Raw genomic sequence first — 144179 nt, forward strand, 5'->3', positions numbered from 1 at the left:
ACTCCATCACTTACATAACATTTCAATGTATGTTTAAGACAAAGGCTCTGGCACCCAACTGTATTCTTTCAAATCTGATTAAATCACTCGCTGTGTGACTTTGTGTCTCTTTGTGTCTCTTTATGTACTAAACCTCTCTCTTCCTCATAAAACAGTACATCCGTTTTAAGATTGTAATAATAACTTAATCATAAACATATAAAGCAATGTTGCCTGGCAAAAAGTAAGAACCCAGTAAATGTTTGCTGTTCTTTTAGGTCCACAATCATCAATTTTCTATTACAAAACCCAAAAAGCTGTTGAAAAAACAAAAGTTTTGGAATTCATTTGGCAAGAAAACCAGACGTACACTGACCAATGCTTATTTGGAAGCAAGATCTGACTTGAACTAAAGTGATATTATTATGTTATTTACTAATTAAAGTGAATATTTGTATTTCTCTGTGTGGGGACAGAGCCCCAGAAAGTAGTTTACAGGCTCTCGGCCTCACGTGGAGGAGTGCTGGCTCGGGTAGTAGATGGCCGTCAGCTGTGGCTGATTGGCCGTCAGCTGTAGCCAGTTAGCCAATTAGCCGCTGATATAACTGCTGCGGCTACGGAGAAGGAGAGGAAGAGAGAAAGAATGGGGGCTAGCAAGAAGATGGCGACTGGGCTGGCAAGTGTGGATGGTGGTTTGCGGACAGTGTGGATCCAGCCTCCAGTGAGAGTATAGTGCCGCCAGAGAGAATATAGTGGTATGACTCCCCTACCTATGGCTCCGTGGCTGTTCCTTTTTGGCCTCACCATATCCTGCGTTCTTGTATGGGGAGTGGGAGCAGAGACCCCGCAGGCCGCCCCGCATGACAAATGGCGCAGCGAGCAGGGTCTCCCGCACGACAAATGGCGCAGCGAGCAGGGTCTCCCGCACGACACTCTGCTAAAATAGAAATGTTTTATATACTGGAGTGTTACTCCAAATCCCATTATGGATGTTACATAATATACTATATATGCACTATATTACCTTATTTAAATGTGGAAATTTTCTGAAGACACAAATATAACTGGCCCCAGGATTTCAGAAAAGGATCATGATGGCATTGCACTTTAGACCTTAGCTTCAATATCACTTTCTTGTCAAAGTCTTCTCTGTATTCCAAAATTGTTTGTTTGTTTGTTTTTGACATTCAATATTATTTTATATTAATTTCAGGCACGTAGCACAGTGATTTGACATTTATATAATTTAAGAAGTGATTCCCCTGACTAGTCTAGTAGTTACCTGGCACTATACATACTTATTACTATATTATTGACAATATTCCTGTCATGCAGGGTGGCATGTGGGGTCTCAGCTCCTGCTCCTCGCATAAGAATGCAGGATATGGTGAGGCCAAAAAGGAACACCCACGGACCCACAGATAGGGAAGTCATACCATTATATTCTCACCAGAGGCTGGGTTGGAGACACAGGAAGCAGGATCCACACGATCTGCAATCTGCTGTCTGCTTCTCTGCCAACCAACCACCAACCTCACTGGCTAACTGCAATCCGCGCTTGCTAGCTCAGCCACCATCTTCTTGCTAGCCTCCATTTGCTGCTAGCGTAGCCATGACAGTTGTATTAGTGGCCAATGGCTCACTGGTTACAGCTGACGGCCAACTAGCCACAGCTGATGGCCATCCAATCACAGTTGATGACCATTTACTACCTGAGTGAGCACCTTCCCACATGAGGCCGAGAGCCTGAAAACTGCACTCCTGGGTCTGTCCCCACAATTACCGTTGCTTTACTTTACCTCACCTTGACTATTTTGTTACTATCAACTTTTACTTCTTAATCCCTTCACCTTTTTCACCCTGCTCCCCAACCCTCCTCCCATCTATCAACCTGATAAATCTAGTACCCATCTGACATAAACATAGATATAACAACATTATTAACTATATTCCTTATGCCATACCCTGCTTTCCCATTCTTACTTTCCATATTTCTCCCAAAATAAGACCAGTTCTTATATTTTTGCTCCAAAAGATGCAGTAGGGCTTATTTTCAGGGGGTGTCTTTTTTTTTTTTTTTTTTTTTTTTTTTTTTCATGTACAACAATCTACATTTATTCAAATACAGTCATGTCATCTTCTTCTGGAACATCATCATAACTCTCCAAACCCCAAATTCCAGCTTGAATTTCTTGCAACTCTATTTCCTGTAGAACCATTGGCCCCAATCTCTCATGTCCAGCAATAGAGCTCTCCTTAAATGAGCACTTCTTGTCCATGTAGCCTTCTCGTAGTGCATTGGCAACAGCTGTCAGTGATTTTGTCCCATGAATTCTTCACCCAAGTCATGACCTCTTGCAGGCTAGGCTTCACAAAGTTTCCATGCTGATTTCTCTCCATTCTATTTTCAATGTAGTCATTGATTTTCATGTGCAAATAAATTGTCCTTGAATAGCTTGTTTATTGCAATATCAAGAGTCTGGAGATAGGCAGTTTTGTGTGGGAGACCCTGCTCGCTGCACTATTTGTCGTGCGGGGGGGCCTGCGGGGTCTCTTGTCCTGCTCCCCACATAAGAGCACAGGTGTGGGGACAGAGCCCCAGAAAGCAGTTTCCAGGCTGTTGGCGTCACATAGAAAGGTGCTGGCTCAGGTAGTAAATGGCCATCAACTGTGATTGGATGGCCATCAGCTGTAGCTAGTTGGCTGTCAGCTGTAACCAGTGAGCCATTGGCCACTAATGTAACTGCTGTGGCTACAATAGCAGAAAATGGGGACTAGCAAGAAGATGGTGGCTGAGCCTGCAGTGGTGCAATGAGGGTTGAGAATTGAGTGGCTCCTGTTTCCTGTTTCTCCAACCCAGCCGCCAGCGAGGATATAGTGGTATGACTCCCCTACCTATGGCTCCATAGGTGTTCCTTTTTGGCCCCACCATATCCTGCGTTCTTGTGCAGGGAGCGGGACCAGAGACCCCGCAGGCCGCCCTGCATGACAACAGGATATGGCTAGGCCAAAAAGCAACACCCACGGCACCATAGGTAGGGGAGTCATACCACTATAGTCTCACTGGAGGCTGGAGTCATATGACCTACAACCTACTGTCCTCTTCTCTGCCTGCCAACCAACCTATGGACCCTCGATTCCCCAACCAGCACAGCTGTGGCAGTTATATCAGGGGCTAATTGGCTAACTGGTTACAGCTGACGGCCAATTAGCCACAGCTGACGGCCATCTACTACCCAAGTCAGCACCTTTCTACATGAGGCCGCGCCATTTGTTGTGAGGGAGACCCTGCTCGCTGCACCATTTGTCGTGCGGGAGACCCATTGTAAGCTTGGGCATTACTCAATATTTACATGTGGTTATATCTATAAAATTCTGAAAGGAAGAAGATGGTATACTTATTTCATGGAAACAAAGGAAGGGTCATTTATTTGGACATTACAGTCAACAAATTAGTTATTGAAAATGTGGGGTAACAACCATAAAACCAAAGTTTCAGTAGCACTTTTTATTTTTAAGTGTTTTGGAGTCAGTAGAATAAAATTTCCACAATGGCAGTTACTTAGGATGTGTTTTATTACACAAGGAATCTCCAGTTCCCACACAACCTAAAAACCAGCATACACTAAAAAATAAAATGTTTAATGAATGAAGAATGAACATAAAATTGCACATTTAATAAAGTGGAAGGAGGAGAGTATTTACATGTTTTAAATAATTTACCTTATTTAATCCTCACAATAAGTCAGCAAGGTAGGTATAATTATCTTCATTTTATAAAAGAGAAAATTAAAGCAGAGCTAGAAATTACCTCACCTAAAGTATGTACGCATGTATTTATACATAATATATGCATATTATATATAAATACATGTCTAAATATGCATGCATCTATCTAGCTATCATCAATCACCTACTTCTTACCTACTTGTTCATACGCCTACAATCATCTCTAAAAGATGGTAGGTGCTCAATAGATGCGAATCTCTTTCACTGTTATCAACGGTCTTATGTTTAATATGCAGATTAAATAAAATCTTGAAATGAAGTAATCTGTAGTCTTGTATAATACTATAAGTTCATAAAGTGATTTGAACAGCAAAACTGTCTCTATTTCTACCCCTTTCTCTCCTCTCTCATAAATATAATGATAATTAATTTGTCTAGCTCTTTTTCCAGATGACTCAGAAAAATATTTTTACATCTCAAAAATTGTAGTCACTTCACTTGTTCAGAACTTTTGTTCATTTCCATAAAAAAAAATAAACCTAGCATTTCTTATATTTCACACAAATTACAATGTAATATATTTTCCCCATTATTTGAATTTGTGTCTAGGGATGTCTAAAGGCCAAGAGCTTAAAAGATAGATATCGTGAATCAGGGAGCTAAAGAGATATAAAATTTAAAGTAATATATTCATTTTGATTGTGCTAACCTTTCCCCACAGACTTTGAATAAAATTACTTCTGAAATGGAATGAGTGTTCAGAGCCTTTAAGTTGTTGAGAAAATGAGGTCAGTATATAAATGGTGGTTAAATGCATCCATAGAAACGATAACTTAAAATTCAGGTATACTAGTCATCAAATGATATAGAAGATTTTCTTCTAAACTTAGGCATCTTAACATTCTCCATTTGGGGATTATTTAGGAAGGCATATTGAAATATCTCATGTCATTTTCAGAACTTATTCTTTATAAATAATTCAACTACTTCACTGTGATTTGTGCTCATTTGGGAGAGGTTTTTGAGTTTTTCTTGCTAAATACTGGGCCAAAAAGTAGAATCCAATTCATCTTTATTTTTCCAATAATGAAAATATTACTGATTTTCAGAAGAGAGGCAAATCCATTAGATAACTTGTCTTGCTCAGACTGATTATAAACTCTTTACTATTACAGCTCTAGACAGGAAAAATATAAATTTAAGGTTTTTATGTAATACAATACATTGAAATATTTTTAAAGAATTAATTGAAGTCATGGTGAATTGTATTTAGCCACTCCGATACACAGATATTTTGAGAGCAAGTTAATATATATGAGAAATTATTTTACATATCTTTGTGGTGCTCATTAACACTAGCAATTTTTGTTTTCTTTTTAAGTGTTTTGGAGTCAGTAGAATAAAAGTTCCCCAAGGGCAGTTATTTAGTATGTGTTCAATTACACAAGGAATCCCCAGTTCCCGCACAACCTAAAAACCTACATACACTGAATACACTAATTCTCCTTCCAGGTTTGATACGGCTATGTGACTTGCTTTGGTTAATGGAATGTATTTTTCCTCAGTGGAAGTTTTAAAATCCAATACATGGTTAATCATATTTTGCTCCTCCTGCTACAATAACCTTGAGAACATGTCAAGGTGGAGTTCTTGTCAGCCTGGGTCTCTGAGTGACCAGAGTGACCAGAACTTCTCTGCCCACTTGGGAAGTGTGTCACTGCCCAACTCTGTCATCTGTTTCTTCAATATAATTCAGCCTCTTAGGAGTGATACATTATTATTTGGAAAAAAAACAAGTGTTTATGTATGTAAGTGACATTTATGTGTATTTGAAAGTATAGAGATGGTTACACATTAATATTAATAGTAGCTTTACTTAAAAAGTAACTGGAGACACATATGGTGCATTGTACTAGAGTACCTAGGAATAAGCAGTTAATCATTGTGAATTATGACTATATTAGCTAAAATCTAGTCTTTAGAGTTATTGAGAGAATTTAGCCAGACATAATTATATGTCTAGTATAGTACAGAGGCATAGTAGGCACTCTTGAAAATTTTCTTCTTTCTTTAGATTTTTACTGGTAAGACTCTTAAGTAATTTATTTTAAGCAAGAATTTAAAACTTCACTTAAAAAATATTACCCATGTAAATAAAAAAATATTACCCATGCAAAATTTGAATTGTTGATTTCCCAGATTATTGCATTAATAAAAACTCAACCCCTGTTTTCAAAAGGTTATAGTTTTTAATTTAAAAAAAAGCCCTAAATTATCAGTGGTCTACTTTATCTAGTATAAAATACCATGTTTCCCCAAAAATAAGACCTAACCAGACCATCAGCTCTAAAGTGTCATTTGGAGCAAAAATTAATATAATATATATAACTATATTATATATATATATATACACATACATCTATATATTATACAGTATAACATATATTATATTACATAAGACCTGCTATTATGTTATGTTATGTTATGTTATGTTATGTTATGTTATGTTATGTTATGTTATGTTATGTTATGTTATATGCCCAGTCTTATAGTAAAGTAAGACTGGGTCTTATATTAATTTTTGCTCCAAAAGACGCATTAGAGCTGATAGTCTGGCTAGGTCTTATTTTCGGGGAAACATGGTAACTATAATAGATGGATTTTTGTATGATTACTTAACATAAATCCTAAATCATATGTGTATACTCGTATATGTACTATAATGATTGGTATGTCAGTGTTGATACATGATACATGCCATGTGTTCTCATATCTACGTGCTTATACATATGATGCTTAACATATATTCAGTGAGTAAAGTGCCACATACTATGATCAGATATAGTTGCTGCTCTTCCAAAAATGCTCATTTTTTTCTATGACATTTTGATTTCCTGGATTTGTGAAGAGTTTTCATGAACAATTTTATGTATTTGAATGTTCAGACTAGTGTCTGAGACATAGAAATGACAGAAAGTAGCAATGGAATCTAATAGATTTTTAATTTATTTCCATATTACAAATTTTCCCAAAATGAAAGTGACCATTTATTTCCAGAAAATAACCCAAGTCTGACCAATTTCTGCCACATTTCCTCCGCAATCACTTTAATTTAGATCTCTATCATTTCACAGAAATTACTACAGTAACTTTCAAGCTGGCTTATTGCAGCCAGTCTCACTTTTTCCTAAATATCCTACATTAAATCACTAAAGTAAGCCCTCCTGTCTCTACTCTGTACAAATAAAAGGCAACAAACATAACAATATCAAGAATCAGTACTCTTAAGACTAGCCTCAACTCTTCTCCGTATTCCTCTATACAAGTATTGTAGTATGAACCAAATACCCCTCTTTCACCTGAGTGGTCAGTGCTGACCAGTATCTCAGAAAGTGCTTGTCTTGTCTCTCCACATGCACAGTAAGCAATTTGTTCCCTCATTCAACCCCTAAATAACTTTTATCCCATAAACCTCAATTGGTGTTTATTATTCATTGCACAGTATTATGAATTCCTTTGTGTTGCATCCATGCTATTTCTGTATCTAACTTTTAAACTCATGGGGACTAAGTATGTTTTGTATCCTCCTAAAATATCTACAATACTTATGAATATTTATTAACTTGATTCTAAAAATTGATACACTTATTTTACTTTCTGAAAAAAGAACATGGAAAATTATCACATTAGCAAGAATGTATATGATAATTACCCTCATAAACAATAAACAAAATTACTAAATAAAAATGTTTTGAGATTTAAACAAAGATTTTATAGTCTCTAATGTGCAGATGGTTTTAATTGCTTTCAAGACCCCCTTTTGGGAAAATTAGTTAAATAAGAGACTCGGTCTCTCTTCTTTAATGCATAGCACTTAGCTTTTGGCTAAATCATCCGAGCAAGGTGACTTCCATTTTAGTATGATAATGTTATCTTGAGATGGAGGAGAATAAAAGTAATATAAAAATATCTTTTAGATGAGAAATATGGTTAAAAATAATCTCTGCTCTGACAGAGCAAAGATAGTGTTGGAAGATTGCATTCTTAGTGAGCAAATGATGCCTCCATGTTAATAAAATAATGACATGTGGTTGTAAATTTAGACACAAAAATAAATATTAGAAAAGATGAAAATTCATAAAATTCAAAAATATAAACAATTTTAAGCCAAATTTTTGTCATTGTGTAGGGAATTAAATTCACACATTGGGGAGGATAAGTCCTTCCCCTCTCTTGTGTACAAAGCTGGGAACAGAAAGGCAGAGTTGGGAATTATAAAGTCCCATATGTTTTATGAGCAGCAAGCCACTCAATCCACTTTTCTAAGAATCTGGAGGCCAGTGTAAAGAAGAAAGAAAATTGTCTCTGTTTACAAAGACTAACCACCGAACTACTTAAACACTAGAGTTTACAAGGTGAGTCCTACAAATGGTCATGTAGCTCCTTTCTTTTTTCTAGATTACCTTTAAGAAATAACAATTTCAGGTTCATTTGTAAAATATTTAGCACTAGGAAGATATAAAGAGATAACAAAAGCAAATGTAGTTAAAAAAAACAAAACAAAACTTAGAACTAAATCTAAGACAATAGTAAATGCTTTCAGAGAGGGATTATAAGGCGATTCTACCATCCCTCTTTTTCTTGGCATTAATGAAGCACAGGATTTAACTTTTACTTCTGTTATGCTATGGGTCTGCCATATTGATGATATCTAGAAAAGGAAGGCTATTTCCCCTGGATTCCAGTAACGCATTGCCATTTTTTACTTAAACTATATTAATTATACATGATGCTTCCTTGAAATGTGCAAGAGATTTTTCCATTTAGGAAAAAAGTTAATTCTGTTCACTCTACCTTTTTCTATTTCTTTCTTTTATGTGCATTTTTGAGATTTTTTTTCTGTTTTCATTATTCTAGGCATGTCTAGTTCCACCTCCACCCCCCACTCAAACTTCCCTCTGTGCCATACTTGCTGTCTGTCATTGTTTGTCTCTTTCTTTTTCTTTTTTTAACTTCCATCTTACTTGATGTATAACATCTGACATAATTACCTATAGATTATACAAATATTTACCTATAGATTATACTCTTGTTTTCCACAACTTCATCTGCAAAGTGTATTAACAAACTTCCAAACAATTTTTCCAATCTAAACTGTGAAACATGAAATCCACTGTGATTTTAATTCACATTTGCTTATTTTTTCTTACTACCTTTCCATTTGAGATTATTTCTGTATAATTATTGGCTACTTATTTAGTGAATTTTCCCTATTCCTTGACATCTTTTTTAAAAATATATAACTTTTTGTACATTCTGCGACAAATGCATTTCGTGTATCTCAAGTATTTTCTCATAGTCTGTCACTTGTCCTTTTGTTTTGTTTAAAGTTTAACAATTTTAGAAGTATTCACATCTTATATTATAAAGATTTATTATTACAGAATATGAAATAGTCTAAATATATTCCAGTTGTCTTGTATGGTGTTAGTGTCTGCATTATCTTTATATGGACCCTACACATTTTCTTTTTCCTGGATTTTCCACAAGTTTGTTGCTTTTTTAAAAATTTAAATTTCTGTAGGTTGTATGGGAAAGTTATCAGTGTTTATACACCATTATTTTGTCTAGCCAATTTAACATTTATGTATTAAGTACCTTCATATGGTAGTGCAATTTCTAGTCTCTGAGGACAAAATAATCTTTGCTGTTAAGAAGTTTACTCATCAGCTTGTATGATGCATTTAGTAACAGTGACAATTCCTCCTTTTCAGTAGATATAATGTGTGTGTTTCTTATCAAAATATTTCCAGATTTCCCCATAATTTTGCTGTGAATTTTAAACTGCTCTAAAAAAATGAAAGTTAATAAAAAAATACTTCTAGTATAGTACTGAATAATAGCATAATTCTTGTCTAGTCCTTGACCATATTTGAAAATGTATCTAATTTTTCACCATTAAGTTTGAAGTTTTTGATATAGATTTTTTACTAACAAACCAATTCATTTTTAAATCTAAATTTATTTTTATTTCTTTGTAATTACAAATGCATATTAGATTTTCTCAAATGCTTTTTAAAATCTATTAAGATTATCATGGGATTTTTCACCTTTAATCAATAAAGATAATTAAATTGAACCATTTTTCTTTCATACAATTAACCATATTATCATAATGTATTATTACTTTAATCAGTTATACATTTTATGTTATAAACATCAACTATTTAAAATACAAACTGTGATTGATAGTTTACTTTCACTATGTATAGGAATAATTTAGATTTTAAATATTGCTTTAATTATTTTATTTTACAGCTAATGTTTATTGTGTTCTCATTTATTTAAACCAGTTTGTAAATATATATATATATATATATATATATATATATATACACATATATATACATACATATATATGTATATATATGTATATACACACACACACACACACACACACACACACATACGCTTTACGTTCTCATGTAATTCTTTCAAAATCTCCAAATGACAAACTGATGAACTAACACTGTCTGAAGACTTCTGTTTTTAATTGAAAATATCTGTTTCATCTTTCAAATTTAAAGTATTACCAGGAATACAGTTCTTCGTTGAAAATAAATTTATCTGAATTGGAAAAACATTATTCTATTTCTAGTATCCTCATTGAAAAAGAGAAATTTGATGCATATTTTTATTCTTATTTCTTTAAAGTTACTATTTTCTTTCCCTCTTGAAGCTTTTCAATTTTCTTTTATTTTAAGATTTTTATAATTTTACCAGTTTGTTAATAGGTCAGCGTTAAAGGAAATAATGAAATAATTATTTTATTCAAAATTAAAGAATTTGGTAGAGTCTTTCAATCTGAGAATGAGTTCCAGATAAATTATCCCCTTTAAAAAAAAACAAAGTCAGGGATAATACCAAACAAAAGCAACAATAAAAGCAACACACATTTCTCCCATTTTCTCAGTTCTCTTCTTAAGGAAAACATATTAGACGAGCCTCTAAATGTCTCCTTTATGACTAATCCTCTAGGTTCTAGAAGATTTCTCTGATTTTTCTTTTTAGAAAATAAATTTTATTTTTAGCCCAGTCGAGACTTACTTAGCTTATGTTTTAAAATTATAAGTGTATCACATTGCTTAGTAATTTTTCCTTTTTCACATTTTTCTCTGAATTAATTTTTCCAAAAAACTGCTCTGAGAATTTCTAGAACTTAGAACTTTCTTTGACTTATTCTGTTTATTCTGAGTTCAGTTATTGTGATCACTATTTTTTTTTTGTCTATTAATTATCCTCAGAATTCTAGAAAACTCATTATATTAATGAATGAAAATGCAGGTTTATTTACATAAGTACCTAATGTAGGTTTCCATTGAAGTAGTGTAAGTTGATTTCCCAATCAAGCCTCATTCTAGGATGGGGAAATGGGTGGAGCTGCCCTCATTTTCTGTGTCACTAAAGTGTTACCTGGTAGGCTTCACTTTAGAATACCAGGGTGAAACACAAGAAGCCTGCTTATGTGCCTTCCTAATTGCCAAAATAAACAGGACTTTTTTTCTTGGGATATTGACTATGTTGGGAGTCCCAAAATTCTGGAAGCTCTCTTCTACATATTCTTTTAGCCATCACTCCCCCCCCTCCCCCCACATACACACTAATAAACCTATTTAGACAGCTGTGCTATTGTAATCAATTTAACTCCAGGGGAAGATGTATTCTTAATTAAATAGTAACTGAAAATTGACTGAACAGTCCCTCTTGATCACTTGTTTCTTGACACCATTTTTGGAATATCATGAAATGATGATAACCTTTGCAGCAGCTTGCTCTTATATGTGTTTTACATTGTAGTAATAGGTTTTCTTCAATCTCATTTTTTCATTGTTATGATTTTAAAGATTGTTCATGTTCTCAAAGATCTTCCAAATACCTGTCTTCTTTAGGGTGCACTTTTGTTTTCCATGGCTATTAAGGATTTTCCTTTCACAAAAATAACATTTATGCCCATTCATGGTGTATAGGCTTGGAGGAGATATATAGGTTTTCACGATCCTCTGTCTTGATTTAATTTTTGAAATAACCAACCTCAACTTGTAAAATAATGTACAGTCATCACAAAAAAGCAGTTTTGGTGTTCTTGGATGTAGTAGCTGGGCCCCCTTGAAACCCTATTCCAACCTCCTTATATGTGTTAAAACTATCTTCCCTAGATTTCATAGGAGCTAGGATCTTGGCTCTGATTTCAGCTTTGCCAACCAGATGAATTAGTATGAGAATTGAATTTGGAAATGAGTTAAGTGGGATGAGAAGTGTTCAAGGGATTGATATTTTGCTGATGGAGAATTAGTGACATGGGTTTGAATCCAACATTCTGGAGAGGGATTCCTAATTCCTGGTTACAACTTCAAGCCAGTGTGCTCCTGGAGCTAATAATTGCAGTGATAGCTTTCTGATCCTTTAATTTCCTAATTGTGACAGACGTTTAGGGAGTCATTCCCAAGGGGCTTAGCCTTAAGTGTGTTCCTAAATTCCTTTCTGTTTAATATACAGAGGGTGCCAGAAAAATATATACACATTTTAAGAAAGGAAAACTGTATTAAAATTGTAATACTTCTTATATACTGATGACACAAGATGAATACAAGTCACATTTGACTTCTGCAATTACAAGAGGTGCTCAACGTGGTTACCATCAGCATCCAGACACTTCTGATTATGGCGAACTACTGCTTGAGCAACGTTCACCAAAGTGTCCACTTGTATACATTTTTTGGCACCCCCAGTATTAGAACAATGCATGGCACAAATTAACAATTCAAAAAACAGGATGTTTTTATTAATGGAATTGTCGTGTTTTGCTTACTATACAGCCTCTATAAAAGGAAAAAACTATTTGGCTTAATCTTCTACACAAACATTCTCCTGATGAATATATCAGCACAAAATTAATACATGAAACTTAGTCTAATTGTTTTTATTCACAAGTATAAACTATAAAACCTATTATAATCCTATACCCTTTTCCAGCAGACTTAGAATTAATTCCTATAAAGGATCCCAGATGTCTGTGAAAAACAATTCTTTTGGTATGCATGGGGCTTGAGGAGACCTGAGGACTATAGTTTTTTGGTATTTACACGTAGTTGCTGTATTCTTTGCTGGACAAAGAGTTACAGTGAGACACACGAGGAAGGAAAAATGCAAGAAGAAGGAGGCTCTCCCTCTCTCTCTCTGGACCTTAGTGACCATAGAAAATTATATTATTCTTTAGCTGCCATTCAAACCACATAAATAGACACATTGTGAGCTATAAACCAGATGAGTAGGGAGTTAGGTGTGGATATCACTCATTCAAGCATGCACTGGGGGCTACTATTTCAATGACACTGCTGCTATCAAGGCATTTTAAAATAAAATATATTAGGCTATATGAGGCAAATGAGTAATTGATATAATAAAGCTTCATCGAGACCTTTAGGGTTTTCATTAAATGTTAGGCTTTGATAAATCTTCAAGTGCTGGCTCTCTTTTCTGTAAGTGTCTCATACACTAAATAGGACTATATTCCTCTGAAATATGGCTGCTTACGGGTCATTCTTCAAAAACTCTTTCCTATCTTAGACATTTTTATGGGAAGGCCCTTTAAAATAAAATATGAAAGGTCTTCAGGACAATAATGCCTGGTATGTAGTCACTGAAATATCAGTGTTGGTTCACCTGAGGGGAGGGGGTAAAATTGTCCTTGGCAGAGATATGAATGATCCTTGGAAGCAGAGATCATGACTCATCTGTCATCCAAAAACCAATATCACATAGCAGTTCAAAACATGTGCACTGAAACCCGATTCCCCAAATTCAAATCCCAGCTTTTCCACTTAACTTGCTATACGACCTGGAACATTACTAAATCTCTGCTCTTTAGTTTCCTCATCTGTAAAATAAAGGATTATAATAGCAACTGCCTCACAGGATTGTTGTAGACTTTCAATAAGTTAAGATACCCAACTCAATTATGATGCCCAATGTTTAGAAAACTGTGAGGACTATATAATGTTAGCCCTTGGTATTTTGTATTTCTTTGTCATGCTTCTTTAATTATTGTCATTTTGTACTGATCATCAAAAAGTAACAATAAAATCAATAACTAATATTTCTGTATCATTTAATAGTTTACAACAGCTATAGTAAGATTATTTTATTTGATCTCCATATCCATTTTGGTAGGAATAATTGTCATCTCCATTTTGTAATTGAGAAATCTGAGGTTCAGATGGCCAAAGATCGCAAAAATAATTAATGTAGACAGGATTTAAATCTATGTTGCCTGACTATATTCCTTACTTTTTCAAGTTTGACTTGCTTATAACTTGTTTAAATGCTTTCAAGCATTTACCCACCTGATTCCAAATTCTTGCCATTTGTTGAGGGCTATTATGTGCTAGGCATTTTTATATTATCTAAGAATATTACATCAACTCAGACGACTTCACGTTAATATCCTATTTTTTATAGAAAACAAATGTAAGCATACAGACATGAAGGATAATGCTCAAAGTTATAGATAGAGATAATAAATGTAGGAACATTGTAGTTTATTCCTTTATTCATTTATTTATTCCACAAATGGCTACAACAGTATACCAGACATTGAGGACAGTGTGGACGAAGAAAAAAAAAAAAAGACAAAATCCCTTATTATCAAGGGGTGGCAGTCTAGGTAAGAGACAATAATTAAACAAATGTTTTTGAAAAAAAAAATTTTAAGAAACAAAATATATATAATCTGAGTTATAGAAAGCTCCATAGAATGCAAATTCAACCAGGGCACAAAACTTTGCTTTGTTTATTATGGTATCTTTAGTTTATGGAAGAGTGCTTGACACCCCAGTGCTCAGTGACTATTTTTTGAATTAAATAAATCAATTAAATACAAAATACAGCAAGTGTCAGAAAGGAAAAATACTGAGTGCCATCAAGTGACATAATGGAGGACTTCATTTAAATTGGGGCTTCTTCGAAGAAATGCCAGTTCAGCTGAGAATAATAGGGGACAAGGAAATAGCCAGACTAAATGTGAAAGGTGAGATGGAGCAACCCAAGTATAGGGAAACCATCTGCAAAGCTCCAAAGTATCAATGAGTCATGGCAATGACAATACTGATAAAAGGCCATTCTGGCTGAAAACACAGCAAGGGAAAGGAAGAACAAAAAAGACAGAACAGAGATGACAGGTGGGGTTAGAAACTGGAGCATTTTAAAGGCCATGATAATAATATTACATTTTTGTCCTTAGTACAATAGGAAATCATTGAATGGTTTGAGCAGAACATAATCAGATTTCCACTTTTTAAAGACCATTGTGATATTTCTATAAAGAATAAATTAGAGATAAGCAAGATTAGAAATGGAAGGTATTGTAGTAATCCAAGTAAGATATGATAGATGCTTGGCTTAATTGGCAGTAGCGATAGAAAGTTGGGTAATGATAACAGCAACATTAATAATTGTTAAGGTTAACTGAGCACTTACTATATGCCAAGCACTGTTCTAAGAGCTTTATATAAATTGACAAATTTAGTTTTCACAGCAATCATATGGGAAATAAGACATTGCAAAGTAAGCTTTTTATCCTTACCGCTAGATACATTGGAGATAAGATTTGGAAATATTAAAAACAGTTCATAATAGAATATATATATATAGTGAAGTACTGGTTTGACTGGCTGGTATTAGTTGGATATTTGTGTCTAAAGCCCAACAGAAATTCCTGGACTTGCAATATGATTTAAGGGGATATATTTTGGTTTTTAAAATAGCATATATTATAGTTTGGGAAATAGATGTGGTTGTCCACTGTGAGAGTGTGATGCAAAAAGAAAAGAAGTTGAACTGATATTTGAGGAACTCCAGAATGTTGTAGTCAGGTAGAACAAGCCTAAAAAGAAGCCTAAAACGAGTTTGCTAAAGGTGCATGAGAAAAAACAAACAAACAAACAAACAGACAAACAAAAAACAGGAAAGCATAGTATCATGAAATTTGGGAGTATTTTGGGAATGGTCAACAGAATCAAATGCAGATGAAAGATAATACAGGGTGAATATAGAAAACTTCTACTGAATTCAGCAACATTAAGGCATTAGTGTCAAGGAAACACAAGTCAGACTATAGAGTTTGGTGAATGAATGGGTGGTAAAGAAGTAGGAAAAAAATGGCTATTAATGGGAGGAAGTGACAGGCATGGAAAATAGAGGGGTAATGAGGTTAATATAGTATACAGAGGGTGCCAAAATATATACATATTTTAAGAAAGGAAAAAGCTGTATTAAAATTGTAACACTCAATATATGTTAATAACAAAAGATAACTACAAGCCATGTGTATACATTTTTTGGCAACCCCAGTATGTGTGTATTTTAATGTTACATATGAGCATATTTGTATGTTGATGAGAAAATCAGATAGAAAGGAACATACAGAAAATACAAGAGTGGAAGTAACCAGTGGTAAAAGGATAGATTCAGAACTTGTAATACAGAAACAAACAGACAAACCCAAACAAAAACAAAAACAAAAAACAAACAAACAAAAAACAAAACAGGGTGGACTTAGTGTTAGACTCTCTAGACCTATTGTTGCCTTCTACCAAGGACGAGCTTCTGGACTGCCCCTCTTGGCTGCACTCTAGAGACCAAGTACAGGATTAAGGACATTGAAAAGATTGACAAAAATGGGTATGTGCCTTCAGTCTTTTAAAAATCTCCTTGGGCTGGCCCTCTCTTCTGTTTAACTTAAATAATAGTTTGATTGTATAAATTAAGGGGCCTGGGTTTGTTCGTTTTGATCATGGCAACTTGTAAATCGGAAAAATAATTAATTCCCATGGTCTGATGGAAAGAAACAAGTCAAGCAATAAGACCTGGATTTTGTCTATTTAGAGATGAGCACTTGAGACCTATGCTATTGAAAGAGATCACTTAATGACTCCAGAAAGATATTAATGTGTTTATTCATTAAAATTATACATTGACTATATAGTGGTTGTATGGATGTTTACTGAGTGACAATAACTTGCTAGACACTGCTTTGGAGAAAAGAGGTGATGAACACAAATGAAATCTCTGCCTTTATGGTGTATGTTCTAGGGGGAGAAAGGTACTGATCAAATACACAGAATATTAAATATATACATATTATATTATTATATATTATTATTATACTATTATTATATAATATAATACCAGGCCTGATAAGCACTATCCATCTTTGATACATAAAATTTAAAAACACAGAACTGTCAATTTGGAATACAGATAGTTTCCAAAAATGGTGATATGTTCTATGATATAAAGTGGCTGTTTTAAGTGGGCATAGGACCCACTTATAGGTGGGCAAATTATACACCTATAATTTGGAACCATTAAGAATAATGCTTGGTGACACACAGTGAACACCCAACAAATATTAACTATTATTATAGGACAGATCTGTACCACAGACTAGCAAATGACTTCTAAACTTAATCAGGAGGAATGGAGAGAGGCTAGGCAGATGAAGATGAGGAAAGGGCCTCCGAAGCCAAGGGAGTAGCATATGACAAGACAAAAAGGATGATATTGAGTGATGAGTTTAGGAACACATACATGTGTTTTGACTGAAGTATAGGGTTTGTGGTCATGAAAAGAAAAGTGCAGGGGGAGACTAGAACATGACTCAAAATGTCTTCTTGCTCTGAAGAAGCCAACATTATCAGGGCGGTGTTGAGGGTGGGGTGAGAATACCACTCTCCCTTAATCCTCTCCATCCTTCTTGTTAGACTGTGTGTGCTAGAAATTACTACCCTGTGACAGACACTGTACTAAGAGTTAGAGAGAATAAGTTAGATTTGAAATCTACTGTCAACAAGTTAACAGCAATAACAACTAACATGTTTTGAGTAATTGGGCTTCTACATGTACTGTTTTAAGTGATCGCCATGTATTAATCCAGTCAACCCTTCAAACAACTCTTGAAGTTAAGTAGAATTCTCATCATCTTTTTATAGGTGAAGAAATTGATCACAAAGAGCTCAACCTTATGCACCACTGTATTCCTAATCCTAGGCTTACTGTCTGACATCACAGTCTCTAGGGCCATCGTTGCACATTCATAATCAGGTCACTGTCTCACTCAGCATTTTGTGAGATGATCATAGGATAATGAGTCTAAAACCTTCAGAGGCATCACAATCTCTCGAGGTTCTTGATGAACATTTTAATTTGTTAGATCTGAAGAGAAGTCCATGACTGTGCATTTTTAAGAGTACCCCAAACATTTTGTTCTAAGGTGATACCTGGACAAGTTTTTTTCTTTTTTCTTTTTTTTTTTTTTTCAAGATATTGTTGTGCTCTATCAGTTGATAATCATTACAGCTAGACATAACACTTGTGGATAATGACTGTGGCTCAGCTTTCAAAAGTAGAAGGATAGAAATGGTAACTTCAATTACAATAAAAGAAAATCATCAGCTGTAATAATGGAATCTGGCTACCCATCCATCTTGCAAGGCTTCTCAAACTCGACACAATTGACAGTTTGAACCCTATAATTCTTTCTTGTGGGATGGCTTTGTTTTGCATTTTAGAATGTGTAGCAGCACTTCTAGACTCCACCAACTATTTGCCAGTAGCTTTGCCCATCCCCCAAGTTGCAATAACTGAAAATATCTCCAGACATTGATAAATGTCCCATGTTGTCAAATTGCCTGTAGTTGGAATGCAGTGCGGTAATGAACGAGAGCTAGCTTTCTTCCATCACTTCCTTACCAGCAACTTCTGGCCTTCTAATCTAGAATCATGTAAGATACCTGATCTGATTCCCTATGAGTGTTTCTCTGTGAGATACTATAGTTTGTTTGATGAGTAGAGTACCTTCTTGGCTTTTTTCAGAACTCAAGTATGTGCCATCCCTCCCCCCAGCGCCCCCTACCCCACACACAGCTGGTTTATTGAATCGAGACAGACTGTCAGGGTCAAGACATGGCTGATATCTAAAATCATCATTCCTTCTTCAGGTTCCTGAGGGCTCAGATCTCTTTTACAGAGTTTTCAGGGAATTATAAGGATAAGATCAGTTTCCCAGAACACATACGAGAATATTATAAAAAGGAAAAGAAAAATCAATGGAAGAGACATAGAAATAGTCAGATAAAAGTGCTTGAAAAAAAAAAATAAATAAATTTGAAAATATTTCATCACAAAATTGGCAAAACACTAGATGTTGAAAAACACAGGGAATTTCCCAGTCTGGATATTACTCCCATCCTTTATCTTTTACAAGGATAAACAGGCAACATGTAACTACCCAAGGGAGTATATCCTTCACCTTTCTTCTCTATTAATTTCTTTTAACTGTTCTTAGTATCTTTCAATTGCATACGAGAACAATAAGAGTAAAATCTTATTTTTGATGGGAGAACCATTGACTACTATCATGCAACATTAGGCAGTATCATATTCCCATTAATATATGCAAAAACCTTACTTTACCAAAATGCAAAGAGTAACTGGATAAGCATTTATTATTCACTACATACTTCTAATGAATTGATTTCTAGTTCACTGGCTAATCAGATCAGTGAATTAGTGTGTGCATCCAATGAAACAATTAAATAGCTATCCAAAGCACTTTCTTGTTTGAAGCAGAAGAAACAAACAAAAAAACTATCCAGATTAATATTGACATCAACTTTTAATTAAATTTATTTGCCTCAAAATCAATTATAAGGAAACGTTATTGTTATATAAATTATTTGGTATGAGCTACCTTGACTAAAAAGTACTTTGTGGAAGAGATTACTGCTGCCTAATTAACATTTAGAAGAAGAAAAACAAGGAGATCAATACTATTTTCATTGGAGACTTAAAAGATGTTGAATCACTCAAAGAGAGGGGAGAAAAGCCCAGCAGGGCACCCTCTGTCATTCCAGGTAAGAAAATACCTGTAACCTGACTAGTCCCATCCAGTTTTTCTAAGTGATTTCAGAAGGTAGGGTAGCAACAGTTACCTTACCATCAAGCACAAACACTGTTACTTCTACCTTGAACTGTTTGCTGGGAGACATGCTCTCAGGTTACTAGATGGTAAATTGCAGTTCACTTCTGAATCTGACCAATTCTAGGTGGTAGGGAGTGATTAAAGAGACCACCAAAGACTCCAACCCCAGGCAGCTTCTGTGGGAAACAGAGATTTAGGAAGGCATAAAGGCAGAAGATGGCTGGGCAGAGTGAGCTTGCTACCACCACCACCCCCCCACCCCCACCCCCACCCCCACCACTGTCTTTGCATGTACAGTTGTTCAAGCTGCCAGAGGCTTTCTGGTTGCCATGGCAACTGTTGAGTTCTGCTGCAAACTCAAATCAGAGCCTCTGAAGTTAGGTACCAAACACTGGAGCTCAACATACACAAAGGCAACTGGGGAGGGAGAAGAGAAGAATTACCTATGTGATACCCTGTTTCCCAAAAAATAAGACCTAGCCAGACAATCAGCTCTAATGTGTCTTTTGGAGCAAAAATTAATGTAAGACCCAGCTTTATATTATATTAAAGACCCGGTCTTATATTATAGTAAAATAAGACTGGGTCTTATATTAATTTTTGCTCCAAAAGACACATTAGAGCTGATTGTCCGGCTGGGTCTTATTTTTGGGGAAACACCGTACTTCTATAACTGCTATGGCTCAGAGGACCTTTCTTAAAATTGGATTTTTGTTTATGTTTTTGTAAAATGAGATAGTTCTTGCCAGGCATTGTTCATTAGTATTATCTTCTGCTGACAGGAGCAAGAAGAAGACTGCACATCTCACTCATAAAGACAGAGGAAAGGGGTTAGGAAACGGAATTACCAGGAATGCACTAAGCCAGCCCCAAATCTCTAAAACTCATTTGTGCCGGGCATTGTGCCAGGTGCTGGGGCTGCAAAGCGAAATGAGACACCACCCCACACTCAAAATTAACGGTAATTAACAAAAATTAGCGGAACCTTCGCGAGCCCGGGGAAAACCAATTAGGCACTGCAACCTTCCCACGGGTCTCAGAAGACAGATTCCGATTGTAAACGCGGGAGAGGAAAGAGGCAGTGGCCCCTAAAATAGTCAGGCGGGAAAGAAGGCCGTGAGGAACAGGGGGACCGCATTTTCCTAGGGAGAGACTCTGTCAAGGCCACTCAAAGGTTCCTCGGGGGCTGCGAGAGAGGAGAGGTTTGTTTTTTAGCAAGACGGAGCCCTTTTCCCTACTGGGCTCAATTTCTAGTAGGGGGAGCTCCGCCCCTTGGGGCCGTTGATTGGACCAACTCTTTTTCAGATAATTTATGCCCGCATCCTCTCGGTTTGATTGGCTCTTAGGCTCAATTCCGCCGAGAGTCGCATCCTACCTGGTCGGGAGGTGTATTTCTTTCCCACACTCTCCCTTGTTGTACTCACCCAGCTGCTGCTGAGGTGGGCGAAAAAGTCCCGGTTCTGAGAATTTAGCGGAAGAAACGATCCCGATGGGTTCTTGGAAAGCTTTTCTCTTCTCCCCGTTTCTTCTGTGGAGTCAAAGTAGAGGGGTGAGGCTCACGTTCCTGCTACTGGCCCTGCATTTGGGAAACTGGTGAGTAAATGCAAGGACTTAAGACTATTCTTTAGTATCTAGCCACACTCCCCCCCTCATTTCTCTTTCTTTCAAAAACTCATTGTAAGTTAAGTAATTTGCAGTTCCCCGTGCACATGTGTGATATTTTACTATCTTTTTTTTTCTAATTAGATTTAGCCATTTTCAGATTGAATGAAATTAGCCTATGTGTGAAGCACGGAGGTTAGTTAGTTCAGGTGTTTCTGACTTGAAGCGCAGTCAAGATTAGTAAAGATTCAGTTACTGGGAGTGGCGGTGGGGAGCAGAAATTATTTTGCTACTAAATTTAGTGAATGAATGCCATTGATAACATTTCTGATGATTTTAAAGACAGTTATTTAGAAACTACCAAGTTTAGTGGCATAGTATTATGATGCTTTCTATATACTAATATTGCCGTTTACATTATCCCCTTTTATTTTTGCTATTCTGGAGAAAACAAAGTTTTATATCAAAGGATTATAAATATGGCTAAAAACCTATCAGGGTTGTGGGTTATATTTAAGTTAGAAATAACTATGTGTATTTTATTGAGCCAGATTCAAATGATTTTTATTTTAATTGATTGTCTACAGATAAAAAGTATGTGATATAAATATCCTGGGTGTGTGTGTGTGTGTGTGTGTGTGTGTGTGTGTGTGGTGGGAGAGGGAGAGGGAGAGGGAGAGGGAGAGGGAGAGGGAGAGAGGGAGGGATGGAGGGAGAGAGAGAGAGATAGAGAGAGAGATTGCCTCCAATTTAACAGGAACAAGACTTGGGCTGCTTGGGCTGCAATACCTTTCAATAAAACTTTGAAATCATCATGGAAAAATCATAAAATACTCAGGTACTGCATCTGGCTATAGTAGTAGTTGGAGACTGGAGTTAAAACAAATGGATTAAGGCATAGACTTTATAAAGGTCTTGGACATACGACTCATATCATATAACTGTGTTTTATATAAATGTGCAGTTAAAATTATATTATTGTATTATATGATCCTGCTTAGAACTCAAGAATAAAGCACAATCACTATCCAGATGGAAGCATGTCTTGAAGACTAATTGTGTCATTACTAAATGAATTATTATTATGATTAATTTCAGTATGTAGCTAAAGTGAATATTTTTGTGAATACCACCAGATACAACTACTGTGTTTTCTCTCTGAAAATAGAGAATAGATTAAAGTATGCTAAGTAATATTAGACTTGCCAGAAAATATTTGACACTCAATGGTTTTTAAAAGTATTAATAGTTTTAGTTTATTTACCCTTTTCTCTTAGAACTTCAATGTCCTGCATGGGCACAAACATACTACTTGATTAATTATTCCTTATGTTATGTATAAGTTGGGTAATAATGGCTTATTTCTATAAATGTATCATAAAATTGTGGTACAGCATGCATCAGTGTTCTCATGCATCTTCATATTATAGTATTACAAATGAATCTGTGTTCTCACAAATAAATAAAAAACAATTACCCAGTGGTTTTCTGAAATAACAACCTGTATGCTCCTTTATCATTATAAGTGCAAGTTGCCCTTGCAATCTAATATAAAGCTGCCTACTAAAGGGCATGTTTACTACAGGGCATAAAGAGATGTTTGGGTTTAAATAATATCTTTTGTTTTTGACAATATTTACACTATGATTATCATAATTGGCCCCGGAATTCTCTTCAAGCTGCTCAGAATTAAAAAGTTTTGTGTTGTAGTGGACAGAAATGGGCTCTGGCAGTCTGAAGACATGATTTTATGTGTCAAGAGTCCTTAACCTCTGAACAGTTTCTTCATCTAGGAAATGAAGAATAGTAGCAGATCACTTATGATTTCTTCAACTTTTCACATGCAATATGGCTAAGATTTGAACGAAACATAAAATAACTCAATAGTTGCTTCTCTGGCTTTTCTTAGTGGTTTTCAAGAGGGAAGTCCTAATTGGGAATGCCATGTACTTTTTGCAGCATACATATGAGTGAGAGAGAGGTGACATGCAGTTAAAATAGATAATAATTCATTTTATCACAGTACTATAGATTATCTGGGTTATTCTGGCCAGTGGATAAATATTTAAAAAATAAAGCTATATGTTGCCATAATAATGAGCTTTTAGGGCCTCAATTACAAGAGTTCATGTCTTTTGAAAGTAGTGACAGTATGGGAAATTTTTTATCTTTTTAATATTTAGTTGGAGATAACTGATGTCAACATGTATAAACCATTTATATTCATATTTCCTTTTCTCTTCTTCTTTTGAGGAACCTTTCTAAAACTCACCTTAGATGGTTGTGTTTATAAGAATTTTGATATCTTATGCTGGTTTCTAAAACAAGTCATCAAAGTCATCTATTTTAAGATTTACTAAATTGGAAACTATTATTTCCTATACATAAGCAGGGAAAATAGCTTGTTTTCTTACTAGTTTCCCTCAAGAGCACAAAGGAGAGACACTATATTGATTTTTGTATTGCTAAACTATAATATTAAAACCTATCCCATTGTTTAACTAAAAGCTATAGTCATGATTCCTGTATTTCATTCTCCATGAGGCTCTATAGCATCTTAACAAGTTGTTTAAAATCTCTTGAGCTTCATCTGATTTATTTGTAATGTTGCAAAAAAAAAAATCTAATTATAATCAGGTTTTTAAAAAGAGTTGAAAGGGCTTTGAGATTGTAGCTGTTCTAAAAAGTAATTTATGATAAGCTTTGATATGAAGTTATATTTTGAGAGAGCTCAAGGAAAATAACTTGTTTTTATTTTAAAACAATTTTATGAATCAGTAATATAATATACAATTTAGCATTCTGTTGTCCAAATGAAAATATTCAAATATACGTGCTTTATAAAATATATTGTTTTCAAGTAATTTCAGTGATATATTTTGTCGAGGTACTTGTGAGTGAAATATATATATATATATATATATATATATATATATATATATATATATATGTATATTTAAGTCATCTAGATTTTTGGCTTAAATTTCTAATAAGATATTAATGATGACCATGCAAACTTGAGGGCAAAATAACTAAGTATGATGGTCCATGATAATTAAATATTCAACGAAGGACTGAAAGAAAACAATTTTTGGAGCTAAAATGCAAATGCTATAATTGATAAATCCCCTGAGTACAGAGATTTTAGGTATACCCTTCTTTCATTTTATTTCATTATATACTATGAGACACACTTTTGACTAAGCAACAAAAGGAAATATTTGACCTTTTATTCAAACATTAAAATAGACTAATCTAATATTGTACATTTATATGAAGGTGATTAAAATTTGTCTAAGAAAATAATAATGATGGTGGAGTCCCAAAGGAGAGGAGACATGACAAGGTAGAAAACAAAAAAAAATGACGTGAGATATTATCAAAACATGATAAATCACTGCCATGGGGAAAGGGGGAGGAGTGAGCATAAATTGAATGTACAGACCTCAGGAAAACAATTGACATGCATATATGCATGGTACCAACTGAGAATCGTAGACTTTACAATTAGATTTAAATTCCAGTTTCAGCTCCATCATTTCCCACAAGGGTGATGTCAAGCAAATATTTGAGGCAGGGCATCCTCATTTGTGAAAAATAGAAATTACATCTACCTTTCTAGATTGTTTTAAGACCAAGATAAAACATTTGTGGAAAGAATATAGCATTTAAAAATTTAACTGCAAAGAACTTATAACAGATACTCTACGGAATCACAGTGATTCTAGTATCATTTATTCTAGTGAAAGAGTTTTTAAGTGCAGTAGAGTGAATTCCTTGGATTCTTGTGCATTATTAAATGTCATTTGGATTTGTAAAAAGATCATTCGTTCTTGAATGGACTAGATATGATTACTTCTATATGGAGCTTATACTCACTGCTAAGACCTAGATTTATGGTAATCAAAGGAACACATCTTGTACTCAAAATAAGGAAATATACCTTCAGAACTTTAAAGATAAACAGAGGTGTCAAAAGTTTTAAGATAGAGGGTGCCGATGGAACATACCACAATCAAGGAAAGAGAATTAGAGAGCCATGAGATTTGTCTCAACAATGCCAGAAGACTATGGGGGAAATGTCTCCAAAATTCTAGACTAGAAGGTTACACTTAGCCAAATTACAATCAAATATTAAAGATGAATAAAGCCTATATGCTGTTATTCTCCCCATTTTACAGATGGGAAAACTGGGGCACAGCGATTTTTAGGAACTTGATTAAAAATCATCTTGCTGGTAAGTGCTAAATCCAAGACTCAAATCCATGTGTTCTATGCCCAGAGTGTCCATTCTAAATACCTCACTTCTCAGATTACAAATGCTGTATAAGTCAAAACAGTTAACATGACTGTGGATGAAGGAAACAAAAAGGAAGGGAGAGAAGGAAGAAGGGGAGAGTGGGAGGGGATGGGAGGGGAGAATGGTACAATGAGAGAAGCACAGTAAGTATACAAATCTACTGTGTACCTAACACATAATCTGAAATCTTATGTGCAGTGCTAGATTAATTATTTGGGGGAAAACTTTAACAAACTGGAGTACTTGATCTATAAAAAAAAAATCATAAAATTCAAGCATTAAAAGCAAGAATTTTCCCCAGCGTTGCCATTAATGCCACCCTCCTCAGCGTCCCCACTATAGCTCAGCTAGAATTCTGAGTACCAAATAAAGCATTTTATTGTTTTGTTTATATTAATAAACTGTCTCAACATAAACTTATAGAATTTAAGTTCTCTGGGAGCTAGATTAATTATTTGGGGGGCAAACTTTAACAAACAGGAGTATTCGATCTATTAAAAAGCATTGTAATATAAATTGTTGAAATAATTTTGGAATTTAGGTAAGTTTTGTTGAGAAATCAGATGGCTACTTATTTTCAGGATGCTATATAAAATCATAGTTGACTTTGTTATGTGTAGGTGTAACAACCAAGCCATAACCACGTAGTGAAAACTACTTAAAGGGATTTACTTTCAATACAAAAGCTCTGTAACAAAATAATTGGTGCTTTATCACTAGGCTTATTCAAGCAGAAGCTTGTTAGAGTTTTGTACTCTGTGGGAGGTAAATGAAATATACGTTTTGTTTTTTTCTATTTTTAAATATCTCAAACTCTAATTTATCAGTGCTCAAATAGTTTAACCCATGGAAGCCCCATATTTTAGGAAATGCTCTTAGCTATTCATTCAGTAAACATTTATTGAGCATTAGCATTCATTTACTGCCTACTATGTGTTAAGAGTTCTGAGACCTGGAGATACAGTGGTAAGCAAACCATAATCCTTGCCCTAATAATGTTTATGCAATGTGAATAGGGTATTTGTAGGATTATATATATAGCTATATATGCTAGTTGCATAAAACAAAGAGGGCAGAGTCCCTGCTCCCAGTGAACTTAAATTCTAGGAATTTATGTTGAGACAGTTTATTAATATAAAAAAAACAATAAAATGCAATCATTGGTACTCAAAATTCTAGGTGAGCTATTGTGGGGACACTGAGGAGGGTGGCATCAATTGCAACTCTGGGAAAAAACTGAATATTCTCAGCTGTCATGGGTATACATTCGGGTCAATGAGAGTGAAGATTGGAGAGAGAAAGAGAGATAATGTTACTGTTATGTGGCCAAAGTTATAGTTTCAAAATTTGATAAGCCTCTTGAAAACAATATTCCTGTATCTTCTAGGAGATGCTTTACTCTGGTCATCTAACATGTGGAATTAAATTAGTAAAATCCTATTAGAGGGTACAGAATTCAGTTTAATGCTGAACTTCTGAACTGTAGGGATCTTTTCCTCCCAGACACACTGTATCCGAAGACTTACCATTTCTCCTTATTTTTAGACAAACACATTAAGTAACAAATATATTGAGCAACACAGTAGCAGGGACTATGCTAAACTGTAGGGATATTGAAGTAACATTAACAGGGACCTTGCTTTCCAATCTGTAGCTGGATCAGCAGATCAGAAAGTCTATGATATAGCGAGTGTTAAAAAAAATAAAAAAAATTCAACAGGGACATTTTGAAGATCTAATTGGCTTTATTAAGCAATTTTTTATTAATCACACAGCATCCTATCTAGCAACTAGGAAGGTACTCTGAGGGCTTGTAAAAAATGGAAGTTTTTTTGTAAGAAGAAGGGTGGGACAAAGGAATTATTAAAAAGATAATAAAGGATTAATTTTAGACTAAAACATTTTTTTTTTTTTTTTTTTTTTTTTTTTTTTGGTGGGGTAAGGGAACACAAAAGTTTTTATCATACCGTTTACCTCTTCTTTCTGTGCGGGATGCAGAGGGCTCACTTGACAGATTACCTCCTTGGTGTTGACCAGGAAATACCAGACTAAGTGATTAAGATTATTTTCCTGGAAAGGTTGAAACAGCAATAGGTTAGGGATTAAATCTAGGTTTGGTACTATGGGCTTTAGCACAAGTGATACCATTTTGGACTTGTGGTTTTCCTCTTTAACATGGGTTTAATATGAATGTTTCACTATTGGTGTGATCTGGGTGTGATTTGCTTCTCCAGATAGCTTTAAGTCTGCTACAATCAGGGTCCTGGCCAAAAGGTTAATCTTTGGGTACATTTCTAGGACCATCACTTATGGTTGCACAATTTGTGAATTACATAATACAGGGATATACTTCACCTCTCATCTTAAATGTATATAATTATCAGAATAATTTCCCAGCACATGTAGCAGAGCATTTTGCGTAAGGATTACCTTTTCCACAAGATACCCATATTGACTAGCACAAAGTAGTAATTTTGCTGGATTAAATTTAATGTGTTACTCAGACATGGTTTCTACAAATTAATTTGTTACTCTGTGCAGGTGGCCTTTCAGGGTATATTTGTTTCTGCCATTTCCTTAGTAACTGTTCTTTGTGAAAAACCTTCAAATTGACATAGGTAGAATTGACTATTAGAATTTACTACTATTTGGTTGTTTCTGTTATACGCATTTGGATTCTCTCCCTTTAGAAGTGAATGATCTGAGAGGATCCTTATGTCAATGAAAACATTCTGTTTCTCATTTTATAATCCCAAGATTTCGGAAAAAAAGGTATATCTTTCTCCATTCAGAAGATGTAATTCCCATTTCTTTCTGTCATTTAATTTTAAGATCTTTTAATACGCTTTATAATGTAATAAGCCTCAATATTATGCACTCCATGAAAATTTTAGCAGCCTTGTAGAATTTATCTGATGTAGAAGAACATCAAAGAATGAGAGAATGTGAATGTCGTGAAGAGTTGTTTCTACGTCTAATTTATGTTCTGTCCATTTCTGTGGATATAAATTAGAACAATGTGGAAGTTAGTGTTCATTTTAAAATACTTTCAACACAGTTGTCATTTTTTTTCCCATAGGCTGTGATGAAAATTATGGTTCCTTTCCCTTTCCCCCAAAAATACAAGAAAATGGTTTCAAAAGAACATTAATAATCTTTGGATATTCACCATACCCCTGAGGATTATTCATGGAGTAATGAATAATCCTAATTTCTAAATTTTTTTAAGGAACAGAGTTCCTTATTCTAAATTATTTTAAGGAACAGAGTTGGCCTGTGTAACTAAGCAAATAAAGGAAACGAAAACAATACTCCAAAAATTGGCAAAATACATTTTTTATTACTAGTATTGCTGTGATATTAAGAATCAATCACTAATCTACAGAAATTCCTTATCTATGACCAAAGATGTTAAGAAAAAAATCTCAGCTTTATTTTGTAGTTGTCTGTTTTTTCACTTTCCAAACATATGCCACTATAACAATTGATCTTCTAAAAACTATTTTGATATCAATCTGTCCCTTTCTCATTAACTATAAAATTACATATTCTCATATCTAATCTAACTAGATCAGATTACGAGTATGTTCTAACAGATTTAGGAATTGTGCAGACCCCTTTTTGAAGCTAATAGTAAAGCAGTCAATGCCAAAAGCATTTTTTATTGCTGCTTTTTCCTAACTTTAATGTAATTTGAAAGGTTCTATGTATTCTACCTTACCAAGGAAACTACGTAAAATTCACAATGGATGAAGATGTCACAGTTTATTTTTTCTCCTAGATCAATGCTCTGCATCACAAATTGTGGAATCATTAATGTACAATCCAAACTCTGTTCTGTTCTATGGACTTAAAATATTTTAAATTCTAAGTTTTTTACCACAAATTGGTTACACTTTATTTTTATTTATTTGTTTTCTTAACAACTAATTTAAATATTTTCCAAGTTATATATATATATATATATATATATATATATATATATATATATATATATATATTAATTTCCAAGTTTTGTATATAGATATATGTATTTGTTGAAATATATGGAAAAAATAAAACTTTTTCCCAATGCCATAACGGTTTTGATCCTATAATGTAAATAATAAAGTCACTTATTTCATTCCAGTCCTCAAATTTATTTAGAAATTTGGAGCCTATATTTCCAGATTTTTGCTTAAGATTTGACAGGTATGTGTATATACATTTGTGTGTATTATTATATAAATGAAATCTAACACTTGTTTTTGTCAGATACCTCATATCAGAGATATCTTTCAAGATTAGTACATACTTAGTGTACCTCCTTTTTAACGATGATGTAGTATTCTATACTATAGAAGAATCATAATTTATTTTATTATTTCATAATACATTCTCTTTTTTATTTTATTACACATTATCTATCTATCTATCTATCTATTTATGGCTGGCACAGTATAAATGTGAAAAGAAAATAACATTTTTTTAAAAAAAATTCTTATTTTACTTTTTTTTTTTTTTTTTTTTTTTTGACTTCCAAATCTAAAATCAGTGCTTATATCTACTCTCTAAAATCTAGTTCTCGTAGGCTTTGACTTTAGGGCATCTTCTACGCAGAAACATTATAATAGGTTTTTTTGGTCATACAACTTGTCATTTGACTACTAGGCTTATAGAAGCTGATGTTTATAAATAAACACAATTTAATTTGGCATGAGCAACAGATCACAGATGAGGCCTGTCTTTGGAATTTCATCTGCTCTTTCTTAACAGATTAATAGAAATGTCTTCACCAGGTGTCAGAACTAGGATATTCACAGCCACTTTAATATGAACTATATACAGGGTGACTACATAATTTATCATCCAAATTAGGTCACTTTACCAGTGAAAGAATGTGCAATTAATTGTTATTCCAGGAAAACAGGTGTAAACCAGGCCATTCTGGGTAAATCTCGAGTGTTCACCCTATGTATGAAAAATAGTTTATATTAATTGATTGACTCACTACGGGATTGGTGCAAACACAGTGCTGTTCCAGAGGACTGGCAACTGGGCTGTCAGTCAACTATGTTCCCGCAGGAGAACTGAGTGGCAAATTTTCTGTGCTCCCACTATTTATTTCTTGGCAGAGTATAAAGCTCTACTTCTCTATGAAAGGCTCTAGTTAATTGTTTATTTTTTTATGATTAGAAAATAACACTATCTGGTGTATAGGAAAAGATAGGTATTAATGTCAAACTAACTCATTTTGGTGTATTTTATCATAAAGTTACACACAAAGATTATAGTATACTATGACTATATACAAAAATAAATTTGTAACACTCTATTTTGCATACTAAGTATATTCATTATGCTGCTTTCCCATTAAACCTGTAGCCATTTATACATTAGTTTTAATACAAGCAAATTAGTATGTATTTTTCATATAACGTTCAATTATTAAAATAATTTTAGATTTTGACAGACTCTTCACAATCATCAAATGGATGGATGCGTCCATTGCATCATATGGCTAAATCATAATTTACTTAAACATACTCTAATAAGTTTAAAATTTGGCTGCCATAGATAATACTATGATAAGCATCTTTGCATATGAGTATGATGGTTTTCTGTATCATTTTTTTGACTAGATTTCTCATTTATTAGAAAGTATGATCATCTAGATCAAGAATATAATGTTATTTGTATTTGTATTTTCGGTACTTAGCACATTCGTACATAGCAGTTCCTCTATAAATAAATTAAAGCATAGGGTTGGATATTGAACACACATATTAGAAAGTATAGTATTTCTCATCAGTGTGTGTGATTCCTTGAGATTATTATTCTAACTTCCTAGAACTCAAAGGCAGAGATGAAGCATCCTCCTCTGCACAATCCAAATGCACTTCAAATTACTTACCATAAGTATTGCTGTGTTCTTATCTTATGAATTAGAAAACTCAAAATCCAACCATACTGGGTTATTTAATAAAAGGTAAAATGCAGTGATACCATAGAAACTTCAAAGGAAAGAGGATATGAGTCTTCAAACTAAATCAATATTTTCTTAAATCCTGGCTCTATTATATAATAGTGTATGTTCTAGGAATTCTATAAACCTATTTTTTTCATCTGTAAAATGGGAATATTAATATTTGTTTCATGGAGTTACTCTGGATTAATTGACTAACATGTGGAAATAACTTAGCACATGTTCCTGAAACATGGTAGGCACTTACTGGTACATTATAGGCACCCAATAGCAGATAATGACAATAAATAGCAATCATTAAAACAAGCAGTAAATTTATGTATTCAAGGGTCCAAATGTATTTACACTAATGATAAAATTTTAGATATTCAAATTATCTAAAAGAAGTGCTTGAGCATGAGTCTAGAACTTCTCAGAGTATTACTTAAAGTCATAATTGGTTTCCCCAAATGAACAGCCACTCAACATATGTAAATGTTACAAAAATCTCCCAGTCTATAAAAGACATCTAGACATCAGATATGTTATATGAACGATTTTTAAAATGGTGACAAGTATTTTTGAATCACCAAAATAGTACCAGTGTGATATTCAAGGTAATTAATGAATAGTCTGAATATAATTTAAAGAGCTTGGAAGGAAGATATGGAAAAAATTAACCTTAAGAAATTTTTCTATTATTTCCCCAAATGAGGAAAGATAGCCTTGTGATATCATAGAGGTCAGCATTTATATTTCCTCTGAGCTAGCTGAGAAAAAGGGGAATATAAGTCACTGTGAACATATGTTGTTTGGATTACCAGGATGTTACTACTGTAAAAAACAAAAAACTTTTATTTTTTTCTAGAAACTTCCATTTGACCACAATCCTATTTCAAAGAAAGATCAACTGCTTATATATCCAGTGGCCTGCCTCTATCCACCAGATGTTTCATTCTATGAAACTGGGATTTCAAGCTAAACGGCTGCCTTAAAATTTAGGTTGTTGCCAGTATCTCAATAATTCTAATTAGAAAAGAAAACTTTCCTAGAGGGTGCACCATAACGCTTCAGTAATTTCAATGCTTTAGTTTATGCATACATTTATGTATATATGTACATATTTGGTTGAGAGAAAATAATAGGAAATTATTTGAAGGAAATCATACCGCTAGTTGTATACACTTTTTGAAGTTATATACAGCACAGTAATTAATATAAATGAGCACTTCATTAAAAATCTGTTAGCCAGTAGTTTACATAGAAATAAAAGTTGTGCACTATGGTAGTAAACTACTCCCAAATCTCAATGGCTTACCCTAGATGTTTATTTCTCACTCAGGCTATGTCCATGTTGCCTTCCCTCTGGGAGTGAAGTGACAGAGTAGCCTCTGTCTGAGTGTGGCTGGTCTTCTGACAGAGGATAAGAAAGATATGGTTAACCATGCACTGACATTAAATCTTCTGCTTGGTGTTGACACGTGTCACATACTTTCCATCACTTAAAGCAAATCACAGGGCCACACCTGAATTCAATTGGACTGGGGTATATAATGCTCTTGCAGGAAGGAGAATTTCAGGTCACATGTCTCAGAAGTCAGTGAAGGGAAAAGTATAATTCTATGACAGGAAAGAGAGGAGAAATAATGAGAATAAGAATGTACTCCATTATCTTTTGATAAATAACGATCAGTAGAATTATTGTGAAGATGAGATAGCAAATATGTTAAAGGTTAAGTTTTAATTTACAATGTTAATTTATACTCATTAAGGATAAAGAGGGTGGATATCAACTAAACTTATTCTGGTAATCATTTTTTCTACACACACACACACACACACACACACACACACTTATCTATCAACTCATTATATTGTGTACCTTAAATATTATACAATGTTATGTGTTACTTACATCTCAGTAAAACTGGATTTTATTTTTTAATAGAAAGGGTGTGGGTGCTGCATTAGCTAAGATGTTTAGATCCAAAGCAAAATAGATCTGAATGGATAGTGTAGAAAGAGTAATTAAAGAGAAGATAAACTTGCATATTTACTATTAGTAGGAAGCTGTAAAATCTTTGAAATATATATAAATAACTATTATATTCTGGATTTACCTGATTTTATTCATGTAAACGTTTAGTCTTTTGACCCTTTTTCACTGGAGGACTAATGTTTACTAAAGTAGGGTGTGTTAAATCTAGAATGATCTTAGACAAATGAAGATGGAGGTACTGATGGGTAATAAAGTAAGAGAAGCTGGTTACTTTTGATGAATCGTGGATGACTATCTGTATTACGTGTTTTCTACCACAATCCAGAAGTAATCTGAATCCTTATGGTTGTTAAGCACACAGCTGTAGCAGGGAGCATTAACTGGAGCTCCCTGCTAGAACTCCTGGGGTTAGAACTTGACTCTCAGTTTGGCTAATAAAAAGGGTTGTACTTTAATCAGTTCTCTAGTGTCTTCACTTTTCTCATTTACAATATAATGGCAGTGGGTTATTTGATCCCTAAATTCTAACTTCTAGTCGTAAAATTTGATAGTCATGCCTCCCCCAAAATATGTGGAGGGTGAGTCACCCACTGTTGCTTTGATGATAAAAGAATCTTTGACACTGTTTTTAGAATAAGAAGTCTGGGTTCTTCTGATTAAAAAGAAAGAAACAGAGATGTGTTCAATACTTACTTTTTTTCCCCTCAAACTTTTCTTCACCCCTTTTTCCTTAATTCTTCTTTTGTACAATGATGTTTTTGTACTTTTACCAGACTAATTATTACAACTTTTCCTGTATTTAATTACCTTTTAATTTTAAGTTTTGGGTGTGGTGTTTTAGAGTCTCCATGTGTGGTAGTGCAGATTATGTAGTGCATATATATAGGGCCACTATTCACATTGTCAATGCATAATTCCGATGGCCTTTAATGACAGTTGTGGTGGTGGCTAAGATTTATTTTGTTGATGTTATGTGTTATATTTCTTCTAAATTCTTAGTTTTTGAGTATTCTATCAGGACAGTTCATATGATGAAAGTGCTAGTCTTGCTAAATGTACAAATTTGTAATACCTTTTTCCCCTCTTACCACTCCCTACAAAATTATAATAATTATAATAATCTTAAACTATTTTTTAAATACACAATTTGGTTGAAAACTTTCTGTCATCCTTTTCTGGGGGGAATTATTTAGCGTTGATAAAGCAGATGATGAAGATGATGAGGATTTAACAGTGAACAAAACTTGGGTGTTGGCACCAAAGATTCATGAAGGAGATATAACGCAAATTCTCAACTCATTGCTTCAAGGCTATGACAATAAGCTTCGCCCGGATATAGGAGGTAAGTTTTGAGTTCTCTTTTTGAGATTTGGGGGACTATGAAAACCATATTTACTAATATGATTTTAACCATAGATTTCATATTCCTTGAGTGTCTGATATACATCAGAGACTGCTGGGTTTGATAATTATTAACTGGAAAGACACTAATTAGAGAGCTTCACAGTTCGATATGGGAAGAAAGGCATATAAACCTTATTGATGTAACTTTTTTACAACTTCTACAACAAAAGGTGCAACAGCAAAGTTCTGATGAAACTATCTGAAAAGCTGAGAGGTATTTCATAAAAGAGCGTATTTGAAAGATAAGTAGTAGGAGTTCTAATTTTGTGCCATGCTACACTGTTTTAATTAATGTAGAATTATAAGCCTTGGTAGTATATTTAGGAATAGGTTATCCTACTTTGCTCTTCTTTATCAGGATGGTTATACTTGGCCTTTGCATTTATGTATACATTTTATAACATAATCAACTTTCAAGTTCCGCCCCCCTGCTATGAATCTTTAAAACAAACAAAAACTATAAATCAGCAAACATTTTTATTGCGATTGCATTAAATCTACAGTCAATATAGGGAATTTGAAATCTTTACCATATTGAATTTTTACCATTCCAAATTCATAAGTATCATATACTCCTTAATTTATATATTCATTTTAATTAATATTTCCTGTGAAGAAGTGTTGAATATATTTTACTAAATTTAATTCTATATATATGGAGTTTTTGATGCAAGTGTAAAGAGATTTTTTAAATATTTTCTAATTTTGCATTAGCGGTGTATAGAAATAGAATAGATAATTGCGTATTTACTCTGTCTTCAGGAGTCTTGATAAGTTTATCAAATTTAATTGTTATATATCTATATATATATAGATATATAACAATGTATATTTCACTATTATATATAATATTTGGTATGGGCTTCTTTTTTTATGACACTCGTTTTAGTTTCTTTGTCTCATTTTGCTAGGGTTCTTTTTTCCTCCATAATGTTTCAAATAATCTGTGCATTTACTGAAATAATCATATCAATCATATTTTGCCTTTTATTCTACTTACCATTTGTTCTCTAAGTAACTTTGACTTTTGAAACTTAAACCAAATTGCATTTCTGTAATAAATGCCACTTGGTTTTGATTTGGTAACCTTTAGAAAATATCACTGCACTCAGTTTGATAATATTTTGTTAGGGAATTTTACATCTTTGTTCATGAAGGACATTAGATAGTTATTTCACATTCTGTAATGTCTTTTTCAGTTTTAGAATCAAGATTATGCTAGCATCTGCAAATAAGATACCTTTTCCTTCTCTTTTTATCCCTGAAAGAGTTTATCTGAAATGGATGCTGTTTCTTCCTTAAATATTTGGAAGACTCATTTGATGAGGTCATGTTGGCCTAGAGTTTGCTTTTTAACAGTTCAATTAGTTTAATAGTCAGTTTTGGTAAGTTGGACTTTCCAAGAAATTTAAATTTTCAAATTTACGTGTGTTAAATTGTGACATTTTAATATTTTAGGATCTGAAGGTTTTCACTTTCATCTTTCCTGATACTGGTAATCTAGTCTTTCATTTATGCGTCAATCTTAAAAGACTATTTCAATTTTATTAGGATTATTATAAAATAAAATTTTGGCTTAGTCAATTTTCTCTGTTGAAAAATTATCTTAAATTTAGTTAATTTACAATCCTTGGTATTTTATGTTAACCTACTGTCCTTGGGTTAAATTTGCTGTTTTCCTAGATTGCTTTACTTATTTATTTTCACAATAAAACTTAGACTTAGTAAAATAATGTTGATACTTGGAAATCCCACAAACTCTTTAACCTTAAAGTTAACATTTTTCATAATCATAGAACACTTATCTAAATCAAGAAATTAATATTGATACAATACTATTAATTAATCTCCAAACCTATTCAAATTATGGCAGGTGCATCACTGGGGTCGTTTTTTCTGGTTCAGTACGCCAACAAAAATCACACATTGCATTTCATTCTTCTGTCTCCTAATTCTCCTTCAATCTGGTATAATTTCTTAGTTTTTCTGTTTGTTTCATGAACTTGATAATTTTAAGGTGCACTGGCCAGTAGAATGCCCCTTATCCTGTCTGATATTTCATTAGTCTGAGCTGATACGTTTTTTCCAAGAAACCACAGAAGTGATGTTGTACCCTTTCAGTGTATTGTATCAGGAGGTATGTGTTGTTAATATACCAAATTTCTGGTGATGTTAAATTTGATCACTTGGTACGGTTTCTTCTAGGTTTCCCCAAGTATAAATTTATTTTCCCCTTTTTGATTAACAAATATGTTGTAAGAAGATACTGCCATGGGAGAAACTATGCAAATGTTTCTCAGTACACATTGTGAAGCTAGTAGCTATCATTAATTCTTACCTGCAACAGTATTACCGTGCTGTTTGCCAAATAGTGACTCAATATCATCATCATTCCTTCTACAAATATTAATCATCATTTTACCATATGGAAGAACTGTGGCTCTCCCCCATTTATTTGTCTACTCATTTATTTACTCAGTGTAGACTTACAGATATGTTTTATTTTATATAGTTAATAACCCATTACTTTCATTATTTATTTTGTTGCTCAAAATAATAAATTGGTCACTGGAACTTCCTATAATTTGGCTGCTGTGTCCTTTTACATGTCCCCATCATTTTCTAAGCACATCCTTACTTTCTAACACATATAATATTCCAGCAGAGGAATTCACCATATCTCCAAGGAACCGTGATCTGAGCACTAGGTGCATTCATTAAAGTAGGAAATATATGTTCTACACACACATTCACAGGCATCTATGTATCTATCTATGTATCTATCTATGTATCTATCTATGTATCTATCTATGTATCTATCTATCTATCTATCTATCTATCATCTATCAATCATCTATTTATCTATCTATCTGTCTATATCTTTGTCCATGTATTATAAACCATGAGTTCAATCTGAGAGCTCTGATTCTAATCTAAACCCCACAGAGTTCATTCAGTCTAGCTTTTCCCCTTTCCTTATTTGTTTGCAACTTCTTTTTGCAAAAGATAGATACCTGGCTCTCATTTATCTGTAGTATATTTTTTTATTTGTTCAATTCCAGTAAATACACAAAGTAGTTTTAGAATTTTAACACGTCTGTGAAAACAAATTAGCTAGATTAAAATATCTACGTACAATTATTTTTGTCTTTAGCTTTACAGTATGTAATCAAAATACTGTTTCTTAAAGTTACTTTATTATTTTCAGTTAGCTTATTTTCTGCTTTGCAAAAACATATAGCAGTTTTAAATTAGTTTCACATCCTGGTCTCAATCTTGGTTTTAGTATTTAATCTGCCTCAATATATGTTAAAATTCTCACCCTTACTCTTTTTTCTGAAGTTTTCCCACTCGTCTCTTACATGGGTAGGTTTTTCAAACAGTTTTTGTATGTCAAAAACTTTTTTCCATTGACTTGCTGCTTGAAGGACAGATTGGTTGGATGTCAAATCCTCGGTTCAGGCTTTCTTTCACTGAGTTTTCTTATTAAGATATTTCAAAGTTGACTCTCTTTGTGTGCCATTTTTGAGGAATTTGATGCCAGTCAAATTCTTTTCCTCTGGTAGTTTATTTCATCTTTTTTTTTTTTTTTTCTGAACTTCTTTTGTCTTTTTCTTTATGTTTTAATTGAATACTTTTAATAAGATATATCTTAGAGTTGTTAATTTTGGGTAACATTTCTTCCTGGTAACTGATATGTCTTTTTAAAATTTCAGGTTTTCTTTCATCTCTAGAAAGATTGATTGATTGATTGATTGATTGATTGATTTACAGTATAGTGTTGGATATTATTAATTCTCTCCCATTGTTTTGCCTTTCGTTTTCATTGGGTTCCAATTACATGCACGCTAATCATAATTTGCCAAATTTTCTCTCTGAATTCTCTCTTTATTTCATGTATATTCTCTTGATGTTTCCCCTCGGCCTATTACTTTTTATTTTGTTTTAGGTTATGTATTTTTGGTCATCTTAGAATTGACTTTTGTCTGTTTTTTTCCCCCATTTCTTTCCTAAATTCAATCAGTTCTCTGTTGATTTCTCCCTGTTTGTTATGTTCATGTGTGTGTTAGGGGAAGGGCACTTTTTACTTAGATTCTAAATTTCTGATTCAAAGGGATTTTTCTTATCCCCAAATAATTGTTTGAATACGTTTAATGGATTGTAGTGTTGCCTTATAGTTTCGTTTTGTTTTTTGTTGCTTAATTTTTTTTGAGAGGATTTTCCGCAGTTGATTTATGCTGAATTTTGACTGTAACAACTTTGTATGGATCTCTTCTTTTCTTTTTTCCTATGTCTTTTGTGTTTCATGGGTGTTTTTGCAAAATTCCTAGTTCATTGATATCCCCTTATGTCATTATAGCAAAGCCCGGATACTTTAAATTTGTTTGTTGTTATTGGTGTCGTGTATTTGTTTTATGCTTGGGAGGAATTATGTGATTTTTCCATTTATTGGTTCTCTTTATTTGCAGGTGCATGAAATCCTCTCCTTTTTCTGTTTCCCCCCTTTACCACCTGATTTCCTAAGCCCATCTCTGTTTTCCTTTTTTGAAATTTATGTTTGCCCCAAAACTCCTTATTTTAAAGACTGCTGTTTCACATCATGTATACTTGTACATCCCTTTCCTATTATTTTTTTTTGATCTGGTCATAAGATACATTTTAAAATAATTTCACATTTATAGTACACTTAACTATTTTACTTGTACTTTTAGATCTGCTTTAGGTAACTAACTGCCATCTTCTTTCTTCTTCAGTTAATCTCAGTCAGTTTTGCTCAGCATGAAATCTTGCATTAGAACAGAAGTGAGGAAGTATTTGAGAGATTTCTTGTCATGACTTAGTGGTTTTTTTTTTTGGTTTTTTTTTACAGTCATTTTGAAATTTGGACTTTGTCTTCAAATTATGCTGCGGCCATAGTTTTTGGGCACTTCTATTTTTTCCCCTCTTTGTTCTATACTTTTTTGGAAGACATACAAGGAGATTAAGACAAAGGACATTTATATAAATGTCCTCTAAGCATTGCTTTAGCCTTTCATAATTTATTCCTTTGTCATAATTCCATGAACACAGGGACTAGGCAAATGAATAATGCTTGATTTTAAAAAATAGCTTTGTTCTAGATATTTTTGTTGTTGATAACTAGCTTAATTCTATTTTGCTCAGAGAACGTGCTGAAGTCAAGTTTCTTATTGCTCAAGTAATGTGTGTGTGTGTGTATATATATATATATATACACATATATACATATTTAATGTATATAAATATATATATATACACACACACATATATACTGAAAAATGTGTGTTAAAAATATCTAACTACAAACATTGATTTATCTCTTTATTTAAAGTCCAGTCAGTTTTTGCTTTATATATATTGAAACTTTCATACAAACATAAATTCAGGATTGCTATAAACTTACTGTTGGATAGCAGTTTTATATTTGCATTTTATTTCCCTTAGTGTTAAGTTTTACAGTCTTTTTATTTTAAATGGAGTGGCTAATGCAGATATATGAGTATTTAGGATAATTATTGTATATATTGTTGTAATCTACTGCTCTTATATTTGTTTCCTGTTTTTCTAATCTGTTCTATATACCATTGTATTTTATTTTTTTCTATTCCCTCTTTTGGATTCATCAAGAAGTTATAGTTTATCTTTATATACTCTTATTAAATAAACAGTCATCATTTTTAGTGATTAAAATATCCATTTTACTTGATTAAATTTAATTATATACTAGTAACATTATTATAATTCAAGGACATCATGAACCATTTACTACATAAACTCTAGTCCTGCTTTTGCTATTATATCCATGTATTTGCATTCTATATTTTGAAATACCAAAAGACAATATTATTATTATTATTTTTTTTTTTTTTTAAGTGTTTAAAAACAATTAACTTTTACCAAGACATTACCCTGTCTGGTATTCTTTCCTTTCTTAATACTGTGAGTCATATGACAGATGTGATTCTTTTTTTGTCCCATCACAGGTGAAATTGACTTTTGTTAATAATGGAATACTACAGTGTGGCTCATGGCCTAAAGCCCTAAAGAGTTAATATTTTTCTAACAGACACATATTTATCTTATAATTTGCTAAGGAAATGTTGATATCAGGAAGCCAGGATAGATCACTCATAACTAGAACTTTCTATACTGTAAAAAGTGTGTCCTATCTATAAAAAGAAGTCTTCAGGAATTACTTACTTCTTCGCGTAGACAGTGTTCAGTCCTTAGCATTATGAAATAAGGAGCAGATACTCAGTGTCTGTTGATTTATCAATGAACTGAAAAAAACACACAAAAAACTAATTAAGTAAGACTGGTACATTGTACTTAATTGCCTATAAGTGGTGATAAATACACTTACAAATAAAACTAATAACCTATTGTCTTGTTATTAAATGACTTTCATAAAAATCATTCTGTAAATCTAGGTATGATTAGCTTAATTATATTTCTTGGCTACAATTCATAGCTAGTCAAAAGTAAACAGCATAGATAATATAGTCAATAGTATTGTAACAGCTATACATGATGTCAGAAGGGCAGTAGATTGGGGGGTTTATCACTTTGTGAAGGGTGTAAATGTCTAACTATTATGTTGCTTTGTACACCTGAAATTGATAAAAATATAAATAAACAAATGGCAAACATTAAAAAGAAAGTTAAATCAATCACCTCAGAAGTCATCAGCTGAAGTTAAATTATAAAACTTTCTATAAATCATATAACGTGTTTATTTAAGAAATTTAATTATTGGCTAGCAGATCGAATTACAGTGTTATGTATTATGTAGGTCTAAAAACCTACAGTTTGGCATACTAAAACCATTTCTAACACATCTTATTTACTTTTCTGTCCAAGAAAATGTGCATACCGTGCAATGAAATCTTTGCTTAAAGAAACTATGTGCGAGTAAATGTTTTTCTAAGTGTAGTGTTTTGTTTTGTTACTTTATTGTAAAGGGTTAAATTAAATACTGCTGTGAAATTATACAGGTACTGTTTTTCAAAATGACTCAAGTTTTCCATTGTAGCTTGTTAGTCTGGGGGCTGCTGCCAGACTGGAAGGTACCAAGACAGGGAGACTTGGGGCTGAATAGAGACGCAGACTCAGACAAGCAGACTCAGCTGTGTATTAAATGAGGAGGTTTATCATGACAGGTGGAACATAGCGTCTGAATTGTAAGAGTAATGAATACTAGGCCAGAAAGGGAAATCTGATAGTTTAGAAAGGAGAATTGAGTAAATATCATTAAAAACATGCTACTTTAGAAACTTTTACCCTACAAGTTGAATTATAATAAACCTACAAGTTAGTTTTCTGCTTTATTTTACTAGCATTATCTCTTTCTGAATCTCTCTGAGATATATGATAGTTTTTTCTTGGAATGGTTTTTTCTTTCATGTCCACTTTGTGAACCTTTTATACACATTCCTCAAAAAGTATTTGCTAAACCAATAAATTAAAACTTTATATCTTATTTAGTGGGGTCAGGAGAATAAGAGAAACTATGTGAAACTTTTATAGCAAACAAAAAGTCTTATGAGTATAAATTATCATTATTGTTATGGTAAATCTCATTATAGGAACTAAAAATATCTGACAAAGGTTGAAAGCCTAAGTTACAATCCAATATGGCATGATTGTGGATATTGGTTAATCATATCATTTTATACATATTTAAAAGGCTGACCTGTGCTATACATTTTTATAGAACATAAAATACTGTATATGTCATTTAAAGACTAACTGGGAAAACACAAATGGTTATGTGCAAAACACAATAGATGAAGTTTATAGTGGCATCCATATCATATACTATGTGAAAATTAGATAAAAATCCAGCTTACATTGGAGCCAACTATAAACAACCTATAGGAATATTGTTAACAAGGGAGGAATGAGGTAGGAACAAATAACAGGCTCTAAAATTTCATTCAAATTCGAAAAGTCTATGATGATTGTTGAGCAAGTTATCTAGCATTTTTTACTGATTAACTTCCTTAGTTTTATTGGATGATTTAGGTATTTCTAACACTTTTTAGGTTGTACATCAGAATGTTTTCACTCAAAAATGTTAATTTTTAGTTGTATAAAAATTTTGTAAACTGAAAAGTTGTTTGCATTTTTGTAATGGGCTATGTTTCTTTATTTCCAATGAGGAATGTTTTATTATTTAAATGGTAAATATTATAACTCATTTAGATTTATTTTAAAACTAAGATATATTTAACACAACCTCTGGTCATATCTTTGATCATTTTTGTGTGTGTGTTTGTATTTTGCAGTGAGGCCAACAGTAATTGAAACTGATGTTTATGTAAACAGCATTGGACCAGTTGATCCCATAAATATGGTGAGTAATGAATATTAAAAATAGTTATCTGGCATAAAGTTCTTGACTATACATCTCAATAATAGAATGAATATGTAGTAATTTCTGATAGCTAATTCTAAATGAGTTGAGGGCAACATGTGCAATTACTATGTGCCAGGTATTAGGAACCGGAGCTGAAATATCCCCATATCTAAGAATGTGTAGCCTGTTACTCCAATGTGCTGTGTTTTTTGTGATTTTCTGCTAGGGCATAAAATCTTATCACCTGACCCATCAAGAATAATAGATCTTTGAAGAAATCTTGAAGAAGGTAACAAGAAGGACTATGGGGAAAATAGTAAAAGAAGGAAAGGGACTTATTGGTAGAGGAAGGAGCATGCACTGTCATAGAGAAATGTAACAGCTTGATAAGGTCAGGAGAACTTCCAGCAATTTGGCAACACTGGAACATAAAGTGGAAGATAAGGAATCGAGGCTGAAATAAGGTTTAAGGCCTTATTGCCTTATTAAGGATGGTCTTGTAAACCATAATAGGAAACCTAGGTATTGTATGAATCATATCCCCTTGGATAAGAGAAGTGACTGGAAACTTTTCATCAGGAGAATATTATTGGCAGATTTATATTTTTAATACATCACATTCTTCCAACAATATAGAAGGTGGCTGTAAGGGGCCAAGTCCAGGGTTAGAGAGACCAGTTAAGAGGTTGTCACATTAGTCGGAGTAATAGATCTTGAAGGCCTTGCCTAGTACAGTAGCAATTGAGCTGGAGAAGAAAATAAATAACACATTTTTTTTTAGATGCATGATTTTTTCAGAATTTAGTGATTCATTTTGTGCATAGACTAACTCCAATGTATACATATGAGACATTGCAGATGGTAGAGTTATTTGAAATTCAGAATAGAGCCATGTGCTCCAAAGGCTAAAAGCACATTCAAGGAGCTGTCCAGCAATTATTTGGATTTTAAGCCTGCTAATTAGGGAAGAAGTTATAACTGGGGAACGGAAGAGAGACAGGCAGCATATAAGATAGCCTAAAGCCTCAAGAATACATGAAATGATCCAAGAGAAGATGCAGATTAAGAAGAACACAAACCTAAGGACCAGATGCTAAAGTGAGACCCATGTATATAAAACATGGGTGAAAGAAAGAGAGGTGCAGAAAAGGAAATATTCAAAAGTTAGAGGATTAGGAGAAGAACCAAGAGAAGATGACATTATATAATTTGATAAATTAAAGAGGAAGACGAAGGAGGAACTAATAATCCATTGTAAATATACATGAGAATCCAATGAGAAATGGATTAAATTGGACCCACTGGTGTTGGCAATTAGGTGGTACTGGTTAGGTCTGCAAGATGAAAATGGAATGGAAAAGGTAGGACAGAAATAACAGCTGAATTGTATGTCCCTCCTCCATCCTCAATATTGGACTCATATCCAACTAACTTGCTGTCAGAGCCCTAAAGACATATGTGGGTTCTGTAGGGGTAGACACGCAGTCATGTGCCTATTTCAAGGTGATGGGGAGTAAGTAGGAATTCAAGTTAACTTTATGAAATACTATATTGAGAAATCTGGCTTTGAAGAGAATGAGGTAAGAGTATTATGGTAGAGAGAGGAGAGAGTGAGAATATATGAGAAACACTGGAAGGAGAGAGAATAAAAATGGTCAAGGGAAGGTAATTTTGGATGGAAAATGATAAACTGTGGTATCTATGTTTTATTTTTTATCCATAGAATAGAAAATATTTTATTACTACTTGAAGGATATAATTAACACCTCAGATATAACCAAAAGACATTATTAAAAACGTTCTGTCCCGAACCCTAACAATCCCATTTCCTTAAATCAAACTAATACTAGGTCCCCTTTAATGGGCTCACTAACGTGTTATATTCATCTCCTTTGAGTTTGTCATCTGTATTAGTCTCTCAGGCTGCCATCACAAAGTGCCACAGACTGGGTGGCTTAAACAACACAAATGTGTTTTTCCAGTTCTGAAGGACAGTAGTGCATTCCAAGGTGTCAGCAAGTTTGGTTTCTTTCTAGGCCTTTCTCCTTGGTTTCAAGATAGCTGCTTTGTTGCTATTTCTTCATGTGAATCTTCCTCTGTGCAAACATATCCTTGGTGTTCTTTGTGTGTCTAAATTTTCTCTTCTCATAAGGACACCAGTCAGATTTAATTAGGGTTCATTCTAATAGCCTATTTTAACCTAATCTTCTCTTTAAGGGCCCTGGCTCCAAATATTTCACATTCTGAGGTACTGGGGTTTGGGGCTTTGATTTTGGAATTTGCGGGGGTGGGGAGGAATATAGTTCAGTCCATAACACCATCTGAAGATAATTCTTCAAGAGTTTTAAAAATTTTTCTCCCTTTTTTAAATCATCATAACAACAGTCAAATTGTCTCCTTATTACAGGCCTTACTCACTTTATACCTGAATAACCATAATACCTAACAATTGCCTGTGCCTGCTTATTCCAATAGTATTACAGTCAGGCTCAGTGTTTGTCTTACTCAGTATGATGCCCACGTGATTGTCATTAACTTGCACAGCTGCCTGCATTGACTGTTGTACTGACAGCATTTGGGCCACACCATTTCTGACATCTTTGTCTCCGTATTTCAAATGAGTATGAATTGGCTCTGGATAAGTTGGATTCGAGACTCTGAAATTAGGGGCTACTTCTCAGGAGAAAGCTCTGGAGCATATCTCCGTCAGTAATTAGCTAAACTGAGAGATGGAGAAAACTGTCTTAAAGAGAAGAAAAAAAAAAAGAAATGAACATCAGACCTTAAGGAACATGTACATTTAAGGACCTGTGAGATGAAGCTGAGGTAGTAAATGAAACAGCAAGGTTGGCATGAAAATGAAGATTAATGCAGTGGCAAAAGAAACAAGGAAAAAGAAGGTTTCAATGAATTTTTCAGTATTAGCTGTACCCAATCTAAAATCTTATACAACCAGTTGATTTTTGGAAAGGTAAAACATTCTATACAAATATGCAAATATTAGATTCCGTGTAGTACTATGTTACTAAAATGTTACTTTTATTTTTAAGAGAATCTTCAAATGTTGAGTTTTTAATTAACCAATGCTTGGAGAAGATAAATCTGAGCATGTGGAAGTCTATATTTTCCTGAACTGTATATCTTTTAGTTTGGGGCTTTTGTTTTCAATTTGAATGAATTAATTAAAGAAGAAAATGTTGAAATTAAAATAAAGAGAAATAGGATTCAAGGCTGCATTGATATTCCAGAGATATTTTGACAATAATGGCTGCCAAGAGGCTTTTATGATGAGCTTACTTTATAAAAATTTCATGGTATTAAAGATTTCATTTTCCCACTGAAGCAAAGTACACACTTATAACCTTGGACAGTGATAGTTTTTTAAAAGCTAATTAAATGAAATTTCTATTAAAACTGGTGATACTAAAACACATACAGGATAAAATGGGATATTTGATAGTGTTTATTAAAAGAGAAACATTGTCATACTAGAGATTAATAAGGAGCAGTTTACATAGGAGTCTGTTTTAACTAAACAATACAAGAAAATTAGAATTCAGTTTTCATAAAATGAACAAAATTACTTTGAATGTGAGTGTAATCAGGCAAGCCGACTAGAGTGTAATTAAGCAAGAGGATAGCTTTTTCAAGTGGAATGGCCAAGTGTGTGTGAAGGGGAGGGGGTATAGTTAAATAATCTGTTTGGTGAGAATTGACTTTTAACTGTTTTTTACTTTATCTTGTTTTGTTTTGTTTTTAATTTATATTTGATAATAAATTCTCCAGACATATAACTTGTGTGAAAGCATTCTAAATATATCGAAAAAGCTGGTGCTCATAGAGAAATTTTTCTCCATGAATTTCTTCCATTGCAAGGAACACATTCCTTCAGCGTGGTTTGTGCAATTGGTGCTAATGTGCAATAGGTTTATCCCTCTCTCTTTTTCTCTACTTGCACCTCTTCCTTCTTCCCTCTCTTTTTTGTTACTGCTGTTTATAGATTTAAGGAAATAAAGCATGAAACATAGCTCCTAGGTATCAGAGAAACCCTTTTTAGTCCTGTTACTATATTAAGGTACATGAAATTGAAAAATAAGAAAACAGTAAAAGCATGGAAACACGATTTTCTTTTTCCTATCTGGATATTTGACCTGCATATGCTAATGGGGGGGAAGAGAAGGAGTTTAGTCTTCCTGAATGTAATGAATTAAAGTATTTGAAGAAATGCACTTACATTTAACAGTTTTAACTTTATTTGCTTGGTTTGTACAATACTTTAAAGCTCATGACCATAGTTTGAATGTCATTACTTTTCTATATTATGTTAACATTTTTTTATTTTTGGGTACTAGATACTCTAAAATCCATTTCTTTTTACAGGCTTTATTTAATTAATTTATTTTTTATCAAATTTACTGGGGTGACATTGGTTAATAAAACTATATAGGTTTCAAGTGTGCATTTCTATAACATATCCTCTTATATTGCATCATGTGTTCACCATCCAAAGTCAAATCTCCTTCCGCCACCATATATTTGATGTCCTTTACCCATTTCTAACCCCCCTACTTCTGTCTGGTAACCACTGTACTCTTTTCTGTGTCTATGAGTTTTTGTTTGTCTTGTTTGTTTGTTGCTTTCAGTTTTACGATTTCACTCATATGTGGGATATAAAACTCACAGTTTTATTTTAAAGCAATATAAAATGTAGGTACATTTTGATTCAACACTAACAGAAAAAAAATATATAAATGAATGAGTATTGTTTTCATCTCTATGCTTCTTTGACTCAGTATGCTCATTTGCTTCATAAACATGACATTGAAGATCTTAGAATTTTAAAATTAAATTAACCCCTGAATTTCCAAAAATCACCAAAATAATTTTATTTCTTTATGTACACAAATATATTTTAATTTTATTTCATGATTTTGTTTGTCTTGTATGTATTCACTACGTATATTGTAGCAGTTGGTGTAATGTCTACTAAAAGATATGACCTCCTTCCTTCAAAGAACCATAAAACCTATTGTGGAGGATGGCTAAAAAATGAAAATTAGATCAACACAGAAGGGGAAGGGCCAGGAAAAAGGCTGTGTGTGAACCCATACATATTTTAAGCTGCAAATGGTGACCCTGTGCAGTTTTGTTCTTTAAAAAATCATAAAAGTAGTTTGCTTCCTTATAAAAGAAATACATCTACAATATGGGAAAATTAGAAATTTGATTTAGACAAAGATAATTTACATATTCTAGAGTATCATCATTCAGTATTCACCATTGTTGCTACCATTTTAATAAATTTATGCACATAGTTTTAGTAAATGCTATATTGTTTGATAACTTATATCATAACTGTTATTCCACTTAATTACTTTTTGAAAAATATCTTTACATATTGCCTAATATTAGGGGATATACTTGTACAGCATATATGTAATAACCCATTATTTAACATTTAGGATGTTTGCAATTTGTTGTGATTAAGAGTAATGTTATCAAAATCCTTTTAGTTAACCATAACTATTTTCTTAGGCTATGGATACAAACACCTCTGAAATCTTTGACACAACTTGGTCAGATTTCGGAGGTGTCAATTTTGAATTATTTTCTAATGATATGCCTCAGATAGACACCCAGGGTTAGTTACAGTTTTGAATCCTTTATGGATCAGTAATATAGAATGTTGTAGAATGGGTCTATACTGTTTGGTAGTTTTGCCCCACCAGACTAAGCTTGAGGGGGATGGTGGCAAAATGAGGGCCTAGATACGAGGTGTGATCAAACAATACAGTGAATGTTTAAATAAAATAAAAAAAAATATTACAGTAAAAGACATATTACCATTAATCCACCTCAAAATACTCCCCCTCGCTTCAAACATACTTATCCTCACTGTTCTTGCCACTTTCTGAAGCAGTCCTGGGAGTCCTCTTTCAGGAATGTCTGTAGTTGCACTGTTGTGGCTGTGATGGTCTATTTTATGTGTCAACTTGGCTAAGTTATGGTTCCCAGATATTTGTCAAGCACACATCTAGATGTTGCTGTAAAAGCTTTTTTTAAAAAATGAGAAGAACATTTAAATCAGTAGACTTTGGGTGAATCAGAATATCCTTTATACAGTGGGTGGGCCTCATCCAATCAGATGAAAGCTTTAAGAGAAAAGAGGAAAGGAGAGGGATTCTGTCTCCAGACTGCCTTTGACTCAAGTTGAAACTTTAACTTTTCCCTCGTTCTTCTGCCTGCCAGCCTGCTCTGCAAACTATACTTGCATCTTTTCTCTACAAGTCTACCACCTTAATATCTGATTTACTGCTAACCATTCTGCAGCCCACTGTACTATTTTGGCCAAGTGAATAGTTTAGGGAGAGATTAATATCAAGGTGGGATGATCACATCAGGTTCAGCCAAGTTCCATGATGAAACTGTACACCTGCAATAGTTACGTAGGCAGGTCTGCATTCTGTGCGAAAGTTCTTCCATTATTAGAAAGGCAGTCAGATTGAATGACCTAGTACTTTTAAGTGTGAGACACATTGCATAATTGCAAAGCTGACAGTGTAGTAGGGAGACCACACTACATACACTCTCATCCATTATGGTTTGATCTGATTGAGTTAGAAATAAAGATGACTCACTTCTTCACCTTGATTTACTATTGCTGTTTTCTCGGCTAACTTGGAAGGAGACAAAGTCTCATAATGTGTATTGGATCTCAAATGTTAAATACATTGCTCGTTATTTCAAAATGTTTACCCTAGAAGCTATCGCACTTGTTTTGGGTGAATGGAAGTTCCTTTTCATATTTCTGTTGCTTATTTATTATGCAGATTATTATAGCCTCTAAATGGGAACATGAAGTACAGGAACACAGTTTGATCATTTTTTGGAAATTACACTAAAACAAATGAGTAAATGAAATTGGATTTTTTCCATTACATATAAAATGGCACAAACTTGAATGACCTTCTTATCTGAATGAGACATTTATTAAGGATTAGCAATTTAAAAGAGCTTGGAATTATTAACCCTCTGTAAAGGGTTTGGGAAAGACAGATTATCCAGACATATGCTTTTTATCGTTCTCTTCATGATTTTAGATTGACGGAATAATTTTGAGTAGAAAATTGGTCACATTCCCCAGGATGCTCTGCTTGGGAGAATGTGGCTCTTTGGAAGTCATAGATCTTTTAACAGTGACTAACACTTTTATAAGATTCAGCTTCAGGATCTTCCTGTATTCTAAGGAAGATCCTGTCGGCTGCTAAGCAGGAGTCATAACTACTTGCTAAATGCCACCCCTAGACAAGTTAGTTTTCAAATGCCACCTTTAATGCCCTGTTTGGAATACAGCAGCCAAGTATACCTACTAAGTAGCATGAAGTTCCCTCTGCCAACCAATGTTGGATCTTGGCCAAACCACAATCCTGGCAGGTATGTAAACCCCTTCCTTTGTTTTAAGCAGTTTCTAACTCCATACAAAAGTACAATGTAGTGCTGGCACATCATGTCATTTAAATACTCTTCCTAGGACCTACGTGTCTGCTGGTGATCTACTCATCAGAATTACTGTGAGCCTTCCTTCTATTTGCATTTACTATTAAGACCAGAAACCATGTCATTAACGCAGGTTAGACTCTAAGTGGTTAATCATTTGTGTGTCAGTTGAAGAGGCTGCTTGGATAAAGCATAATTTATTCCAAAGGAAAGACATCTGGCCTGAGAAGCAAGAGGTCAGCATAGAGGTGAAAGATAACCCTGTGAGTCTGCCTAACAATAGTGTGTGTGTGTGTGTGTGTGTGTGTGTGTGTGTGTGTGTGTGTGTCTGGTTTATAACATTGGAAAATGGTGGATCTAAGTAATTAGAATAAATATTTTGGACAAAGAACAATGTAAGGACTTTTAGATAATTTGGTGAGTATTAGCATCTGAATTTTGTGCTTGTTTGTGAGTTTTTCTTGCAACTTAAGCACCATGCACCACTCATAAAAATTAATATAATTATTAACATTAATATAATTTGCTTTTATTTTTAATAACTGTATTCTATATATTATAAAATCTTGAATGAAATTTCAAAAAAAAAAAAAAAAAGAAAAAGAAAAAAGCCATACTGGGCAGCAGCAATTGCTAGAAATCTTGGGTTGTTTTTACATGACTCATGTAAATAATTTAAAAAGAAAGGTTAAGATTATGGCATACATTTTTCTCCAAAGAGAGACTTTAAGTGCCATCTACTTACAGAAACTTTATAATATAAAAATTCAAATGTTTAAAGAAAGCAACTAAAATAGTGGCTTTATTATTATGAGTTATTACTCTTCTTTTTATCTTTTAGGAATACACGATTGATATAATTTTTGCTCAAACCTGGTTTGATAGTCGTTTAAAATTCAATAGTACCATGAAAGTGCTTATGCTTAACAGTAACATGGTTGGAAAAATTTGGATTCCTGACACTTTCTTCAGAAACTCAAGAAAATCTGATGCTCATTGGATAACAACTCCCAATCGTCTACTTCGAATTTGGAATGATGGACGAGTTCTATATACTCTAAGGTAGTACTATTTTTTAAAAAAATGTTGTTGCTTTAATTTATTTTTCATACTAACATTTGATCGACTCATAACATTTCCCCTTTTGAAAGTTGCAAAGTAAGAAACATGGACCTGGTTTCATACTACTCTAAAATCCAAATAAAATGGTGCAATATTTTGGAAACACTTGCTTAAGCTCAAAGTAACACTGTGGTTTTCAATAATGTAGTAAAACATCCTTATAGAAGGATTAAATGAATGTTGATGTGTAACATTCAAGTATATTTAATACATTGTCTTGAACACATCTGCTTATTAAGAGTAATCCTTAATGGAAAGATGTTCATGATAAATTAAGAGAAAACAATGGCCATACTTAATCATGTACCCTCTGCTGTATGTGTGTGTACATGCACATGTGTGTTTGTTGAGCTTCTGAAGTACAAAGTTGGAACTGTAAACAGAGATTCTACTAAATGTACACAGAGTTCACTTAGTTGGCTGGAGAGGAAAATGTTAGAATTTTCTCACTCATTTATAAATGTAATAATATTACCACTTAAGACTGAGATTTTAGAATTATTATTTTCTAATATAGCAAAGTCCATTATGTAGACTAAACCATTGGCCTACATAATGATTTGAAAATTAGAGAAACTATTTCTCTAAATTAGAAAATTAGAGAAAAGATTTTCAATGCTTGATATTATTTGTCATGTTTTTAACATTTATTTTTCCATCCAAATAGATTGACAATTAATGCAGAATGTTATCTTCAGCTTCATAACTTTCCAATGGATGAACATTCCTGTCCACTAGAATTTTCAAGCTGTAAGTGATTAAATACTTGATAATTTCATAGAGTTTTAGCCACAGACCCTGTTTATTTAAAAAAAAAAAGTAAAATGAAATGAGATAAAATACAATTTATACAATTTTCAGAAATGTGGATATGTTTCAACAATTAGATAAAATAATTACAAATGCCATATTTGTTTCTTTTAAATTAAAAAGTGACAATAAATGCTTAATGAATGTACATATTTTATTATTCCATTCTTTGTGAATTTTGGTTTTATCCAAGTGTCCTTTTTGTATTTTGATTAGTTAAAGAGTACTTGAGATAGGTTTCTGTTAAAATGCTTTTGCATTGCCATGAATAAAAAGTTGATTCATATTTTATCTTCCTAAGGCAAGGTTTAACTTTGTTACATTGGATTTTAAAATATGTTTCAAGGATTGGTTTGTCATTTACTACATGAATAGAAAATAATTACAAAGACTTTAAGGAGTTGGAAAAGCCAAGGTAGAAATAAATTTACTTTTTTCAAAGGAAGAATGAAATAGAGAAATGATTAGAGCTAAATAATTTGGATACAAAAACCTAGTGTTTTGTTCCAAGGAAATAATTAGAATATCAATATATCAATATCAATTTTATTTCATATTTACTAAAATATTTATCCTCATGTATATTTTTATTTAAAATGTTTTTCTAGATAACATGTAATTGAGCAAGTTGAAAACATGTAAAATGACTTCTTAAAATGTTATTGCGTATATCCACAAATTGGCTAATACCATTTTCCTTCTTTTGAAATCTGATGTTTTAAATATAGCACATTCTAGAATCTTTCACAGTAGATTATAAGTATTCATAAGTATTATCTTGCTTCCTCACTTATGAAGTTCTCAAATATCTGTTGTTGCTTTTATTAATGACTTTCTTGACTTTTCTTAATGATTTTTGGCTCATTAAAATGTCCTTTCTAATTCATGATTGTATACCTCACTGCTTTGATTTTCTAATATTAGCTTCTCAGTGAATAAAATAGCCAAATCACAGCAAAGACTTGGTTAATCCAAACGCACAAGCGATAGTTGATATGTACATATTTGAAGATGCTAACAATTATTATGTTCTACTGTAGGTACCATGCCTAAATTATTTTTGTGCTATTTCTTTGGCTTTGATTGCCATTATTGGGAATTAATCATCTATCCAAAATGCAATTGGGTTGCTGACATAAACATAATGTATTTTTCAGGAATTCTCTAATGGGTCCAGTAGAGAATTAAGCCTTCTACATCTAATATTTCACGACAAATATATTTGAAAGATTTTATTACAGCCCCCACTTTAGAAATCAATATCATGAGATTTTGTGTAAAGTAACTAGCTCATTGTTTTCGTTTGTGCTTACACGTCTATGTATTATGACTATATTCCCTCTATAATGATAATTACCGGGAATAAAGCAATGTGGAAAAGCAAGATGGATAGAGCTCTTAAGAATAAGCGAGAAAAAGATGGAAAGAGGAGAGAGAATGGATTTTTAAACAGGCCTGCAGAGAGTGACAGCTCTTCACTGCATGGCTGATGAGGGTATCCTGGTGCAAAATGATGCAATGTTTCAGAAATGTTTCAAGTTGATAGTGAGTTTTGTTCCTGTCATATGGTAGACCAACCCTTCGGTTGAAAACAACTTCAAACTTTATATTATTGAAATTGCCTCAAAAACACATTAATGATCACTAGGAAGGAATTGTCAGCCACAAAAATCCACACAAAAAATCGAAGCCAGAAAGATAAGAAAGTCTGTAGCCAATTTTGACCTGAAAACATTTGCTCAAGCAAGGTAAATTTGAGTTTTGATTTTGACAGTATTGTGGATTGGAAATGTAATAGAACATAATCTCTACCTATAGTTGGGTTACAAAAGATTGGGCACCTAAGGTAACATGAAGATGCTCTGTTCCCCCCACCCTCCCGCTCTGCCCACTACCACACACGCACTGTACAACCACTAAAGTCTAAAAGGAAAACTGTTTATGCAATGAGCATACCAAGGTGAAAAACTCCTTGAGAGGATGTAATAACAATCCCACTCTCACATGGATTTACAACCCAATTTTTCTTCACTTGATTGGCCCAAAAAGCCCTTGTGGATTTTCCTGACATGTGGCAGAGACAAAAATATATCCTTTCTGAGTGAATGTACCTCCATTTTTGACAGCTACAAAGAAGGCAAAGACATTTTCAATACAAATAACTAACAAAAAGTTAGCATTCAGAATATATAAAGAAGTTAGACAAAAGGGAAGGAATAAAAAGAAGACAAAACCCAATAAAATCATGGGCAGTTGAACAAGCAATTATCTAATGAAGAAACCCAAGAATCTAATAAAAACATGAAAAAAATTGCTAGGTTTCCTTCATAATCAGGAAAATATGAAGTAAAATATACCCTATAGACCGGTAAAAATAAAGAAGACTGTCCACATCAAAGTTAATGAGACAATGGATCCACATACACTTTCACACTCTGGCTGGTGAGAAAAATTGGTATATGTTTTATGGGAAAAAAAATATTGTCACTATATCATAAAATGGAAATTATATGTAACCCATGACCTAGTTGTTCTATATCTAGATATATATCTAAGAGAAAGCTTTGCATATATGCGTTTTTGTGAGGCATGCAAAATAATGATACTACGGTAGCAGCAATGTTAGTAATAGCCAACAGGAAACATTACAAGTGTCTACAACAATAAAACAGATAAATAAATTTTAGTACAGTTTTACAATGCAACATATTTGCTATAGCTAAAATAGAACAGCAGGGATTTCTATTATATATAATATGATATTAAAAGAATAAAATATAAAGTAATTCATCCTGTGTAGCAGCTATCAAGTACAGTTAAAAAAAAACACAAGAAAACTAACTGAATAAAGCTATGTTTTTCAGAAATTTATATCAGAAAATCTATAACAGGAAACCAAGGGAAAAATTATCAGAGAAATCAGGTTACCTCTGGTTGGGAGAGGAACTACTATATGAGAGTGGACACATGAGTTTTCCTGGCTGCTAGCAAGGTTCTATTTCCTGATTTAAGTGCAGTTACATGAATTATCATTATTTGATCATTATGTGATTATTCTTAAACTATACACATGTATTTTATGCAGTATATTCTATATTTGACATATATTAGAATACAGAAATGAAGATTTTTTTTTTTTTTAAATTGTCTTTGGATAATGTTGGTATTGCAAAAGTAACAGATTTGGATCTTGTAATCTATGTATTTTATCTGAATTTTTTATCTAGATGGATACCCTAAAAATGAAATTGAGTATAAGTGGAAACAGCCTTCTGTAGAAGTGGCTGATCCTAAATATTGGAGATTATATCAGTTTGCATTTGTAGGGTTACGGAATTCAACTGAAATTTCTCACACAATCTCTGGTAAGAAGGAAACACAAAGTAATGAATGATGTTAACATTAAATGACATGTATATGTAAATCTATTGGTTGGACTCTATACTTATATTGTTATAGCCAAAGTAAAACCTTTCTTTTTCTTCCAGGGGATTATGTTATCATGACAATCTTTTTTGACCTGAGCAGACGAATGGGATATTTCACTATTCAGACCTACATTCCTTGTATTCTGACAGTTGTTCTTTCTTGGGTGTCTTTCTGGATCAATAAAGATGCAGTACCTGCAAGAACCTCACTAGGTATGACATATTATATGATGCCATGTATCATGGGACTTTTACAAATATTTTAATGTGGTAAAAGTTTATAGTTGAATATATTAGAATATTCCTCTACATTACAATCAAAGATGAACAGATACTTTAGTGCAATATGATGTTGAAATAAATGTGTGAAAAACAAGTAGGAAATAGAAGAAGTGTAAATAAGTTGACATTTCAGAAAATATTTTTATTTTTCCTGCTCATAGAGGTCAAGGAAAGCATAAATACACAGCAAAAATTAACGCTTGAAAATCATACATAATCCCCGAATCTTAATGTAGGCAACATCTCCAATCACTTTTTAATCAAGATTTTATTGTTTTTCAGCTGAAACACTAATAGCCAGCATTTATTGACTGGTGTGTGTTTAGAAGGCTTTGAAGTGCCTTGCTCTTACAATGGTGCTAATGAACAGTCAGCTGTTCTAAAGGGCAGGTCGCTGAAAGGAACCAGAAGCTTCTAGACTTCTGTAATCTATAAAGTGTGTAATTAGTCTGTGAATATTTTGAGAGTTGCCTGTTCAATAACACTGATTAAAATGGTAATTTGTAATTCATACTTGATAAAATACTTTTATTTTCTTTCTTTAGCAATCTATTGCAATAATCAAAATCATATAAGAAAATGTATCTAATTACTATAGATTTGTTTAAAAGATAATAACTTACATTCATGTACTGAACTATTAAGACAACTTATTGATCAATCGATTTATTCCCAAGATTAGTGCAAGATGACATGAATCACGTTACTCATAATTACATTTTACAAAACATAAAGAAAGTTAGGGCCATTTCTTTTTTCAATAGCAAAGAGGTTTTCATGTGATTTCTATGATATCTGGTGAATAACTCCAGTTAATAAATACAGTAAACTGCAAATCACATAAAAGTGGCAAGAGAAAGCCTAAGACAACTAGCTCTATACTTGGAAATGTAGTTCCCTTGGGAGTCTAAACAAAAGTGTAGACATAGCCAGTGGATAAAATGCACTCGTACCCGAGTTTTGTTTCCTATTTAAACAATTATTATTATTTCAAATTACTTTTTGTGCCAAGGGAAATAGTTTTAGATTATATGTAATTTGAATATGATTGAAAAAGTATATTTTTGTTTTCAAATGTTATTGTCAGGGTTTTTTTTTTTCCAGAGAATTTGAGTGGATTATTTCTACTGTTAGGTTTGTATGAAGCCAAAAACAGTATGCCATAGTGTCATGAAAGGGAAGAGCCAATTGTGGAATTGTGTTTTTGCATGAATTCACATTTTTTAATATTAGCATATCAACTGTAAAGATAAGTGATAGCCAGATCTAACTTGAAGAACATCTCTAATAAGTGTGGGTCCTATGTAGTTGGAAGATCAAGGTTTATTTTTGAAAGTATTCATATATTTTTCGATAGATGATAGATGATAGATAGATAGATAGATAGATAGATAGATAGATAGATAGATATCAAGGACAATTTCCTGATCTCATTTATTCAACATTGCATTTTTAAAAATTAGTTACAAGTGTACAAAGCAACGTAATAGTTAGACATTTACACTCCTTACAAAGTGAATGCCCCCCAATCTAATACTCCTCTGACATCTTATGTAGCTGTTACAATACCATTGACTATATTCCCTATGCTGTACTTTACATCCCGTGACTGTGTGTGTGTGTGTGTGTGTGTGTGTGTGTGTGTGTATTTATTTATTTATTTATTTATTTATTTATTTATTTATAGTTGACATCCAATATTATTCTACTTCAGCTTCAGGTATATAGCACAGTGGTCAGGCATCTACACAGTCTATGAAGTGATCCCCCGATGTACAATGGAGTATTACTCAGTCATACGAAAGAATGAAATCTTACCATTTGCAACAACATGGATGGACCTAGAGAATATCATGCTAAGTGAAATACGTCAATGAGAAAGACAAATACCATACGATCTCACTTATAGGTGGAATCTAAAGAACAGAATAAATGAGCAAGCAAAACAGAAATAGACTCAGAGATATAGGAAAAAAACACGGATGGTTGCTAGATGGGAGGGGCGGAGGATGGGGGAGAAGGTGAAAGGATTAGAAAGCACAAATTAGTAGTCACAACATAGTCACAGGGATATGAAATACAGTATGGGGAATATAATCAACATTGTATTTTAACAAACATTTATCAAGTGCTTTTTATGAAACAGGCAATGTTCTAGGGGCTTCAGCATTAATAGTGAACAATAGTTATAAAATCTTCATGTTCATGGCATTTATGTTTTAGTGGGGTATACAGCTACTGTACAAATATAAAACACATATAATGAAATGTCAGTAATAAAGGAGAAAGCAAAATAAATGGCTAGAGAATGGCAGGGGATGTGGATGGATATAATATTTGCTACTTTATCTTGTGGAGTCCAGCAGACTTCTCTGAGGCGGCAGCGGAGACCTAGGGAGTGTGGGAGCTGCTTGGTGGATGTCTGGTAGAAAGACAGTCCAGGGAAGGAGAGACTCAAGGTTCTGAAGTGGGATCTTCCTTGCCATGCCAAGCTTGAAGTTCGGAAAGAGGGTAACTGTGGCTAGAGCTGACTGAGAAGTGGTAAAAAATGTGATTAGAGAGGAGCCAGTAAGATTATATAAGTTTTAGTAGGTCATATTAAGGACTTGGAGTTTTCTTCCAAATGTGATCAGAAATTATTATAGCATTTTGAGTAGAGAAAGCCATGGAGGAAATACCAATGAATCTTCCTAATAGCTTACATTTTTCTTATCATGGACTCAGAGATGTTTTAATAGGAAATCCACTATCTTTTTTTTTTTTTTTTTAAGCTGACTACTGTGGTAATAATTAGTAGACTATAAAAATAAATGTCTGAAAACTAAATTTTACTGTAGTTTTTGTTTCTTTGTGAATAGAAATGTAATAGTTTAATAAAGTAAAATTTAATGTAATAATTGATAATGAAATCAAGGCACACTTTAGATAGGTTTTAAGATACATTTTTTTTAGTAGGGATGGGACATAATTATGGAAATCAGGAATACATTTGGAAATCTACCTTTGTCTGACTATGGGAATGTTGTAATTTAATAAGTTACCAAAGAAAAAGTACATAAGGTGAAGAAGAGGAAAGACTTATATTAATTGAAACTATTTAGCACTTACCATATGCAAAGCCTTTTAAATAAAATTTTGATTTAAAAATTGTTGAAGCAAAAACTGTCAGGAATAAAAGGAGAAAAAATCTGTAACCATACTTGGACATTTTAACACCCTTTCTTACTCATTGATAGAACAATTACATTAAAATAAATCATGATGTAGAAAATCTGAATGAAATTATCAACTACCAGTCCAGATTGATATTCATAGAACCCTACAGCTAACTATAGACTACACTATATTTTTAATTGTACATGGAACATTAACCAAGACCTCAGTAAAACTCAAAAGACTAATTTTTTCCAAAACATATTTTCTGACCAAAATGGAAGTAAATAAAAAAATAATAAAAACAATATAGATAATAAAGGCCTCATATTTGGAAATTTAAGCATGATGTTTTAGACAACTCTTGGGTCAAAAAGGAAATTAGAAACTATTTCAAACTGAATTTTAATAAATAATATATAAGTATTTGTAAAATACAGCTAAAGTATTGTTTAAAGGGGAAATTATAGCTTTATAATGCTAATGTTCGAAAGGAAGAAATATTTAAAGTCAGTATTCTAAGTAAGGAATACTAAATAAGGAAAACTAAATAAAATAAATATCTTTGTATAAATTTATTACAAGTACAAAACACTACTGTGACAGTTTTTTTAGATGAGAGGCATAGAGGATTAAGAAAGTTCCCTAAGTCACAGAGCTAAGAGATGGATGAGTCAGAATTTGAACCTAATTTTCCCTCTATGACTCCCAATCCATCATACCTGTGTCATCTTTAATTTTTTTTCAATCCTAAATGTTAATGAGAATTAGGCCAGTTTAAGTAAGAAGAGATTAATAGCATGTGCAGCTGTGAGGTAGGGGCCCTAAGACTAGCAGTTGTAACAACCACAAAAGGTCATGGGGTAAAGAAAAACAGACATCCCCGAAGATACATATGTAGGGCTGGGACCCAGGGTGATATCCAATTGTGTTTGCTGAATTCTTCAAAATATGAAGATTTACTCCATGCTTTTAAAGCATCCCCTTGATGTAATTTTGCCTGTATTTTTTACTTAAACTTTGAAATTAACATATAGGTTTAATTCAAGTTATCGTATCAGAAAACACTCTACTAGTCGCATTAATGTTAACTGGTTATGGCAAAAAAAAACTCAAATCACTGTAGATTAAATCACTGGTAGAAGAGTATTTGTTTTTTCATATAAAAAGTTTAGAAATAGGTAATCAAAGGGTAATTGCAATGTGAGGTACTCAGTCTTCTTTGATCTTTCTGCTGTGTTGTGGGTAATTTTAATTTTCACGATCTCTTAATATTCTAAGATGGTTGCTGGTGCTCTGGCCAGTGTATTCGAGTAGAAAACTGTGAGGAAGAGAGAAAGAAGGGCATTTCCTGTCTCTTTAATGCCATCTTTTAAAAAAAATGAAACACAAAGGACATATAAATTATATTAGTTTTAGGTATACAACATAATGATTCAATATTTATATATATTGTTAAGTGATCACCACAATAAGTCTAGTTAACATCCATCACCATATGTAGTTAACAAAAATCTTTCTTCTTGTGATTAGAACTTTTAAGATCTACTCTTTTAGCAACTTTCAAATATACAATACAGCATTGTAAACTATAATCACTATGCTGTACATCACATCCCCATAACCTATTTATCTTATAACCAGAAGTTTGTACATTTTGACTCCCTTCACCCATTTTTAATGTGATCATTTGGATGTTGCTTATACCCTTGACTTAATTCTCGTTGGCTAGATCTCAGCCTGTGTCCACACATAGCTGAGAAAAGGTGGCAAAGAAAGCTGTTTTTCCAGGCAGCCTCGTGCCCACTGAAAATTGTATAGTCTGTCACTATGGAGGAAGGGAAGAATGGGTACGGGGAGTCAACTACTTGTAGTCCACAGAATTTAGATGATTAAAACACAGGCACGAAGAGCTGTGGTTACCAGTATTTCTTTTTTTTTTCCTGTTAATCAGTTATCATACCCTTTTGTTTCCATTGTTTATTTCCGCCCACAATATTGCCAAATGAGATGAAATAATAAAAATGATCTGTTATTTTTCATTTTTTATTATTTCCCTCCCTCCACAGGTATTACTACAGTTCTGACCATGACAACTCTGAGTACAATCGCCCGGAAGTCATTGCCTAAGGTTTCTTATGTAACAGCGATGGATCTCTTTGTTTCTGTTTGTTTCATTTTCGTGTTTGCAGCCTTGATGGAATATGGCACCTTGCATTATTTTACCAGCAACAAAAAAACAAAGACTGCTAGAGACAGGAAGCTGAAAGACAAGGCAATGGTATGTTAAAAAATTTCTATTTTATAAATAGCAATTTACTATTAGGGACACTTCTTTTTCTTTTTAATATATTTATTTTGTATGTTCAAATTACAGTTGACGTCATTATGTTAGTTTCAGGGGTACAACATAGTGATTAGATCTTTATATAACTTATAAAGGGATCAATTCGATAAATCTGGTACCTGTCTGATATCATACATACTTATTGCAATATTATTGAGTATATTTCTTATGCTATATTTACATCCCGTGACTATTTTGTAACTACTGATCTGTACTTCTTAACTCCTTCCCCTGTCACTCACCCCTCTAAGCCCCCTCCCATCTGGCACCATCAAAATGTTCTCTATTATTTTGTTTCTGTTTTTTTTTGTGTTTTTTTTTGTCTAGATTCCACATATAAGCAAAATTATATAGTATTTATCTTTGTCTGACTTATTTTACTCAGCATATTACCCTCTAGGTCCATCTATGTTGTTGCAGATAGCAAGATTGCATTTTTCTTCTTTTTTTCCCCCCTCTGGCTAAGTAATGTTAATGGTATATACTATATACCACTTCTTTATTCATTCATCTATTGATGGACATTTAGGTTGCTTCCATAGCTCGGCTATGGTAAGTAATGTTGCAATGAACATATGGATGCATATGTCTTTTCAAATTAGTATTTTGTGTTTTGTTCAAATAAATACCTAGAAGTGGAATTATTGGGTCTTGCTTTGTTTCTTGTTATAGCCTTGTTTTAGTGTATTTTGTCTGGTAGTAGTATTTCTATCTCAACTTTTTTCTTTTATTTCCATTTTCATGAAATATTTTTTTCATCATTTTTATTTCAGTCTGTATGTGTCTTTTAATCTGAAATGAGTTTCTCATGGACAGCATATGTAAGGGTCTTGCTTTCTTATTCATTCAGCACCCTATGTCTTTTAATTGGAGCATTTAATCCATTTACATGGAAAGTAATTATTCATAGATATTTAGTTATTGCCATTTTATTCATAATTTGATCCTTTTTTTCTTCTTCTTAAAAAAGTCTCTAACTTTTCTGGTTTGATGGTGATGAACTCCTTTAGCTTTTTCTTGTCTGGGAAGCTCTTTATCTGTCCTTCAATTCTGAATGATAGTTTTGCTGGGTAGAGTAATTTTGGTTGTAGGTCCTTGCTTTTCATCACTTTGAATATTTTGTGCCAATCCCATCTGGCCTGCAAAGTTTCTGTTGAAAAATCAACTGATAGTCTTGTGAGAGCTCCCTTATAGGTAACTACCTGCTTTTTCTCTTGCTGCTTTTATGATTCTCTTTTTGTCTTTAAACTTCACCATTTTAATTATGATGTGTCTTGTTGTGGGCCTCTTTGGGTTTATCTTCTTTGGGACTATCTGTGCTTCCAGAGTTTGTATGTCTATTTCCTTTGCCAGGTTAGGGAAGTTTTCTATCATTATTTCTTCAAGTAGTTTTTCAATTCCTTGCTCTTTCTCTTCTCCTTCTGGAGAAGGCAGACCTATGATACGAATGTTGTTATGCTTGATATTGTCCGAGAGGCACCTTAAACTATTCTTTTTTGGGGGATTTTTTTTTTCTTGTTGTTATTCTAATTGTGTGTTTTCTGCTACTTTATCTTCCAAATTACTGATTTGATCCTCTGCTTCATGTATTCCACTATCTATTCCCTCTAATGTAGTCTTTATTTCAGTTATTGTATTCTTCATTTCTAACATGGTTCTGTTTTATGTTTTCTATTTCCATTTTTATGTTGCCTATCTCTTTTTTGAAGTTCTCCCTGAGATCACTGAGCATCCTTATATGCAGTGTTTCGAACTCTGCATCTGGTAGATTGCTTGTCTCCATTTTGTTTAGTGCTTTTTCTGGAGCTTTGTTATTTCATTTGGGACATCTTTCTTTGTTTCCCAATTTTGGCTGCCTCCCAGTTTCTGTTTTTATGTATCAGGTAGATCTACAATGTCTCTCAGTTTTAGTAGAGTAGCCTTATGAGTATTTATCCTGTGGGGCCCAGTGGCACTGTCTCTCTGGTCACCTGAGCTGGGTTTTGCAAATATGTCCCTTGTGTGTGTTGTATGTGCCCTTCTGTTGTATTTGATCTTTGGTTGCTCTTTGCACATCAATAGGAGGGATTGATACTCAGGCAGATTGGTTGTAAGTACTGGTGGTGACTAAAGTGGAGGAGGTGCTGTGTAGGGGCTGATCCTATGGAGCATGATTCACTTTAATGGGGCTCTGGTGCATGCCCAGTCTGCCATTTGAGTGTGTTACTAATGGAGAAAGTTGGGTGGTTCTCTGGTGTGGTCTGAAGCTGGCCACCAGGTGTGTTGTTTCTTGAGCCTCTTGGGAAGGGTCTTTTGCAAGCCAAGGTCATTGCTACCTCTGTCCTGTCCCGCACCACTTGATATGAGCTAAAGAGTGATCTACAGAGGGGTGCCACTTGTGCTGGGCTTGGAGGTGCCGGGGAGAGGCTAAGTTGCAAACTGAGGCTGGCTGCTACTAGTGCTAGTCTTGGGACTACTTAGCAAGAGATGCAGGGTGCACTGAAGTTAAATAATGCATGTTTGGGGTTTGTGAACATTTGAGAGATTTTAGGAAATGCCACAGTATGAGTCAAGACAGGCCATTTTTAAGGAAAAGCCACTGGAAGCAGCTTGGGTGGGCCCAAAATTTGTGTGAGGCTGGGTCTCAGGGAATCACAAGGGTGGGGTAAATGTTGTTAGCCAGGTTAATGGAGACTAAGATGTGGCTTCCATTTGCGACTGTCCACTGGGTTGGAGGAGGAAAAACAATGGCTTCTGCCAGCACTTCTGTCTAGGAGAAAGCAGCCCCCCCAGTCCTTGTCTTGAAGCCAGACAATTCATTTCTTCCCCTTATGTGCCTGGTGCCTTTCAAGCTGCTGCCCCAGCATTGGAGCTCAGAGCTAGTGAGTCCATCAGCGAGGGAATCCAGGTGCAGGCCCTTTAAGAGAGGCACCTGGGACTCCAACTGTCCGCCATCTCATTCAGCCACAATCTCCACTGATTTTCACAGCCTGAAGCTGTGGGGACTTCCCTTCCTACCATGGAAATCTGGGTTAGGGAGCCTGATGTGGGGCTGTGACTCCTCACTCCTCAGGAGAGACCTCAGCATCTGAGATATACCTCCCTGTTTTTAACTACTGCATGAGGGTGTGGCACCAGCCCTGTCAGCACCTTCACCCCCTCACCAGTCTTGACTTGGCTTCTTCTGTATATCCTTAGTTATTAGAACTTCTGTTCAGCTAGACTTCAGGTGATTCTCAATGATGGTTGTTCTGTAGTTTAGTTGTAATTTTGATGTGGTCATGAGAGGAGGTGAGCTCTTTTGAATACTCATGTCATAGTTGCTTAGACTAATATAGATGCTTGAAGTACCCTGACAAGAGATAAATCAAATTATGATGAAACTGGAGTACCTAACATTGCCCACTAAGCAAAGTGTGTTTATATTTTCCTACAGAAAAAACTCTTAGATAATCTTTCTAAAGAGTGGTTTTGTATGCTGTGAATTTTCCCCAAGTGGTAGTTTCTTATACCTAAAACATTATTTAGGATCACTCTTTAAAGAGATTCTATGTTTGTATGAGGATTTGGAATTCTAGTAACATGTGGCCCAGAAAATTAATTTAAATTTTAAAGTAAAGATTCCTCTTTAATATTAGTATTCAGCTTGTTTGAAAGTTGTAGCTATAAAGTTCTGTTTGCTTTCTGTATAATTGTACTATTTTACCCCCTTACCAATCATATATCTACCTTAACTTATATTATATCAACTAGATATATTATAATTGATTCTAAAATACATAAGTTTTGGGTGATAGAGTATAATACCTTGTTATAATGGCAATTATAAAACCTTAAAATAATATCTAACACTTTCTGAGTATGCCAGGCACTCCTCTAAGTATTTCACCCGTGTGATTTCATTTATGATCATATGAGAGTACAAGTTCAGTAATTCGTACCAGGACAGCCTTAGGAAGTAAAGGATCTAAGACCCAAACTCATGTCTTTTTTGGTGCCAGAGCTCCAGCTTGTAATCCTTCCTTTATATTTCCTGTTCTCATAGAACTCAGAAAAGTAAACATGTGTTTCTCCAATATTAATAAAAAAGCCAATTCGTTGCTGACTCCAGAAAATGTTTTCAAAGCATATTTGTTCCAATATACCCAAATAAATGAGCACTGTATAAAATAGCTATGCAAGGTTGGCAAGCATATATCCTACCATAGTGTGTATATAATGAGGCATAGAGTTTCCCATATTATCTCCTGACTTTGTACGTTCTAAGATTTAATGCTTCTTCTGCCTCCCTGCATTTTTCATTAGTTTCTTTATAAAACTTTGTCATACTTCTAAATTATATTTTACTCTCATGTTATATTCCAAGAAGAAAATCCTTGTGAATTTGTTTTCAGCAGAGCACATTGCTGCCAATACATATCTGAAAACTTATATTATAGACTAGCCTGTGATTTTCTCAAGTTGACATTATTTGAACTTATTCATAGGGCATACTATGACCCCTAAATGGACAAACCATCAAAGGGCAATGATTTCAACTTTAATATCTATTTGCTAAATTCTAGGTAAAGAAAAATGCCGGTTTTCTGCTATGTTCCTTTAATCAAAGCCAAGCATGCTCTCTGGATTTTCCATTTCATCATTTACTCATCCATACCTATGTTCAATTACTGCCTTGAAAATTTTACTTTTGGAAATAGTGAATGAAAGCCAAGCAGTGTGCAATCTCACATGGATTCTCTAATTTCATCCAAACGATGTATACTGTAGGTAATATTATTATAACACCTATGGATAATACTCAACCAACAAGTGGCCACAGCTAATCAGTTTGACTTCAGATCATGCACGCTCAACCCCATGAGTACATGTCACATTTACTCAGGAAGCTAAAACATGGAGTAAAAACTTTAAAATTATGGCTTATTTAATCATTCATTCACCAAATATGTAAGGGCACCCATGTTCTAAATACTGTTCTAGAATAGTTATTTAAGAAAAAAATCTCTATGTTGAGTATTTAAAACTTAGCATTAAACCCAGGAAGCAAAATACTAAAGATGAAAAATAAGGAATAAAATGTAAATGCGGGCTTTGAAGCACTAAATTTCAAATATCAAAAGTTAAATTTGACGTATTATGATTGAGTACCTGGGTACAAAAAAATATTTTCTTTAGAGCCTCCCACAATAAAGTTCTATAGGCTTTTCTTTCTCTTCAGTTATGTGACTCATGAGCTCTATTTACTACTGAATGACACTTTAAATGAAAAACTGGAATCAGTAATCAAATCTGACTCCCTGCCTGGTTCTGTGTTCAGCCATATATTCTTGCTAATCAGGTAATTATTGAAGTACCAAATTTCAAAGTATTTATAACTCTTTTGTATAAATGATAGAAAACTATAGCTTTCTCATTGTCTCCTTCCTATCCTCATCTTCAATATTTTAGCTTACCTTTAATAGCTATTGTATTGGTTATTTTAACACAACAGTTTAGTGGTTACCAGAGGGTAAGGAGAGAGGGGGGTGGTAGATGAGGGTAAAGGGGATCAAATATATGGTGATGGAAGGAGAACTGACTCTGGGTGATGAACACACAATGTGATATATAGATGATGTATTACAGAATTGTACACCTTAAATCTATGTAACTTTGCTAAAATTGTCACCTCACTAAAATTTATTTTTTTAAAAAATAATACACTTAAATTTCTACTTCTTAATTCATTATTCTGTCATATTATGACTAATTCTAATGACAATATGACATTTCTTTTGTGTCATATATACATATGTATACATATATACATATACATATATACATATACATATACACATATACACATATACACATATATACATACATACATATATACATATACATATACATATACATATACATATACATATACATATACATATACATATACATATACATATATATATATATATATCTTGAAATTTTCATCATCATCTATTTGTCCATGGTATAAAAAGATTTTTAAGGATCAGTGTAATTTCTGTTTTTTGACCTCAGTCATTTCCTTGTTGCTTAATATTCTTATCTTTTATAACTGAGAATTTTCTTCATTCTTTATTCCAGTTGATTTCTGTTTTCTTCTCTAAAACTATTATTAGATGAATTTTAAACTTCCTAGGTTAGTTATACATGTATTCCAGATTTTCTTTTTATCATATTTTTCATTGAGATACATATTTTTCTACATATTGTGGTCAATTTCCTCAAGATTGTATTTTACAATGCTTTAGAGTTTCTTAATTACAATAACTTGATTTTCTGAGAACTCTTATTTTCTAACTGTTCTTCCACTTTTTGGAATTAAATGGACACAATAGCTCTTCAAGTATTTCTGAGTGAACTGATTAGAAAGTTTAATGTTCTCTTACATTTCCTGAATTATTGGAATCAGTAATTCTAACTGTTCATCATCATTATTTTTTCTTGGTTTACATTGAGAGTTCTTGGAAATTTTTGTCCAATAGACACCTGCAAGCTTGGCACATAACTGTTAAGTTTGCAACTGTCAGATTTCACTTTCATTTGTGTGTATGGGGAGCATGGCATCTGTTTGCTTTCAAATATACACACATACACTACATAATGATGAAACTATTCCTAGGACATCCCAATACCAACTTCAGGAGCACTAATCCTCCTCTGGGTGGCATGAGGTTATTTATTTATTTGTTTGTTTGTTTGTTTAAAATTTTTTATTTTTAGAAGTTATGGAGTTCTAAGCCTCAGCAAACACCAACCTGTCATCATCTCTATTTCTCTGCATGTATGGTAGATGAGCAGTACTTTAGACAGGGCAGCTGTTCTGGAGATGGACTAATGCCGTGCTTTTCATCCCTTTTATCATTCCCAGTCTTCCTACGTTACAGTGAGTCTCTCTGAAGCTTTGATGGGAAGAACAACTCTCACACTCATGTACCTATTTCTGAGCCTCTCCTGAAATGTGGCTTCCTTTGGTCTACTTTTTCCATTGGCCTATTTCCATCTGTTCTTTGTCTTTTAATAACGCATCACAAATTCTTCTAAATGGTGGCTCAACATCATGAAGAGCCACCTCATTATCTGTTTTTGACACTAATGTGCATTTTTAAATTTTTGAAATCCTGACTAGTACTTATAGGATTTTGTGAAAATAGAGTGGAGAAAACTTATGCTTAGGTTGGCAGCTTCACTTGCAACTTTTTAAATAGGAAATTTAATAATAGTAATATTAGTATTATCTAATATCAATAACATGATCTAATATTTTGTCAATTTACATTACTAATATTTAATAGCATTAATGATATTAGTATATGACATACAGTTATAAGATTATATAAATAAATATATAAACATAATTTGTACATACATGTTTTATTTACTATTTAATAGTATTTATTTGATATTAGTATGTCTTGGTACTTAAAATATATTTTGTATATTAACTATATTATTAAATGTAATATAGTATTTAATATACAACCAGATACATATGAATATGTAATACAGAGAATGGAATCGATTTTTTAAAATGTTAAGTTCTGCTATATTCTTAGTGACTTTTTGAAATTACAAAATATGGTATATTCTCTAAACTATCATTTAAATTAAAAGACAATCCTATTTAATATTGATGATTCTTTTTATGTCACTTAAACTGATTTATTTTTTCAATGCTTGCTATTTTGAGGGGTAGCAGGATCTTTACTTGAAAAGTTGCAAGATGGGTAATATAGTTGCACTTCAGATGAATACGGTTTGGAATGTGTATAGTGTCATACTGGTTTCCAAGTCACTAGTCTATCAGTCCAAATATTTTACTGATACTGTGTCAGCTCTTTGACTATTTTTCTCAGTACATATGAAGTCTATTTCCATTCACATTTATCATTCATTAAAGTATAGTTTCTTTCAATTTATGAATTTGTGGTGTTTTGGGGGTGGTAGCAGGCAACTGGAAAGTTGCCAATTTAAACTGTCACTTTAATAGAAGTTCTCCATGATTTTGAGCACCAGAAATTAGTCCACTTTTTAAAAATGAACCAATTGCAATTTTTATGTACTTTAATGTTTAATCTTTTCTGTTATGCAGAGTTGATATCTTCGGACAAACACATTGGCTTTCCATTTATGGCAGTTCTGAGTAGAATATGGAATGTGTTTTATTCCATATAACCTTGAAATTTCCAACAAACAAACTTGTATTTTAATCACTTTTCTGATGAGCATTTGAACTATGGAATTTAAGTATAAGTGACAAGGAAATTAATACCAACTTTCTCATTTTGTACATAATTTTATTGCTCCACTAAAACTCAGGAGTCTAGTAAAGTAACCCCAAGTGTCAATCTCAAAAGTCTATCATTAACATTTAATAGTATACTGCCTCTGCTTTTTGATACATCTAAGCCAGTGGAGTCGTGAATTTATTTGTGTTTAGGGCATTACTCCTTATCTTCAGGCTGCACGTTTTCTTTTTAATATGGATATTATGACTCGTGTGATGCATTTATCGTTTTGAAATATCACAAAATGTGATTATTTTCTTCTTTTTGCATCTACTGAATGTTTAATATTTTGTGGTTTGGATTCTACATTCCTCTTTAGAAATAAAATGTATTTAAAAATAAGTCCAAATTTTAGATGTTCTCATTTTTCTTTGTTTAATATTTAAAACATTTTCCATACGGTATTTAATTTTTATGGCTTTGAATTATATTTATTTCAAAATTTAGGGTTAAAATTATAAACATTTTCATTAGAAAGAATTTAAGATCAGATTAAAACAATTTTAATCACTGTATTTACTGTTTTGATAATAAAACCACTGATTATAATAAGTTGTAAAGTCATATCTTCAGATAACCCCTGAAATAAGCAGAAGTTCTGAAGGATGAAGAGTTACTAGAACTGCAATCTTCATTCATTTTTTACTTGCCATTTTTTTATTCAAGGTTTTTTTTTTTTTTTTCTTTTCCTGGTAACTTTTTTTTTTTTTTTTCTGGTAACATTTTTTGTTGTGATCCAAGTTTTTGTTATTTTGTTGCTGCTTATTTTAACACAAACTTTATAGCCAATTGTGATATATCCTCTTCAGGAATCAACACTAGCAATGAAAATAACATCAACAATAAGCATTGCCTATTGGCAGCTGAATACTTAATATGGTTCAAATATTTTGCTTGGTGCTTTATGTGCATCATCTCATTTAATCATCAAACAGGTCCATGTATTGTTACTGTGACTTTTGTACAGCAAAAGACACAGAGGCAGAAGAGCTGTCATATTTCCTGTTCAAGCTTACACAACTATACTGGGCAGAGCTGGAATTTCTCACCAAGCCTGTCCGACTCCTAAGTGATTGCGTTAAAGTTACGTGGTATCCTGGCTTTGCTTGATTATTTTTTATATTGTAAAAAATTATTTTTATTATTTAAGTAGAATCTGGTGTCATAAAAAAGTTTATTTGATATGTGTCTCAAATCATCCTGATAATAATAGTAGCTATTATTACTGGGTAAGCTGGAGCACTGATCATTTTATGTGGTTACAAAATTTACTGATCACAGACATCACAATAGGTAAGTGCTAATGTAATTCCATCTATGAGGATAGCGACATTGGTAGAATGAGTTGTTGTGAAACCTGAGTTTTAAACTCCTGCATATTCTCTCTCCCAAATATAATACCTTGATCTTAGCCACTACTACAAACCCCAGCATATCTTTTTTATTCATTTATGGCTTCTCAAAGTTTTTTTGCATTATCAAAATGTCATCTTTGCTATTTGTTCTCATTATTACTAAAAAAATAAATAAATTACATAATATAACAATAGCAAACAGATACTTATGGCATTGTAAATGTTTAATGTAAAACATCATAGAAATATACAGTTTATTTTTGTTTTAGAATTAGATTCATGATTGACAATATTTTAGTGGATCATCTTTCTAAAGGTATAAAACATGTTTCATTTTTGAGGGAAGTTTTTTTCTGCATGACCTTTGGATTATAAAATGATATTATATGTTACAAAGTAAATTATAATGTAAAAAAAAAAAAAAAAAAAAAAAAAAACATTTGGGTTGAATACCTCTTTGATTTTTAGACCCAAGATTATTTTTTCTGTTTATCACTCTTTTAGAGTTTGCCTTGAGGGGACAAATTGATCTTTGGTATGCTGTTTTCTTTCTCATTCATTATTTTACTCAGATATCCCTTGGACTCCATCCGGGATCCACTCTGATTCCAATGAATAGCATTTCTCTGCCTCAAGGAGAAGATGATTATGGGTATCAGTGTTTGGAGGGCAAAGATTGTGCCAGTTTCTTCTGCTGCTTTGAAGACTGCAAAACGGGATCATGGAGGGAAGGAAGGATACACATACGCATTGCCAAAATTGATTCCTATTCTCGAATATTTTTCCCAACAGCTTTTGCCCTGTTCAATCTGGTTTATTGGGTTGGCTATCTTTACTTATAAGTTCTATTCACTAGGAAAAAATCATAAGTTTAACTAAATTCAGTATAATCTACTGCACTTTGGTAACAGGAAGTTTAAATTTAAAATGCAGAAAATCCAATGGTTAAAATGTGAATAGTATGGTAACCATTTTAAGGCTTTCATAGGTAAGTAAAGTAGCAGCTTTCATATTAATTTACTTAACTTTATGTAAAACAGATTAGGTGTAAAATTCAGTATACTAAAAGTACTACTATATATTTTACTTGAATTTTATTTATTTTACTTATATCACATTAGGATTTTGAACTTTTAAATTCCTTGATTCACGTATTAAAACTGGAATAATTTAAAGATATATTTTATTTCAATATAGTCTATCGTTATTTGTATTGAGACCCTGATACAATCACTACTATTCATGTAGTAAATTTTTGCCTAGAAAATATTGTTAATTTGATTTTTTTCTTGCTCTTTACTTGGATGCCCTGATTACAATAGAAATAGATGGAAACATAAAGCCATGCTTTCCTGGGATTGACTTCCAAGATATTTTACTCTCAAGAAGAAATTGATTTATTTTTAAATTCTTTATTAATTAATGAAGAAAAGACCTATTTTTACCTTACTAAAAGGACAGTTTTTATTTGTGTTTTAATCAAGTCCATTGCCTGACACAATATTAAATAGAACTCCAGTTATATTTAGTTTTGATGATTTACAAACTATGATAGAAACCATCAAAGTAATTTCTTTTAAATACAAGGTTAAAGAAATAAGGATGGTACATGTAACCATTTTATTCTCTGCTCCATAAAAATTATGTATGTAGTATGAAGAGCTTAACACTGAAATAGTTGGCTCTACCAGCACTGAAATTAAATACAGAGAGAATTGATTTTTTTCTTTATGCTCTACAGAAGTGTCACATTTCTCAAGTTAACAAAAGCATTTGAGGAAAAGTGCTTTGTGGTTAAAGAATTATTACCTAGCAAATTGAATAATAGTTCATATTGAGGATGCGGTCTTAATATGAACTATTAACATTGTTCAGCCTAGAAATATTCTGGAAACACACTGTTAAACATTTGTCATATATTGCTTTTCCATTTCCTAAGTTTAGACCCTGCCAGTTTTACAACTTCATTATAAATTGTTCCGATGTTCTTTTTCCTAGGAAATGAGAGCAGGCTCAAAAGTCATGGTGGCGTTCTGTTAAGAGGCATTTCTGATGAACATTGAGTGTGGGGGTTCTCTAAATTTGTGGAGCCAGGAGCTTTGAAAGTTTCACTATAGTTTGACTATTGGTAATGTTTTCCAAAATGTGTCGTTTGTTAAGAGACTTAAATTTATGCTTGAATCATTATATTCCTGTAACTAGTTTGGCATATCAATTGTTTATATGAACTTCATATTAATTCACCATCACCTAATTTCCTGGAAAATCTCCAGAGTCATCTTGCAGGTTAAATTTAAAAAAAAAAAAAGAAAAAAATGTTTCCATTGCCCAGAGCAACGATTAGGATGAAGTTTTATGATCAAGGCCTATCTCATGTGGAAGAAGCTATGACCTGTGCATTTGACACTCTAGCTTTTAATACAATAATTACTTTCATAGTTAGTAAACATATGAGTGAGGCTTTAGCATGGTTAAACCTGTTTTTAGAATATGCAGTTTTAGAAAATCTAAATGTATTTCATTGTGTGTTCCCAGCTATGTCTGAATTTTTCACTTTGCTTAGAAACCTTTGAAAAAAGTAATCATAAATTGAACAATAATGACAGAATATCCACCGACACTGCTTTTTTTGAATGGAGAGCCAAATTAAACTTTGGCCTTGTAATATATTAACTTACAAATTATTCATGCAGTCATTTTTATAACACTGAGTATTGATGGCCATTCTTAAGGTGAACATTCATTTAGGGATAAATGAAAAATGAAGTACCCATGAAGAATAAAACACTTTACTATAATGTTTACTAAAACATTTTCATGTTTTAAGATGTTATCATGGGGACAGTGTAAATTCTTAGATTTTTTTCAAGTCTCTCTGAGCATGACTATATTTTAAAATACTTAAAAATGCTTAATAGAAATAGCTTGGATGTTCTCAATGGTGGTCCATTAACTTGGCTTTAAGTGTTGGCAATATTTACAAGTGCAAATAAAATTAATAAAAATATATGTTTTTCTATATGAATTCATTGTATATACCATCAAAACAACAACTTTGTTTTCAAAGCCAGTGGTATTTTGAGCAGTTTTATTTAAACATGTAGGTCAGAAATAAAGGTGTACAAATATTATTATTTCTAAAAATGAGAATAAAAAGGTGAAAGTGCAGTTTGACTCTTTTTACGAGAAATCAAGTGAAGTTGATTTGCAAAAGGAACACATTCTAATTCCTGTTTTTCTCTAAAGAAGTTTTGCCATCTGGAGATATATATATATATATATATATATATATATATATATATATATATATATATATATATAGTGTATTAAAACTGTATTAAAATTGTAATACTCAATATATACTGATAACAATAGATGCTCAAAGTGGTTATCATCAGCATAATTTTAATACAGATTTTTCCTTTCTTAGAATGAGTATACTTTTTTTGGCACCGTGTGTGTGTGTGTGTGTGTGTGTGTGTGTGTGTGTGTGTGTGTGTGCAGTTCTGACCTCCTCTTTCTCCAGTGAATTATGTCTTAATTTATTGGATTCTGAAATTTGTGTTTCCTAGCTATTCTAAATGTTTTTAACACTAACCAAATAATGAACATGAAGGATGGGAAGGATAATTGAAGCAAAAGGATTTAGAATAATTTGGAAAATGATTCATATACACCCATCCTCTAAATAAGAGACCAGGATCTAGAAGTTCCATGAAGGAATATTATGACTAGCACAATGTTAGTCTTTGGAATGTACAATTGCATGGTAATAATTTATCCTTGAATTGCCTAGTAATTTTAGGTTCACATGAAATTAATTCCTAAAATATCAAGTAGTTTCTGAAAAAATAAATAAATAAAACTGTAGATTATCTGAGAATTCAGTAGGGAAAGGGCAAAAATTCTTCAGTAAATTCATTCAGTAAAGGTTTAAAATAAGTAGGTAGTAGATAATTCATTAGACACATTTTAAATTAAAGACATAGATTTTGTTGAGGAGTTTTAAAAACTTATTAACTCTAGGGTAAGGCACAGTAAATGTGTATAAATAGAAAGACAATCATCAGAATTTTTTTTCTTTAGTGTTCTCATATTCTGACATAAATAGTCATAAAAAATATATATATTTTGCTTAAGAGCAAGGCCAAAATCTAGGGCTGCATTGTTTGCCAACAAGTCAGGATCAAAAAGAATGGTTGGTAGCACTTTCACATGAAAGGGCCCATAATTGTAAAATGTGAAGTATTCCAAAGCAATGTATTGTGACGAAATGTATTTTGTACTTAGATTATACAACATGAGGTAGATAGGATTATTTGTTTAAGTACAATTTAAATTATGTACCAATAATTGCATAAACACATAATGAATGAGTAAATACATACATAAAATTTCTATACCATTGCCAATTTTCACTCTTGCAAAATTTTATGTAGTGGGATACCACATTTGCAATTATTTTGTTGATCATAGCCCTGGAGTTGAAATGATCCAATAGACATTTAATGATTTAGCATTTGTCTCACCAAAAATACTTGGAACTAATTTCTGACCAAACTTTTTTTCTTTACCTCACCAAATTTATAAACTCCTCAATCTCATACCATATGAAGTCAAGGCATACTTGGTACTGCATTGTTTTCACTGCTGGGGAGCGCCTGACAGGTCACTGTCAAATCACAAACCATTACAAAGTCTCCCTCGAAAACATTCCTTATGGGTTTTTCAAACACTATTGACCACATTCCTCTAGTAAATGTTCTGCCGTTTTTGTGTTTGCATTGTGAAAGTAACATAACCTAATTCAAATATTTATGCAGCACTTTCTATGTATAAGGAAGGTACTGATTTAGATACAATAGGGAATATATAAAAATGAACTCTCGAGGAGCATGCAATACAATTGGAGGATTAGTTAAACAATTTAAGGGAGGGAAGATAACTCTGTGAAAGTTTCTTGGAGAATATGTGTTTAGAGATGGGAGTTTGAGAATTGAATGTCAGTAGGTGAGGTTAACAGAGATCATAGTTTCCAGTTCAGTAAATAGCTTGGATAAAGAAACAGAAGCATGGGTTCAAATAAAAATTCTATTTTAATTGAAAGTTCATATTCATACAGCGACAGTCAAAGATGAAGATAGAGAGATAGGTTGAGCCCTATGGTGGAGAGGCAAGAATACAAACTTCCAGAGGCTCATGAAGAGTTCACAAAGACACTTGAGTATAGGAGAGCCATTATAAATACTGCAGAAGTTTCCTCTTATTGGTGTGTGATGTTTGGAGTAAGAAAATTCAGTTAGGAAGCTGCTATAACACATGAGGTGAGAGAGGAGGAAGGGCAGTACTCTGGTGATAGAAGTTCAGTGGAGAAGGGGGAAGATAACCCCTGAATAAAAAAGTGACCTACATGAAGGTGTGATTAACAGGCAACCTTAACTGAGCCTAAGGGGAGAGGGGATTCTATAATGAATAGTATTTGTGTGTAAATAGACACTAAAACACTATAAGGAAATTCTAGATATATTGCAGTCTTGTTTGCTGCTACTTTGAACATTTTAATCAAATGCTTATGTTTTTCTATTGATCTGTTTTTCCCATATTAGAGATGGAGAAAACAAATGACCTCCTGAAGTACAAATCATACACCAGATGATTATTTTTAATATATATTTTTTTCTTATTAAAAGGGCATTCTCTTCAAATGACTTTCTCTTCTTTCTGAGACAAAAATCATAATAATGTGTTTGGACAAAGAGTGGAAGGGAAGACAACTGTGAATAGAAATAGGCTGCTGTGAAACCCAGCAAAAGCAGGAAGTTGATATCTGATTCTCAGATGTTTTCGGATTCTCAAACAATTTCTCAAATATTTGTCTCAAAATAAATTAGTTTTTACTGTTGGACAATGAAATGTACCTGGAAAATTTTAATCTGTGAATAGGTAAGATGAGAGACTTTGATAACTGTATTGCAGTTAAGCAGAAAGGACTAATTAACAAACTTTTACGACATGGTTGACCTAAATAGAAATAGTTTGGATCTCAGTAAATCAGTGTTGTAACAGTTGTTTGCGTCCATTAAATGTATGTCGTCACTTTATAAAATAAAGTTTTATGCCTTGTGATTGTAATGGCTTTTATTGTCTGCTTCTGCTTCATCATTTTGGGGAGCATTTTGTGAGTGTGTGGCAAAGGTATCTCAAAGTTTCAAAGTATTCTGTACATTCATGATTCTAACTGCAAATAAACTCAGTAACTTGTTACAAAATAGAGGGTTACACTCTCTTAAAATGTGTCTTTTTTATAGTTTTTATATAGCTATGCCCCTTTGTTCTTTTAGAGTATGTAATCATAACTTTAGCATCAAAGTGCATTTCTAATTGATGTTACTTCACATTTTTCCAATTAAGAAAATAAATTTAAGTTTCTCTTTGATTGAGAGTCCTGAAAATAAAATAAACTATAAAAGGTTAGGTAAAGACAGTTAACGTTTATGTATGATTTTCACCTCAAAGACTGTGAATTTCTGGATTATTCTAAAAATCTGTGATTTTGTCCTAATATGAATTAGCAGATAGTCTCCCCCAGATGAGTCAATGAAGGCAGGGTTAATATTAGCTAGGGTTAATACTTGAGCCATTTCAAAATCTTGTATTATAAAATGTCTTATTTCCTTTGAGCAGACAGTTAGTGAAGGAAAATTAAAAGCCAGAAAATCAGGAAAGAGGGTATATTTTGCATTATCCATTCTGTTCCTTTTCTGCCATAGCACAGTACACACACACACACACACACACACACAAAAAAAAAATTTTTTTCTTCAGGTTCAATGCTATTTTGGTAAATGACCTAATAAACAACCCATTCAATTCTATGTAAAGGTATGTCATTTAGTAAAAGCATAATCTTTGTTATCTCCTTCTTTCCAATGTTAACTTAATTTCATCTGAAACATTTTAAACATATACTTAAAATGTTCTGAACAATTACTCCTGCTAGCCAATCAAATATAATACAGACTATTGGCTTTTTACAAAGAGGACTAACAAACTATGGCCACAGCAGTGGTTCTCAGAACACAGCTGCAATCATTCCCTTATATATGTCTGTGGCTGCTTTTGCACTATAATGGTAGACCTAGTTGGTGCAACAGAAATTAAGTGGCCCATAAAGTCTAGATATTTTACTCTCTGGCACTTTCTAGAAAAAGTTTGCTGACACCTGTTTTGAAATAGCTACTGTGCCACTTAAAGAGGCACCACATTTTTTAGAACCCACTTTTAAATTTTTTTTTACTTTAATTTTAAGAGAAAAATATCTTGGGTGAAAAGTTTTATCGGAAATAATACAAGTAATTGCTCTTCACTGTGTTTTATAGTCTTAATTTCTCTCAAAGAGACATTAGTCAACACTATTTTCTCTTTTTTAGAATCTGTAAAAAATATTATAAAGCTGTTACATTAATTAAAATACATGCTTCATAATTATTTCAACGTTTTTGTAAATAAAGTAGATTAATCTAGAGAGAAGATTGCTGTTATCACTAAAATTGACATAAGTGTTAAGTAAAAGAAAAGTGATAAATGCAAATATTAAAATAATTGCAATACTTTTCTCTTTGGGACAACCTTAAGCATGTTTCCTCATTAAACCTGTTTGTGTCAACATAAAATCTTACTTTTAACATTGTTCACAGTATTAAAATCCAAGCAGCCCTTTATGAATAATTTCTTTGGAATATATTTAATTTATCTTGCACATTACTCATGTGCTTTCCCTCTTCATCTCAGGATATGCACTTCAATTATTAAAATTAACATTTCTAATGGCCACAAAAAGTAGTTTGTTAAGAACTGCACACTCTGACTAAAACAGGAAAACTTCTTTAAGATAATACTATGCAATAGGTAACTTTTGTAATGATACACTGAACACTTACCATAAATCAAATCTTTGAATACGGATTCAAGTACATTACTATAATTTTCTTATTCTAAGATTAGATTTTTCATTTTTAATTTTCTTCTAGCTTCTAACCTTCAAATTACGGTGCTAAGATTTCAATTCTTCACTCAGGCTTATCTTTTTGGAAACAATGAAAACCTCACTTCACATTAATATGAATAATTAACATTTAGCATACTGTTTAACTATACAAGCACATTTTTATTAATAATCTCAGCTGATAAGTAGCAAAGCATAAGAGGAATCAATAGTAAGCAACTCCGTTTGGAACCAATAGCAAGCAACTCCATTTGACAAACAAGAAAACAATGAGCCAGATAGCCTGCGTGACTTATACAACATAACACATCTCAAACTCAAGCTTTTTGCTGATAAATGCTATTTACAATATAAATTCTGGGTTTTAAGAAATATTATAATTTTTTTTTCACCATTTATATAGCTCATATAATTCCTCTCCTCTTCCCTGACTTTGTCTCCTCAAGGATGATTAAGGAAAGTAAGAAAAAAAAATTTTTACCTTCTAGTGTATTTGATGTGTTTTTTAGTCATGGGCCCAGGAGAATGATGGGATATTCAGTTGTGTAATTTGAGAAGGATTTGATAGAATGACACTTTACAAAAGTATGGGACATAGTAAAGCCCCCAAGTATCTTCCAGAATCCTTAAACTAATTCCAGCAGTGGGACCTGATGCTAGAGGACCAAATGAAGAAAGAGAGGTCATGGGAAGCTAGAAAAAAATCAGCTGTGGGCCAAACAAAATTTAGCAGGCACTGTGACCTTCAGTTGAAGGACACAGGCAACTTGTGGCAACCCTGCTGAAAGGAAACTATGGAATAAATACCTCAGTGACATTGCTTCCCTTCTTTCGCTGATCTTCCGCGGTGCTCTCCACTGGCAAACCCTACCTGGAAGCCAAAGAGCAAGGGGAGGCTTTGATCTGATCTATACAGGTCAGTGGTCTGAGACACAGAGAGCAGAAGGGTGGAGAGATTTGGAAGGAAACAGAAAATACCCAGAAAAATGTTTGAGGAAACTGCCAGGAGATTCAGAATTAATTACATTTAATGCACTTTAAGGTCCTATGGTTACTTTCTCCCTACATGGAAAACAAGAGCTAGAAGCAGCCCCTGGCAGCTCTGAGCTCTGCATCTCATCGCAGGGTTAATCACCACGCTGCACCAGGAAACATTGGCAAGTTGATTTATTCATCACAGGAGCTTCTCTGCCTCTCTGGCTGATACTGGCAGCTAAAATTTTGGCATATTGGTGCAGTAAATTTCTAGAGTGATGCTTGTTTTAAGAGCAAAAGGACTAGTTTACTAGAAGTTTAAAAATTGGCATTTGTTGCCAAAGTACCAGTTTAGTGTAATTTTTTTTTTTTTGGTCTCTATCACACACTTCTTTTACTTGACAATTTCAATGAAGGAAAAGTAGCTGGGCCAAGAAAGATAAAATGTGGGCCTTCCTAGCTCTTTCTGTGTTGCTAGGATTACAACAATGAATATGACATAGTTTCTAACTTCAATAATTTTTATAAACTAGAGTAAAATAGTGTATATTGATTTTTTCTATTCTGTCACATGCTACAACACGGATGAAAATTGAGGGCAATATTATCAGTAAAAGAAGCCAGTCATATAAAGACAAATACTACAGACTCCACTTATCTGAGGTATCTAAAGTAGTCAAACTCAGAAACAGAGAGCAGAATTTTAGTGCCAAGGGCTGGGAGGAGGGAGAAATGCGGAGTCATTCAATGGGTACAGAGTTTCAGTTTTTGCAAGTTCTAGAGATCTCTTGCACAATAATGTAAATATAGTTAACACAACTGCACTGTACACTTCAAAATGGATAAGATGATAAATTTTGTTATGTGTTTCTTTCCACAATTACATCTCTATCACTATCTCTGTATCTCTATCTGTATCTCTACTTCTATCTCTATCTCTGTCTCTATCATCTCTATCTCTATATCTCTATAGCTATAAACAGTTGAACCTTGAACAACATGGGTTTGAACTGCACAGGTCCAGTTAAATACATATTGTTTTCAATAAATATAGAGTTGGCCCTCCTTATCCCTGGTTTTCACAGTTTCAAATTCAGTCAACCACAAACCCAAAACAGTACTTTCAGTCTGCTTTTAAGAATTTGCAGATGCGGAGGGCAGACTGTATGCTTTGTTTTATGACATTTTATGTAAGGGGCTTGAGTATCTGTGGATTTGAGTAACCAAGGAGATCCTGGAACCAATCCCCCACGGATACCGAGGGATGACTGAGTTTCTGGAAAGTCAAAATTTACATATACAGATTTTCAACTGCGTGTTGGTTGGTGCTTCCAAACCTCACGCTGTTCAAGGATCAACTGTAATTACTTCTAAACTCCTCTTTGCAGACTGGGTATAGATGGGTAGCATCAGGAACAGCCATTATATTTAGAAAAATTATAAGCCTCGTGTAGTAAAAACAGGAAACAGCTAGAAATCATGAAGAATTCGAATCAAATCCTAGCTCTCCCTGTGGCCATAGACAAATTACTTAAATTTATAAGCCTTGGTGGATTTTTTTCTAATCTGAAGTTTGGGCTAACATATACTTTAAAGAATTTAACAAAGATAAATTTTATGGAAACAATTAGCATCCTGTAGCTGCTCCAAAATTATTTATGTGTGTCGCTGATATTTATGTGAAAGAAAAGGCTTATCAAAGGGAGATTTCTTGAAATAATGACTTTTTGACCCAGGACTGTCTTAGGAAGCAGCATTGTATGAAAATGTAATTCTGATTTCAGATGTCAGTTTTTTAGCCCATCTCCATATGGACTTGGGAAATCTACTTCACTCCTCCAAGCCACACTTATCTCGACTGTAAAATATGAATGACAATAAATTCACTGACTCTAGGATGTTCGGCAGACACTGGAGTGCTTTAAAAAAATGTATGTGTAGCCCCTTTCTTCCCCCTAGCCTTTCTCTATTATAGAGGCAAAATAAATAAATAAATAAACATGTATTTGTCTTCCAATGTCTCATAATTTAAGGGAGATCTAGTGATGCATTTCTCCTTAATTAAAGATAAGGAAGTCCTGCATATTATTTCTAGCAAGCTTTTGTTTTTCTTCTTAAGAAATATACTAGGCCGGTGTGCGCAATCTTTAGGCCAGTCAGCTGTTAGCCTCCCCATTTTCCTAGAATTCAGATACAAGAACTTGAGGTTCAAAAGTCAATGTATGGGAAGAATAAGAATCATTATACCATTGCCAAGTTCCCTCTTGAGCCTTAGACCTCAGAATTTCTTGTGTTTATGGATAAAACAAACAAACAAACAAACATTATTCTTTAAGACACCGTGCAGGCTTATTGCAAGCATTAAAGAAAGCAAATAGAGGCAAACACTTAGCACAGTGACCTTCCTGCTGCAGATTATTACTGACAGACGTGTATGCCTAGTTGAATGTGAATCTCATCACCCTTCTATTTCATATTCTATGATGTTGAGCACTATGGTAAAGGAAGAATGCACTGATATCCATCTACATGCATGTCATGATTCAATATTTATCACTTTCTTAACCTTTGACAATAAATACACGATTGTGAAGAGGCAATTGTATTGCAGGTTTCCTCAGCTTTTACAGAGCTAGTGTTCAATATAACATGACAGATTAGTTGAACAGAAAGGAAAGTAGACAGCCAAGAATGTGTGTAAGAATATTGTGAGAACTTCCAAAGGGTTTGCAAAAATAATATTTCTCTTATGGATTTCACTGTTGCGTTAAAAATATTGGATGTGCATCTGCTTTGAACTATTTTAATGAGCTTAAAATATCTTGGGGGGAGTACAGGGTGTATAGCATATGCTCAAGCCTTAGTTCATTGATTAATTTATTGAGCCATGCCGACTGCCTAGTGTAAAGCTGATTAATTTTGTGATTCATCATAGGAAAAGCTAATAAGTTGAAACGTCTTTTCTACTATTCTGGAAAATGTATGTTTCCTAATGGTCTTTAAATGGCATAGTTTTCAACCATGACCTGCTTTCCTTAAACTATCAAGATGAAAATTAAAATAACATTAAACTAAAGTGATGCATTCAATGAAGTAAATGTGTGGCTGGCTCTTTGAAAGAAAGTGTATGAATCAAATCCTAATTCCAGAGTTTTGTTATTTACTGAACCAGTTGCACAGATTGTGTTTTCCAGAAATGGTTATAACATTTCCCAACACATGGACTTTTTACAATATAATTTTGACCTTCCGCCAATTGAAGGATAAGACTAACATTATAACCTGATAACCTGGGAAAGCTTGTGACTTTAGTAGAAGTAATATGCGCACTCCAATGTTACATCATAAAAAGTAACACAAGTTTTGCCTGGTTCTCTTGAGGCACTTGTTCCTGCAACCTAGCCAGTATGCTGTGAGGAAGCTCAACATATTCTATGCAAAGAAATCTCATGGAGAGATAATATGCAAGTATTCTAGACATTAGGCCAGCTAAGGTCCCAGCTGACAACCAATATCAAACTATTCAACATGTGAGTGAAGATAACCCCAGATAATTTCAGTCCTCAGGCACCGAATCATTCCTAACCTTCTAATCTTCTCTGCTGAGACCCCAGACATGGTGGAATTCAGACAAACCATTCCCATTGTACCATATGGGAATTCTTAATCTACAAACACTGTGAAGAAATTAACATGCTTGCTTCATGCAGTATCTTTTGGGGTTTTTTAAGAAGTAACAGTTACTACTGCAACTTTTCTCATTTAAAAGTTAAGGAGCTCTGAGTGATGGAACCCAGGATTCTTTAGTGATTAGTAATGCCATAATCTACATATTTACACTGTATCATCCCTCCAATTTTTCTGAATAAATGTGACCTACACAAATGCAGGGGTATGTATTTATCCCTTGATTTAAGTGTCTTCTAGGCCAAGTAGGTTTTCTAAACATACAATTTCTGAAGCAACCTACCCAAGACTGGGGGGATCGGTAGAAAGGGTAGCAAACTGAAAAGTATGTATTCTAAGCATTTAAATTAATGTATGTTTCAATAGTCTGGGAAAACACATACATATTACAGACCTGGTGTTTCTACCTTCAGGATTTTTTCTCTCTAGCTCCATTGGGAGCTAGTGAATACCATCTTCATTATTTTTCCTGAATTCCTAAATTGAATTAATACCTACCTCCACTTCCACGCTTGTTCACTGTAATCTATTCTCTACAGGGAAGTCTAAGGTTTGTTTGTTTTTTTATTAATACAAATTTATTCAATTTCTTATTTCCTAGAAAGTTTTGCACTAGCAAGGACTTACAAGTTTGTCTAGTGCTATATCGAAGCACCTGAAATGTTCACAGCCAAGAACCTTGGCATAATTTATTATTTTTGCTTAGACTATTCTTTCCCTAACAATTTGCTTTCTAGGCCCTTACTTCTATTCTATATCTAAGCTTAATTGTAATCTAAGGAGGCATCCTCTGACTACTCTAAAAATGTGGACCTCCACAATGATTCTCTATTCTGTCTGACTGATCTGTGCCCCATTTATTCACTTTATAGCCCTTATGATAAACAGTAATTTTTATAAATATATCCATACATGTTGATTGATTGATTATATGCCCTTTTTGTTATAAACTTCAGAAAGTCAGGGGCCAAAATAGCTATCACACAACAAGAAATTAATAAGTATTACTTAAAAGAATCATTGAAATAATGGTTTAAATGAGAAAGTCATAATTATACCATAATTACAGTACAACAAATGTAAAAAAAAGTCCTTTTAAAAAAGTAGGAAATGCAATATATATTTAATCAGGCAAATGGACAGTATTTAATGCTATCATTATCAACTAGAAAAAAGAAAATGTATGGAATTAAAATTCAGTCAAATAATACAGTCTTCTAATCTTATACAAACTTCCTCTTTAATTTTATTTTCCCACAAGAAAATTTCATGGAGAACATTTTATTCACAGTCAACTTGAAAATCGTATTAAATTATTTTAGGATGCTTTAATTATATTATTTGAAAAATTCCTGGCTAGCAAGGAGGGCAAAAGTTGGAAATGGATTCATGTCAGGGAAGAAAATTGTCAATGTGTGCTTAGATAGTGGAAATGCTTGATACAATATTCCATTTAATTCCTGCAGTCTCCCTATGAGGTAGTTATTCTAAAATAAGGTACTAAAGGTTGTGGTACTAGAATTATCTGTTCAGGGCATGTTGTTGGTAAATGGCAGAGCAAGACTTGAACTTAGATTACTGACTAAATACACTGTGTGTGTGTGTGTGTGTGTGTGTGTGTGTGTGTGTGTGTGTGTTTCCTTCATTCATGGTTTGGTATGGAGAATGATAAGAGAAATGCGGTTACCTCTATAAAAAGCAAAATAAATAAACATTAGCATTTGTGGCTTTCAATGTGAAACATAATCATGGATTATTTTTCCAAATATTACTGCTTCAGAATAATATTTTATATCCAAATTACTGAAATTCCACAAACATAAATATACTATCATTTTGAAAGTATATTAACAAAGTAGTAAATTGAAGCCAATTGCCCCCAGGATTGATGAGAACAGCTACTAACAAAAAAAAACTTTTAAAAAATTATAAAAATAACAAGTAATGACAAACTTAAAGTTTTCTAATAAACTGTAAAAAATAGAAATAATCAATTGTGGTAATCACAAAGTGCTTGAGGAATCTTGCTTTCGTTTGAATTCTTATTCAAATTGATTGCAGTCTAAATATAATTTCTTCAGCAACCACTTTTAATGGTCGCAAACCACCAAAAACAGACAAGCAAGCAAGTAAACAGACACTCTGGACTCAACATTTCTCTGTTTTGCCTCTACCATCTTTCCACTGATTATGTTTAATTTTCAGTTTTTCTCAACATAAAAAATATTCTCTACATGTTCAACAGTGAATTTATATGGACATTTATCCAAAGTTATATTAACTACTTTTAAGTTTTAAAGTGTTTTTTGTTGTTGTTGTTGTTTTGTTTGTTTAGGAAATCCTGACTATACTTCTACGAAAGGTAATCATTTGACATTTATTATACCCAGATTTTTCATAAAAATCAGGAAAAAAAATGTACAGTTAGAGTAAAACAGACCACTATCCATCTACCATATCCAATCACGCTAGAGTTTACCATTTACCAGTTCCAGCACAATTGGATACAGTCCCACTAGTTTGAATCTCATTCTAAATATCTGAATCAAAATTCCTTCCGATACATGAAAAACTGGTACTCATTTTGGTTTCAGGAACTTCTTCCAGATGCAGCACGATAGCTATTAGTCTTAAGAACTAGTGTAGAAACAATTGGAATCATAAGACCCAACTTTCAAAATTAAAAACTATCAAGCAATTTTAAGTACAGTTGATTTTACTGAGAGGAACAGCAAGACGACCTCATCTCACCGGAAGGCTAATGTTTTTTTTTCTTCTGTTACTGAATCCAAAACTATAGAAATATTTTATCCATTCTTTTAATGTAAACTTCTTTAAGTGAATACTAGAGCTCATCCTCTAAGGGAATTCCCTCGGTGCATGTGCAGTGGTGGGGCAGCACATGTAAATGTGTGGTAGGATAGTTGGGTTCTCCAAGAAGGAGAAAGCCAACAGGGGATCAGATATGCAAGACATTTATCAGGGGTAATGTCAGAGGAGGATGAAGGGAACAGAGCCAGAGAAAACAGGGAGAACCTGAGACGGTGACGTACCACAGGCCTGACACCCGTGAAGAAGACAGGGAAGGAGAAAGAATTGGGTGGAGGATTTTTGGATGGCAGCACACAATTACAGAAAAGGTTTGGCCAGGCCAATGGGGAGTCCTCAAGCTAATTCACCTGTTAAAGGAATCCTAAGAAGGAGCCTACACTAGCATCCTCCCTATGCTCAATCACTGGCTAAGAGCAACTTGTGAGAACTGTGTCTACAATCTAGGAAGATAATTTTGAACAGAAAAAAACAAAAAAAAAAACCTTGTCAGTCTAAGTCTGACTTTAAACACTCTGAGTTGGGAAACTTTCATTTGAGCTTCACAATGTTAAGAGGTAGCTAAAAAGTATCACTAGCCTCATTAGACAGTTAAGAAACCAGGTAGCTATTTTCTGAAAGTTAAAGAAATAGTAAATTAAGACCAAGGTTTTGAGCTCTTTTAGGTCTAATTCCAGAGTTCCTTCTGCCACAACACCAGTGTTTTCTGATTAGTGAGCTCTTATTTTGGCCAGTCCAGATAATCTAGCCCTGTGGGATGTGAGGAAGAAGAGAAAGGGTTCTTGCTGAAAGAAGGGACTGGGCTCACAAGAACAAATGCCCTTTAATATCTGAGGGATAAACGAATATGTGAGGTCATTAGGCTTGGTGGGCAGTAAGGAAGCAAATGAGCAAAGACACTAAAGGTATTGAGAGATGAAAAGGGAAGGCTCCTCCTTTAGTTTTCTCCACATTAATAAAAGATAATTTCATCTTTCTAGGTGGTTGCTCAGGCTAAATACCTTGTGGTTTGCCCTGATTTAAGCACAGATCTTGTTGACTCTTTCTAAAATACATATCAAGTTTATGGCTACTTCCTAGCACTGCCAAAGATCTCAACATGAGAACAAGCTACCATCATATCTTGCCTAATTGAATAGACTCTTCATTTGTTTCCTCTATTCTCCACATCACAGTCAGAGAGAACCTTTTGAAATGTATGGAAATCAGATAATTCCCATCATTTGCTTGTGATGTTTGAATGGCTTACCATCTCTTTCAAGTGAAAATCCCAAATCCTTAAAACAGCCTACAAGGTTATATGATATGACCTGGCACAGCCCTCCAGACTTTATCTACTTCCACTCCCTTCCTCATTTTTCCCACCTCAGGCAACTCTAGTTTCCTTGTAGTGTGCTCAGGCATACACTCCAGGTCACACTTTGTACTTGCTGTTCCTTCTGCCTAGAAAGGCCTCCTTCTGATATCTTCATAAAAAGCCTCTTCCCTTTATTGAGGTCTCTGTTCAAATATCGACCTATCAAAGATACCTAACCTACATAAAACAGCAACCTCTTCTCTCCTTTAACTGTAATTTATAATCCTTTACTCTGCTTGGCTTTTCTCCATGGCTTTTGGTGACAATTTTGAACAAACCAAATGATTAATCTCAGATTCTTCGTATAAATTTTCTATTAAAGTATTACAGGTATTTTTATATAAGATTTTTAATGGATATAACTATTGTATTAAAAAATAGAACTGGTATTAAACAAATCCTTTCGAAAGTATGTTCTTTCAGTATTCATTTTTACAGATGAAGTCCCATCTAATTGTCTTAGCAAGTCAGTATATGAGGCTAAAGATTACCTTTATGTAAAATTAATATTATAGGGAAAAGTAATTTGTGAGATACTTTGTTCAAGTGAAATAAACTCAAACATTCTCATTGATTCGGCCATTCATTCAACCACATATGCAAAAAACTTTCATTATGTTCCACGTTATATATCGGGTTCAGGATTAGCTATCCAATATGCAAAAATAAATAAAGCATAACCCCCTGGCCCTTACTTTTTCCAGAACTTGATTGTTTAATCTAATAATTGTGATCTAATCAATAAGCAGTCCCAAATATACTATCCTTATGTGGAAACATGTTTTAAAATGACTTCCTATTTTATGTTCTTTGTAAAAGCTGACTGTCTTTTAATGATTTCCAAATGATTCTGATCTTTTAGAAATTCAGATATTTTCAAATCCCACCTCAGTGAAATTTAATATTATCATTTATATTTCTCCCTTGCCAGAAACTGCTTTGGGGTCATTTAGAGGAAGAATAACTTGTTCTTGCAACACCTTGTCAAGCTAACTGGCAGAAGTATCTCCTACCTATATCATTTGAACATGGATATATGCATTCATATTTCAAAGTCCTAAATTTACACAGTATTTGCTGTGATTATTAAATCGTGAAGTAGAGAACAATTTGCACTATTTTTTTAAAGGAGGACTAAATCGTATTCAGTTGACTTTGACAGAAAATATTTGCTAATCAGATTTTCCATGTTTTCCCCATGGAGGACTTCCTTAAAGTGGTGATAACTCTTAATGATTTTATTACATAATACTAGTGATGACCTACAAGTACATGATGTTCTCTATGTAGGTTAAATGTTTTTTATAACACGTGTTCTAGTAGTATAGAATCTATTTTCTGATATCTTGATTGCTGGCATCCCTATTTCAGGGAACCCAAGGCAATTTGGTAAATCAGGGAATGATCTAGCAATTTTAGCATACTGAAATAAATTGTTTAATTTCTTTATATTTTTAACTTGTTAGTTTATGTCTACAACATCAAATTAGATTTTTCTCACTATGTTCACTTTCTTTTTTTAAAAAAATTAAAGGTTATTGGGGTGACAATTGTTAGTAAAGTTACATAGAAGTCAGGTATACAATTCTGTAATACATCATCTATATATCACATTGTGTGTTCACCATCCAGAATCAGTTCTCTTTCCATCACATATATTTGATCTCCTTTATCCTCATCTACCACTCCTTTCCCCTCTTATCCTCTGGTAACCACTAAACTATTATCTATGTCTATGAATTTTTGTTCCTTCATTTGTTTGTCTTGTTCTTTTGTTGTTTTCAGCTTTACATACCATATATCAATGAAATCATATGGTTCTCTACCTTTTCTGTCTGACTTATTTCACTTAGCATAATAATCTCAAGATCCATCCATACTGTCGCAAATAGTATTATTGCATCTTTTCTTATAGCAGAACAGTATACCATTGTGTTGATAGATGATTGGATAAAGAAGATGTGGTATATATACACAATGGAATACTATTCAAATCAGATTTTTAAGCAGTGGTGAGACAGATGTTCATTATGAGAGGATGCTTGACTACACCAAGGTTTGAATCACATCATTCCATTTTCTGAAAGGTACAAGTATGCCTTATAAGCCCGGGATATCTATCTATCTATCTATCTATCTATCTATCTATCTATCTATCTATCTATCTATCTATCTATACACACACACACACATATATACACATATATGTATATATACATATATACATATATATGTATATATATGTATGATTCCAAAAATTGCGAAATGATTTTCTATTTCTAAAAGTAACTTAGTTTTTAATCCCAAATCAAAATAATCTCCTTATAAGGCTTATAAAGCATACTTGCACCTTGCCAGAAACTCAGAAAGGAAGAAGATATATGAAAAGAATGTAACAAAGTCCATTAATTAGAAAACTTACAATTTTGTTAGTTATTATGACAAAGTCAGGTAAAATGTTATGAATTATTTTAGAATGTGAAAAATACATGATCCTTTTAGGCAGTATTATGAAAAATATCTTCAACTTGGGAAAAGCAATTGATAAATTAAAAAAACAGCTGTTAAGAATTTTTATGAGATTCCTATTGTTTCTTATGCATTTCTTTATTTTCCTTAATTTTCACCAAATTGTGAAACAACACTATTTCTTAATAACAAAACAACTATAAAAAAAGAAAAGACAGAGTATGTAGATAAAATAATCAATTTTATACTTTGATGTTATCAGCAATTTGCTGAAATGATACAAAAAAGAAAATTGGAAACGAACATATGGTACATTACAATTCAAGAAAAGAAAGTTAATGACTCTGAAGACTAGAGACATAAATGGAGACTAAGCTACCCAACTTAGATAATAGGTCAAAATGTTGCTAAGAATACTGTCACAACACTAAATTCAAAATAGTTTGGAAAAAAAAAAAGAAAAAGAAGACAAGCAGCATTACATTCAGACTTTTAATGGAACTTTTCTATAAAACCTTATTCTTATATTAGTGTAGGGTACACTTTATAATTATTTTTCATGGTTTTACTTACAAAGTATTAAGCCATAGGTAATGTAGAAAAAAAGAAAAACTCTATAAAAGATAATTCTTGTCTGAATTTATTATTATTACATTGTTTGTGGAATGTTGATCTTTTTTCTAACTCTGTCATTCTTAAGGCAATTATGAGTGGGCATTCTACTGTAAGGAAAAGCTTTTCCTTCCCCATGAATTGATTTGTTGGCTTGATTTTTGGTGTTATTATACAACTCATTAATTCTTTTATGTTTGCTATTTTGTGTGTGCGTGTGTGTGTGTGTGTGTTTAATTTTATTGACCAGATCTCTCCTCATGTGTTTTTATAGCATCCTTGGGTAAAAATAAAATAATCATTTGGAAAACTATAATGGAGTTGTTCATACTCTTAAAATATTTAGCATACTGTACATAATTTAACAAATGTTATTTTCCTGTTATTTTTAATGTTACAAGAAAATACTCCCTATGTTAATTTGATCATGTAAGCTGCTTTTTCGTTCTTCATATAGTTTGTCCTGCTGCATATCCCTGCTCTTCCCAACACTTATTAAAAATATTTGTTGTGTTTTAATTAACAACTGTCATTATTTATTTTGAAGATTGCCTTTCCCATGTGTGGTCCATGTGATATTTGTCAAACTGGTTCTGTCATTTGTACAAGACAGCTCATTTCCGAATGACTAGTATTTTGTATCACAATAATATATTTCAGAATTATCTTTACTTTCCTTGGAATCAGCCGTTTTTCTAAGTATCTATGTTTTGCCTTTAAAGGGAACAATATTTAGGAAATAAGATATAGCTGCAAAGTGTGCTCACTTTGACAGGAGCTCCCTTGCTCCTAAATCCTTTCATAATATAGAGGTAGGAGTTAAGTGTATTGTAGGACTGAACACGTAAGTAAGCACAGCGATATTGTTGGCAGTCAGGATTCTTACTATGGGAGAAAAGATAAATAAACACACAATGGGAAAAGGAAAACTCTCATTGTACTTAGTTGGCATTAGCTTTGTCAATAGAAAGCAACAGATTTTTAGAAAATGTCAGATACATCAGTTTTCCCAATTCATAGACTATTATTTTCCCTTCTGTTCCTGTTGACATGAATGAGATTTTTGCAAGTGTGTTGAACAGAACACTACTTTCACAAGATGCTTTAGGGATGAATAAAGATTTCATAGTCACTAAGTTTGGAAAATACTGTGTTTTCTATCATCTAGTGGAGATAGAAGACACATGATAGCATTTTAAGTCTCCTGAGACGTCTGACATTAAAGCAGCCTGTATAGACTGGTTCCCTAAACTATTTCTTCATAGAATTCTTTGCCCCTTTTAAAAAAGGAAATTCAATCAAACTGGTATTATACAAGATACATTTTAAAAAATGCTCTTCTAGATTGTTACTACAGAAAGTGTTCTTGAGTGGTTCAATGCATGTTAGGCAGCCCTAGACTGTGGCTTAAAGATCATTATACAAGACTTCTTTTTAACACAACATTCAGGAGACAGAAAAATAGCTGCCTCCTCAATCCTGAAGCATTTGTCTTTCCTTATGTAACAGTAATGATTTCAGTGTAAGAATACTCGGAATTACAATACGACGAATGTTATTATATACCTATGTCTAAGAGCTGCATTCACTACACATCCACCTCTGCTGTTGAAAAGTATTTCAGCCTTGAACGAATAAAGGATAGTTGGAACTGTAGAAATTGAAGTTAGTCTATATAATTATTGCTAAAGACTATGCTCATTATTGTCTTATACAAATTAAAACTCTTTGCATATCCTAGATAGACATATAGTTTCTGTTTTTAGGTATGAGGAACCAGTTCCAGTCAATATTTCTTAAAACTACATAATGCCTTAATTTATAAATGATAGAATACACAAATTAGTGATTCAGCTTTTTTCGCTATTTGTCTTCCCTCCTGGTTTTATATAAAGAAATTGAGAACATATTAAAAAGTGCATAAATCATTATTTCACATTTCTCTCAGCTCTAAATAAACACAGAAACTCTAAAATTAAGAATTCTAAACATTAATTAATTGATATATGTAATTTTGCATAACTTTTATATTGCCTTTATTTAATATAGGCAACACTGTCTTTGCAGTTTTATGAAAAGTATTTACTCTCTTTGCAAATATTCGCTCAGCCCTTTCTATTTGTCAGGCAAACTGTTAGAAGTTTAGAATACAATAATGAAGAATACATGAGCTTTTTCACAAAGATGCTTATAGAATAAAAAGAAGGGGAACATGTAATGAGATATATGAGTAGACACTGTTAGAGGAGCCATAAAAGGAATATAATTTAAGTATTATGTGGTGTAGAGAATGAAGAGTTGAGAGCACCTATAATGTTTGGAAAAACAGATGCTTTTCTGAATTAATTTTCGTCAACAATTTCACCCTACCACACAGGCTAAATTGAGGACAACACTATCATGTGAACTAGAAAATGTCACAAATAGGAATAACTTTGCATTTCCTTATATTAAATTCAGATTGGTGGAATAGGTGATTCCACCTTGGTAATAGAAGGACTGATGCACTGGAAGGACACTTGTTGTATATTGTGAGACTTGGTAAGTGGCACTTTTTTCCTACTTATTTAGTCCTGTTTCAGGACAGGGCTGAAAAGGCAGAGAAGTCCATAGACTTGCAATTCATTTGCTTTAGCAGCAAGATGACGATGTTGGAATCTATGATTCTTAAAATGTCTTTGAAGTTTAAGTTTATGTATCTAATCATAACTCCAGTAAATATGAACAGGGCAGAATATGAAAGAGGAATGTCCAAACAGGTCACTGGCCCATTAGGTCACTGGACTGAAGATATTCTGACAAACAGGTAGAAACAAAATTGTATTGGCGCTTTGTGGGGAAAGGACAGAGTTGGGGGTGGAGTCTTATCCAGTTCCTTTTCCTTTCCACTAAAAATGTCAGGAACCTGGCTCTGATTTTCTTTGCAGTAACATGGGAAAGCCAAACACCTACCCTTTTCATCTCCACTCCTTGTTAAACTGCAAGCACATAGAGCAGAGCTGAACAATCAACCTTGAGAAAGGTACCCTCTGTAGGTAGGGTAACAGGTCTTTTTGCTCCGATGAAAGGTTCCTGGGCTAAGGAGAAAACATTCCGCAAAGCTAAATGAAATCCGTTTGGTATGAAATGTGTGCATAAACCGGGAAGAAGACAATTTTTGTGTGGTTTGAGGTTTTCTGATGAAGTTTTCATGTCATTCTAGTTTGTTTGTTTCCCCTAGGAATCTTCACAAATGAGACTGTGTGGAGCAGTTCCCAGCCGGCATTTCACTTTATTAGCTTTCCTTTTCTTCCTCCTGTGGCTGCTTTTAATCATTCTCTTTCAGACTCACCCAGCCTCATCCCTCATAGCTATGTGTTAAGTCAGATTTTCATTGCATTGCTCTCTGAACGCCAATAGGGACGATGGGATACTCCTTTCATTGCAGTTCATGAGCTGAACACTCTGGATTGAATTTTTCATCAGAAAGCTAACCTGAGTCCTTCTAGCCCAACATATTTATTTGCTGAATGATGAAACTGAGACTCAGAGAGGTTAAGTGAAATTGACTTTTGAATTTCTGCTGACCCTCGCAACTCGAGGCTGCCACCATTTCTTCCCTTGTTTCCTATAACACCAACCTAAGTGGTGGTATTGCCTTTGCATTTGCCTTCTTCAATCCACTCTCCATGTTAGGAAGTGAGTACTCATTGAAAAATGCACTCTTTATGCCTAAAAATCCCCAAGGCTCCCCATTGCCTTAAAATAACCCTTTAATTTCCATTGAAAGTCTGACTGACCTGGCAGTTTCTGAATTCCAGCTTGAACTCTGCTTACCTCTCCTTCTCAAGTGTTATCCTGTAGCTATACTGACCTCAGCATGTTCTTGCCTGCCTTTGGTTTTGTAAGTGCTGAGCTCTTGCTCTGCATGGACTTCCACCTTCTCTGTGCTTCTAACTCCTACAAGACTACAGGTCAGAACTCGAATGCTGTTAATGCCTCCTCCATATTGCTTAGTTCCCTGTGCGCACTTGCGCACGCGGGCGCACACACACCAAATACCACTTAATAACTATGATATGCATTGTAAATACTTTTAAATGTATATTTATCCACTAGACTGTGAGTAGTTCTATGGGGAATGGTTTTTATTAGTTCTTCCCAATTGCTGTAACCTCTGCAATTAGCAGTGTCTAGCCCATAAAGGACTCATAATATCTGCCTATAAAACAAAGTCAAAACTGGAAATTAATTTTTCTCCTTTTCAGTCTAATGCTCTTCCCACTACCCCATCTGTTTAATCTCACTTGAATCACCTACAATTCCAGACAGACAGTCTTAGTGTATTCATGACCCCAGCCTCATTTATTGCCCCTATAGCACACTGGTTCCAGTTTTTAGAATCCCCTACTGTTCCTCTAAAGTGCCACGTGATTAGTGACTTTGTTCCTCTGCTTCTTCTTCAACCTGGTGAAATCCTATTCATAGACCACCATCTCTGGGAAACCTTCCCTAATTCTTCAGGTTGACTTCCACTGTAATGTCATTGCACGTGGCACACACTTCCAAGATGAGTTTTCTTACACATAATTGGCACATGCTTCCAAGATGACATTTTCTATATTTGTTCTTATGCTTGTCACCCGAATAGCTTCAAGATTTATGGATTTAGGGATGACTTACTCACTTTTTTTTTCACTTACTTTTTAATGTCAGTATTTATCACACAAGCTAATGCAAGTTATGCTCAGTAAATACTTTTTCAATTTCCTTACAGTTGATTGGTCTATTTAGATTTTTTAGTTCTTCGTGATTCAGTCTAGGTGACATGATTGTTTATACAGAAAACCCTAGACTCCACCAAATAATTATCAGAAACAATAAATGAATATAGTAAAGTTACAGGATACAAAATCAATGTACAAAAATTCATTGCATTCCTACATGCTAACAATAAAATGTCAGGAAAAGAAATGAATAAAAACACACACAATTTCTTTAGCCATCGCAATAAAAATAGTAAAATACCTAGGAATAAACTTAATGAAGGATGTGGAGGACATATACACTGAAAAGCATAAGGTATTACTAAATGAAATTGAAAAAGACACAAAGAAATGGAAAGATATTTCATATCTATGAAGTGGATGAATCAACACAGTTAAAATGGTCATATTACCCAAAATAATATACAGATTTAATGCAATCCCCATCAAAATCTGAATGACATTTTTCTTTTAAATACAGCAACAACAACAAATCATCAGATTTGTATGGAATTACAAAGACCTCCAAATAGCAAAAGCAGTCCTGAGAAAAAAGAACAAGACTGAAGTATCACACTCCCTGACTTCAAATTATGCTATATAGTGACAATAATCAAAACAACATGGTATTGGCAGAAAAACAGACACACACACTAATGGAATAGAATTGAGAACCCAGAAATAAAACCACATATACATGGGCAGACACTTTTGAACAAAGGAGCCAAAACCATACACTGGAGAAAAGAAAACTTCAATAAATGGTGCTGGGTGAATTGGAAAGCCATGTGCAAAAGAATGAAATCAGACTCCTATCTGTCATCATATACTAACATTAACTCAAAATGGATTAAAGGCCTAAATGTAAGACCTATAACAATAAATTGCCTAAAAGAAAACATAGGTACTAAACTTATGAACCTCGGTGTTAGAGAGGATTTTAAGAATTTGACCTCAAAGGCAAGAGAAGTAAAAGCAAAAATAAATGAATGGGACTATATCAAATAGAAAGCTTCTACACAGCAAAAGAAGTTATCAGCAAAACAAAGAGAAAATCTCTGATAAGGGGATAATATCCAAAAATTATAAAGAACTTGTACAACTCAAACAAACAAACAAACAAACAACAACAAAAAAACCCACACATTTAAAAAACGGGCAGAGGACCTGAACAGACACTTCTCCCAAGAAGACTTACAAATGGCCAATAGATATGTGACAACATGCTCAACTTTAATAGCTATTGTGGAAATGAAAATCAAATCCACAATGAGATACAACCTCACACCTGTTAGAATATCTATTATCAACAAGAGAATAATAAGTGTTGGAGAGGTTGTAGGGGAAAAGGGACCCTTATACACTGTTAATGGGAATGGAAATTTATACAGCCATTGTGGATAACAGTATGCAGTTTCCTCAAAAAATTAAAAATAGAATTACCATATGCTCCAGCAATCCTTCTCCTGGGTATCTACCCCAAAATTCAGAAAACATTTATCCATAAAGATATATGCACCCCTATGCTCATTTCAGCATTATTCACAGTGGCCAATACCTGGAAACAACCAAAGTGTCTTTCAACATATGATTAGATAAAGAAGATGTAATACAGAATTGTACACCTGAAATCTATGTAACTTTACTAACAATTGTCACCCCAATAAACTTTAATTAAAAAAAAAAGATGTGGTACATATATACAATGGAATATTACTCAGACATAAGAAAAGATAAAATACTGTAACTTACGACAACATGGTTGGATCTTGAGATTATCATTCTAAGTGAAATACGTCAGACAGAAAAATTTGAGAGCATATGATTTCACTCACATGTGTGATATAAAACTGAAAGCAACAAATGAACAAAAGACGAACAAAAACTCATAGACAGACAACAGTTTATTGGTTACCAAAGGGAAAGGGGGTGGGGGGGAGGAAAGAGTAAAGTGGGCCTAAAACATGCTGGCAGAAGGAGATTTGAGTTTGGGTGGTGAACACACAATGCAATATACAGATGATGTAGTATATAATTGTACACTTGAAACCTATATAATTTTAGTAACCAATGTCAACCCAATAAATTTAATAAAAAGAGAATGGAATTCAAAGATAACAACTGGGTATTTTTTTTTTTGAAATGTCATGATTCATAACTATTGGGTGTAATATTTCATGGAGATCCTCTGACTTCTCATGAGTTACCTGAGAAATGATTTTCAATCTTGAGATAGCAAGTACTATATAAACACCAAACAATATGATTTATTAAATCATATGGTGGCAGAATAATTTATAATGCACATTAAATAAACAAAGGAATGCATAAAATAAAACTTCCAGCTTGAATTTGTGTTTATGAAACAAAGGCTATATAATTAATATCAGTACAAAATATACTATTTACAGCTTTCTGTTGAAAGGAAACAAACAAACCAACATGGAAGCAAAATCTGTCCTGATTACTGAAAATGCTGACTTTGGTTTTGAATTAAAAGGTGAACTGTATTAAAGTATTCAATGTAGGAAACAATGTGTCATTTCTTTTTCTCCATAGCATGATGTGATGGACATTGCGTTTTACGACCAGTGGGAACATCTACACAGGACATGTCAGAAGAAGATCTTGCTCTGAAATGTCAGCTCTAAAACCTCAAGTAGTGTCTTCCCAGATAAACAGAACTGTTTAGATCAGCCAGCTTCATGGAAAACCCATAGGAAGCTGCAAATATTCTCCTCTACTGTTATCAACAATGTAATTCCCAAATGAATACAGTTACTATTACATCACACTTCTTTTGCTGTCATATTTTAACAAAAACCTGTGCTGAGTATTTTCTCTTATACATTACATGGCACCATAGTACATATTGATAATCATATGTAACATGTATTGAGCACTTAACATGTGCCAAGTTTAATTCTCATAGCAATTCATAAGGGTTGGTGGTGCTACTCTCTACTGTGACAGAATTTAAGATATGCCCATAACACTTTCTGTTCATATTGATATAACATTCCAATGTTAAAACCTACCACTGATACTGTATTTTCATCATTCCATATGCTATCATTCCATAGTTAGTAACTGATACATATTGAAGGCACATGTGGTAAATTTAATTACTAAGTCAGATTTATGCAGTAAGGTAATTACAAAACCATTTTTTAAAATTTTTAATAAATGCATTAAGAGTAAGAGGCGATAAAGAGATTGCTCACGTTGACATATTTTACATAGTACAAAACAACATTTTATTATCTTGTATTATTGCAGTGACTTTTAATGAAAAGACTTTCTAAAGTTTTCTCTATCCTTCAAATACTGGGGACAGTGATACCTGTCATTAGAGAAAAATAACACTGCTTATTAAAATTACAAATCAAGATGAACATATTCATTGGCATATGTTCTGTTTTAATTAACAAGAAAAGTTCTGTTAGGGTTGCTAATCTTTGATAATTGGAAAGAAAACTTTAGCAAACACATTTTCACCATTTATCATGTTAGCTTGCAGACACCCAGTCGCAGATCAGCGTGGGAATCTGGCCTGGAGGAAGAGGGGAGGGGCTTGGGAATTGACATGGCCAGGATTTGAGAAACTGGTAAGACAAGGAACAAGAATCCCTGCACCAACCAATGTGAAATAAGGTTTGGTCTGATTCACATCGACTAAATATCTAAGGGCACTGGTGTGGGAGGTGATGGTCGCCATAAGAGTCTCGCAGTATAAATGAAGGGATGGCGAGATTGAACCCCACTGAGGTCCTAGCTAGTAGGTTCTTCTCAACCACAAAGAAGAGGCTGATGAGGGTTTATCAAGTTGTTATAGCTCCTGACAAGTTGAGGATGAAATGAGTGCAAAATTGAAATGTTATTCCAGAAACTTTGTCACACTGACTTTGCCCGCTGTGCAGAGGAGGGAATGGGGAGAAACTCAACCAGGCCTGAGGCCTCAATTTATTCTTTTTCCATAACGGGCTTAAAACAGAAAACAAAATGCTGACTGAATCTATAGCATCTAAAGTCTTCTAATATGCTACCAGAATCATTTTCATTCACCTGGGGACAGAAAGGTAAAGCACGCACATCTGCCAGGCTTCATTCACTGGGCAACTCAGCACAGGCATGGAGAGCGTGAGATCACCAAGCATTATGATTACGGTTCTTATCTGTGAAGTGGTGACTATTGGATTCCTAGGAGAGAACGAGGTCTTAAATAGCAAACAAAACACACTAGTGAGGGAGGAGTAAATATGTCTGCTTATAGTAGTTGTTGATTAATTTAAAAATAGCATTGAGAATCTTCTAAGTGTCAGACATGTTTATAGGGGTTTAGGCTTAAAGCTATTAAAACATGGTAGATGCTTCCACTCTAGCAGGGCAAACTCAATTTCCCTTTCCCTTTCTATAACGCAGAGAATAATTTAGTTTGCAATCAGAGTTTTATTTGTATATATGGTCGTGATGAGATTGAGGAATACTGAATTTTAAGGGAGTCATTTTATATGATTTCCTATAAGGTTTTAAGATATAGTTCTCTATATACATAACCAAATGTGAATTTTGTTGTTAAGGATTTGTACAAAACTTGTATTCCAACTTACTATGCCAGGTTGTCCTGAAAAAGCCTGAATACAGTCCAAGTTAAAATAGCATATAATGGATCAGTTTTGTTTAGATTACAACCAAAGATAGTTTAGTTATTATGCTCTTCCATTCATGGGACTCTATCATCATCAATTACTACAAGCTCTTTTTCATATTTTGTATATTTTCTTTATTTACTACATTTTATTTTATACTCATCCTACCTTTAAATAGATTCTCACTTTTATTCATCTTCAGAGAAATATATAGATCTTTTAAAAATACACAGTATTTCAGGTGTATGTAAATGTTTTAAATACATTTTAAAATAAATAACAAACATTTCTAAGAATCATTCATCTCTTAATGTGAGCCAGGCACTTTCAAAGTGGTTTTCATATAGAGGCTCATTTAATTCTTACAACAATGTTACTGTGTAGGTAGTATTATTTTCTCCATTTACAGATGAGGGAACTGAGGCACAGAGAGTTTACGTGATTTTTTTCCAAGGTCACGCAGCTAGCAAGAAGTTATACCCAGACACAGTCTTGGCTCCAGAATCTGTAAATTTTAACCAGCTTTTTATTTATGCTGCCTCTATGTATATATGATTTTGCTGTAGATCTAGTTCCATGTCCTAATTTATTACTTGACACTATATTTTTAAGGTCCGTCAACATTAGTGTATAAATGTTATTTATTTTTTGCCTCAAACTGTTCCTGCTGCATCCCATTCTATAGTATATATTAACTACATTTTATTTTACTGTTCTCATTAGAAATACCTCTGCTTCTATAAACAATACCGTAGTAAACATTCTGCAAAATTCTCTGGAGTGGATTTGCTGGGTCATGCTACATACGCATGTTAAATTTTATCATGTCCTAATTTACTCTCCAAAATAGTCGTCAGTTTTCTTTCCCACAAATTCATTCAGGTTATTATTTTGTCACCTAATACTAAACCCTTGATATGCATCTATGTTTGCTAGTCTGATTCAGGGTTTATTATTGTGGGCTTAATATGCCATTTCTGTTTACTAGAAGAGTTAATTGTCTTTTCATATATAGTTTTAGCCATTGGGGTTTCATTTTCTGTAAATTGATAGTTCAAAACTATTAAATCCCTTTGATCTTTTTTATTATTATTATCAACAGTTTGGGGGTTACCTGATCTAGTCACAATCACAATCAAATTGCAGACAGATGTCCTTAATGGAACCAAAAAGTTTGGTGATAATCACAGATTATTATGAAACAAAAGAATAATGAGAGGGACAGCAAATCCACAACACATCAGTGAAAACAGAATAACATATTACATCAAAAAGTAAAGGAAGCATAGCAACCCAGTGAAGTAGGCATTGTTATCCCCATTTTATTGAAGATTAAACTGAAATTTACAGCAGTTAAATTACTTCTCCATAGGATGGGTTGTTGAAGGTCAATAGTACGAGGGCCCTGGGTCCCAAATCTTCATTTTTAACAGCACAACACGTGATTTGGATTTAGTTCTTTGTCAATGGATTTAGTTCTTTGTCAACACTTGAAGATTGTCAATCTAAACCCTACATTTGTTAAGGTTTCATGACTTCTGCTCTATGTACAGAGAGAAAAACGTATTACCAAAGTGTGACTATAAAAGAAATCAAGAACTTCTTTCCAGTTGCCACTCTTCCTCTCTCTGTAGTATATATTGGCCCACGTATAAAGGAAAAGGTGTTTTGGCAAAATGTAATTGCACACGATATCTCTGTCAATCCAAAAGATTTCTCTATAAGTGTAGCGCAGAAAGAAAATGGGTTATTATTGCGTAAGCATTAAATCAAAATGTGGTGTGCATCACAGGCTATCTGCTAACACCTTGCAAAGCCAAAGAAATCTTGCCACTTTATATAACCAAGCAGATACAAGCCCTGCACACATGTTCTCAAGATGAACGATATGTAGTCTTCAAGTAAGAGGATTTGACAGAATCATAGGTCACACAGTGTTCATCCTAGAGTCACCTGGTAACTGGGGGACAATCTGTGTAAATTAATTGGCATTATTCAAAGGGAAACATCATTTTTCATATCCCTATGACAGGAGGCAACTCCATAACTTCAAGCCATAGAAGTTAGGCTCCTATCATCCCACAGAAACTGGGAGATAGAGATCTTATTTTCATTGGATGCTTTCATTTCAATCAGATGGCTCCCCAATCCTTGACAAAAACATCCCTGGGCCAACAAATGGCTTCATTAGCTTGTAAAAGGATTTATATACTTTCAAAGAGATAGAGGAAGAACTTACAATTACAAATTTTCTAAAGTAAATGGTCTAAGAAAAGTGAGTAGAGAAAAATCTCTTCCCTTTTTTTTAAACAGAGTATTAAGCCTTTTATTTTTAATTTGCATTTGTCCTACAGAAACTAATTTATTCTGCAGTTAATACTCACAGATGCTCTACAATGTCCTGAGTGCTTTTTGTCCATTGGTAATTTTAGTTTAACAATAAACATATTAGTGTAAAACAAGGCATATACATTAATAAAATGTTTTATATGAATTAAAACAATCAGTAACATGGATGGATCTGGAGATTATTATGCTAAGCGAAATAGGTCATACAGAAAAAGTCGAGAACCACATGATTTCACTGATATGTGGGACATAAAACTGAAAACAACAAAGGAACGAGACAAACAAATAAAGAAACAAAAACTCATAGACCCAAACAATAGTTTAGTGGTTACTAGTAAGGTGGAGGGGTAGATGAGGGTAAATGGGGTCAAATACATGGTGATGGAAGGAGAACTGACTCTGGGGGATGAACACACAATGTGACATATAGCTTATGTATTACAGAATTGTACACCTGAAACTTATGTAATTGTACTAGTCATTGTCACCCCAATAAATTTTAATTAAAAAAAAGAATTAAAACAATCCTTACCACAACTTATGAGAGAAATACTACTGTTATCCCTTTTAAGAGATGAGGAAATTTAACACAGAAGGAAAATAATAACTCAAGGTAGCCTGGTTCTAAGTTTAGATAATTACGTTCTGAATCTCCTCTACTTATAATTTTCTCTCTCTCATTCTCCCTACCCCACTCCTCCTTAAGAAAAATTTGATAACACTTTTGATCCTGAAAAGCACAAATAGTTTTATTCCAGACACATAGTTTTCTGAAGGAAGCAGACTATACTGACAACAAATACTGCTATGTATTTCTAATGTTCGGAATTTATGCTTAGCTAATTCCTGCTCAATAAAATAAAACGTTATACAGCTTTAGGACAGGGAAGGCAAAAAAAGCTTGCCTCATAGTCTTTGTTTCTTTTCCTTGTGTATAAGACAGCCTCAATAAATCTGAGATAGTTTATTATATTTCTATCAAAACACTTTTTTTATAGAACAATCATGCCATGAGCATATGGCCACAAAAGTAAAAAATTTGCCTGCCAAATACATATTTTCTTATTAAATCTCCAACGAGTGTAAGTTAAGTGTAGGTATTAGGTTAAACACTGAAACACTGAGAATAGTAGAAGAGGATAAGTTGTTGGCCTTCAGAAGTTGATACACTAATAGGCAAGGTGGATCCATTAACATTCTGAGCAGTATTACAGTCACAAAACATCTTTTGCCTTTATTGTCTCATTTGCTCTTCATTGCAACTAGTGATGGAGGTCTTACTTTAATTCTCACTTTGTGGGTAAAGAACTTGCGGCTCAGAAAGGTTAATTAATTTGTCCAAATGTGCACTCTAAATGACAGATTAAAACCAGAACTGCTTCCTAAATCTTATTCTCATTCCACTTCGTATCAGGTGCTTAATATACTAATACTAATACTACCCTTCAAAATATAAAACCAACATTTCCAATATTAACCAATTAACCAATATTTTACTAAATATGTATTTTGATTTGTTCCTAACATTTAATTCGGAGAATGCAGTGGGCATCTCTTGCTTTGTGCCACACGGCACTCATTTCACCCATATTCTGGTAGTTGCACCTGGGTTTTCATTAGGGTGAGATCGCTAGCTAACACTTGACTTTAAGATTTTGAGCAAAAACTCTTACTCCAATCCTTTTGGTCTCTGTGTGCTTCTGCCCACGTTCCCCTTGCATTCGTTTCCAGTGGCCTGTATTTAAGACTCCTTGCAAAGACTGTCCTCAGGACCCTAAATATACCCTACCCTCATGTACAGGTCTGCAGTTTATCCATGTGCAGTAACTGAAAAGTGTAGAAGTACATTATAAACCAGATTTCCCGTCAGGAAAAATGTTGACGACTTCTTTTTCTCGACAGTGCTTGAAACACACCCTTTTCTGGACTATGCCTAAAATCACACCCTTGCTTGGTTTCCTCCCATCCCTGTCCCCCTTTCTGGTTTCTCCTAGGAAAACTGCATTAGTCACCTACAGAGGGATCATTGTCTCAGGGTCAGCTTCTGAAGAACCTGACCTCGGATACAGGTGGATCGTGTCACCTTGACCTTGTATTCTCCTGCCACATTCTTCTGTTTAGGTTGGTATCCAATATAAACCAATGAGACATATGGAGAGTTCCCTGTGAATCCTATGGGAGAGAACAGTGCCTCTTCCTAAGGCAACTGAAGCTGAAAGAATGGCTTCTTAAATCTTTTCTTTTTCTTTTTTTTCCCCTGAGCCTGTTGGAGAGCAGAACCAAAACATGAAGTCAAATTGATCCAACTGGTAGGGAGAAAACAGATGCTGAGGATGTTATTATTTATGCCAGTCCTTCAAGCTGTAGCTGAAGGCAGCCCTACCTCTGTACTTCTCAGTTACATGAGCCAAAAAATTTCCCTTTTTTGCTTATACCAGATTGGCTCAAATTCTCCAAAGATAAAGGACTACTCCTTACTAATAAAGGAAACTAAGATACATTTTTCTATTGAGATAAAGAGTGATGAGTCCTCTGTTTCACAGCAATGAAAAACATCTTGAAACCATCCAGTATACTCAAATTTTAGGACTGCGTATTTAAAGGTAAGAATAGGTCACTGCCTTTTTTAGCTATTGGTATAAACGTATTTAAAGCAAAATAAAAGGCCCTCTCTGAAATATTGTTTTTGTGTTGATTAAAATTCCTTTTTGGCAGTAAAACCAGATTGTAAAATTAGTGCAGTACCAATAATTTTAATTATTTTTCACTAAATTAACCTAAGGATTTATTTGCTTTATCTACAACTCTTTAAGTATTATACTATCAAATCCTATTCATAAATGTTGAGAGAGGAGGAGGTGGTATGAATAATTCCAAAGGTAGTAGATCCTGACTGACAAGAGATAATATCAGTATTACTATTATTAATTAGAAGCTGTGTATAACTAAGAGCTTGAGTTATAGAGTGATATGAGTTCTGTAATTGTATGCAAATTCTAACAGATTCTAGATCTCTAAATGTCTGATTTGTGGAAAAATAACTTTTTTGAGACTAAATAGCCTTATCTATAAAAAAAAAGAGAGAATTATGATGTATAATTGAGTTGCTTGAGGAATAAGTGAAATAATGCATGTTCGAGTTCTTAGCACAGTGTTAGCCATATGGTAAAAATGTAAAATTAGCAATTGTCGTTGTTTCCATGGGGGAAATAATTTATTCACATTTGTTACATATACAGTTCTTAAAAGAAGACTTATTTTTTACAAAATATATCTCTTAAACTTAGTATGTAAAAAGCTCATGTAGCTAAAAGTAAAATATTTGACTGTAACCCATATCTCTAAAGAGGTTTTTCTGTACCATGTGCACAATGATCAAATTAAGAAAAATATGTGATAGGCTTTTAGGAGGTGCATAAGAAGTGTTTACTGAGTTAATGAATGCCTTCACTGTGAAGTTGTGCTTATGTGATTTAATTTCAACTAATCAACTGTTTGATTTTATTAGTATGATGTATTTAAGTAAAAAGTTTAATTAACTTCTAATGAATATTTTTATTTATTTTACATTATTGATCAACATGTGGAATTCTTAATAAAAGTGAGCAAAAATCATTAACTAACCATTTTAACATTGAATGTTTTGAAAATTATGAAACACTTAAAATATTAGCACATTGAACTCAAAAATATCTTTTCAAATATGGTATTATTATTCCCACATCACAAAGGGATAAACTGAGGCTTATAGAAATAAAATAAATTAAATTGTAGAGTTGAAATACTGATACCACTGGATACCAGATCTTAATTTTCCCAGAACAATTTTTGCCGTTTTGAATTACTCAGTCATGGGGTCTATGAGAAAGTTGAGCGAAGGAAAATTTGCAGATTAACTTTGACAATGTAGCACGTGCATGCAATCTCCGTATGACCTAAATCCAACAAATCCCAATTGATAGATAACCAAACACAATGCCTGTATTCTGAGGAAGCAAAGCAAAAAGTGTGCTCCCCTTCACAGTGATCTCCTGGACTGATATCAATCAAGCAAAATCCTTTCAGCTATTTTAGCCGAGACAAGTCAGCATAAATAATGGTAACCAGGAATTGGGTTTTAAAAATCATAAAATTACAGAACAGTGAAAATGCAACAGTAAGACAGTGGTTTTCAAAGTGTGGTCCATACACCCCTGGGTATCACTAAGAATGTTTCATGGGGTTTCTGAGATTAAAAAAAAATTATACTAAGACATGATTTACTTTTTTCACTCTCACTCTAGTCCTCTTGTAAGGGAAGTTTTCTAGAGAATACGCATATGTAATGTAATGATATCATAACTGATGATTAATAGAGTACGTGCTTGTGCAATGTGTTTTACAGAATTTTCAGGTAGGTTTGGGTCATGTTTAAAGATTACTGCAATTTGTTTTTCTACTTTATTCTTATCTGGGTATCTTTGGTTATACCTGCTATAATAACTGTAACCTCATTATTGTCCAATAAGTAGTTATTTTGAAAACCAAAAAATTTTCTTCTGCGTATGTGTAAACATAAGTACACTTTAGTACCTTGCTTTACAATAATATGTACATTTTTTTCAAAACATTTTTGTGAATTTTTAAATTTCATGTATATCTATTGCTGTTTCAAAATTTATAATGTTTCATTAGGAGAAAATAAAATTTATAAGGTTTCTTGGTTATAATTAAGAATTGATCATTATTTTTTAATAGAGAGTGTAGAAGAACTTGGTTTCTCAAAACACAGTTTACCTTCTTCATGTAAAGGGGCTAAAAGAGATTAAACTGACATAGAGAATTTTCTGACTCATAAAACAAATCTACCAAAAACACTGGGGCAAACTTAAATATGATGAAAAGTATTTTTTTCTCATGTTTATAGGTGTTAATATTTGCCTGATTTTTGTCTCATAAACAAACATTTTTCTTGGAGTATTATGGATCCAGTTATTGATGACAAAGGTTAAGAATTTCTTCAATGGACATATGAGAAGACTGGACAGAGCAAAAGAGAAAAATAAGTGAGCTTGAAAAGAGGTCTATTAGAATTACTAAAAGAGGTCAAATATATGGTGATGGAAAGAGAACTGACTCTGGGTGGTGAACACACAATGTGATATATAGATGATGCATTATAGAATTGTACACTTGAAAATTACATAATTTTTATTAACCAATGTCACTCCAATAAATTTGATAAAAATTTAAAAAAAGACACATTTAGATATATCATAATCAAAGTGCTTAAAATCAAAGAAAAAGAGAAAATTTTGAATAAAGCCAGAAAAAAGAAAAATGTATTAGTGAGGAAAAAAGAATTATTGGAGACTTCAGAAACTATGCAAGCCAGAAATTTATATAAAATATTGAAGAAAGAAATACATTCTCAATACAGAAATCAATAATCAGAGACTTCAAAAATCAGACAAAATAACAGTAAGAGACTATTGCCAGCATAACTGCACTAAAAAATATGTTAAAGGAATTACTTCAGGCCGATGAAAATGATAACTAAGTGGAAATTTGGATATACACACAAACACAAAAATGAAGAGTGCTGACAATAGTAAAAATAAGTACAAATATAAAGAATTTTGATTATTCTTAATCTTCTAAAAATATAATTTACTACTTAAAGAAAAATATTAAAGTATTGTGAGGTTTATAGGCTATGTACTCATAAAACTGAAATTATCAGCAAAAGGATTTGAGGGAAAAAGTAGAAACATACTGCTGTAGGCTTTTTATTCTATTCAGGAAATGGTATAATATTATTTTAAGATAGACTATAATAAGTTAAGTATGTTTTGTTACACAAATGTACTCTAAAATAAGTTAAAATGTATAAATAATAAACCAATAGTAGAGATAAAATGGAACAAAAATTTCATCAAATAACCAAAAAGAAGACATGAGATGAGGAAAAAGAGTGGAATGATAGGGCAAATAAAAACAAATTGCAAGATGAAATATTTAAATACATACATTGTCTAAATGTTCCCATTAAAAGGCATTGATTGTCAGATTGGCTGAAAAAGCAACACTGCACAGAAGAAATTTTACTGTACAGAAGAAATTAATTTAAAATATGAATACATTGATAAGTTAAAAGTAAAATGAATGGAAAAGATGTACCATGAAAAATAAAGCCAGGGTGGTTATGTTATTATCAGATAAAGCAGGCTTTAGAACAAGGAATAGTCATGGTAAAGAGGGATGTTACATAGTAATAAAAGTGTCAGTTTATCAAGAAGGCAAAATAATCCTTAATATCTAATATTAATAATAAGAATTAAAAATATATGAAATAAAAATTGAAATAAGAAATAAACAATTTCACTATTACAGTTGGAGTTTTCAACATACCTCTTTTGTAATTATTATTTTAAAGTGTGAAAAATAGCAACTTTATTAATAATCACCAAAATCTGAAAACAAACTGCCCATGAAAAATTAAGTGCATAAGTAAAATGTGGAACATCCATACTGTGGAATATATGTAATGTAAAGGAATAAAATACTGATATGTGCAATGATATGAGTGATGACTGCTTTATGTTAAGTAAAAATGGCAAACACAAAAGACTACATACTGTGTAATTCAATTTATATGGCATTTTGAAAATGCATAACTATGGAGATAGCCTCTCAATGATTGCCTGGAGTTCTAATTCACTTTAGACTGGGACAGGGAACATTTTTGGGTGATGGAAATGTTCTACATATTGATATGGTGTTGTTGATATGACCCCTATACATTTGTAAATATCTCTCAAATTATATACTTAAAAGGGGTGGATTTTTTTATATATAGTATGTTATGTATGATATATATATATATATATATATATATATATATATATATATATATATGTGTGTGTGTGTGTATACATATATAAATATATAAAATATGTATGAATATGCATATAAATATATAAAACATATATACACAAACATATGTATATAAATATATATATACATATAGTTGTATATATCTATATATATATATATCTGTATATACATACAGATGTATATATTAAACCTGACTTGAATCAAAATTTTTAAGGCAGGAAAAATACATCATCTGAAAAAAAATAATCTGAACCATTGTACCAGGTAGCAAGTGACTTTAACTGCTGTTTTTCTGTAAAGATAATAAAAATATCTGAGTGTCATGAGTGTTATGGGTCTCGCCCTCAATAAGCATAAAATCAATATTAGCTGCTGTTATTGTTATTATTTTTTAAAAAGACTGATATATAAGAAGACTTTATAAATGTATACATCTTTTGACAAATCAAAAAAGAAAGAAAACCAATTAAACTTTTTTTTTTTTTTGGTCCATACAATGAAAAGGAATAAAATCTGGCAGGTTAACAAGAATTTTCAAAGCCTGGTGCTTAGTTCCTAATTTTTTAGTATTTATATTTTATTTTTCCTTTTCTACTTCTATTTTGGTGTGAACTACATAGTGGAATATTTTTGAAACACTGAGCATAAATGTATAGAAGAATATTCAGACGTGGAGATATGTATTCTATATATATTAAAGGAAAAATCAGGATAAAAATTGTATTTATATCCCATATTTGTAAAAATTATTAATATATCTGAACAGAAAAATGTCTCAAAAGATAAACTACAAAGTTTTAAAATTGGTTAATTCTGGGTTGTGACATTAGTATTTATTTTCATCTTTTTACTTAATTATATTCTCTGTTTTTCACATCTTTACTATGATTTATTTTTCAAATACAAAAAAGAAAATTTAGTTTTCTAAAGAAAAAATAAGCAAAATTAAATTAGATAAAAATATGGCTACTGTGCATGCTCTATAGCTAGAGAACATGCACTAGCCTAACAAACAGGACTTGGTAGTTTTTCTAATTGTGATTTATTATCTATACATGGCAGATTTGTTGAAAACCATCTATCACTCAGCATGTTAGCATGGGTTAAAAATGAATACTTTTCTAAAATATTCTAGAAGACTCTAAGTCTGAAAATATTCAGTACTGCCAATAGCCTCATTCTCTATGGTTTAAAGCATGCCTTGGGAAAGACAAGTTTAAATAATTTAGAATCCATAGCCCTTTCTTTTTCAGTACATAGTTATGAAACAGTTTATGGGCCATTTCTCTAAAGGGAGAAATAAATAAAATCTGTCACACTACCAAGGTGTTTCAAAGTCTAGTGTTCAGTCACTTAGATTTTTTCATTGTTTATTTTTTTAATTTTTCCCTTCTAGTTCTAGTTTCAAAACTTCAAAGTAGAGAGAACACTAAAGCTGAGGCACTGGCAAGATGACTACAAGTGACTTACATGATTTGGGTCTTGATTCAGAAGACCTTGATCTTAGTTGAGTCTTTGAATTTAGGAAGCGTGTGTCTCCAAAAGTCACTTGATCTCTCCGAGAATTAATTGCCTTACATAATAAAGTTATGACTAGGAGAATACTGAAATCTTTTCAGCATTGAAAATTAAATTTTATACATTTATAGCTAAATTCATGTGATCAAAAACAATTTTTTAAAATCCCAAAACAGATTAATGTGTTAATTACAATAATTATAAATTATCATGTTTACCAAGACCACATAACCAAAGTTTTCCTCAAAGCCATATCCTACAGTTTGACAGAAACTCTCCCTAATTATCTCCAGATGCGTTTTTATATCGAGACTAATAATATATGTTAATTTGGAGATTGTTTAAGATACTAACTCCATTTTAAGGAAAACAAAAAAACAGCGTAACTTATATTTCTTCCAAATATATGTAAACTATTTTTGGCTTTTGCCAGTTTCATAGAATACCCTAAAGACTGCTTATAAAATCTTAAGAAATGAACAAAAATAGCCATAAAAGAAATATAGGAGGAAAGAAAAAGGATGTAGGAAGAATCAAGGAGGGAGAAATATAGTTACTCTTGACTCCATTAAGACTATTGAAGTTATGCATATTTTTACCATGGTTCTCTAAAATTCAGACCCTGAAGTGAAAACTTAAATGCTAATATTTTATGGGTGAGTGAAATCTCAGGAAAATAGAAGTCAGAGAAAATGAGCTGAGGATAGAGAAAGACCCCACACAAGGAAGTATATTTCTGAGCTGGCTGTAGCTATATAAAGAAAACAACCAATTGTTCAGTGAGAGGGACATCTGAGAGAACCACTGTGTTGTATTAAGTTGCTCTGTTTCTTATCTCCCAATAGCCAAGTTCATGCCATAAAGTTACCTACACACAGAGTTCTAGGTTTTACCATTCTGTCTTACTAGGCATCCTCTGGAAGCTGATCTCAAAGCAGCCTCCAAAAGTTTCAGTGGTGCCTCATGTCTCACAGACAATAGGAGAACCCATCATAGAAGGTAACTCCCATAGCTAAATGTGTGAGGTGAAGTGCTGCACAGTCATATCAATGAACAACATGGTGAACCAGGAGCCCCAGCCTGAGGGTCTGGCTGCTGAAGCAGGTGGATTTCCATGAGGACATGGGACTAACAACAAGGTGGCATGGGAGCTCAGAGGGACATCATCCCCAAAAAGGTTAAATTGATCAACATGAAAATGATTCCAGATGATCTTCTTAGCAGTTCATCACATGCATATGGCAGAAAGTGATGGCTGAGCAAACCTAGAGAGTTACATAAATTAAGTACCACACAGGGGTAATAATTCTCTATTTCTATACTTTGCCTTAGAATTATAATAACATTTTTATTAACTAATGTCTGATTTTTGCAATTGTTGATGATAGGTGGCATTCTGAAGGAAGTCGATCTATGACAAATCAGTCTGCAAAATAGTTGTCAGTCTGCAAAGACAGGAAACAACAGCTGTCTTTGATAACTAGGTGGATTCACTGCAGGACATATTCACTACCTGAAATACTCTTTCAGGTTGTAAGGGTCAGCATAATAAAATCATTTCCACCAATTAGCTTGTATGCAATCCTTACATGGCCAATAATAAGAAGTTTTTGAAAATTATATATAGGAATGAATTTCTACTGGGCATTGGGATTTTGGCAATGCTTATCTTGTCTTTTAAAAAAAATAATAATAATGTCAAAAGAAGAAAGCAACCGGCGACTGTCTCCCTTAAATTGATTTTGATATAATTTTAGGACTGGAATATTAGTTCTTGGAACTGTCAAACAGGTATCTTTTAAATAATTCGGCCTTTCTTGAGAGAGAAAAGAAGCCATCAAAACTCTGCTGAGCAATGTTAATGGATGACTTGTTTCTCCTTGTTTAACTGCAAAGAAAGATAAAACAATGAACCATAAGTCTGTGTTTCTTCATTCTTTAATCTGTATTCAACCTTAGTTCACTGACATTCTACAAGACTTCTTGTCATTGGAAGCCTGCAGACTACTCAGGTAATTCTGAAAAAATTCTTTGTAAGTAAAAGGAAAGACGGTATTTCAATACATCAGTAGACTGCCTATTGATTTTAAAATAATTGTTTTGGTGACACATAGGAAATACTTTAATATTTCTTTGAATTCTGAATTTTTATTTATATCAGAACCCAGAATTCAAATATTTCCTTAAAATGAACTGACCTTACGATATAATTTTGTCTGCAAGTTTGTGGCTGAGCCTGAATTTTTAACTTAAATATTCATTCTCTCCTCCTTTTCTAAGTAACAGAACAGTTAAATATTAGCAAGATGCATGGTTCTAAGAATAAAGACCATATTCTTCAGTTTTCCTTGAAGTAGGCATAGCCACCTCATTAAGTTTGGTCCGTGGCTTGTGAATAGAAGTATACACATATGCACACCTTCAAGATCTTGTCTTTGAAGGCCAGGAAACTACCCTATACTTTCTTCTGTATCTCTCCCCTCTGGCTGAAATGAGGCTATGGTACTAAGCTATTTTAGAAATGTAGGCTGTGACAGATAGTAATGTTTGCCAAATATTGTATTAATCTCCAACATATCCCAGGCCAATGACTATTAGGTGAGGCCAAATGACTACTTCTATAAGTAGAAGTGACCTATATCACTTCCTGGCTTAGGCAAGGAGAAGCCCAGGCACCAGTCTGCAGTCTCTTTCTTCCTCTGTCACAGTGACAAGGAAAACTTCATATTCCGTTTGATGATGCTACAAGGTGGTAGAATCTCTATTATCCCACATCCCTGAGAGCTTTGTAGAGCAGAGCCCTTTGCTGATGGTATGCTACACAGAGAGTAGACAACACCCTTCTTACATCAAGCATCTGGGACTTACGAGTTATTTTGTTGATATAAAATAGCTTATCTTTACTAACAAATGGATAGAACAACATCCTTTGAAAGACAGAACATGAAGTTGAAGGAAACTGGATCTCTCACTGCAGTGCTTCCATATCAGTATTGGATTTCTTATATGATTAGGCAAGAGAGAAATAAAGACATTTCTTGTTTAGGCTCCTATTGATGGGCTTATACATGAAGTTGCACAGTACCTCAAGAGTTGTTCACCAAATCTGAATTTAAATTATTTGATGTTTACATTTTCTAAAATAAATACTATTGTACATAATAAAATAAGTTAAAGTAATTGTTAGGACTTTTAAAAACCACCATTTTGAAATCTCCTTTGAATAATAGTCTCTTAAAATACTCTTATTCAAGATTGTTTTATTGTAAAAGAAATATACACTGCGTATGTAATTGTGAAATGTACTGCCTCTTTCACACAGTAATGGTAATATATTTGTACTGAGCTATTACTACATTTCAGACATTGCATTAAGTCATTTATGTGCATTACTTTATTTACTCTTCATAACTATGAAGCAGACACTATAATTATAATCCCTATTTTATAGGTGAGAAAACTGAGATATAGAGAAGTAGACAATAAATGGTCAAGACAAAATTCAAACTAAGTTCTTAATGACTCAAGTGTCTAATCACTGGCCATGGTACTATATTATGGTGAGATAAATGCACATATGGTTAAAAAACAAAAAACAAACAAACAAAAAACAAGTTTTTCTAGTGCTAATTTTACATTTACTTTTTCCCTTTTTCCTTTTCCCTTTTCCCCTTCTTTCCTTCTTTCCTTCCTTCCTTCCATCTGCCTTCTCTTTGTCTTCTTTCCTTGTGTCCTTTTGTTCTTTCATTTTTTTCTGCTTTTAAGAGTAGAATGCATGTAATCTTCGAGATTAGAAGTCTGTAGGATTGCTGTGTTTATCTTTCACTATATAACAATAAATCTGTATGAGAAATCGGAGCTCCCTCTACTTGCATCAAATCCCCTATGACTACCATCGCCATAATTTTACATACAGAAAATTACTTTTTGAAAATAGTGAATTCATTCTGGTGGATTGTTGTGCAGACAGTTCTAAGGGTGGTATCAATTTCCATTTTCTCTTTCTCTCCATTTAGAACAGGTTCTTGTGCTGCTTTTTGCCATGTCCCTGCATCTCAAGTGGCTTCATAGGCAGTCCCTGAGTGTACAGTGAGAAGCCTACCAACTGGGCTGGGGGCTCAACAGGGTGGTTGTGAAACATATGGCAACGTGAGGAAAAAAAAAAAATCTGTGCTCTATTGGTACTGACACTTCCAATATAATTTTGATTTGTTAAAATAATGAAATAAGTAATAAAAATAGAGCTACAGAATTAAAAAAGTATAATCATGAAAATTTAATGTTTAATGGAGATATATACCCCATACTGTGGTAGCAGAAAAGAGAGATATGGAACTGAATTTAGTCATGAAATGGAGAGGGTAAGTGGTTAGAGAAAGCTCTGGGAGGAAGTAAGTGATCATTGCCCTGAATCTTAATGAATAGTAGCTAGCAACGCAGATGATAATAGTAATACTAGGTTGGGATGTATAATATTGCTGATACGCAATCATTTTCAGTTATAAAATGACAATTTCACATGGTTTAACCTAACATATGATTTCCAGTGATATCTAAGGGTTTAATATTTAATTTACTTAGTTCTCATAACAGTCATAGGAGTTAAATACTGCTACTTTACACATGAGGAAATAGGCATAGAAAGACTAAGTATATTCTCCAAAAAAAAAAAATAATAATAATAATAATAAAATTAGAAAAGTCAGGCTTCAAATGCAGGCCATCTGGCTTCTGAGGGTGCTTCCTTAACAGCACTGATTTTCAGTCAAGACAGTAAAGGACACTCCTTTCCTTTTTAAAAGTGTATGGTTCTGTTTACATACATCTACATCTAGTTCTTATAAATGTCCAGCATTTATGTTTAAAATACCCCACAATAAATGCCTAGCTCTTATTGGTCTCTGAATTATAAACATCAATATAGTGATACTGTCTAAACAGTAAAGCAACATTTTACTAAATTCTTTGAGTGTTTTTTCACCAAATTAAATATATCTATTTTGAAGACTTTTAAACAAAGTGTGTTTAAATGATAATTTAAATATTTATTTTGAGTGTGTTTATAATTACAACCAAAACACTACTAAGAAACAGAATGAAGACAACTTAATTCCTGAAAAGTCATTTACAAAATAAAAACAAAAATAAACAAATTCTATTAACTATAGTAAAGGCCATGGCAGTTTGGTGACTTCAACAATATAAATGGAACCAGTACATTTACTACATACTTTTAAATTAAATCATGTTTTAACACATGATGTGAATATTGAGTTTGGTTATAAGTGAATCAGTTTTCGTTTTTATAACTGATATATATTGAAAAAGTTATCTTTGGTCAAAATCAAATAAAATGTTTTATTTTATTTTTTTTTAATTTTATTTTATTAAATTTATTGGGGTGACAATTGTTAGTAAAATTACATAGATTTCAGGTGTACAATTCTGTATTACATCATCTATAAATCCCATTGTGTGTTCATCACCCAGAGTCAGTTCTCCTTCCATAACCATATATTCGATCCCCCTTACCCTCATCTCCCACCCCCAATCCCCCACCACCCTTACCCTCTGGCGACCACTAAACTATTATCTGTGTCTATGAGTTTCTGTTTCTCATTTGTTTGTCTTGTTCTTTTGTTGTTTTTGGTTTATATACCACATATCAGTGAAATCACATGGTTCTCTGCTTTTTCTGTCTGACTTATTTCGCTCAGCATTACACTCTCAAGATCCATCCATGTTGTCACAAATGTTCCTATATCAAATAAAATATTTTAGTTAAAAATGTTTTTAGCCAATTGCTAAGACTGCAAAGTTTTAGTTTGATTTCGTCAAGATGCCTCACATACAGAAACATTTCATTGTACAAAAAAACTAGTTAATAGATGTCAACTTTTACTTTCTTTTTGCTTCAGACTGTAAGGAAAAATATATATTTATAGTTTAAAAAGTCACCAAAAATGATTGCTAGTGTTTCATAAAAATGTCAAAAGCCAATTTACTAAATGTTTATATTTTCTTCATTATCTGTTATAATAAGTCAAAACAGTTTTACGTTAAGAAGAAAACTTCAATGAAGAAACACATTTATGTTTAGCCACTGAAATAAAATTGTCATCAGGTCAAAACCACAAAATGGCACTGAGGTTGCTTATAACATTGATATGATACAGCGATTCATAGCCAGTTGCAATTTTCATATTCATATCTAGAAATGGAAAAACAACATGCTAATTTAAAAGATTAATAGTTACAGGATTTTAATAGTTTTTCTGTTGTTACTATCATCATCATCTTCAATTTACCAAGGAATATGGCTAGTTTACTCCATTTGGAGTAAAAATAATGTATGTTTTACTGTGTCACTGAAACCTCTTTCAATATCAATGATTTATCAGCTCCTACTGAAAACATCCTCAGTTTTTCATTAACCCTTATAACTGGCGTGGGGTGCCTGCATATTTGCTTATCCTCGTATCTAGTCAGTACAGGCTCTCCACCCATCCAAACCTTTTTGAGGCTGCTCACTTGCACTGATCCTTCCTGGAAAGGTGAGATCAAACCAGGGTCAGTCAGTATTAAGTGGGGAAAGATCTTAAACCATCTGTCTGCTCACAAGCATCTGTCCTTATTCCAGTAAACACTTCCAGGTAAAACAAACAAACAAACAAACAAACAAATAAATAAATAAATGTATGTTTCCGGAGTCAGGAGCATCTTCCCACGCCATTTCTCTTCCTATTCCAAGGTTGGTTTTCCAAAAAGTGCCTTCCAGGAATGTGACTAAGAAAGAAATCATGGACTAGAGTGGTGGAGTTTGTGGGTAGAGTTACATGCTCAGTGAACCCCAAAAAGTAAATAACATCTCTTGAGTAATCACCCCAAACATGAATCTTCGGTGCCTGGCCATCTTACAATGGATTGATCTCCCTTAAGTTTGTTCTTCAGCTTGGTCTCAGCGCTGTTACCAGTTTTGCTATTTGCCTCTCAGTCAGGCTCCTACGTTGTGCCATGGACTGTGCTAGGAACTGGGTGTATGGTGGTGAATCAGGAAGTTTGAGTACTTGCTGAATGCTGCTATCAGTGTCGTCACCTACTCAAAGACCCTTTTTGTTTAGATTGAGGCGACTAGGTCACCTCTCTTACTGCAGGACCAGTACCCTAAAAAGTGAGACAAAGTCCCAGGCAAGGTTTCCACAGGTGGAGGATAAAGCTGCTCTTTAGGGATGTCTCTATGACAGTGCTTTGTCTTCTATAACTCCTTCCAATGCCCCCTTATTTTTAGTGCATTCTTAAGAGCTTAAAATATGTTCAGAACAATTGAGAATTATCCTACTAAGAAAAAAAACAAACAAAAAAAAACAAGCAATAAGGAAGGAAGGAAGGAAGGAAGGAAGGAAGGAAGGAAGGAAGGAAGGAAAAGAAAGAAGAGAAGAGAAGAGAAGAGAAGAGAAGAGAAGAGAAGAGAAGAGAAGAGAAGAGAAGAGAAGAGAAGAGAAGAAAGGAATAGGAAAGAAAAGAAAGAAAAAGAAAAAAGAAAAGAAAAGAAAACAGAAAAAAGAAAAGTGCCCTGGCTCAAAATCTGGAAGTCTGCTTCAGGGACTGCCTTTAGATCGGGGAAGTTCTCTCCTCTAACCAAAGAGGGCGTGTTGGAAGCAAAGTCAAATAAACAAACAAAGAAGTGAGGAGCATTAGATTAGGAGCACTAGATTTTGATCTAGAAAACCAGAGTTTGTCTAGCTGCTACCACTTAATAAATTATATGATTGTGGATAATATATATAAATTCTTGATTCTGAAGTTTCTTATCTATATAAATGAGAATAAAATACCTGCTCTCCCTAAGCTCACTTAATTTTGATGGCAATTTAATAAGATGGTGAACATGGAAGTAATTTGAACAAACAAGGAGCATTTCCAATGAAGTATGGCCTCAACAATCAAAGTGTGTGTAGGAAAATCAGCAGTTAAGTGCATGTACTTGGAAATCAGAGAGATTTCACTACTTATTAACTTAATTGTGATATTCAGCAATTCCTTTAATGTTTGAAAATTCTCTTTATTTATTAGAAAAACATGGTTATGATCATTCCTCATAAGTTTGGTGATGTTTCCATGAAATAATGTATACATATGCTCAGCATAAAGCCTTGCATAGTATGAGCACTTAGTAAATGGCAGCTGGAATTCTTCTTTTTCTGAGTAATACGTATACATTTCAACTTGATAGAAATGTTTTCAATACCACTAAAGTCCCACATATTTTAAATATTACATCAAAGTTAAACTAGAACGCTTTCTGTGTGCTGGAGAGCTAGGGCACTTTGGGACTCAGAATCCTATAATCAAACAAATGAGGCATAAAATTATTTCTGTCCTTTGATATTATTTATCATACTGTTGCATTGTCAGTCAAGTAGAGGTGATGGAGCATAGTAGACTATGGTCTTATAATCTATCTCATCATTATATGTTTGCTCCATTTGCATGGTGTTAGACAAAGGACAGCTTGGAACACAAGAACTTTTTTGTTCTGAATGAGGAGAGATGCCTTGGTCCTCTCATTTCTCAGCTTATTTTTGTCCTTGGAGAACACTTTTGCAATGCAACCAGATTTTTTACTTTGTCCGAAGGTAAAGAAATCATAGAGTTGGTGGGATATAAATCTGCAAATCAGGTATTCCTTAATGCATAGGACTAATTACTAACACTCTAAATGGCAGTGTTAATAAAAATGCAAATATAGACATTTATCACAATAAACTTACTGAATCCATTTTAATGTGTGTCTTGTTTAATTCAGAGGAGTCCTTCCTTAAATAGTCTTTGTTCCTTATTTCTACTCAGCTACATAAATAAAATTTTATTTTAAGGTTTTCTTCAGATAATGAACTATTTTTCATGAATAAAACAGTTTGCTAGTTTTGAGGGAAATGCCTACATGTCATTATTTTTATATTGACTTTGCAATAAAAGTAAAAATAAAATTAAAATATATAGATTTCAACAGAATTTTAAAAGAAATGTTCAATTATTTCAAAATTAATGTATGCTAATAAACTTAAATTTTAGTTAGGTCTACCTGAGTATTAAAGAAAAAGTCACTTAGGAGGAAAAAAAAACAAACAGAAAAAACTGAGATATTTCCTGTGAGATGTGCCATAGAACCTTAAATTTCCCATTTTGTGATCGTTATCACATAAGTAATTACTTGTTCTATGACTGTCTTACCTGTGAGGCCAGAGACTATTTCCGTTACATCTTCCAACTACTAACACAGTAACTGCATATAGTAAAAGCTCAGCAGATATATTTTCTGTCATTGAATAGAAGAATTAATTGAAGATACAGTTTCAATTATAAACATATCCTCTATTCATCTAACAGAATGACATCTTTAAAATTACGTCAATATGATTCTCTCCCTCTATTTTCCACATAAAAATTTCATTTCCATTTCAGCCGAGTCCTCCAACGCCTGACAAGCAACTAGAATTGTTATAGTAGAAATGCACAGGGGAGGAAAAGAACAATGACCAGCTGTTAACTTGTAAGAAATATAGTGTATGTGCTTGTGTGTGTCTATGCGTGTGTGCAAAGCAAGATAATAACCTCAAATTACAGGCCTTGTGTAGAGGCACAAAGGATTTTTGAATTTCAAACATGTTCTCATTTTTATAATGACTAAGCCTCATTGAAGAGAAGAGTCAAGATGAGACAGAAGGAAATTCTCACGCACTGCAGGAGAAAACAAAGAACACTTTTGAGACCTTGAGAGAAAGAAGACAAGATAGAAGGGCAAGGAGTCCTTCGATTCTTCCTGTTCACCCAATTTGCAGTTGAATTTCAAGAGGGTTGAATGATAGAAAAAACAGAGATAAGTAGGGAGTGAAGGGCAGTCAAAAGCAGAAATGTTTTTCATGCTTCTTGAGATCACCTATTTTGAACTCAGGGTGTATAGACCACTTCCAAAGGTGCACTTACTCCACCAGGGACATTATGGAGGAGGAAAGGAAGCATGTTGTGTCCAATTGCAAAGAGGGTTTACAATAGCACTCCACCATCTCTCAGCCTCCACTGCTTCTCCTTGGTACTTTGTGGCATGAAAGGTATAGAGGTTTGCTCTTGCTCTTTGTAGAGGAATAAGAAATGTCGGCTGGTACCAGCTTGCCTGGTGTAGGGTTGTTGTGATGAGGGGAAGGTGACGATAGCCTGGACAGAAATGGATAGAGAATACAATGGAGTAGACTGCTGGGCTGCGACTACGGTCAGTGATGTTGGGGATCAGACCATTAGGTCCTGATAATTTATAGAAAGCTGTTCTCTCAAGTTCCACCCCGGGGGAAACCATCAGCCAACAGCAGCAGCAGAGGATGTGCACAGTGACTACATAGGAGATAATACATTTCTTGAGGACTAAGGATTTGAAGACAGTAGACGAGTGAGTACAAACATCAGCATAAGCACCAACTGCCCCATTGCTGCTGCCACGAGGTCACCTACGTGCTCACTTGTATCCAGGTTTATCTAACGTACGCAGAGAGAAGACGGGTAATCAGTTAAGAGTTATCCATGTTAGGTAGTTAACTTTAAATTGACTGAATATTTGTCCCAAAGAGATGGTTTTATATTGAGGGATTGTTTGCATCCAGAAGAGACTAAATTTAGTTTTTTTGGCAAGTTAACCACATTGTCTCCCCACCTCTGAAAGAGATATGGACTGAAAATATGTGCTAGTTGGATCTCATGGCTAATATTTGACATATATATATATATATATATATATATATATATATATATATATATTTCTTTCTCTGTAAGTCTTTAGAAAAATTCTCTATAAAAGACGTTATCCCCACTTTGTAGATGAGGGAAATAACTTATTAAAGGCCACATCTATTAGATAATGTAGTCACAATACAAACACAGATTTGTCTTTCTCTAAAAGTAGCCCTAGAGGATGTCATTAGTGTACTCCTAAAACAATGAACTTGGTAAGATCTCTCATATAGTTTATTACTCAAAGATCCATTAATATGCACTTAGCAGCTACTCCTTGTTTAATGTAATAATAATTCTTTCTATTGCTACAATTATTGTTATTATTTTGTAGCACTAAATATCTCACTATATTAAATTTGCACTCTCCCATATTATTACTAAATGTAATGCTTTTCTTCTTCCCTTTGCGAGTTTTTGTAACCACATACATTTCCTGCTGGAAGGACATGGCAGGCATATTTTGGAGAACTCCCTTACTCCTTGAGGTTTACTGTGATTTATCTAAATATCACTATGCAACCATAGATTTCTCTTGGTGTTCTTGGTTGCAAACTGCAGAAATCAAATCAGATTAACAGGACAGGAGATTTATTCAAAATGTGTCAAGGAGATCTTAGAACTGATGGAACATCTCAAACCAAAACCATTACAGACAAGGTAGAACCTGGATTCCCCTACTGGCCAGGGCTGTGCAAGTTGATACAGGTCAGGAGTAGGACACTCGTGAAACTTGGAGACTGTAGTCAGGTAAACTCCTCTAATCAGCTGTGGAAATATTCTAACTCTTAACTCTTCTTGTTTGTATTAGTCAGTTAGGGCTGCCAAAGTAAAATACTATCAGCTGGGTGGCTTAAACAACAGAAATTTACTTTCTCACCAATATGGAAGCTGGAAGTCCAAGATCAAAGCATTGTCAGGGTTAGTTTCTTTTAAGGCCTCTTTCTTCTTGGTTTGCAGGTGGCTGCTTTCTTGTTTGGTCTTCACATGGTATTTCCCTTGTGCATGGGCATCTATAGTGCTTCCCAGTTTGTCTGCATTTCTTCTTCTTATAAAGACACCAGTTGGATTGGATTAAGAACCATCCTAATGGTTTCATTTTAACTAAATCACTAATTTAAAGGCTCTCATGTTCTGAGGATTAAGGCTTCAACCTATGAAATTAAGTCAGGGGCCGGGGAGCAGTACATATTTTAGTACATAACAAGGTCATAATATCCAAAGTCCTGGGTAGCATAACCTATGTATTTATTTATTTTCTTAACTTGTGTCAAATTTGGTTACATTCTTAAATGTTCTTGCACAACTCAAACAAAGTATCTATACATTCTAATTGCATATTATAACCAATAAAGGATACATTCTTCAAGGTTTTTCTAATTAAGCATGAAAATGATTTCTATTTATGTTGCTATACAACAGACTACCTAAAAAAAAAAACTGGCTTAAATATATATATATATATATATATATATATATATATATATATATATATATGGCCATTTGGTATGGTTCTGTGGGTTGATTGGATCTACGTGGGCAATTCTCATTCAGGGTTAACATGTGGTTTTAGTCAGAAACCACAGGCTTATGCTGGAGTCATCTGAAGGTAAAACTGTGCTGGGTGTCCAGATGGCTTCTTCACTCACAAACCTGGCACATAAGCAGGAATTGAGGGAATATCTGGAGACGAGCTAGAATCTTTTTCTTTCCATATTGCATCTCCACATGACTGGCTTTGACTTCCTCACAGCATGACAGTCCAGGATAGTCAAACTTCATATAAAGTCACCAGCTTCACCCAGTCAACTTTCTAAGACACCCAGACAGAAACTGCAAGATTTCTTATGACTTTCCTTTAGAAGCCACTTTTACTACATTTTATTCGGTACATAGTACCAGAATTAAAGTAGGGAGGGGACTATATAACAGTATGAATATTAGAGGCATGGGTCATTAGGAGTCCATTTTGGATACTAACTACAGCTATCATTTTATGATAGGATTAATAACAATGACTGAAAATGGATGGAGAACTTTCCTCCTGGCTATTTCCTGAAATATATATCAGTAAGCACAGGATTCACTGTGACACAAATAGGTTTTACTTAATAGTTAAAATACAACTGAGGAGCAAAGTCTCTAAAATTTTCTTTCTATGTTCATAACACCAATATCTGATATAATGATTTGTAATCTGAATGCATAATTAAAGTATTCCCTTGTAGGCTTATTTCTGTTAGTGTTTTTGTTTTTTTGTGGGTACATTCAAGTAGATATTCATAAAATGTTGATCTGAATTGTGTACTTTATTATTCCCAAGTGAAAACATAGAAATCAAGAAGAAGAGTAAAATGTTGAAGAAGAGGTCCTCGAATGTACAGTCTTGTTATGTCTTGAAGAGAATATCAGTGTCCCTGGTTGCCTTTGGGATTAACAGAGATTACTGGCTTCTTAATTTTATGGAAATTTAAAAAACCCTGTTCCTTCTCTTCACTTATTAGAGGACTGATCTAAGACTCATTTAGGCCATCGTTCCACCAGGTGGTGCTGTATCAGGAGTAGAATAAATCATACATTTGGAGCCAATGCTCCCTTTGGGAATGTTGGCTTTACCAGGCTTTTTCTTTTCTTAACTCTTCTTGCCTAACTACCAAGGTTATACTGGGAGCCAAAGGAAGAGGCTCTTGTAGTTTGCACAATACACCAGGGCCAGAGAGGGCTTCCATATATAACTCTGTTTTAGAAAACCAAACAGTGTGATCTTTGTTCAGAGCACCCCTCTGGCTATCTCCCTTCAGGTCCCATGGCTTCTTTTTTTTGTTAGTTATGTTTGGCTCTCTTCTCACATTGGAAGGATTGACAGAAAAGATTAAGACTTCTCTAATAATTTGCACAGACAAACTTTTGGTAGGTTAAGAGATTTAAATTCAGAGTTTTCTTCTAATCACTTCATCTTTCCCTCCTTTGCTTTATTGTTTGCCAACTAGTTAAAGGATGACAATAACCGAGTCAGTGAAACGACATTTTCTGTACAATTATAGAAAAGGAAATTGTGCCCCATAGTAATGATAAAAGTTTGAACCAAACCGTGTTTCCAAGATTCTTTTGAGATGTCCTTCTGTTCTACTAAATTTAATGTACCATCAAGGCCACTAAACATAAATAACTACAGTTCAAAATAGTGACAAATCCATAAGTATCATGTATTTTAAAGTTTTCTTCAAAGCTTTCACTAGTTTCAAGCTCTTCATGTAGAAACATTTCTAACACCAGTTAAAATGAACCAAATTGACCAGAGAAGGATATTCCTCTACTTTTTTATTAGCGTATTTATTTATATTATACTTTGTTTCAAAACAGTCAAGAAAGTTCTGCAGATGACTTAAACCCTTTTAGTGAAATTCATGAAATCACAATATTGTTATCTAGCCTTGAGTACAAAGCTTATATGTAAAATTGAATACAAAAATTGAAACAAGATTTAAAAATGGCTATCTAGATATGCTGCATTTTTAAAATTAATTTTTAAAGAAGAAATCCTATGTTAAAAATGGAGAAAGGACACTAATCCAACATTTTGTCTCTTGGTAGGTGTTTTTCAAATATATTTGGACAAGAACGTGTCGCTCTTATATTTCTCAAGAGGAAAAGGATTTCATTGCATCTCTAAATAACTCATTCTGATGCTTTAAAATTTATTGTCAGAAAATATTGGTTAAGCAAATTTGAAACCCATTCTGTTGCTTTCTCAGTTCCGTTCAGACTTAACTATGGGGAAGTAAAAAAAGAACTGTGCTGTTCATACAGAAATACTTGTAATATGCATGTATGCTGCCCAAGTGATATCCGATCAACTCATGGGTCTCCAGATTCTCTGTGGAACCTTGTGATAAATGAGGCTTCAGATAATCTCCCTATGTAGGAAAGAGTGTTTGTCAGCGCCAGGGACATAATTCCAAAGTCAGTATGAATATATGCATTAAACATTGCTCTAAAAGGGTGTAGTAGAGAAAAATAAATGTGATTGGTATGATTCTTAAATTCTCTTGTCATGTTCATATATCACAATACACATTTCTACAGTTCTGCAATGCTGACATTGTTTTTTGATCTATGCAATTATTTTCTAGCTTGAATTGTGTTTCCCCCCCCTTTTATTTGTCCTTTATTACTTTGCATTTATTTCTATGGGCACTCAATCTAGGGGTATTCAAAGTTTATTTAAAAAATTTTTAATAAAAACACTTGTTCAAGTTAGATGCAGAACTTTCATCCAGGTGTCGAATAATTTTCAAAAAATAAGAGAACTCTTTAATACAATATGCAATTAAAAGGTTGATTACTTAGTAGACAGTCTAAGAAACATGGGGATTCTGAGAAATAGAAATAAATAAGCAAAATTTTCCTTTCCCTTCCCTTCCCTTCCCTTCCCTTCCCTTTCCCTTCCCTTCCCTTCCCTTCCCTTCCCTTCCCTTCCCTTCCCTTCCCTTCCCTTCCCTTCCCTTCCCTTCCCTTCCCTTCCCTTCCCTTCCCTTCCCTTCCCTTCCCTTCCCTTCCCTTCCCTTCCCTTCCCTTCCCTTCCCTTCCCTTCCCTTCCCTTCCCTTCCCTTCCCTTCCCTTCCCTTCCCTTCCCTTCCCTTCCCTTCTTTTCCTTTCCTTGTCTAACTCAGATAGACTGATTCAAAAAGTTAAATCTGAGAGGCCTTGACTTTAAAAGTTAAGCCCAAGGGGGATTCTTTTTCCTCCCCAGTCTGGCAAATCAAGCATGAAATGGCAGGAAAAAACAAAAATAAAAAATATGCAGGTGGAATACTTTTAAACTAAACAGATCTGGTAGGGTATTAAAATATGACATTGACAGTTCGCTATATGGCTTTTAACGAGTCAATTTAACACTTGGATTCTCAGAAGCTTTACTTGTAAAATCTGGATAATGTACTCTCACATGATTTTTTTTTTTTTGATTGCAGATAAATATCAAACACTGTTATATACAAGTTACTCAATATATGATAGCTACTAAAATTAGTTACTACAATTATTATAGAAGTCAGAATTAAATTTTATCAAGCCACAGCTACCTAAACTTTTCCTCCTGAATAAACGTATCCCTTTTTGTGATGCACAAAATTAGTGCCAATTTCAGAAATACATATGAAACAGGTAAGTTTCATGTCAGAAAAAGATATGGTACTTACATGGCTTTTGTGATTTTTCCTCAATAATAAAAGGAAAAAAAAAAAAGTCAGGCAGAATCAGATATTCAGAGTTCTGTGACAGCAGTAACATTTTGTTCTGGATGCTCTTGACAAGGGAATTTTAAATCTTAGACAACATCATCTTTTACAATTCTTTTTAGGTTTCTATAAGGTGCACTGTATATGTAGAAAGACTTGGAATTTTTTTCTGCAGGAAAATAAAAAGTAATTGTAAACCTTAAGAGATATTTGACTTCCTGTACTTCTCACTTCAGGTCAGGAGCTTCAAGGGATGAATGATGGTACAAGGACAGAAATGCTTGGCTGACTCTTACTATTCTATGATTTGAGTTTAATTAAATGAAGCTGATGATTCATGTGATAAGGCAATCGTATTATACTGTCAATGATTTACAGCTAGAAATCCTTGTGTATGAAAAGAATGAAATTTTACTTAGTGGAAACACAGCTGGTGGGCCCTAAATTCTGTTTACCAATCTTAGGGAACCTGCACAGAGTAATGCATATTTTCGTGCATTTTTATATATGAAAGACATAAAATGTGCTAGATTTGTCCCAAGAACTATTACTACTCAGGATCCATTATGATTTTCCAGATATTATTCCTGCAAATTTTCAGAGAGGTTTTCCCTCATATTTCAGAGTGGCAGACTTTAAAGCACAGCTTAATTTATATCTTACTTATTGTAATAAAATGGATCCATTTGATGTACGTTCCTCTCTGCTGGTGTATCAGACACACATGTAGGCTCCGGTATTGAATTCCTATTCTCTGCAACAGTGGGGTAGTGAGATGGTGGATAGGGATCAACACAGGGAAAGAAGAAACAAAGCAAAAGTTGGAGGCTACCAATTGACCTCTTCTGGACTTCTTCTGGTCTGTAGTTTGTACAAAAGAAATGATCAGTTTCAGTAGCTGAAAAGTGATCTCGAGACATTGTCAGGTGACAGCCATGCTAGATTCTGGAAAAATGAGGATATGGGCAAGTATCAAGTTCAGCTTTTGGAAGTCAAGAAAGTTTAGATGTATCGCTTCCATTTTTCCAAACTTCTATAAAGTAAAGTTACTGTGCAACAAGAGTATAGAAAATATGACTTGCAGGCCAAATCTGGCCCACCATCATTTTTTATTAAGTTTTACTGGAATTTTTAGGTTATTTGGAAGATCATCAAATGATCACATCTCTACTGCCCCAACCATTTTAAAAAATCTTAATTCATATTTCTATATCATTGTAAATAACAGCAGATAGCCTATGCTATATTTATAATAAATACAGAATACAGAGCATAGTAAACATAAAGAACACCACTTGATTTATTTTCCCTGGATAGATGAAGATCATGTTAAAAATCAAAGCCAAATTCTTATAAAACTATCATAAAATGTGGCCTAGTTCTCTTAAACAATTGCATTTTACAGTTGGTATTTCCATTTGACCTCTGGGCCAAGCCAGGAGTGATTCACAGGTCACTACAAATACAACTCTTAAATCTAAGGGCAAAATTGAATGAAAGACTCATCCATCTTCTTCAGTCCAGAAACCCATGTGAAATAGTTTGTCTAGAATGTAACGATTTTTTTATTTGTAACCATAGCATAAACTTAAAAGTCTGTAAGAGTTTGAGAAGATTTCCAGAAAGACCCATTCGTACATGGTGTTTTTGTTATATGTGTGCTATCCCAGATATTATGCATTCTTTTAAGTCTTCTAGTCTTACCTTGTGCACCATGTAAGAGGGATCATATGCCTTTTCTTAAGAAAGCAAGACACTAAGCAATGCAATGTTTGAGATCAATTTCGGGTCTAAGATGAATACAGGAGGTGTTCATTGAAAATTAAGCCAGTTGTCATTTTATATTTACCCTACAGACCATAATCTAAACATGAGGAAATTCCAAATCCTGTCAAATCTCAGGAATGCTAGCTGGCAATTTGTGCTACTGCTTTAATAAGAGAAAAAGAAGTTACACACACACACACACACACACACACACACACACACACAGAGTTAAGTTTGCTTACATGATTGATCGGACCTATTTATATGCATATGTCATTGTCAGAATTTTCAAATCTAGTTTCCTTAAAACACCAGTTGTGCCAATCATGGGTATGTACCACTTGGGCCTTCTCTTAGGAAGTACTTACTGTTCAGTGATGAGTACATTTAGTTGAGAGCCTCTGATTATTAACACCTTCAGGATTGCCTCAGTTTTCAAATGACAAGCACACTCTTCCTGGGAAGCTTCCCACCTAATACTGAGGATGGTAGAGGCACTAAGACACTAAAGTTTACTCAACATGAAGCTCTTCCAGCAAACAATTTTTGTTCCTGTGCTGCCTATGGTTTGTTGAAGACTACAGTATCTTTATTGTAGTTTGACTCTCTCTCTGCTCATTCTTGGTATTTTTATCTCCTCTCCCCCACAAGCATTTCATCCCCCATAAAACTCTTGCCTTGCTAACTGTCTTAGCTTCTTCTCCTCAGTTTACCTGACTGACACACAGAATGTTTGATGAGATATTAATTACTATGGTTCTTTAATAAAAAGTTCCATGACCAAACAAGTTGATTTCACAGATATTCACAAATACACACAGCATTATAGAATATTTGCAGCAATCACATTTGCTTAATGTTTTTCAATTTGCATTTTAAGACCTATTTAAAAGCATAATGCTTTTCTCAAAATGTTCCTTTTAATATCTCTGATTCTAGTGTTCTGCAGATTTTTATATATTTGCTGTAATGATGCTACAAGAAATGTTCTTATGTTTGAAAAAGAAAAGGTTCTCTCCGGCTCTTCTTCATGCCATATCTTAACTTTGATTCTTCAAGAGAGTTCATCCAATTGGCAATAATCAATGATGATCACTTAACTCTCTTACTGGAGACCAGGGAAACTTAGAAATTAAAGGTCAGAGGCATGGACAGTCCATTCTCTTTTCCCTTCTACCTAAGCTCTGGTTGGCTCTCATTCTTGTACTGTGTGGCTGCTCAGAATGTATAAAGATACTGAATTTGGGTTTGGGTTTATGCTTTGGGGAGGTTTCATCATTCTCTAATCTGCACTGCGAGATAAAGATAAGCATCCCAGATAATTCTGCTGAAGATAGTAGTTGGATTGGCAATAGGTGAAAACAGATTTAGCTAAGAATAATGCTAATTTGTTTCCCTTTGACCTTGCCTCTTGTTCATCTATCTTCCTTATAGAATTTTTGGCCATGAAGAATGCCAGACATCCCTATCCTTCTGGCCATCTTCACATCATCAGAAGTCACCTTTTCATTCTAATACTTGGCCTGGTCAGTTTAGCTGTCTCTGGATCTTATTTTAAAGACATCTTTATTTTTCAACTAACTTTCCCCACCACTTTTATACTTCTTAAGGGGTATGTTGACTCAGAGTAGTAATGAGGGATACAACATGATAAACTCAGTATACTTTATTCAGGGAAATATGAAACTCAGTGATATTTTCTGAGATTATTTTCATGACTTTGGTGAATAGGTCTTGTAAATGAATGCTAGGAATAAAGGTCTCATTAGAAATTACTGCAGTACATCAATATCTAGATTGATATTTCAAATATACCACCTCAGGTAAATCATTATATTAGCTCCAGAGATAGAGGAGAATAAGACAGTGACTCTACAATACCCTTAAGAATGTATCAGTTGAAGACACTTTTCTGTCTCTGGGTATTTGTGGACATCTAGTCCAATTTGCCTGCTGTGGATACCACATGGTTACACAATCAGTTTCTTATATAGGGAATTAGGGAGTACTCAGTTAACCCTTATAGACACTGTAAGGCACCTGGTAAGGTAATCTTCACAGAGACATTATGCCTGTGATATCAAATTAAGTACAGGATTCATGAAATCTGAATCAATTCCTAGCTCTGTCTCTTATTATCTATGAGAAGCTGAGTTAGTGATTAACCTCTCTGAAATTCAATATATTCATTGTAAAAATGGGAATCACAATGCCCTTGTTCCATCACAGGACTGATAAGAACAACCAGATTGGAAAAGGTATGGAAATTACTTTTTAAGTGGGAGAACATTATGTAAATGAAATGAAAAACATCAGAACAAACCTTAGAAAAAGGGCATACAGGAAATAAGTTTTTTGTTCTGGTCCTCAGATTTCACTATAGCTAGCCGAAACGTTCCCTGGCTGTCTGCAATCTATAGACAAGTTATGGTAAATATCATTCTAAGATGGTTTCTTTGATCTCTGCTCTTTGGTAGGGAATCTTGCTTCTAACCACTAGAACATAGCAAAGGAGATGGAATTTGATTCTCTTGACTAAGCAACATTATATGGAAAAGGTTATGGTTACAGTATGTCACTCTCACGATCTCATTATGTTATATAAAACTCTCTCTTTCCAGACTGGAGTAAAAGATTATCCTAATGACACTGAAGAAGCAATCGCTCATGACGTTAATTGCCTGTGGAGAGCATCATGTGGCCAAACTGCAGGGGACCGCTAGAAGCTGAGGACCTCAGTCCTACAACCACAAGCAACTGAATTCTGCAAACAAGTATGTCATCCTGGAAAAGGATCCAGAACCTCAGATGAAACCAGTTCTGACTGACATTTTAATTGCAGCTTGTGGAATTCTAGCAGAGGATTTTCCTAAGACATGTTCAGATTCCTGATCCTGGTCAATATGAGGTAACAGATATGTGTTGTTTTAAATTATAAAGTTTGTGGAAATCTGTTTTTTAGCCATGGAAAATGAGTGAACCAGGTTAGAGATCTTTCCTATTATATTCAAACTAAACTGTCTGGTTTTCCAAAACTAATCTGATCATGCATAGACACTGTGTTAATAGTTAAATATCCATTCTAGTTAATATACAAGAATGGTAAATATACATACAGGGTAACTGTAAATGCCTTAACTTGATAATTTTCAAAAGGAGTTACTCAGAGCCTCACAGATGTTTCAAGGAAGAGGCTTAGGGTTACAGATGGGTAAGTTAATAGAAGAGGAATATACAAAACAAACAAACAAACAAACAAAAAAACAAACAAAAAAAACACACCCAAAAACATAGTTTATGACTCCTGCTGCTCTGCTTATAAATGCATCAGTTCCTTTTGGTGTACAAATTAGAAATTACTTTTAAAAAGGGTTACTCTTAAAAAACATTTGAAAATGACTTCCTTAAGCCAAATCATTAGTGGATGGTGCAAAATTCAAGTGGTGAAGGGAGGTGTCATCATAATCCTGGTTTCTAGCATATGTAGATATTCAGTAAAGAAAGAAGAAGAAAGGAAGAAAAGAAGGAAAGTAGGAAGGAGAGAATAAAATAATGCATGTAAAAATCCTAGGCTCTTAATAGACACACACAAATGTTAGTATTTGAAATAGCTTGTTTTATGTATTTATAGAATTTCATTTTCTCATAATCTTGAGAAGCAATAATATCTGCCTTTTTAAGGGGAAGTCATAACCACATTAGCATTTTTTTTTAGTTGAAGGTGCTAAAATCCAAGCAAACTGACAATGACTAATGGATAGAACATAAAATAAAATATGTACAGGTTAAATAACATATTAACTGGCCTAAAGGTAAATGTATTAGAAAGCTAAAGCAGATTTCAGGTCAAGATGGTGGAATAGGTAAATGCTGTGCTCACCTCCGCCCATGACCACATTAAAATTACAACTAAACTACAGACAATCATCACTGAGAATCACCTGAAGTTTATTTGAACAGAAGTTCTACAATTAAGGACATAAAGAAGCCACCTCGATCTGATAGGAGGAGCAGAGATGCAGAATGGGTTAGTTCCACACAAATCTGTCATGGTTAAAAATTGAAAGGGATATCTGGCTGAAGAGGTCCCTTCAAGAGATCCAAGCCCTACACCAGGTTTCCCACGGACTCAATCACTGAAGGACTCACTCGCTCTGAGTTCCAGCACTGGGGCAGCAGCTGGAAAGACAGCAAAGAAATACAAGGAGGAAGTAGATTGTTTGGGATCAGGTCAGTGGCTGGAGGGGCAGCTTTCTCCTAAATAGAAGTGCTGGCAGAATCCATTGTTTCGTTGTTAAGCTCTCCTCCCTCTCAGCATGAAGATGCAGACAGCCTCCTTATCTGAGTCTCCATCAACCTGGCTAACACCATTCATTTGCCCTGCCCTGGTGATTCCCTGATACCTAACCCAATCCAACTTGCTGGGCCACCCAAGATGCTTCCAGTGGCTTTCCCATATAAATGGCCTATCGTGGCTCATGCTGCAGACTTTCCTAAAATCTCAAATCCCAAACAAGCAGCATCTGGCTTTGATGTGTCCTGTACCTCTTGCTGAGTAGCCCCAAGCATGGCACAAGCAGCAGCCAGCCTAAGTTCAGGGCCTGGCTTCTTGTGGCACCTCCTAGCTCAGTGCAGGTGGCAGCCATCTGTGGAATTCTTTGTAATTCATGCCAGGTGACCCTGGGCTGGCAAAGGCTGCAGTTGAACTTGCCCTGCAGTGGGGTCCCTCCCAGGAGGCCCTGGGGCTGGAATGCCCAGTGGCCAGCTTCAGATGGATCTGCAACATCACCTGGCTGCCTCCAAAGATTACACATCAAAAAGGCAGACTGGGCAGGTATCAGAGCCCTACTGAGGAGAATCCTGCTCCATAGAGTAAGACCTTGCACAACAGCTCCTTCGCTGTAGTCATGGCCAGTCCTTACAACCAATCAGCTGAAGGACAATTTGTCCCACTGACATATAAACGGCCACCAAGCCTCAACTACACAGAAGAACACACACAACCCATACAAGGGACACACCTGGAGAACCCAGCTCAGTTGACCAGGGAGACAATGCTACTGTGCTCCACAGCACACCTGTTACATAAGGGCAACTACTAAGACCAAGAGACATAGTAGCTCCGCTTAATACATAGAAACAAACATAGAGAGGCAGCCAAAATGGGGAGACAAAGAAACATGTTCCAAATGAAACAACAGAACAAAGCTCCAGAAAAAGAACTAAACAAAATGGAGGCAAGCAATCTACTGGATGCAGAGTTCAAAACACTGATCATAAGGATGCTCAATGATCCCAGGGAGATGTTCAACAAAGAGATAGAAAACATAAAAAAAGAACCAATCAGAATTAAAAACATGTAACTGAAATGTAGAATACTATATAGGGAAGCAACAATAGATTAGATAAATTAAAAGACTGAATCAGAGATTTAGAAGATAAAGTAGAAGAAAACACCAATCAGAAAACAAAAAGAAAACAGAATCCCCCCAAAAAATGAGGATAGTTTAATGGGCCTCTGAGACAACATCAAGCATGTCAACATTCTCATCGTAGGGGAACCAGAAGGAGAAGAGAGAGACCAAGGAATTGAAAACCTATTTGAAGAAATAGTGACAGAAAACTTCCCTTACCTGGGGAAGAAAACAGACATATAAGCCCAGGAAGCACAGAGAGTCCCAAACAAGATGAACCCAAAGAGGCCCACACCAAGGCATGTAACAATTAAAATGCCAAAGGTGAAAGACAAAGAATCTTAAAAGCAGCAAGGGAAAAACAGTTAGTTACCTAGAAGGGAGCTCCCATAAGACTGTCAGCTGATTTCTCAACAGAAACTTCGCAAGCCATAAAAGATTGGCAGAAAATATTCAACATGATAAAAAGCAAAGACCTACAACTAAGACTAATCTATCCAGCAAAGCTATCATTTAGATAGCCTTGAAGGAGAGGTAAAGAACTTCCCAGATAAGAAAAAGTTAAAGGAGTTCATCATCACCAAATCAGTATTACAAGAAATGTTAGGGGACTTCCATAGGAAAAAAATAAAATAAAATAAAAAATATGAATAATAAAATGGCAATAACTACATAGCTATCAACAATTACTTTCAATGTAAATGGGTTAAATGCTCCAATCAAAAAATAATGTGGCTTAATGGATAAGAAAGCAGGACACTTACATATGCTGCCTACAAGAAACTCACCTCAGATTAAAAGACACATACTGAAAGTAAAGGAATGGAAAAATATATTTCATTAAATTGGAAACAAAAACAGAACAAAAAACAGCTGGGGTTGCAATGCTTATACCAGATAAAATAGACATTAAAACAAAGGCTATAACAAAAGACAAAGAAGAACCCAGTAATCCCACTCTGGGTCTTTATCTGAAGAAACCCAAAATGCTATTTCAAGGGGACATGTGGTTCCATATGTTCATTGCAGTATTGTTTACAATGGCCAAGATGTGGAAGTAGCCAGGGTGTCTGTCAATGTATGAATGAATAAGGAGTAGGTGGTACATATATACAATGGAATATTGTTCGGCCACGGGAGGAATGGGTTCTTGCCATCTGTGGCAGCATGTGTGGACCTGGAGGGTACTGTAATGAGTGGAGATGTCAGACAGAGAAAGATAGATGCAGTGTGATTTTGCTTATATGTGGAATCTAAATAACAAAATAAAGGAACAAAACAGAAACAAATACATAGATTCAGAGAACATTTTGATGGTTGCCAGATTGGGGGTGGGGGTGACTGGAAAAGGGGAAGAGGTTAAAAAGTACTAATTGGTAGTTACAAGATAGTCATGGGGATATAGGCTATAGCATAAGGAATATAGTCAATAATATTGTAATAACTAAATATGGTATCATATCAGTATTGGATTTATTGGGGTTATAGATAGGAGAGGGTCAGGGGCAGGGTGGAAAGTTGAAGGCATTAAGAAATACAAATTGGTAATGACAAAATAGTCATGGGGATGTAAATTACAGCATAGGGAATACAATCAATAATAGGGTAATAACTACATATAGTGCCAGGTGGGTGCTAGACTAAACGGGGGATCACTTCTTAAAATTATATCAATGTCTAAACACTATATACAGCTGAAATTAATATAAAATAATGTTGAATGTCAACTGTGATTAAAATTTAGAAAGGGAGGGGTGAAAGGGAAAAAGAAATCCAAATTTCCAGGTATAAAACAAATAAGTCATGGGGATTTGATGTTCAGCGGAGGGAATATAGTCAATAATATTGTGCTAGCATGGTACAGTGTCAGATGGTAAGTGAACTTATCATGGTGATCACTTGTTTAGGTAAATAAATGTTGAATAACTATGTTGTACACCTGAAACTAAAATAATATTGTATATTAGCTATATTTTAGTAAAAATCTTTAAAAAAACACATAAAAAACAGAAGTTAAAGCATTTCAAGGAGTTTACTTGCACTCATGGAATTGAGACACTTTTAGAGAGCACCCAGACTGCAAATGGTAAAATGAGATTCAAGTTCCCATGAACAGTGAAGCAATTCTTATTTTAAATGTTATTTAAAAATGTGCTTGAGACTTTAAACTCCTGAGAAGTAAATAGGGATGTTTCTCCCTTATAGGCTGCTAACTCTTTGATTTCATTTCCCATCATTTGTGCTCTTTCCTAACCAAATTTTAAAACTAATTCATGGGGAAAAGATTTCTGTCAGTGTCCATCACCGTATGAATTTTAGGAGTGATTCAATTGTGTCATGTGAATGACTTTGTGTGTGAAAATTATAGGCAGTGTGATAGGAAGGAAGGATGACAAAGGACAAAAGACTAGTGCAGTTTGACTAGGGGAATTATATAGGTCACTCATGATGCTCACTTTGAACATATGAACAAATTACGTGCTGAATTATTTCTGTCCTAGAAAATCAGTGAGTAAAGGGAATTTCTATACAACCTAAAAGTAGGGAGTAATTGGTAAACAACTAATACATTTATATAAAAAAATAAATATAATTGTGGTGGCCATGATGATATAATGTTCATGCTTCTCTTCAAGAGAATCTGTTGCAGTTTGTTGTCTGACAGTTTGCAGTTGCTCTGGGGACATACTTGTTCCTGATGGGGTCACAGGCTCCTTTAGACTACCCCTAGCCAATGATCGAACACATTTGGGGTACAGTATTTGGGTTATTTATGCCATCTGCTGAACCCCTGTAAAAGGCAGTCTTTGCTAAGAGACTCCCTGTTGTCCTGGATCATACTTTCTCAGAGCTGCTGATCCTTTTATTTCTTTTCTGTCAGTAGAAACTCTGTATAAAGAACATGTGATTGTAATATTGAATTTAAGGTCCAGACCTAAAGTTGTGCTTTTCTATGATTTCATGAAATAAACCTTAAATAGCAGAGTTAGCACTCTAGGCAGCCAAAGACTTGGTGGTTATTTTTATTATTGTTTTGACCATATATATATATATATATATATATATATATATATATATATATGAAATTCTAATATAACCTTTGTGGCAGGGTATTGGTTTTAGTGAAGATGAACATGAGTTAATGCATTAGAAATAAGAGTGGCTTGGTGGTTCAACCAGAAAATAATAGGAAATATTGTCTGAAAGCCTGTCAGTTCCTTGTGCAATACTATGGAAGTCACTGAAATTGACAGTTCTTTATGATACAACAATGGTGGGTCACTCTTCTTGTAAGCTTACATGGGTCAGTGAGTGTCTTCATGTTTTTGATGTTCTAAATGTGTAAGATTTTCTTCCAATGTGTTATAATCGGGATTTCTTTGGTGTTTAGGGTTGTTTTTCAGTTAAAATCAAAAGTGTCATTCATATCTGAACAGTCATTATGTTCCGTAGTACTGTTAAAGATCATCACAAAGAATATTGTATAAATGGCATCTGTTCCATGAATACTAAGCAAAATCTTTTTGATTTCAGTTGCTCGTTGCCCACTGTCATTTGCATCATAAACATAGATCTTAGATACCACACAATGTGAGGAGAATGAACACACTGGTTCTTCTACTCCACCAAATGACAGACTCAACAGCTTCATTTACATTCCTTTAAGTCTAGATAACTGAGTTTAGTTGTCCTGAGGATATGAATTGCTTCATTTCTTGTATTTTCAGGCTTGAAATTGGTATGTTGTTATAACAAGAAATCATACTAACACGGGGTTAAATGATTGTTTGTTAACATGCTAAAATTTTAAGAACATTTGTCTATTGCATGTAAGCATGAATCTCCAGGTGTATAGTTAAAACCCACAAGTCTCAGTCATAGGGCACATTCTCATCTCAGAGTTGTGACAATGTGACTTATCCCAGGACTGTGGCTACATAGGTACAGCCTGCCCACAAATAATTCAGTGATATGAGAAATCCTGGATAGTTCCATTTCACATTATGGGTTGGATGATTGTCAGCACCTTTATATTATATCATGTTCATATCAATGTACATTTTGTACTGAAAAATAGTAGAACACTTAAAAATAGATACTCTTACATCCATATAGCTTAACTATCAAGAATAATAATTAAGGCTGTGTTCACCATCATGACTCTACTGTTTGTTTCTGAAAATTCTTACTGGAAAATAAAACCATAGACCAGTAAACAATTTCATTGAATGCCTTAGGAATATCTCTTGAGGAATATGTTTTCCTTCAAGTGTGTAAGCCATAGGTTAAAGTTCTCAGGAGAAATTATTTTTAATAAATACAACAGAGAACTCCATGTTCTGTTTTCCCAGATGGTAGGAGAAGCCATACACTGGATGCTCCAAAACATAATTAAATGTGATCCTCAGAAATTCTTCCTCCCATGTGCTGTTGTCAGCAGTGCTGTCAGAAGAAGGAGGTTCATGTTCCAAACAGCCATGGCATATTAGTTGTATTTAGACAGCCGAGACATCACTTTTCCTGCTTTTTGGGGAATTGTTCATTTGGCTTGCTTCTTAGGGCTTGCTGGTCCCATCGCACTACCTGTAAATGCCTTCTATGTATTCCACCTCACCCTTAGATATGTGCGGTGTGATCAAGCAATACAGTGAATGTTAAAATTAAAAACATTATTACAGTAAAAGACACATTGCTATTAATCCTCCTCAAAATACTCCCCCTCACTTCGAACACACTTATCTCACCCTTCTTGCCATTTTCTGAAGCAGTTCTGGAAGTCCTCTTTCATGAGTATCTTTAGTTGCAATGTCGTGGCTGCCTCAATGTCCTGAATCGATCAAAACATGTATCTTTCATGCTCATTGTGACTTTGTGGAAGAGCCAGAAGTCGCACAATGCCAGACCTGGTGAATAAGGTGGATGAGGGCACATTGTAATGTTTTTGTTTGACAGAAATTGCCGTACCAGAAGCAATGTACGACATGGAGCCTTTCCATTACAATCACAAAATACAGTGAATGCTGCTGCTGAGTAACATCCAATGGAAAGACAGGGATCTTCAATATAGGAAGCAGTGCATGGAACCTTAGTAACACTGTGTGACAAGTTTCAACTTGTTCTGTGCAGTCAGATGTGAGCCACAGTTGAGAGAAGGTGGTTTTAAAGGGTGCCGTAAATCATACTCCATCATTAAAATGCCCTGTGGCACACATTCTTCTGGTATAGCAATTTATGTCAAATAAAAACATTATAGTGTGTCTTCATCCACATTATTCACTGGATCTCACACCGAGTGACTTCTGGCTCTTCCCCAAAGTCAAAATGACCATGAAAGGTAAATGTTTTGATTGATTCAGGACATTGAGGCAGCCACGACAGCACAACTAAAGACACTCACAAAAGAGGACTTCCATAACTGCTTCAGAAAGTGGCAAGAATGATGGGATAAATGTGTTCAAAGTGAGGAGGATTAATGGCAATATATATATATATATATATATATATATATATATATATATATATATTTATTTATTTAAACATTCACCATATTGTTTAATCACACCTTATATATACAACTGGAGGGGACCTCGTAGGGCATTCACAACACAAACAAATAACTCAAATAGCCTGAAAAAGCCCAAAAAAGTACTACTGATGATAATGGAAATGCAAACAGATCCCAGGGAAACTTCCGGGAAGCTCTTAGAAAGTAATAGCACTGAAGCACCAACCCTTCTATAGCTGTAGACTGAAGAAGGCATTAAGAGAGTTCTCTCGCCTGTACTTCAGGTGAAGGCACAACACTTTTATACCAATATGTTGAATCTGCTCAAGGTCCTTTTAGCTCAAGAAGGGTTTGCCAACTACAGGGTGAAACTGTATTTAGCATAATAAATTATAATTCGGAAAAAAATAAAAAGAACAAGCAAGCCCTTTGTATTAAAGCATCATGTTAATATCCACCATTTACTAAGCATTTACTATGAGAAAGGAGCTCTTTCTGGATAAATGTTTTGTATTCTTTACCTTACATAAATACAAATGCAAATAGATCCCAGCTTGGTATAATTATCTCCAATTTATTCCTGAAGGAAGTGAGGCTCTCAAAGATTGAATAATGTAGGCAAGTTGAAAAAAAAAAAGTGATAACCTAGAATTAAAATCCAATCAGTGTGATCCCTGAACTTACTTATAACCAATGCAGTATATTGATGGGGTTAGCTCTTTCTCAGATACATATATCCCTTAACTAGTGGATTTGGGGTTGTACTAACAAGTGCATTTCAGTCATTGCCCAGGAAGCCAATGGCATAAATTTTTTCTTTGTGTTACTTAGCTCTGTGAAAAATTTATCTGTTTCAGAAATACCAACCAATAGAATTATATTGAATCATATAGTTCTTGGTCCCTGCACCAATGTCTTCTTGTATCTTATCTATCTTCTCTGAATCTTGATTTCTCATTTCTTGGCCTGGTATACATTATCTCCATTTCTCATCTCATGGTCTTTTCCAGTGGAGTCCCAGTTCTCATTAAGCAATATTAGAATTATTTCTCTAAAATGAACATTGGTCTGTTTCTTACTCAACTTCTATTCCCTCTTTCTCTTTCCAAAGTGTATCCAATGTTTGCTTTGTAGTCACTGCTTTCTGCAAAGGCTATGTATTTCTTGAAGCTGACCCCACCTTTGACTATAGTTATAGGTTCTGATTATTTTAGCCCAGTCAATTCAGTCCATCACTTTGCCCATGATTAAGGATGGTTTAAGAGTAAGACTATGATTTCAGCTGGTGTTCTCATTTTGAATTCCTTAGAATACTGTTTGAGAAACCCTTTTTTCTTTGCTGGGCATAGATGAGGGACTATGTAGCTCTAATCATAGTGGATAGTCATTGCCCATCCATAATATTAGCTTGTTTTAGGTATTTTGGTTGTCAGAGCAAAAAAGAAAGAAAGAGACTACGTATTTGATACCATTATTGGGCTTCTGGACCTACAAATTCTGAAGAGTACCTTACTCTAATCTCCAGTTGTGATCTTCAGTTAGGTGAACAAATCCTTTTAATGTTTACGCCAATTTTAGAGGGGCCCATATTATATGGAAACATAAGGGTCTTAATTGATAGAGATGTTGGCACCAGAATCTGAGGGGTTAAATGAGCAGAAAATATAGGCTGAAGAACTATCAGAATTTATCTTAGGCTGTGGAGTTGATGGCAATCATTAGGTATTTGTGTAATTGGTTACATTGTTACCTTTGCATGTTTGGACATAAACCATGACTTTTGAGGGTATAGCATTAAGAGATTGTGAAGAAAATTCATGCGGGTGGTGTGTACCAGCCTTCAGTGAGGACTTAGAAGCAGAGCAGCGTCAGGCCAAAGATGAAGTGAATACTAATAGGAAAAAAACATGAATTACTGGTTTGTTAAGAATGGACTTTTCCTCTTATGGTCTGTAATCTTAGTCATCAAATAATACAATAATCTTGAAGTCAATTTGGGGAATATAATCAACAATGTTGTACAGATTCTGTAGGGTATCCTGTGGACACTTGTCTCATTAGGGAGACCACCTCAGGGATGCCTGATCAGTGCACTGTACACCTGAAGCTGAAGCTGAACAGTAATGAATGTCAACTACAATTTTATATATATATATATATATATATATATATATATATATATATATATATATATATTTACAAGAAGTGGAGTACAGCATTAGGAATAGAGACAGTGGAAATGTAATGGCTGTGTGCGATGTCAGAATGGTTGCGGATGGGGGAGAGGGGTTATCACTGTGTGAGGGATATAAATGATAAATGTCTAACTATTACATTGTTTTGTGCACCTGAAACTAAAAAAAGTCAAAAAACAATAATAACAAATAATTAAATAAACAAACAAATAAATACCAAAAGAAAAAAAAAAAAGAACCAATGGGGGGTGGGGATAATTTTCATCCTGCTTGAATTAAAAAAGTAAAAATTTTCCTTCATACTAAATGTTGTTTAACCAAAATTGGAAAAAAAGACTTAAGAGGGGACATCATTGGAACTAGATGGAGAAAGAGCACTTCTGTCCTGGTATACTAAGCCAGACCCCTATTGTTTAGTTTGAACTAGCTTAGTCCATGTCTGAGCCATTCTTTCCTGTAACAAGATAAATGGAATATGCTGAATGATTTAAATCAACCAAATCTTTTTCTAAAAAATCAGCTTTTTTAAGGTATAATTGATATGCAAAAAAATGCATGTATTTAATTTGCATAATTTGGTGAGTTTAGATTTATGCATACACCATGAAACTGTCACTGTAGTCAAAGTAACCTATATCCAACACCTCTGAAAGTCCTTTTCTCCTGTTTTCATTTGTTTTCTGAAAAGAACACTTAACATGAGACCTACTTTCTTCACAAATTTTAAGTGTGTAATACGATATTGTTAACTATAGGCAGTGTGTTGCACAGCAGATTTGTAGAATTATTTATTTTACGTAACTGAAACTTTATACCCATTGAACGTCTTTCTATGTACCCCTCTCCTAGCCCCTGGCAACCGCACTTCTAGTCTGTGATTCAATGAATTTGACCCCTTAAATACCTCATATAGTGGAATCGTGCACTATTTATTTTTTCTGAGACTGGCTTATCTCACATATTCATAATAGCCAAGATACAGAAATAATGTAAATTGGTGGATTATGGATAAAGAAAATGCTGTATATACATACAATGGGATATTATTCAGCCTTAATAAATAAATCAATATTGCCATTTGTGATAACATGAATGAACCTGGGGTCATCATACTAAATCAACCAGATCTTAATCCCTGGATACATGGGCAGTCTAGTGGATACTCACTGAATATCTGGATACATTTAGATAAAGGAAGGACAGCATATATTCTGGATATATTACCAACAAGATTACCCCACAGACTACTTCTGGGACTAACCAGCATCCACACAAACCGTTATTATCATTTGCAAAAACCCTTATTATTTTTCCAAACTGAGACCACACAGCATCATATCAGATGTGCATCCAGCTACAAGCACTTAGTACTGATGTCTAACTTAGGAAATGCAGTAACTGTCTTCCTGTATATATCAGCCCAACTTCCTGCCTGGAAGGGAGACAGAGAAGCTTGGTCCAAAAGTTTCAGCGTAACCATAGTAAGATGTGTTTACTATGGAACCTGGTTAAGGCAAGGTATATTATTCAAAGCAACAAGGATAACAAA

At 33.8% G+C, this 144179-nt stretch overlaps 1 protein-coding gene across 2 annotated transcripts; it reads left to right on the forward strand.

Annotated features, from left to right (window-relative positions):
- Positions 1 to 21102: 21102 nt before the first annotated feature.
- On the forward strand, positions 21103 to 73971 carry GABRG1 (gamma-aminobutyric acid type A receptor subunit gamma1). 2 transcript variants are annotated; one of them, XM_019741070.3, is made up of 9 exons: positions 21103 to 21340; positions 34786 to 34934; positions 43303 to 43370; positions 51712 to 51932; positions 52660 to 52742; positions 56030 to 56167; positions 56291 to 56443; positions 61735 to 61946; positions 72228 to 73971. In XM_019741070.3, the coding sequence occupies exons 1-9, from the start codon at positions 21237 to 21239 to the stop codon at positions 72495 to 72497; spliced, it is 1398 nt and encodes a 465-aa protein (XP_019596629.2). In that variant the 5' UTR covers positions 21103 to 21236; the 3' UTR covers positions 72498 to 73971. The 2 variants fall into 2 exon arrangements, with proteins under 2 accessions (XP_019596629.2, XP_074180731.2); XM_074324630.2 differs by lacking the exon at positions 34786 to 34934 and having other exon boundaries at positions 21226 to 21340; positions 72228 to 72642.
- Positions 73972 to 144179: the final 70208 nt, after the last annotated feature.

This window comes from Rhinolophus sinicus, chromosome 1 (genome assembly GCF_057876585.1).
Source record: "Rhinolophus sinicus isolate RSI-liver-muscle chromosome 1, RSI-T2T, whole genome shotgun sequence".
Classification (NCBI taxonomy): Eukaryota; Metazoa; Chordata; class Mammalia; order Chiroptera; family Rhinolophidae; genus Rhinolophus; species Rhinolophus sinicus.

Coding starts and splice junctions, on each gene's coding strand:
- GABRG1 (XM_019741070.3), top strand. CDS start 21,237: ATGGGTTCTTGGAAAGCTTTTCTCTTCTCCCCGTTTCTTCTGTGGAGT. Junction 52,743..56,029: donor TCCACTAGAATTTTCAAGCT/GTAAGTGATTAA, acceptor TTTTTTATCTAG/ATGGATACCCTAAAAATGAA. Junction 61,947..72,227: donor AGCTGAAAGACAAGGCAATG/GTATGTTAAAAA, acceptor TATTTTACTCAG/ATATCCCTTGGACTCCATCC.